The 143177-nt window shown below is 41.8% G+C and overlaps 6 protein-coding genes and 1 pseudogene across 10 annotated transcripts; 3 read left to right on the top strand and 4 right to left on the bottom strand.

The window, feature by feature from the left end:
* Window positions 1-37058: 37058 nt before the first annotated feature.
* Window positions 37059-44295, top strand: LOC113926803 (DLA class II histocompatibility antigen, DR-1 beta chain). The gene is made up of 4 exons (XM_027602130.2): window positions 37059-37570; window positions 42116-42397; window positions 43101-43211; window positions 43959-44295. The coding sequence occupies exons 1-4, from the start codon at window positions 37489-37491 to the stop codon at window positions 43970-43972; spliced, it is 489 nt and encodes a 162-aa protein (XP_027457931.2). The 5' UTR covers window positions 37059-37488; the 3' UTR covers window positions 43973-44295.
* Window positions 44296-73661: 29366 nt separating this feature from the next.
* On the bottom strand, window positions 73662-79346 carry LOC113927163 (HLA class II histocompatibility antigen, DO beta chain). Of its 3 annotated transcripts, none has more exons than XM_027602835.2 (6): window positions 79151-79346; window positions 75752-76021; window positions 74999-75280; window positions 74413-74523; window positions 74117-74148; window positions 73663-73942 (listed from the first exon to the last, which is right to left on the bottom strand). In XM_027602835.2, exons 1-6 carry the CDS (start codon window positions 79239-79241, stop codon window positions 73907-73909), a joined length of 822 nt encoding a protein of 273 aa, XP_027458636.1. In that variant the 5' UTR covers window positions 79242-79346; the 3' UTR covers window positions 73663-73906. The 3 variants fall into 3 exon arrangements, with proteins under 3 accessions (XP_027458637.1, XP_027458636.1, XP_027458635.1); XM_027602834.2 differs by having other exon boundaries at window positions 75740-76021; window positions 79151-79318; XM_027602836.1 differs by lacking the exon at window positions 74413-74523 and having other exon boundaries at window positions 73662-73942; window positions 75740-76021; window positions 79151-79318.
* Window positions 79347-84635: 5289 nt separating this feature from the next.
* On the top strand, window positions 84636-85470 carry LOC118357220 (annotated as a pseudogene). The gene has a single exon (XR_004820231.1). The product of XR_004820231.1 is annotated as a 40S ribosomal protein S6-like (transcript).
* Window positions 85471-93326: 7856 nt separating this feature from the next.
* Window positions 93327-104733, bottom strand: TAP2 (transporter 2, ATP binding cassette subfamily B member). 2 transcript variants are annotated; one of them, XM_027602604.2, is made up of 12 exons: window positions 104508-104733; window positions 103597-104097; window positions 103392-103506; window positions 102050-102180; window positions 101564-101769; window positions 97812-98009; window positions 97575-97703; window positions 96215-96403; window positions 95878-96051; window positions 95530-95689; window positions 95046-95182; window positions 93327-94270 (listed from the first exon to the last, which is right to left on the bottom strand). In XM_027602604.2, the coding sequence occupies exons 2-12, from the start codon at window positions 104087-104089 to the stop codon at window positions 94091-94093; spliced, it is 2112 nt and encodes a 703-aa protein (XP_027458405.2). In that variant the 5' UTR covers window positions 104090-104097; window positions 104508-104733; the 3' UTR covers window positions 93327-94090. The 2 variants fall into 2 exon arrangements, with proteins under 2 accessions (XP_027458405.2, XP_027458406.2); XM_027602605.2 differs by lacking the exon at window positions 104508-104733 and adding an exon at window positions 104211-104253.
* A 1509-nt stretch (window positions 104734-106242) lies between these two features.
* On the bottom strand, window positions 106243-109895 carry PSMB8 (proteasome 20S subunit beta 8). Its single transcript, XM_027603920.2, has 6 exons — window positions 109697-109895; window positions 108775-108922; window positions 108458-108569; window positions 107885-108014; window positions 107312-107516; window positions 106243-106559 (listed from the first exon to the last, which is right to left on the bottom strand). The coding sequence occupies exons 1-6, from the start codon at window positions 109841-109843 to the stop codon at window positions 106471-106473; spliced, it is 831 nt and encodes a 276-aa protein (XP_027459721.2). The 5' UTR covers window positions 109844-109895; the 3' UTR covers window positions 106243-106470.
* A 1176-nt stretch (window positions 109896-111071) lies between these two features.
* Window positions 111072-119156, bottom strand: TAP1 (transporter 1, ATP binding cassette subfamily B member). Its single transcript, XM_027602133.1, has 11 exons — window positions 118340-119156; window positions 117722-117836; window positions 117442-117572; window positions 116464-116669; window positions 115845-116042; window positions 114598-114726; window positions 114257-114445; window positions 113274-113447; window positions 112884-113046; window positions 112460-112596; window positions 111072-111691 (listed from the first exon to the last, which is right to left on the bottom strand). Exons 1-11 carry the CDS (start codon window positions 118935-118937, stop codon window positions 111479-111481), a joined length of 2253 nt encoding a protein of 750 aa, XP_027457934.1. The 5' UTR covers window positions 118938-119156; the 3' UTR covers window positions 111072-111478.
* A 258-nt stretch (window positions 119157-119414) lies between these two features.
* On the top strand, window positions 119415-124656 carry PSMB9 (proteasome 20S subunit beta 9). The gene is made up of 6 exons (XM_027602134.2): window positions 119415-119606; window positions 121587-121654; window positions 122613-122744; window positions 123401-123530; window positions 123772-123913; window positions 124476-124656. Exons 1-6 carry the CDS (start codon window positions 119577-119579, stop codon window positions 124601-124603), a joined length of 630 nt encoding a protein of 209 aa, XP_027457935.1. The 5' UTR covers window positions 119415-119576; the 3' UTR covers window positions 124604-124656.
* The last annotated feature ends 18521 nt before the right edge of the window (window positions 124657-143177 follow it).

Below are 143177 nucleotides of genomic sequence, written 5' to 3'. Positions count from 1 at the left end.
GAACACAGAGATGTCCACCCAGACCTTGCCCATTAGTGATCTGGCAGAAAAGAACTTAGTCAGCAACAACAGTGCAAATTTCTATCTCCTGAGAGAGGGCTGGTCCTGGATAGGGATGAGTGAAGGAAGATCTAGAGAGACTCATATTCATCTACCTCTTTTGACTAATGGAAGTGGGGATCATGAAGACTGGCCCAGGAGCTATGAGAGGCAGTGTTGCATGACGGCTAAGCATGCATGCCCCTCTGGAACCATACTGCCTATGTTTGAACTGTGGTGTTCCTCTTGACTAATGTTGCCACAGCACACCAGTGAACTCCCCTGCACCAGTTTCCTCATCTGTAACTGTGAACAATGATTATCATACCTCCTCAAAAGCCTGTTGTAAGGACTCAGTGAGCCAATAATCAAAAAGTAAATAGAAAGGTCCTAGGCATATAGTAAGCCCTCAATAATAAAAATAGAATAATAGAAACCAAAAAATACAATAATAGCAGTCACTTTGTACTAGAGTTCTACCATTCCCTTAGGTTCCCTGAGAAAATATATTAGCCCCCAAACAACTGGGGAGGCACCTGTGCACACTTCCCCTACCCCCAGTCCTCTTTCCTTCCAATCCACTAGTATACCATGCAATCTTTATTGACCTAGAAACTATAAGAATCAGCTACTCATCAATGAGTCTGGTCTCTAATAAATTTTCATTGATTAGAGCCAGGACCAGGGACACAGCTGGGTTATAAATGATTTCATTAGACTCTGATGTTCACGTGAGCCCTTATGCAAGAATTCTGTCCTGGATTTCCCAACTGGGAAACACACTGAGCTCCGGGTATTTATACTCATTTATTTCTTGCAATACTTCCTAGTGCCAGTCCACCCCTAGTTTGAGATCAGTGACCTGATTTGTGACTTCAAGATCTGAAGTGGTATCTGTCCCCTCATCCTATTGCTGATCCTATCATCTCCCTTTGAGATTAGGACAATGTTGTAGAGGCAAGGGCAGGGAAGATACACGTACACACAAAGGGGCTTCCTACAACTAATTCCTTCCCCCAAACTCTGACACTTAGAGCTAACGCTCAATTCTAAGACTTAAGTAAAGACATTGATGACAAAGAGACTTTACAGGAGTTGTTTTCAAGGATAATGGTCGCCTCTCCAGCCAATGAGAGAAGTAGGTGTGAAGCAGCATCATTTGTCTTTAGCGGACTGAATTACTAAGAAGGTCAACAAGAAGCCAAGAGCTGCAATTATGGGGAAACAGCACATAAAATAAACATACCAAAAAAATGGGTTATCATTAGGAATTACAAACATCTGTGAGGTCCTATAGTAAAAGAGTTACTGAAAAGAGGTCCCATATTCTAAGACTTATAGTAAATCCAAATCCATTGAGCTTGAAAGAGTTGACCACATGGAACTATCAGCAAGCATAGATGGGCAAAAATAACCACTGTACTCATGTTCTCTGTCACCACACTTGTCTCTTCATTTTGTAGTGAACTTTCTAATACACTTTACTCTTTTCTCTGATCATTCCTTTTATCATAGAACATTTTCTTGTTATGTGGAGGCAACTGTTACATAAATGCTACTGAATATACAGTTTGGAAATATAACAGAGCTACTTTCTAGCACCAGGATCAGGGCAATGATGGAACAAGGATCATTCAAATACAATGGAATGCACTAGCCTACAATCTTGACCTCTTTGATACACACAGAACCTCAGCAGCCACAACGGTGATGACAAAAAGCTCTTCTGCAGATGGGAGGTGGCATCACATGCCTCTGGAAGAGTCAATCACAAAGAAGGCAGATAAGAAAAATATATTTGGAGAAATAGGAGAGATATTGTTTAAGGATACAAACTTGCAACTAGTAGATAAATACGTCCTGGAGATCTAATGCACAGTATAGTGAATATAGACAAGAATATTGGCTTATAACCACCAAACATGAAAGAAATTGCAGAAATTTTTCTATTTGTAATAGAAATAAAAAGTAAAATATCAAAAAATGAAATTAAGTATATGGAGAGAATCATGGAAAAATTAAGAAATTTAATAGAGGTCCATAGAAAATACAGATAAATGGAACAATATACCCTGTTCCTAGATAGGTTTCTAGATTTTCTCTCTCTCTCTTTACAGCTGTATTGATATATAACTGACATACAATCAACTGCTCATATTAAAAGTGAATAATTTCAGGGTGCCTGGGTAGCTCAGTCGGTTGAGCATCCCACTCTTGGTTTCAGTTGAGGTCATGATCTCAGGGTCCGGGATGGAGCCCTGCCTCACACCAGGCTCTGTGCTCAGTGGGGAGTCTGTTTGAGGATTCTCTCTCTCACTCTCCCACTGCCCCTCCCCTTGCTCTCCCTCTCTCTCTCAAATCAATAAATAAATCTTTAAAAATATAAACTGAACAGTTTCATGAGTTTTGACATATGTATACACCCTTAAGGCCATCACCACAACCAAGATAGTGAACATACCCATCATCCCTAAAACTTGTGACTCTGTAAACAATCCCCACCCCCAATCCCCATGCAATCACTAACTGCTTTCTTTCTCTGTACATCAGTTTGTATTTTCTAAAATTTTAGATAAATGAAATCATACAAGAACTCTTTTTTCTTTCTTCTTTCATTTAGTATAATAATTTTGAGATTCAACCATCTTGTTGCATATATTAATGATTCCTTCCTTTTTATTGTTGAGGTATATTTCATTAGATATATACCATAATTTCTTTATCCATTCATCTGTTGATGGATATTTGGGTTGTTTCAAGTTTTTGGCTATTACAAATAAATCTTCTATAAATATTCTGTAGAAGTATTTGTATGTATATATATTTCCTCTTGAGCAAATAGTTAAGAATTGAATGCTTTAAAAAATAGGGTATGTTTTGTTTATTTTTTTTAAAAGCTGCCAAACTATTTTCTAAAGTGATTTTTGTGCCAACTTACATCCTACCAGCAGTGGAAGAGAGTTCTAGCTGTTTCACATCCTTGCCAGCACTTGGTACAGTCACACTTTTTAATTTTAGCTATTCCAAAGAGAACATAATGGTATTTTGTTGTGAATTTAATTTGAGTTGTTATAATGGCCTATGATGTTGAACATTTTTCACGTGCTTATTTGCCATCTGTATATCTTCTTTGATGGAAGTATTTTTCAAATCTTTTGGCCATTTTTAATTGGTTGCTTTTCCTCTTATTACTGAATTATAAATGTTCTTTATGTATTAAAGATAAAAGTTCTTTATCAGATGTTTGTAAATATTTTTCCCCACTCTGTGGCTTGCCTTTTTTTTTTTTTAAGATTTTATTTATTTATTTGACAGAGACAGAGATAGCGAGAGCAGGAACACAAGCAGCGGGAGTGGGAGAGGGAGAGCAGACTTCCTGCCAAGGAGGGGGCCCGATGTGGGGCTCGATCCCAGGACCCTGGGATCATGACCTGAGCCGAAGGCAGATGCTTAACGACTGAGCCACCCAGGTGCCCTTGCCTTTTTATTTTTATAATTGTATCTCTGGAAAACAGTTTTTAATTCTGATATAGTCCAACTTATTGATTTTTCTTTTATAATTTGTGCTTTTTATTTGTTAGTTACAAAATCTTTGCCTAACCTGAAGACACTGAGATTTTCTCCCATGTTTTCTTATTGAATTTTTATAGTTTTCACATTATGTTTAAGACTATGATCCATTTTTAGTTCATTTTTGTATAGTAACAAATTTGCATCGTTGTTGCTGATTAAGCTCTTTTCTGCCAGTTCACTAAGGACAAAGTCTAGGTGGATATTTCTGTATTCTAAGTACTTATTATAATGGCTGGTATCTACTAAGCATGAGACAAGGGTCTAGGTTCACTTTTTGTTTGTAGATTATCTAATTGTCCCAGGACGATTTGTTATAAAGATTATCATTTTCCCCATTGAATTGCCTAGGCACCTTTGTCAAAAGTTGATTATATACATAGGGGACTATTTCTGGAATCTCTATTCTGTTCCATCTGTCTATATATCTATCTTTACACTCATATCACACTGTCTTGTTGTAGCTATCTAAAAACATCTTAGGGGCGCCTGGGTGGCTCAGTCAGTTTAGCATCTGCCTTCGGCTCAGGTCATGATCTCAGGGTCCTGGGATTGAACCCCACATCAGGCTCCCTGCTCAGTGGGGAGTCTGCTTCTCCCTCTCTCTCTGCCCCTCTCCCCCTTTTGTGTGCACTCTCTCTCCCTCAAATGAATAAATAAAATCCTTTCTAAAATATCTTATAATTTTTTAACGTATAAGGTATAAAGGTATAAACCCTCCAAATTTATCCTTTTTTAAAATTACTTTTGCTATTCTGTGTCCTTTGTCCTTTGCATTTCCATATAAGTTGATTAATTTCTTCAATAAAGTCTGTATGGATCTGAATTGCAATTGTGTTGAAGTTACACATCAATTAGAAAAGAATTTATATATTAGCAATGTTGATTCTTACAGTTCTTGAACATGGTATATGTCTCCATTTACTTAGGTGTTCTTTAATTTCTCTGTAATGCTTTCTAGTTTTCGGTATATAGGTTGTACTCATCTTCTGTCAAGTTTATTCCTGAGTGTTTTATATTTTTGATGCTATTGTAAATAAAAATTATACATTTCAAATTTTGATTATTTACTGCAAACATAAGAAATAAAATTGATCACCTTTATTGAACACATATCCAGCAACCTTGCCAGACTCACTTTTTCCTTATACTGCATTTCTTTTGTAGAGTCTATAGATGTTTTATTATAGGAATTGAATTTAAATAAGAAGATGAAAATAAATAAATAAATACATACAAATGAGCAAACGTTAAAGAAAAAAATAAAGATAGAAACTGACTCTCAAATATAGAGAACAAACTAACGGTGACCAGAGGAGAGGTGGGTGGGGAGATGGATGAAATAGGGGATGGGGATTAAAGAGTACACTTGTCGTGATGAGCACTGAGCAATGTATAGAATTGTTGAATCACTATGTCGTACGCCTGAAACTCATATTACACTGTATGTTAACTAAAATTTCAATTAAAATGCACAAAAAAGAAAAATCAGAATATAAATAAATAGGGGATGGGGATTAAAGAGTACACTTGTCATGATGAGCACTGAGCAATGTATAGAATTGTTGAATCACTATGTTGTACGCCTGAAACTCATATTACACTGTATGTTAACTAACTAAAATTTCAATTAAAATGCACAAAAAAGAAAAATCAGAATATAAATAAATAGGGGATGGGGATTAAGGAGTGCACTTATGTGGTGAGTACCTGGTGTTGTATGGAAGTGTTGAATCACTATGTTGTACAAATGAAACTAATATTACACTGTATGATAACTGGAATACAAGTAAAATCTTAAAAAAAAAAGAAATTGACAAACTATGGCCAGCAAACAAATGCAGGCAACTACTGTTTTTTGTGCCATCTATGGACTACATTGTATGGGCTAAGGATGACTTCATGATGGATGATTGAGTATCAACATAATATCTTGATTTTATCTTTTAGACTACAAACCCTACAATGTTCACTATCTGGCCCTTTATAGAAAAAGTTAGTCAATTCCTATTTATAGAGTTAATCATGTTACCTGTAATATAGTTTTATTCTGTCCTTTCCAATTGGCACGACCCTTATTCCTTTTCTTGCTTTTGCCCTGGGGAGAACCTTCAATATTATTATATTGACTAGAAGTGGTGAGAGCAGAAATTTTTGCCTTAGTCTCAGTCTTAGGGGGAAAGCATTTATTCTTTCACCAGTAAGTTTCATGCTAGCAGTAGGTTTTTCTTAGATGAGCCTGGTCAGACTGAGAAAATTTCCTCTTATTCCTAGCTTACTAAAAGTGTCTATCATGAATAGGTGTTGGATTTTATCAAATATGTTTTTGTATTAATCAAGTGGATAATTTTTGTTGTTTTTGTCTGATAGTATGGTGAATTATACTGGTTGATTTTTTGAATGTTATTTAGATTAAACCACTTTCTTTTTTTTAAGATTTTATTTTATCTATTTGAGAAAGAGAGAAAACGGGAGAGCACAAGCATGGGGAGGAGCAGAGGGAGAGGGAGAAACAGACTATCCGCCGAGCAGGGAGCCCGACACGGGTCTCAATCCCAGGACCCTGGGATCATGACCTGAGCCAAAGGTAGATGCTTAGCCAACTGAGCCACCCAGGCGCCCCTAGATTAAACCACTTTCTTAAGTGACCTTTTGTAGTTTGTATTTTTCAAGGAGTGTTCCTATGTCATCTAAGTGGTCCAATTTTTAAGGATAAAGCTTTTGATATATTCTTTTTATTATAATTTTAATTTCTGCACAATCTATAATGATGTCCCTCTCTCATTCTTAATATTTGTAAATTATGTTTTATCTCTTTCCTTCCTGATCAGTCTCACTAGAGGTTTATCAAGTTTACTGACCTTCCCAAGGAATTATATTTTTGCACCATTGATTTTCTCTATTATTTTTCTGATTTCGTGCCATTGATTTCTACTCTGATCTTTATGATTTCCTTTCTTCTGCTTAATTTGGGCTTCAGTTTCTATCCAATTTTCCAGTTTTTTAAGGTAGAATTTTAGTCTATTGATTTGAGATCTTTCCTCATTTCTAGTATAAGCATTTAACCCTGTAATCGTCCATAGGATTACAAATGATTTACATGCATTGCATAAATTGTGATATATTATGTTTTATTTCATTCATCTCAAAATACTTTCTTAATCTTCTTCTGATTTCTCCTCTGACCCCATGGTTTATTCAGAAGAAGTGTGTTTTTTGGTTTACAAATATTTGGTAATACATTTTTGCACTGATTTCTTTTTTTCCTCTTTTCCTTTCACATCTTTTTTTAAAATTATTATTATGTTATGTTAATCACCATACATTACATCATTAGTTTTTGATGTAGTGTTCCATGATTCATTGTTTGCATATAACACCCAGTGCTCCATGCAGTACGTGCCCTCTTTAATACCCATCACCAGGCTAACCCATCCCCCCGCCCCCCTCCCCTCTAGAACCCTCAGTTTGTTTCTCAGAGTCCATCATCTCTCATGGTTCGTCTCCCGCTCAGATTTCCCCCCCTTCATTCTTCCCCTCCTGCTATCTTCTTCTTCTTCTTTTTTTTTTTTAACATATTATTTGTTTCAGAGGTACAGGTCTGTGATTCAACAGTCTTACACAATTCACAGCACTCACCATAGCACATACTCTCCCCAGTGTCTATCACCCAACCACCCCATCCCTCCCACCCCCCACCACTCCAGCAACCCTCAGTTTGTTTCCCAAGATTAAGCAATGATTTCTGATTTAATTTCATTTTGGTCAATGAACAAACTTTGTATGATTTTAATCCTTATGAATTCATTGATCCTTAGATTCTCCCCACAAAAAAAGCATTTGGCATAATTCAGAGTCCACTTATTTCAAAACACCCAATAAAATAGGAATGTATGGATACCATCTTGATTATACATATGTGTATATATGTTCCCTTGGAGGGAAAGGGAGGCATGGAAGGATCCTGTTTTATTAAAATACAATGCTATTGTTTAATTTAAAAACTATATACATGTATTCTTCTGATAATTTTGAATATAACTTTAAAATAAAATATCACTCTCTGAAGTATCAGGAATGAATGCATTAGATAATGCAGAAGGTAATGAAAGCTCAATGTGAAAAAGAATAGCAGCTTGCACTGAAGTGGAAACAGCGAAGGTTTCTTTTTTTAAAGCATGCAATTTCATAGTAGCGATCTCTTACCTGTTAGAACATGTAAAAGACAGAGCTACCCAGTATTCAGCCAAAAGCAGGCTTTAAGTTCGGCTCCATTTCATGCTTCTTTGTTTCTCAAACATCTAAAACCACATCTCAGATAGCATCATATTTTGGAATCATGGAAGGAATGATCAGGGAAATAAGAGCTGGCCAGGCAGCCACCCTCTAGGAAGGAATGCTGGCCTTTCCCAGTCCAAATCTGTGCAAGATGAGAGGAGGAAGGGAAAGCCACAGCTTGCCTTGAACTTCTAAAGTGCAGAGTCTCCACCTGCTGGTATTCGCAACCCAATTAATATGCTTATAGTTATCACTCTTATAGGACGGTCAAGAGGGATCTTGAACTTCCAGTAGAATGGATGTGTTTTAGCATAATTTTACATCAGAAGAAAAACAAGATACATACCCCCAAATTTTTGAAATGTAATTTAGGTCTTTGAGGGTGTGTCAATGAGAGTTTTGAATCATGCCACAGAGGGCAAGTTTTAAAAATAACACCTTTGTTAGCAATCCCTTTCCTTCTACCCATTCTTCGTAGTTTCTGCTCAGATTTTCTTCTCCCTCCTTTGTCTCTCTTCTTCCATCTCCCTATCCCAAACCAACTCTCTTACACTGCCTTTCCTGCAACACCCAGCTTCCTGCATTCACCTTTTTTCTTCATTGTTTCTGCCTTCTGATATTTCAGATAAGAAATCTGTTTCTGCCTAGTTCCTGTCCTTTTATGTATAAACTATTTGGTAGTTAGCTTATTTATTTCCTTTCTAAAAGCTGTGAGATCAATTTTAAATATCATTGTTTTTCTTTTGCTTCTGATCTTGTAATCAAACAATTTCATTGCTGCATATGTAACTATTTGTATATTTTCATTATTCCTGCTTGATGCCTTTAAGTTACATGAATCTTACCCATCCAAAGACTAAAGTCCTCCTTTAACTCAGGAAAGGGTCTTCTATTATTTCTTTAATTATATTCTCTTCTACATTTATTGTGCAGCAATTGGAGCTTGCTGTTTAGAACGTCCTCAATATATTTTCTCAATTTTGTGTGACTCAAGGTAGCTGAGACCATTACCTGAGCAGTATAACTGATAACTGCTTAGTGCTTCTACACCTGTTTTAAGAATGCTCCCTCACAGTGAGTACTGGGTATTATATGAGACTGATGAATCACAGACTTGTAACTCTGAAACCAATAATACTTTATATGTTAATTAATTAAAAATTTTAAAATTATTTTAAAAAGAATGCTCTCTCATTGCCTTCAAGAATGAAAGCAAGGTTTGGGATATTGTTTTGTTGGTTTTTTTTTTTTTAAGGTTTTGTCAGAGAAAGACAGCCTGTGCGAACAAGCGGTGGGGGGTGGGGGCGGCAGGCAGAGGGAAAAGCAGGCTCCCCACTGAGCAAGGAGCCTGATGGAAGGCTTTGGCCCGGAGCCCCAGGATCACAACCTGAGCTGGAGGCAGACGCTTAACTGACTGAGCCACCCAGGCATCCCAAAAATGAAAGCAGTTTAAAATGAAACCATTTTAATGTTATCTTAGTCTTTCCTCTCTCCTTTAAGGATTCCCATATACATGTTTCCCCTTTGCCTGTCCTCTGTATCAATTGTTGTATCACTGTGGCAGACGCAGTTTGGAAAGATCAAATGGCTAGAAAATTCAGTCCCACAAAGGGTCCTCTCAATAGCTTCAAGATGTGCCTCACCACTCCACTCAGGTGTCATCTCTCAAACAGCTCAGCCGTGGCCAACACAGAGAAGTGATTGACTTGAAAAGATCAGTAGATGTGGCTTGTGTCTTTGGAGTGAATGCCCATAAAATTCACAAAAGACAAGTTTTGAAAAAATACTGCTGCATGGAGCAAAGGGAGAAAGTACAAAATGAAAGGAGACTATGAGGCTTCCCTAATGCCATTGGCAGGAAACAGTCTGATGAAGCTACTCACCCGCAAACAGTGCCACCTTCCATGAAAAAAGGATGACTCAGAGGACAGAACCAAGAATCCCAGAGAGAAAACAGAGCCACTGAGGACCAGTCAGGGAAATAACAGCTGGTGGACTGCCACTTTCTGGGAAGGGATACGGGCCTTCCCCAGTGCGCATCTGTGAAAATGAGAACATGGATTATTCCCAGTCTTTGAAATGTAATCAAGGAACTCTGGCTGGAGTTTTCCCAAGTGGAATTCAGAAGTGCCATGGATTAGTGACTCCTTTTCACCTTCCACTTTCCCCCTTTTTGAACAAGAAAACTTAGAGCAGTTATCCTGTGCCTGCCCCAGGATTGTAAGTTGGGTATATTGGAGGCAGATAACTTGTCTCTGGTTTCACAGGTCCACCGATGAAAAGAAATTGTCCCCCAGGAGTTGTACCTAATGGATTACAACCAGGGGCCTCATTCTCACCTGGATCTGAGTTAGATGATGAGATGTGGGGCCTTGAGCTGGTGCTGTAATGGAATGAGATTTGTTATTCTGCATGTGGGAGGAACCTGGAGCATTAGGGTCACACTCGAAGGGGACCCCCAATGGGTCACGCCCTTGTATAATCTCCTCCCTGGAAAGTTAAAAGGAATTCTGACTTGCTTCTAACCAGTATAATATGGCAAAGATGACAGATCGCGTGTTTAACAAGGTTATGTTATATGGCAAATGTGATAGGATGCCATTCGCTTGATTTGGATGTAATCGGGCAAAGTTGATGAGAGGTCAATCTGTGATTGTGTTTTGTCGTATTAGGCTTCATTTTAGCATGCCAGAGAAAGAGACCTTTCTTTGCTGGCTTTGAAGTAAACTCCATGTCGCCAGATGGCCTGCAAGAGGGCAACATGGAAATAAACTGCAACTGACCTCTAGGAGTTGAGAGTGGCTAACCAGCAGCCAGCAGTAGATTAATTATTTTTTTAATTTTTTATTGTTATGTTAATCACCATATATTGCATCATTAGTTTTTGATGTAGTGTTCCATGATTCATTGTTTGTGTATAACACCGAGTGCTCCATGCAGAACGTGCCCTCTTTAATACCCATCACCAGGCTAACACATCCTCCTATGCCCCTCCCCTCTAGAACCCTCGGTTTGTTTTTCAGAGTCCATAGTCTCCATGGTTTGTCTCCCCCTCCGATTTCCCCTCTTCATTCTCACTCTCCTGCTATCTTCTTCTTTTTCTTCTTCTTCTTCTTTTTCTTCTTCTTCTTCTTTTTAAATATATTGTATTATTTGTTTCAGAGGTACAGATCTGTGATTCAACAGTCTTGCACAATTCACAGCGCTCACCATAGCACATACCCTCCCCAATGTCTATCACCCGGCCACCCCATCCCTCCTACCACCCACGATGCCAGCAACCCTCAGTTTGTTTCCTGAGATTAAGAATTCCTCATATCAGTGAGGTCATATGATACATGTCTTTCTCTGATTGACTTATTTCACTCCGCATAACGCTCTCCAGTTCCATCCACGTCATTACAAATGGCACGATCTCATTCCTTTTGAAGGCTGCATAATATTCCATCGTATATATATACCACTTCTTCTTTATCCATTCATCTGTCGATGGACATCTTGGCTCTTTCCACAGTTTGGCTATTGTGGACATTGCTGCTATAAACATCGGGGTGCATGTACCCCTTCGATCCCTACATTTGTATCTTTGGGGTAAATACCCAGTAGTGCAATTGCTGGATCATATGGGAGCTCTATTTTCAACTTTTTGAGGAACCTCCATACTGTTTTCCAGAGTGGCTGCACCAGCTTGCATTCCCACCAACAGTGTAGGAGGGTTCCCCTTTCTCCACATCCCTGCCAACATCTGTCATTTCCCGACTTGTTAATTTTAGCCATTCTGACTGGTGTGAGGTGCTATCTCATTGAGGTTTTGATTTGGATTTCCCTGATGCCGAGCGATGTTGAGCACTATTTCATGTGTCTGTTGGCCATTTGGATGTCTTCTTTGGAAAAAATGTCTGTTCATGTCTTCTGCCCATTTCCTGATTGGATCATCTGTTCTTTGGTTGTTGAGTTTAAGAAGTTCTTTATAGATTTTGGATACTACCCCTTTATCTGATAGGTCATTTGCAAATATCTTCTCCCATTCTGTCGGTTGTCTTTTGGTTTTGTTGACTGTTTCTTTTGCTGTGCAAAAGCTTTTTATCTTGATGAAGTCCCAATAGTTCATTTTTGCCCTTGCTTCCCTTGCCTTTGGTGATGTTTCTAGGAAGAAGATGCTGCAGCTGAGGTCAAAGAGGTTGCTGCCTGTGTTCTCCTTCAGGATTTTGATGGACTCCTGTCTCACATTGAGGTCTTTCAACCATTTGGAGTCTATTTTTGTGTGTGGTGTAAGGAAATGGTCCAGTTTCATTCTTCTGCATGTGGCTGTCCAGTTTTCCCAACACCAGAATTGTGACACCACTAGCTTTGCTTTTCTTTTTCAACATTCCTCTGGCTATTCGGGGTCTTTTCTGGTTCCATACAAATTTTAGGATTATTTGTTCCATTTCTTTGAAAAAAGTGGATGGTATTTTGATGGGGATTGCATTGAATGTGTAGATTGCTCTAGGTAGCATTGATATCTTCACAATATTTTTTTTTCCAATTCATGAGCATGGAACGTTTTTCCATTTCTTTGTGTCTTCCTCAATTTCTTTCAGGAGTATTTTATAGTTTTCGGAGTATAGATTCTTTGCCTCTTTGGTTAGATTTATTCCTAGGTATCCTGTGGTTTTGGGTGCAATTGTAAATGGGATCGACTCCTTAATTTCTCTTTCTTCTGTCTTGTTGTTGGTGTAAAGGAATGCCACTGATTTCTGTGTACTGATTTTATAGCCTGCCACCTTACTGAATGCCTGTATGAGTTCTAGCAGTTTGGGGGTGGAGTCTTTTGGGTTTTCCACATAAAGTATCATTATCATCTGCAAAGAGTGAGAGTTTGACTTCTTCTTTGCCAATTTGGATGCCTTTGATTTCTTTTTGTTGTCTAATTGCTGTGGCTAGGACTTCTAATACTATGTTGAATAGCAGTGGTGATAGCGGACATCCCTGCCACGTTCCTGACCTTAGGGGGAAATCTCTCCGTTTTTCCCCGTTGAGAATGATATTCGCTGTGGGTTTTCATAGATGGCTTTTATGATATTGAGGTATGTACCCTCTATCCCTATAGTATGAAGAGTTTTGATCAAGAAAGGATGCTGTACTTTGTCAAATGCTTTTTCTGCATCTACTGAGAGGATCATATGATTCTTGTTCTTTCTTTTGTTAATGTATTGTATCACATTGATTGATTTGCGCATTTTGAACCAACCTGGCAGCCCAGGGATAAATCCCACTTAGTCGTGGTGAATAATCCTTTTAATGTACTATTGGATCCTATTGGCTCGTATTTTGGTGAGAATTTTTGCATCCATGTTCATCAAGGATATTGGTCTGTCATTCTCCTTTTTGATGGGGTCTTTGTCTGGTTTGGGGATCAAGGTAATGGTGGCCTCATAAAACGAGTTTGGAAGTTTTCCTTCCATTTCTATTTTTTGGAACAGATTCAGGAGACTAGGTATTAATTCTTCTTGAAATGTTTCGTAGAATTCCCCGGGGAAGCCATCTGGCCCTGGGCTTTTTTTTTGTTTGTTGGAAGATTTTTGATGACTGTTTCAATTTCCTTAGTGGTTATAAGTCTGTTCAGGTTTTCTATTTCTTCCTGGTTCGGTTTTGGTAGTTGATACATCTTTAGGAATGCACCCATTTCTTCCAGGTGATCTAATTTGCTGGCATAGAGTTGCTCATAATATGTTCTAAGAATTGTTTGTATTTCTTTGGTGTTGGTTGTGATCTCCTCTTTCGTTCATGATTTTGTTGATTTGGGTCATTTCTCTTTTCTTTTTGATAAGTTTGGCCAGGGGTTTATCAATCTTGTTAATTCTTTCAAAGAACCAGCTCCTAGTTTCGTTGATCTGTTCTACTGTTCTTTTGGTTTCTATTTCATTGATTTCTGCTCTGATCTTTATTATTTCTCTTCTCCTGCTGGGTTTAAGCTTTTTTTGCTGTTCTTTCTACAGCTCCTTTAGGTGTAGAGTTACGTTGTGTATTTGAGACCTTTCTTGTTTCTTGAGAAAGGCTTGTATTGCTATATACTTTCCTCTTAGGACTGCCTTTGCTGCATCCCAAAGATTTTGAACAGTTGTGTTTTCATTTTCATTGGTTTCCATGAATTTTTTTAATTCCTCTTTAATTTCTTGGTTGACCCATTCATTCTTTAGTAGGCTACTCTTTAGCCTCCATGTATTTGAGTTCTTTCTGACTTTCCTCTTGTGATTGAGTTCTAGTTTCAAAGCACTGTGGCCTGAAAATATGCAGGGAATGATCCCAATCTTTTCGTACCGGTGGAGACCTGATTTGTGACCTAGGATGTGATCTCTTCTGGAGAATGTTCCATGGGCACTAGAGAAGAATGTGTATTCTGTTGCTTTGGGATGGAATGTTTTGAATACATCTGTGAAGTCCATTTGGTCCAGTGTGTCGTTTAAAGTCTTTATTTCCTTGTTGATCTTTTGCTTAGATGATCTGTCCATTTCAGTGAGGGGGGTGTTAAAGTCCCCCACTATTATTGTATTGTTGTTCCTTTCTGGTCTATATTACTGTTTAGGCTCCCTCTTTGCTTAGAGGACCCCTTTCAATATTTCTTATAGGGCTGGTTTCCTGTTTGCAAATTGCTTTAATTTTTGTTTGTCCTGGAAGATTTTTATCTCTCCTTCTATTTTCAATGACAGCCTAGCTGGATATAATATTCTTGGCTGCATATTTTTCTTGTTTAGTTCTCTGAATATATCATGCCAGTCCTTTCTGGCCTGGCAGGTTTCTGTGGATATGTCCACTGCCAATCTAATGTTTCTACCATTGTAGGTTACAGACCTCTTCTCCCGAGCTGCTTTCAGGATTTTCTCTTTGTCTCTGAGACTCGTAAGTTTTCCTATTAGATGTCAGGGTGTTGGCCTATTTTTATTGATTTTTGAGCAGTGTTCTCTATGCCTCCTGGATTTTGATGCCTGTTTCCTTCCCTTAACCGGGGAAGTTCTTTGCTATAATTTGCTCCAATATACCTTCTGCTCCTCTCTCTCTTTCTTCTTCTTCTGGGATCCCAATTATTCTAATATTGTTTCATCTTATGGTATCACTTGTCTTTCAAATTCTGGCTCGTGATCCAGTAGTTGTTTATCTCTCTTTTTGTCAGCTTCTTTATTTTCCATCATTTGGTCTTCTATATCACTAATTCTCTCTTCTGCCTCATTTATCCTAGCAGTTAGAGCCTCCTTTTTTTATTGCACCTCATCAATAGCCTTTTTGATTTCGACTTGGTTAGATTTTAGTTCTTTTATTTCTCCAGAAAGCGTTTCTCTAATATCTTCCATGCTTTTTTCAAACCCAGCTAAGCATCTTTAAAATCGTCATTCTGAACTCTAGTTTTGACATCTTACTAATGTCCATATTGATTTGGTCCCTGGCAGTTGGTACTGCCGCTTGTTCTTTTTTTTTCTGAGGTGATTTTTCTTCTGTCTTGTTTTTTGTCCAGGGGAGAATAGATGAATGAGAGAACAAAATGCTAAAATGGTAACAACAACCCCAGAATAATATACACTAAATAAATCAGAAGAGACCTGAAGCTGGGGGAAAAGAAAGGGAAAGAAAAAAAAGATAAAAACAAACAAATAAACAAAAGAAACAGACTATGATCAAATATGATCAGGCTGGTGCATACATCAGTGCCACACACTAGATTTGGGGCACATTTTGGTCTGTTAGAAGAAAGTGCCTCCCAAAATTTTAAAGAAAGAAAAATTTATATATGTACAAAAATAAGGGTAAATATGACAAAGGGATGGAATATGACTGTAAAGATGAAAATTACAAAAGATTTTATAAAAGGAATTGATAAGATAATAAGTTGGTTGAAAAAAGAAAGTAGAGGATTTAAAAAAAAAAAGGGAGAGAATGTGATCAGGCAGAAGGCTAGAACAAAACCATACACTAGAGATTTAGGGTATATTTTGGTCTGTTAGAAGACACTGTATCCCAAAATTTTAGAGAGAATAACAATATATATATATTAGCAAAAATAAGGTTAACTACTATGAAGGGATAGAATATGACTCTAAAAATGAAAATTAAAAAAGATTTTTTTAAAAAGGGATTGATAAGATGGTTGAAAAAGGGAAAAAGAAAAATTCAAAAAAAAAGAAAGTTAAAGAAAAAATTAACTTTGAAAGACTAAAGAATCTTGGGAAAAAAGCCATGAATTCTCTATACAGTATTCCCCTAGCGCTGGAGTTCTGCCGTTCTCATTGATTGGTAAACTTTGTCTTGGCTGGCTGTTCTTGATCTTCCCAAATATCTTTGCTGGAGGCGGAATTGCCCCGCCCTTGCTGGTCCAGGCTAAGTAATCAGCTCAGGTTTGCTCTCGGGAGCTTTTGTTCCTTGCAAGCTTTCCATACAGCTTTGGAGGATGAGAGGGAAAATGGTGGCCTCCCAATCTCCGTCCCAGAGGAGCCAAGAACTTGGGGCCCCACTCCTCAGTGAGCCCCCAGAGAAAAGCACTCAGTCACTCCTGTCTCCCCGGTCTCCGGCCGCACTTCGTGCTCACCCGGCCTGTGACCGAGCATTTCTATCTCTGGCACCCGACTGGGTGTGGAGTCTCCAAACCCAGCAGATCCCTGCAGTGCACTCCCGCCCTGCTCCTCCCCGGGGGAGGAAGGGGAGTCTCCCCGGATCCCCCGCTTGTTGGGTCCCTGCTGGAAGAGCAGTGGCCCAACTGTGCCAAAGATCACGGTTTATGGCAACCCCGAGCTGAGAGCCCGCGCTTCAGCTCCGTCTGTGCAGCCGGCTTCCCTTCTCCGATACCTGGGAGCTCTGCCGCACTCAGGCACCCCCGGTCTTTCTGTGACCCCGAGGGTCCTGAGACCACACTGTCCCAGCGAGGGTTCCACCTCCCACTTAGCCACTGGAGTGACGTCCCTCAGCAGAGCCGACTTCTAAAATTTCCGATTTTGTGCTCTGCTGCTCTATCACTTGCCAGAAGTGGTGGACGGAGGCCCCCTCCCCCGCCATCTATCCTCCCGAATATCGCCTCGGATTCACTTCTCCACACGTCCTACCTTCCAGTAAGTGGTCGCTTTTCTGTTCAGAGAGTTGCTGCTATTCTTTTCTTCGATCTCCTGTTGAGTTCGTAGGTGTTCAGAATGGTTTGATCCCTATCTACCTGAATTCCTGGGACCAGAGGAAATTTAGGTCTCCTACTCCTCTGCTATCTTGCTCCTCCCTCCCACATTTTGCCAGTTTAATTACACTATGTCTTAGGGTGAACCTGCTCTTGTTAATTTTGTTGAGGGTTCTCTGTGCCTCCTGATATGGGTATCTGTTTCCTGCCCCAGACAATGGAAGTTTTCAGCCATTATTTCTTCAAAAAAAATTCTGCCCCTTTTCTCTCTCTTCTTCTTCTGGGATTCCTATATCACAAATGTTGTTATGTTTGATGGAGTCACTGAGTTCCCTAAGTCTATTCTCGTTTTGCATAATTCTCTTTTCTCTCTTTTGTTCAGCTTGATCACTTTCCATTACTGTCTTCTAGGTAATTAATTTGTTCTTCTACTTCTTCCAGCCTGCTGTTCATTCTATCAAGTGTGTTTCTCATTTTGTTTATTGAGCCCTTTATCTTTCCTATGTTATTCCTTATCTCTATGTTAGAGTCTCATTGATGTCTCCCACTCTTTTCTCAAGTTCAGTGATTTTCCTTATGATCATTGCTTTAAATACTCCATCAAGCATATTACTTATATCTGTTTCACTTAGATCTCTGGCCATAGTCTTGTCTTGTTCTTTCATTTGGGATCAATTACTCTGTCTTGGCACTTTGGATAAGTTTGTGTCTCTGTGCCTGTTTCTGTGAGTTAAGAAAGCTGTGTCTCCTGTTCTTGAGGGTAATGTCCTTATGAAGAAGAGGATCTCTAGGGCCCTGCCATGTAGTGTTCCCTCTTCCCCAGGGCCTGATGTTTCCAGGAGTGTCTCCAGTGTGTGCTGTGTGCATGCTGCTGTTTTATTCTGGCCACTTTATTCTTTAGGCCAGTTATCTGCAGAGGCTTTCTTTGCCTGCTGTGAGCAGCGTTTAGTTCCGAGGCTGAATGTGGTGTGTTTTAAGTAGGTGTGCTCTGGTCTGCCTGTGAAGTGAGAGCTGTAACACCACCACTGGAACTGAGGCTCCACAAAACTCCCCAGTCAGGAGACATGGTGTGAGGAGGGGCTTAGGCCTATCTTTTGAGGGAGGGAGTCCACTCTGCTGGGACTTAGGCAAGTATAACTGGGAAGGGCAGTTCTATAGGAGCATGGTGGGACAGGGCTTGGTATAAGCAAGTTAGGTAGTGAGTGTCAGCTCTGTGCTATTTCCTGCAGGTGGTCCTGTGCTTATGCTGAGGGGTGGGGGAGGGAAATGGCACCTGTCAGTTCCTTTGTTCCTGGAAGAGTCTTCTCATGAATGCTGCCTCCCTGAGACATGCTCCAGGATGACCAAATAAGTTCCCCACTGTGTACCCTAAGTGCTCTTCAGATCACTATTTCCACATTGTATGTCCATGGGCTATTTGCTCTGCCTTCTTTCTAAGAGCAGTCCTAATACTTTCTGGGCTTTATCCAAGCCAAGCCCACTGACCTTTAAAACTCTAGACTTTAAGCCCCACTAGTTATGAGTTCACAACATTCAGCCCCTCTGTCTTTCCAAGTCAATTGTTATGGAAATTCATTTTCCCTGTGTACTCCCCTATGTGCTAGTCTGTCTCATACCCTTCTCCATGACTGTGACTCCCTCTTCTCCATGGCAGCCACAATCTGTTTCTCCCAAACCACATCTTTGCACTTCCTACATTCTTTGATGTGGCCTCTTCTCTATCTTTAGTTGTGGAGTTGTTCTTCCAGTCTTCAAGTTGATTTCTGGGGATTTAGGATGATTTGATACTTATCTAGTTGTATTTGTGGGACAAGTCAAGCCTAGGGTCCTCCTACTCCACTTCAATCTTCCCTCTCTCCCATAATCGGAGATTTTTAAATGCTTCTCTTTGCAATTGTAAAACAAATAAACTAAAAAAAAAATCAGTTAGATATATTAAATAATTGAATAGCACTAATTATCAAATTAACTAATTGACATCTGTAGGACATTACATTACATGATGAAAAACTACAAATTCCTTTCAAGTGTACTTGGAATATTCATCAAGAAGAACAATATGCTGGAGCATAAATTTAGTCTCAAGAAATTCAATAGTATTAACATTATGAATCCAGTTCAAGATGGTGACAAGGGAAGATCCTGAGCTCACCTCTTCCCAGGGACACCAAATCTACAGCTTCATGTGGAACAATGTCCTCTTCTTTAAAAACTAGCTGAGGAACTCCTACACATAAGGCAAACAAGAAAAAAATACCTCAAAGTGGGTTGGAGAGGCTGGCACACAATTTCACCATAAACCTCACCTCAAAGCTCAGCAACCCACAATCAGGAGGGAACTCAAAACACAGAGCTTCTCCATGAGGAAAGAGGAATTTGAACATCACATTAGGCATCTTAACTTTTAAGACCTTCATCTAAGAGATGAACCCCCAAGACCTTTAACTTTGGAAACGAACTAGGCTTTTGTCCATGAGACCCACAAGGCTATAGTAAACTGAGAAATGGCTCTTAAATTGCCCATGCACTAGGACTTATTCACCCCAGTGCACAGCACAAAGGCAGCCAGTTGAGAGGCATCCAGTCTTTCTATGAACAAGACTTATTAGCTTATCTTTATAGCTGAACCCTGAAGGGTAGGCTAGTAATAATATAAATAAATAAATAAATAAATAAATAATAAATAAAAATAAACAGACACATAAGGGCCAACTGTAATCCTCTGCAGAGATGTTGGAGGATGAAGCTGTCTTTGTACTCTCCCTCTACCCTGATCCAGAGCACCAGTATCTACTGGGAGAGGAGCTTGTTCACATGTCTGGTACCCTGTGCTTTACCTCTGGTGCCCCAGTTTTTGTGGATGTTCCCTGGTTTTCCTGGTGACCAAGGCAACTCATTTTCCTAGGTCTCATAGGACTATAACAGAGATAAGGTTCTTGGCCAGATTCCACCCCCACGGCATCACACACAGACACAGTAGCCTTATGGGTAGGAGTTGTAGGAGTTGCTCAGCTAATTTTTTTAGAAAAGAGAAACACACATCAGTCTTTCTGTGAAAGAGGCCTATTTGCTTGTCCTCAAGCTACAGATTAGCTGGTTTGCCCATATCTAGGGTCCTATTGAGGTACACTCAAGGGACAGAGACCAATAGATGCCATATTTGCACTCTCCCTCTACCTCACTCCAAGTCACTGGTATCTCTCAGAAAGGAGTTGTTTTTTTTTTTTTCACTCATCTGGCACGTCCATTTTTGTGGCTCCCACCCAGGGGACTCCTGTAGATCACCTGGCTCTGGTGGCTAGTGGTCTTTGCACTTGTGCTCTCAAAGACCTGGATATATTAGCAGACTTCAAAAGCTGTTCTGAGAGTCTGGTTTCCAATCAGCCTGAATCTAGGTGCTGAGATCCTCCCTTGTTAGGGGACACAGACAAGTCTTGACACACCCTCAACTATTGGGAGCCATAAAAATAAAAGAGGTTGCTTAGACAATCACAAAGGTTTGAGGGACCACCAAGAGCTAGGCAGTGTTGAATGATAAGGTTCATCTCCTACACAAGGCCAAATCTTCAAGATTAAGAGAGTTAGCTGTTTTATCTTATGCATAAACACCAATGCAGAGAATCAAGGAAAATGAAGAAACAGAAGAATATGTTCCAAATAAAAGAATAATTTAAAACCTGAGAAAAAGACATTAAAGAAACAATTATAAGTGATTTACCTGATATAGAGTTCAAAATAATGGTCAGAAAGATGCTCACTAAACTTGGGAGGAGAATGGATGAACACAGTGAGAACTTTATCAGGGAGAGAAAATATAAGAAAACACAAATAAAAGTCACAGAGTTAAAGAGTACAATAACTAAACTGAAAAATACACTAGAGGTGTTCAACAGCAGATTAGATGAAGCAGAAGAAAGAAAATACACTAGAGGTGTTCAACAGCAGATTAGATGAAGCAGATGAAGAAGAAGACAATGCTCTGTCTTTCAATTACCTGAAAGACAGAGCATTGTAACTCACCCAATCAGAGCAGCAAAAAGAAAAAATGATGAGAAAAAAGTAAAGTTAGCTTAAGGGACTTATGGGACAACATGAAGCGGGCCAACAGTTACATCATAGAGGTCTCAGAATGAGAATAGAGAGAGAGAGAAAGGAGCAGAAAACTTATTCAAGGAAATAGCTGAAAATTTATCTGAAGGAAACATATATCCAGGTCCAGGTGCTACAGTGAGTTCCAAACAAGATGAGCCTAAAAGAGACCCACAGTAAGACATATTATAATTAAAATGTCAAAGATTAGAGACAGGTAGAGAATCTTAGAGCAGTAACAGCGAAATAACATGTTACATACAAGGGAAACCCCGTAAGACTCTTAGCATATTTTTCAGCAGAAACTTTTCAGGCCAGGAGAGAATGGCACAATATATTCAAAGTGCTGAAAGAAAAAAAAAAGTCAACCAAAAATATTCTACAGTGCAAAATTGTTTCAGAATTGAGGCAGGCCAGAAAGGACTGGCATAATATATTCAATGTGCTAAATGAGAAAAATATGCAGGGGCACCTGGGTGGCTCAGTCATTAAGCATCTGCCTTCAGCTCAGGTCATGATCCCAGGGTCCTGGGATTGAGCTGTACATCGGGCTCCCTGCTCGGCAGGAAACCTGTTTCTCCCTTTTTCCCACTCCCCCTGCTTATGTTCCCTCTGTCGCTATGTCTCTGTCTGTCAAATAAATAAATAAATAAATAAATAAATAAATAAATCTTAAAAAAGAAAAAGAAAAAAGAAAAATATGCAGCCAAGAATCTCTATCCAGCAAGGCTGTCATTCAGAATGTAAAGAGAGATAAAGAGTTTCCAAGACAAATGGAAACTAAAAGAATTTGTGAACACTAAACCGGCCCTATAAAAAAATATTAAAGGGGATCCTTTAAGCGAAGAGCCCAAAAATAACAAAGACCAGAAAGGAACAGAGACAACCTACAGAAACAGTGACTTTATAGGCAATGCAATGGCACTAAATTCATATCTTTCAATAATTACTTTGAATGTAAATGGGCTAACTGCCCCAACCAAAAGACACAGAGTATCAGATTGGATTAAAAAACAAGACCCATCAATATGCTGTCTACAAGAGACTCATTTTAGACCCAAAAACACCTCCAGACTGAAAGTACGAGGGTGGAGAACCATTTATCTTGCTAATGGACATCAAAAGAAAGCTGAGGTAGCAATCCTTATAGCAGACAAATTAGATTTTAAACCAAAGACTATTATAAGAGATGAAGAGAAACACTATATCATACTTAAAGGTCTATCCAACAAGATTTAACAATTGTAAATATTTATGCCCCTAACTTGGGAGCAGCCAATTACATAAACCAATTAATAAAAACTTAAAGAAACATATTGATAATAATACAATAATAGTAGGGGACTTTAACACCCAACTCACAACAATGGACAGATCATCTAAGCAGAAGATCAACAAGGAAACAAGGGCTTTGAATGACACACTGGACCACATGGACTTCACAGATATATTCAGAGCATTTCATCCTAAAGCAACAAAATACACATTCTTCTCAAGTCCACATGGAATGTTCTCCAGAATAGATAACATACTGGGTCACAAATCCGGTCTCAACTGGTACCAAAAGATGGAGATTATTCGCTGCATATTCTCAGACCACAATGCTTTAAAACTTGAACTCACTCACCAGAGAAAATTTGGAAGGAACACAAATACATGGAGGTTGAAGAACATCCTACTCAAGAATGAATGGGTCAACCAGGAAATTAAAGAAGCATTTTTAAAAATTCATGGAAGCATATAATAATGAAAACACAACAGTTCAGAACATTTGGGATGCAGCAAAGGTGGTCCTAAGAGGGAAGTATATAGCAATACAGGTCTTTCTCAAGAAACAGGAAAAGTCTCAAATACACAGCCAAACCTTACACCTAAAGAAGCTGGAGAAAGAACAACAAATAAAGCCTAAACCCAGCAGAAGAAGAGAAATAATAAAGATTAGAGCAGAAATCAATGAAATGGAAACCAAAAGAACAGTAGAACAGATCAATGAAACTAGGAGCTGGTTCTCTCAAAGAATTAGTAAGACTGATAAACCCCTAGCCAGACATATCAAAAATAAAAGGGAAGGGACCCAAATACATAAAATCACGAATGAAAGAGGAGAGATCACAACTAACACCAAAGAAATACAAACAATTATAAGAACATATTATGAGCAACTCTATGCCAACAAATTAGGCAATCTGGAAGAAATGAGTGCATTTCTAGAGAGGTATAAACTACCAAAACTAAAACAGGAAGAAATAGAAAACCTGAACAGACCCATAACCAGCAAGGAAATTGAAGCAGTAATCAAAAATCTCCCAACAAACAAAAGTCCAGGACCAGATGTCTTCCCAGGGGAATTCTACCAAGCATTTAAAGAAGCTCTAATACCTATTCTTCTGAAGCTGTTTCAAAAAATAGATAGAAGGAAAACTTCCAAACTCATTCTATGAGGCCAGCATCATCTTGATCCCAAAACCAGAAAAAGACCCCACCAAAAAGGGGAATTACAGACCAATATCCTTGATGAACATGAACATAAAAGTTCTCACCAAAATACTAGCCAATAGGCTCCAACAGTACATTAAAAGGATTATTCACCACAACCAAGTAGGATTTATTCCTGGGCTGCAAGGGGTTCAGCATCCACAAATCAATCAACGTGATACATCACATTAACAAAAGAAAAGACAAGAACCATATGATCCTCCCAAATGATGCAGAAAAAGCATTTGACAAAATACAACATCCTTTCTTGATTAAAATTCTCCACAGTATAGGGATAGGGGGAACATACCCCAATATCATAAAAGCCATATATGAAAAGCCCACAGCAAATATCGATATCTCAAAAACTGAGACCCTTTCCCCTAAGGTCAAGAACACGACAGGGATATCCACCCTCACCACTGTTGTTCAACATAGTACTAGAAGTACTAGCCTCAGCAATCAGAAAACAAAAAGAAATAAAAGGTATCCAAACTGGCAAAGAAGTCAAACTCTCACTCTTCACAGATAACATGATACTTTATGTGGAAAACCCAAAAGACTCCACCCCAAAATTGCTAGGTCTCATACAGGAATTCAGCAAAATGGCAGGATATAAAAACAATGCACAGAAATCAGTTGCGTTTCTATACACTAACAATGAGAAAGAAGAAAGGTAAATTAAGAATCAATACCATTTATAATTGCACCAAAAACCATAAGATACCTAGGAATATATCTAACTAAAGATGTAAAGGATCTGTACTCTGAAAACTATAGAACACTTATGAAAGTAATGGAGGAGGAAGACACAAAGAAATGGAAAAACGTTCCATGCTCATGGATTGGAAGAACAAACATTGTTAAAATGTCTATGCTACCCAGAGCAATCTATACTTTCAATGCAATCCCTACCAAAATACCATCAACATTTTTCACAGAGCTGGAACAAACAATCCTAAAATTCGTTTGGAACCAGAAAAGACCCCGAATAGCCAGAGGAATGTTGAAAAAGAAAAGCAAAGCTGGCAGCATCACAATTCCAGACTTCAAGCTCTATTACAAAGCTGTAATCATCAAGACAGTATGGTACTGGCACAAACCAGACACATAGATCAATGGATCAGAATAGAGAACCCACAAACTGACCCTCAACTCTATGGTCAACTAATCTTTGACAAAGCAGGAAAGAATGTCCAATGGAAAAAAGATAGTCTCTTCAACAAATCGTGTTGGGAAAATTGGACAGCCACATGTAGAAGAATGAAACTGGACCATTTCTTACACCGTACACAAAAATAAACTCAAAATGGATAAAAGACCTCAATGTGAGACAGGAATCCATCAAATCCATCAAAATCCTAGAGGAGAACACAGGCAGCAACCTCTTTGACCCCAGCCAACTTCTTGCTAGACCCATCTCCAAAGGCAAGGGAAACAAAGCAAAAATGAACTATTGGGACTTCATCGAGATAAAAAGCTCCTGTACAGCAAAAGAAACAGTTGACAAAACCAAAAGATAATGGGAGAAGATATTTGCAAATGTCTTATCAGATAAAGGGCTAATATCCAAGATCTATAAAGAACTTGTCAAAAGGCAACACCCAAGGAACAAATAATACAGTCAAGAAGGGGCAGAAGACATCAACAGACATTTCTCCAAAGAAGACCTACAAATGGCCAACAGACTCGAAAAAATGCTCAACATCACTCAGCATCAGGGAAATACAAATCAAAGCCACAGTGAGATAACCACCTCACACCAGTCAGAATGGCTAAAATTAATGAGTCAGGAGACAACAAATGTTGACGAGGATGAGGAGAAAAGGGAACCCTCTTGCACTGTTGGTGGGGATGCAAGCTGGTCCAGCCACTCTGGAAAACATTATGGAGGTTCTTCAACCCAGCAATTGCACTATTAGATATTTACCACAAAGGATACAAATGTAGGGATCCAAAGGGGCACCTGCACCCCAATGTTTATAGCAGCAATGTCCACAATAGCTAAACTATGGAAACAGCCCAGATGTCCATTGACAAATGAATAATAAAGAAGTGGCATATAGATATGCAATGGAATATTACTCAGCGATCAAAAAAGTGAAATCTTACCATTTACAACAATGTTGATGGAACTAGAGGGTTTTATGCTAAGCGAAATAAGTCAATCAGAGAAAGACAATTATCATATGATCTCACTCATATGTGGAATTTAAGAAACAAAACAGATGAACATAGGGGAAGGGAAGGAAAAATAATATAAGATGAAAACAGAGGGGGAGACAAGCCATAAGAGACTCTTTTTTTTTTTTTAAAGATTTTATTTATTTATTTGAGAGAGCATGAGAGGGAAGAGGGTCAGAGGGAGAAGCAGACTCCCCGCTGAGCAGGGAGCCCGATGCGGGACTCGATCCCGGGACTCCAGGATCATGACCTGAGCCGAAGGCAGTCGCTTAACCAACTGAGCCACCCAGGCGCCCGCCATAAGAGACTCTTAACTATAGGAAGCAAATTGAGAGTCACTGGAGGTGGGTGAGGGGATGGGGTAATTGGGTAATGGGCATTAAGGAGGGCATGTGATGTAATGAGCACTGGGTGTTATATGCAACTGATGGATCACTGAATTCTACCCCTGAAACTAATGATACACTATATGTTAATTAATTGAATTTAAATAATTTTTTTAAAGTATTAGTGGTAGTAGCTTTCTGAGAACTGTAGAACTTCAGTACTGAACACCACTTTCTTCCAGAAACCAATTTAACTATTTTTACTCAGGATATGAGCCTTTATTTGACATTTCCCAAACACAGTAGAAGTTGAGCAGGATTGCTTCTCCTCTTGCTTTCAGTGAAGAAGTTTAGCCTCAACATCACCTGTAGGATTGATATTGGGTGACGGTTCCTACACTGTGTTACCTGGACTGTTCTTATATTGAATTAATATTGAAGAAAAGTGTGAAATATGTAATAATTAAAGCAGCACATTTTTATTATTCATAACGTAATTTAGATCAGAGTCATTGGCCCATTTTTTAAAAAACAAATTTGTATGATTTTTAATTTATATATCAAACTTATATGAACGGGTTGTGATAGGGTTCTTTTTATATTTCAGTATGTAGATGATATAGAATTACCTTTCTTTGCCATTCCTTTTATTCTATAATCTAAGGTGAACCTCAGCTTGGCTTTCCCAGATTATCACATGTCACAATTAGTTTCTGAGTAAGTTATGATTAAAGTTTTTCAAATTAAATGTGACATTCTGGTCACAATCACACGACTTCCAGTAGTACTGATTTATCACTGGGGATTTCTTCTCAAATCCAGGGACAGTAATGACTCCTATCCAACCTCTCCACAAAATTTTGAGCTTAATAGAAATATATTTTTCCAAAGTAAGTGAGATACTATTTCTATTCTGAAATGTTCAAACTTGCTGAGAACTCTGAAATAATAATTAAGAATGACAGACTGGATTTAGGAATTTGGAGGCCACTGTTATCTTTCCTAGGAAGGAGACTTGTCTGTGAGCTGTGGGTGTCATTACATAAAATAAATGCAAATTTTGTCATTTCCAGAGCAACAATAATGAGGGAACTTCTCAAGGAACTAGAATTACTACACAGCAGCCACTTCAATTTACATAAAATGCTGTCAGGGCCTTCATTTCAAATGTGAGAAGTTAAGTAATCTTCCCAGACCTACAACACTAAGTTATGGTGCAAAAAGGAGAGGATGAAAGGTCTCCTGACTTGCAATTATCTTCCCACACCTTCAGTTCCTAAACACACTCACACATACATTTGTTGAAATAACTCTTGTATTCAAGTGAGAGAAATAAGTGCTCCTAAAGTTTCAAACTTGTGTGCACATCATTACCCAGCACAAAATTGGCTCACAATATGGGTCCGATAAAATGTTTCACATACAACTGGATCAAATCTTTAAAGTACTTAATTAAAGCAATCTTTTTAATTCAGGAAATTCTAAGTTTCAAAATTGGATCTCAATACTGAATCTCTGACCAGCAACCGATGATGCTTTTCATATCTGAGGCTGATTGGTTTTCAACACAGAGATTACCCAATCCCGAAACAAAAATCAATTCCTTGGTTGGTATTACTTTGCATAGGGGTGAAAGATGGTCCTAGGCCTCACTGAGACTTACCTGCTCCCCAAACCCTGTCCTCTCTGTTCTCCAGCATGGCATGTCTGTGGTCCCCTAGAGGCTTATCAATGGCAGCTTTAATGGTGATACTGATGATGCTGAGCTCTCCCCTGGCTTGGGCTAGAGACACCCCACATAGGTACATATCTTGGCACATAAGATATTGTGGGATAGGGGAAGGAAGGGAGTTAGCTTTGTCACCACATCCAGGCCATGTCCCCTAGAAAATTAAGACATTTTCTTCAGTGGCCACCCATCTTTATTATATGGTTCCCCAGTTCTTTCCACAACAAAAACCCTGCATGCTTGCCCTTTCTACAAGACCTTCGTAACGGGCCTCCATATATATAGGCCATTTCTTCTTAATTCTCTTCTAATAAAATCTCTCCAGCCTTCCATCCCATTCCTTCAGGTTCTTGAGAAGATTTAGAAATAATGATGTCCAAATAGTTTCCCATCTGGTAGTTCCCTTTTTTTTTAAATTTTTTTATTTTTAGAGAAAGAAAGCAAACATGTGCACATTAGCGAGATAGGGGAGGGGCAGAGGGAGAGGGAGAGAGAATCCCAAGCAGGCTCCACACTCAGCATGGAGCCCAACCTGGGGCTTGATCTCATGATCCTGAGATCATGACCTGAGCTAAAATCAAGAGTCTAATCCTTAACCAACTGAACCACTCAGGCACCCTCTGTGGTTCCCTTTTTTAGTTGAGTTACACCAGTAAAAGTGTAAGTTTGCCTGAAAATTTTATGGGCAGTCAAAAGAAATTAGAAAGATCTCTTTTAGAAGATCTTGTGTTATGGCCTCAGCAGGATCTGTGATGTTGGTGCTTCTCTCTAATATGTAAAGATGAATCAAGGGGCCTCCCACATCATTTCCTTTTCTTTACTCCTGAACCCTAATGTTTATAAGGCCTGTATCTCTGTGCCGTAGGCTACATGACAGAAGCTGGGGTCTGTTTTCCCTCTATTTCTCCTGTGGAGAGCATCCTGGAACTGAAGCAGAGAACCTTAAAGCTTGAAATGACCCTATAGATAAGAAGAATCTGTGGGGTGTTCTTTGATGTCTTAAAGAACTTAAGCCTTCTTCTAAAAACCTGGCACAGATTAATGTTCACTATGAATCTATTTTGACCTTTCTATACTATCAGCTTCTCCTACATCTCCCCTTCTCTGACCTGAGCCCACAAGAAGCGATTCAACTAGTATAGAAAAAATTATATGAAATTCTATTTGCATAAGCCAAAAACAGTCAATTATCAGCAATTTCATATGATTCAAACTGTACACCCTGAGCAGGGTACCAATGGTGTGAAGTTTGCTTATATTCCTGGGGCTGAAAGTCAATAAACAAGTCAAGTAAACTCACTGGCCTCCTGAGTCTTAGCCCCAAATTTCATAGGTTCATTCACCATGCCCTCTCCTTAATTAGCCATGTTTTTTTCCTCTACTTCTAGTTCCTCACTATTCTTTCCCCAGCTATGTCATCACCATTACTGAAAATCCCCAATGTTTGCACAGACCCTCAGTACTATCACATTTCCACTGGATGAAATGAAATATAACAAAATGTTCTCCTTCTGAAAATCACCTTTCCTTACCTGCGAATGTTTCTTCTGACTAAAAGGAGAAAGAGGAAGTTTGTCCAAATTTTCATAGGAAGCAGAAGGGATCTAATGTGTCATCAGAATAAAAGAGTTTTAGAGCTTGAGCCCTTTATTACTCTCAGGATCCTACAGTGATCAAGTTCCAGAACACTGGGTTTATTCATTTAGACCACAGATATTCCTCCAAGCAACTATTATCTATTGGGTTCTGTTTTAGGATCAGAGAATTCTATTTGGATAAGAAAGAAAAGGCCCCTACAGTCATGGAACTTCCCTAACAACAGGGGAGAAAGACAATAACTGAATACATATTTAACAAAAAAGAGGACACCTGGGTGGCTCAGTCAGTCAAGCATCTGCCTTCATCTCTGTGTCAGGCCCTGTGTCAGGCGCCCTGCTCAGTGGGGAGCTTGCTTCTCCCTCTCCCTTTGCTGCTCCCCCTGCTTGTGCTCTCTCTCTGTCAAATAAATAAATAAAATATTTTTTAAAAAGTATTTAATAAAAAAGAAAAAAATTCCAGAGAGCAATACGTGCTCTTTAAAAAAAATACATTAGCGTTGTGAAACAGAGAGAATTGAATTTACTCAACTTCAGCACAAGGGCTAGGGAGCTCTCCCTGGAAAGTGACACTGGTTGACACATGAATGATGAGAACAAACCAGTCGTTTGAAGGACCTAAGCGACAAGTGTTCCTGGGAGAGGAAACAGGAAAGGCCAAAGTACGGGAAGATGTTTGCTGAGTTTAAAAGACACAAAGAAGGGGCGCCTGGGTGGCTCAGTCATTAAGTGTCTGCCTTTGGCTCAGGTCATGATCCCAGGGTCCTGGGATGGAGCCCCACATCGGGCTCCCTGCTCACCAGGAAGCCTGCTTCTCCCTCCTCCACTCCCCCTGCTTGTGTTCCCTCTCTTGCTGTGTCTTTCTCTGTCAAATAAATAAAATCTTTTTTAAAAAAATAAAATAAAATAAAAGACACAAAGAAGATGAGAGTAGCTGAAGTGCCCCGAGCAAACTGGGGAGTGGCATAAGATGAAGTTGGAGAGGAAGTAAGGAGCCAAATCATAGTAGATCCTGATGGCCATGATAAGAAATTTGATTTTTATTTAGAGAGATATGTAGACTACTTAAGGGATAAAGGTAAGTCCATTTATATTTTTTAAAAGATAATTCTAACCACCACGTGGAGACTGGATTGTAGGAGTTCACAAATGGAGTCAGGGAGACTGTCTAGGAACATGATATAACTCTCTAGGGAAGACATTTAGTGTGCTAATGGGTGACAAAGATAGTAGTAAAGGCAAAGTGAACAGGTTTGGGATAGATTTTTATATAACATGTTAATAAATTAAACGGGTGGAGTGGGTAGAAAATCAAGCTTGTCCCTAAGAATTTTGTCTTCCATAATGACTAGGTGGATGCTGATGTTGTTTATTGAGATAGGGAAGACTGAGGGAAGAAATTATTTCAAGTGGTGGTTAAAAATAAAGATTTTCTTAAAGTTTGAAATGATTTTTGACATTTATGTGGAACTCTCAGCAGTCAGTAGACTATATGAGACTGGAGTTCGGGAGGAAGCCAGGGTTTGGAGTTATGTATGTTGGTGTCATTGACACATGTGCTGGGTTAAATACCAGGAAAGCAGAGGAGGTCTCATAGGGACAGAGTGTGTACAAGACAAGAAGAGGCAAGAACCAAAGAGTCAGCAAAGGGGACTGAGAATGGTACCAGTGATGTGGGAGGAAAACCAACATACATGGAAGTCAAGAAAGTGGTTTTTTTCAAGGAGGAGAGAGTGGCCAGTTGTATAAGTAGGTAAGAAACAGTAGAAGAAGTAGGTGGAGTGAGAACATGACAGAGAAGTGAACTGGGTTTGGTGGACTTGACATTTGCAGATTTAATCGAGTATCCAAGATAAAAACTAGATTGGAGCATTTGAAAAGACAATGGGAGCTGAAGAAATGAAAGATGGATTAGAGATGACTCTTTTTTGAGTAGCTGATCTCAGGGAAAGCCTGTGCTCTGGGATCAGGAAGTCAGCTGGACCTAAAGTATAAGAATAAAAGAACCTGAAAAGAAGCTGGGAGAACTTGAGAATCAGAGACATTCAGTCATCAGCAAGGAAGCCCTGGAGTGCCCTTGCAAGCAGAGGTGACGTGTTATGCAAAAAGTCTTTAATTCATACAGGAAATAAATATTAGCAACCTACACTTTACCAGCCATTACCCTAGGTGATGAAGATGGAGTGATGAAAAAAAAAAAAATCTGGTTTCTATCAGCATAAAGCATCATAACATTTTGCAGTTACTACGTAGCAGGCCTATAAATATCAGTGTATAATTCCCATTCCTACCCTATCCTATCTGTAGCAGGTAAAAACATATATATCTATGGAATCTAAAATTCCATAGAATTTAAGTGATTTACCCAGTGTTACATAGTGTTAGAACACAGATTATACAGTATAAATCTAAGTATATTGAAAATCCCTCTTTTCTATGTCATCAGAGTTCTTTTGTATTTAGTTCATGTATACCCCATTATTATGCATAAACCAATGTTTCTGCCTTTATATGTTCAAATGGTAATTAGTGATGAAGTTAATAGAAGAAAATTGCCAAATCATAATGAAGATATTATTTGCTTTAGGAGGTTAAGGTAGAAAGATCTTAGGAGGGCGCCTGGGTGGCTCAGATGGTTAAGCGTCTGCCTTCAGCTCAGGTCATGATCCCAGGGTCCTGGGATCGAGTCCCACATCGGGCTCCCTGCTCCTTGGGAGCCTGCTTCTCCCTCTGCTTCTCTCTCTCTCTCTCTCTCTCTCCCTCTGTCTCTCATGAATAAATAAATAAAATCTAAAAAAAAAAAAGAAAGAAAGAAAGATCTTATGAGTTTACATTCATAGGAGTTATAAAAATCAAACTGGTCATATAGATTGAGTAATTATTATGTGATCAGCATAGGAAGAGTCACTATTTAATTTCACACTTAGTAATAACACTGTGAGAATATGATATTATTAAATCTATTTCAGAGATAAAGAAAAAAGGCTCATGGATATTAAAAATTGACCCAAGTGGAAGAGCTCATGTTCAAATTCAAATTTTCTGATTCTAGAGCTTGGGCTTCTAACTACTGTTAGTGAATAGTACTAGATTGGGTAAAACTGATAAAATTTCTGATGTTTATATGTAACAGTGTGTATCTTAGAGTGGGGGAGAGAGGCGAGTGTTGCTAGTTGCCATATACAGAAAAAATTTGCATCCACTTTGTATTTATTACCTAAAAATTTCCATATGAGTTCACACTATGTTCAGGTTGTCATGGGCATGTATTGAAGAATACAAAGAAGTATTAAATACACTCTTTCTGAGATTTTGTTAACAAATTGGGCTAGGGTTTCCAAATAAAAAATAGGATGCCCAGTTAAATCTGAATTTCAGATAAACATTGATAATTTATCTGAAATCCAGATTTAACTGAGCATCTTGTATTTATTTGTATTTGCTAAATCTGCAACCTTAGAACAGGCACATGAACATAGACAGTGATAACCATATAAGCTGCAGTGTGAATAGGACAGCGACTTCACATATTTGTTATTTTTTAACTTTCTCATCTGTCAAGAATGTACTTAGAGAACTTCTGAATAGTAACATAGACCTTACAGGTCTGATCCAGACTGCACTCTTCTCTGCCATCATTTTATGGGGCAAAAGGAGATTTGCAAAGGTCTCTACTCAAAGTTTGGGGACCTGCTCATTTTTGTAAACTATCTATATGAGAATGTCATTATTTTCTTAGTTTCCCTCCTTCTGAGGGGGCTTGACTACAGAAATGAGAGTTCTACATCTGGCCAACGCTAGTAATTTTGATGCCTACCGGTTTTGGGAGCAGGAGACTGAAAGTCAGAAAATAAATTAGTTGGGACATTGAACAGGAATGAAATGGCCGTGGCTGTAGTTTACTACTATAGATAAGCAGGGAACCAACAGCAGGAAAACTAAGAAAGATAAGGTGAAGGATAAATTATGACTTGGTGACTAAGGTATTCTGGTACCAATTCCAGTGTGTAGGGAGGTTTTCCATACCACCAAGCAATTCTCCAACACCAGCTGGGTGTTCCTCAATTCAACTCAAGTCTGATGGTATCTACATGGAGATCCCACAGATTAAGGGCTCAGTCCCACAAGACAGCCCCCCCTCCTACTTTAGATGCCAATCAAAAGTTCAGGTTGTCACCTGTGATTCTGATGGCAGGGACATACTTTGGAGTTTCACATGACTCCCTATTTGGCTTTGACTAATTTGCTAGAGCACTTACAGACCTCAGAGGATGTTTTATTCACCAGTTTGTTATAAAAGGATAAAACTCAAGAACGTCTAGATGAAAGAGATAGGGCACAGAACTTTTTAGACCTCTCCAAGGACACCAGTCTCCCAGAATCTCCACGTGTTCACTAACCCAAAAACTCTCTGAACCATGACTTTTGGATTTTTGTGGAGGCTTCATTACATAAGCATCGTTGATAGATGATTGGCCATTGTGACTGAACTCCATCTTCAGCCTTTCTCCCTTCCCTGAAGGTCAGGGGGGATGGGACTAAAAGTTTCAACCCTCCAATCACATGGTCGATTCTCCTGGCAGCAAACCCCCACCCACAGGGGTATCCAAAGTCAACTCACTAATGTAACAAAAGACACCTTTCCTGCTCTTATCATGTAGGACATTTCCAGAGTTTTAGGAGCTCTGTGCCAGAAACTAAGACCAAATATACATTTCTTATTATAAATCACAATACAACAGTGACTGATTGCCAAGGCAAAGAAATCAGTAAACTTTGGTCCTAAACAAATTTATTTTGCTGGAAACACAGAACTGCACTGGGACCAGATTTTTAGAAAGCATATAAGTTTCATGTAGGATCAAGATTTTCAAGGGGTATGATACTGGAAAACTTTTCCATGTAATTTTCAGAGGCTGCATGATTAATAGTGACTTTTTCACCACAGTTTTCTTAGATGGTTTTCACATGGTTCTCACACAAGGACAGCTCACCACCCCCTCCCCGCAACCGTGTTCCTTCACCGCATGAACATTTGACAATATCTGGAGCCACTTATGGTTTTCTCGCTAGGGCTTTTTTCTGACAACCAGTGGGTAGAGGTCAGAGAGGCTGGTAGATAGTCTACTATGTCCAGAACAGGCCACCTCACTCCCCATCACAAAGATTATGTGGTCCAAAATGTCTACAGTATGTGGTTATATACAATGTGGTTGAAAACTGCTTTACACTGTACTGCTTCTAAAATTTCTAGACTCACACTTTATACACACATTCACCTTCTAATTCAGTATTTCATGGTTTATTTTAGCTTGTTTCATTACTTTAAAAAAACTAGACAGTTGCAAAAATTCACCATGTTTTTGTTGAATCCATTCAAAGTGAGTGCAACACTTCATTTTTATTTTTTGCTTCAAGCCAAATTTTTCAATATTTCATGAGTTTTTGCTCATTACATCTCTATTAACTTTAAACAACTTGCATCTTTAAGTCATAAATGGTGGTGACAGCCACAAATATTTTTCAGTAAAATGCGTCACATTTCTGCAGTAATTCTACTTTCCAGACCATTGGTGATATCAGGAGCTTCCATTTATCCATCTCACTGTTAGCCACAGGGTTATTCTTTAACTCTTTTGGCATTGTCAAATGACAAAACTAAATCAATTTAGTAAAATCTGTGATATCCCTTATTCAAGGGAAACTAATCCCTGGATTAAGGGAGTAAAGTTGACATAGTTTTGGAATATAGGTGAGGTCCTGAGGTGACGGTCAAGAAAGAAATCTTGAGATGTCTGTGGTGCAAAAAGGTGATTTTACTAAAGCATGGGGACAAGACCCGTGGGCAGAAAAAGCTGCATTACAAGGGTGAGGGGTGACTGATTATATACTTGGGAGTTGAGGGTAAAGAAAAAGGAGGTTTTTAAAGGAATTTTTGTGTGCTAAGGAGGGCCTACACGACACCAGAGACCTTGTCATTGTCAAGTTAAGGTTGTTTTTCCCTCTAGTAAAGCATTAACATTAAGACAGTTGGGAGTTTCCTGGAGGAATGTTACTCTGCCTATCGCAAGTCCATGTCAATAGGCTGCAGGTTATAAGAAAATTTTATTTTATTTTATTTACATTTCCTTCTACCTTTGTTTCTCACATCACTGTGGGTGGGTGGGTGATGTTAGGGCTCCAGGAAATTGAGCCTATGGGTCTCTGGAAGTTAGGCTATTGTTAAGAATGCTTTTTTTCTTGTAAATCACTAAGACATTTGTAGACTGAGGGAGACCAATGTCTTGCTGGACTGTGATCTGTATTAGTTAACCATTCGTGTTTTTTTTTTCCTTTCCTTAGTTTTAGGGCAGCCAGGAGTGCCTGAGGAATGTCACATATAACCCACCTGGGGAAGGGGGATTATGCAGGGTGTCAGCTTGTACTTTGTCCTCAGCTTGCCTTCTGCTCCCTCATCAAAGTGACTCACAAACTGTGGAGCACTTTCCCAAAGGATTTGGGAAAGGGTGAATTTATAGAGCTTTAGAAGAGGGAACATGGAAACGGTGCATGACTGGCTAGAAAATCAGGGATTTCCTTATAAGTTTAGCCAGTCTTATTTTCTAGGGTAAAGTGAACTAGCTAAACCTGAGTTTGGAGAACTGTGATTGGTATATGTTAAGTTTCCTTGACAGGTGTTTCTTGTAAGTGCAGGCTGACTTAAGTTTAGATTGGGGTGTGGGTGAGATACTGGGGTGGCCTCCCTCTTATGGGTCCTGATAAAGGAATTGACTACTTTTACAGTTCAATGACATAAAGACAAAAACACCAAAAACATATACATTGATATCATATATACCTATGTTTACACATATTATTCTACCGAAACACAAGTAAGAGCTCTGAGACACATTTGACCCCTTAATTCATCAGGTCAGATTTGCCAAATGAGTTTTGCCACCAAAAAAAACCCTGAATTTCCAAATTCAGAAAAGGGATTATGACCCTATAATAGGATCATGGCTTTACTCTCCTTAAAACTCTTCATGATTTTCCATTACATTTAGTATAAAATCAAAATCCTAATGTCACCCACAGGCTATAAGTGCCCAGCCCCAGGTGACTTCTCCAATACAATCTTTTCCCTTTATTCCTCTCACTGTCTGTGCTTCAGTGAACTTTTCTTCTGGTTTCTTAAGGAAGGTCACCATCAGTTCTTTCAAGATTTTGTACACTGTATTACTTTTACCTGAAACATGCCTCCCTTTCTCCCAAACACACACACACACACACACGCGCGGGCACACACACACCCTCCAGTTACATCTAGTTAATCTTTCATGTCACATCTCATGTCACCCTTGAAACCACCTCTCTGGGACCCTAAGGTGATTGAGATCATCCGATTATTCTCTGTTCTAGACCTGCACACTCCTCTTGTGACATTTCTCACCCCCCGTATAAAGTCTTGCCTGGTTGCGTTTTGTGCATCACTTTCCCTCCATTTTAAGCTGTTTCCTTCTCTGGATTCGCAGGGGCGGCAGGGGCCCGAGCCAGCTCAGCCCAAACCAAGTGTTCAGGGGGGAGGGAAGCGGGTGGGACGTGTTTAAGGTCGGGGGTGGGGGGGAGGGGGAAGGGCTGTGGGAGGCGAGGAGGGAGGCTGGTGTCTGTCAGGGGGAGGCGCTGACGGGCGAACGCCCGCGCTGCTCAGGCTGGAAGGTTCGCCGCCGAGCCCGGAACCCAGCGACCCGGGAAGGCTCCCCTGAGACGGGGTCGCCGCGGGCAGAGGAAAGACGAGCCGTGGGCGCTGGTGGTTTGGGGGCGCGGGGGGGGAGCCACCGAGGGTGCCGCCGTCAGTGTCTTCCAGGAGCCCGCGGGTGACCGGATCCTCTCTGTCCCCACAGCTCATTTCTTGCACCTGTGTAAGGCCGATGTCATTATTCCAACGGGACGGAGCGGGTGCGGCTCCTGGTCAGATGCATCTATAACGGGGAGGAGGACGTGCGCTTCGACAGCGACGTGGGGGAGTTCCGGCCGGTGACGGAGCTGGGGCGGCCGAGCGCTGAGTACTGGAACCGCCAGAAGGACGTCATGGAGCAGAAGCGGGCCGAGGTGGACACGGTGTGCAGACACAACTACGGGGTGGGTGAGAGCTTCACGGTGCAGCGGCGAGGTGAGCGCGGCCCGGGGGGGAGGGAGGGGAGCGGGTAGTGGGGGGCTGCATGTGTGTGTCTGTGTGTCTCTGAAACAGACTCCTCCCGTCCGGAGTGAGCGTACAGGGTCTTGAGCAAGTACAACTTACATGGATCCACGTGAGAGTGCGACGTCAGGGACAGTGTGGTCTGTCTGTGTGACTGTGGGAACGGTGGTGTCCATGCATGACTGCGGAAAGGGTGTGGGAGGGGTGCGCTGTGAAGTGAGGGGGACAGAGAACGAGTGTGAGGTGGGGAGTGGGCCTGGATGTGGGGACAGGGAGGGAGAGTGTGTGGGAGAGGGTGCAGGAGTGGGGTGTCAGGCGTCCTTGCTGGCCTCTGACGGAGAGGTTTGGAGGGCACAGGAACTGGAGGTGAAGGAAACACTGACTGGGGCAGGCCATTGAAGAGGTGGGGAAAGCAGAGGAGAGTGTCTGTGGTTGGGGGTGGAAGTTACAAAAGGCTGATGAGAAAAGAAAAGATTGGGGAGAATGTAAGGAGGCCAGTCATACTCTGTTCCTGACACATGCCCTTCTTTTTTTTTTTAATTAAATTTTTTTTTTAATTCGGTGTAGTTGACATACAATGTTACATTAGTTTCAGGTGTACAACATGGCAACTTGACAAGTTATACATTATTCATTGTCCACCACAAATGTAACTACCGTCTGTGGCCATACAGCGTTATTACAATCTCATCCACTATCCTCCTTAGGCTGTGCCTTTTATTCCCATGACTTATTCATCTTATAACTGGAAGCCTGTATCTCCCACTCCCCTTCACCCATTTTGCCCATCCTCCACCCCCTTTCCCCTCTGATAACCAGCTTTGTTCTCTATATTTATAGGCCCGATTCTGCCTTTTTTTTTTAAAGATTTTATTTATTTATTTGAGAGAGAGAATGAGAGAGAGAGAGAAAGCACATGACGGGGGAAGGGTCAGAGGGAGAAGCAGACTCCCTGCTGAGCAGGGAGCCCGATGCGGGACTCGATCCTGAGACTCCAGGATCATGACCTGAGCCGAAGGCAGTCGCTTAACCAACTGAGCCACCCATGCTTTTTTTGTTTATTCACTTGGGTTTTTTTAGATTCCTCGTATGAGTGAAATCATATAGCATTTCTCAGTCTCATTTATTTCATTTATCATAATACCCTTTAGGTCCATCCATGTTGTCACAAATGGCAAGATCCCATCCCTTTTTATGTCTGCATAATACTTCATTGTATATATGTACCACATCTTCCTTATCCATTCCTCTACTGATGGACACTCAGGCTGTTTCCATATCTTGGCTACTGTAAATAATGCTGCAGTAAACATACAAGTGCATATATCTTTTTAAATTAGGATTTTTGTTTTCTTTGGGTAAATACCTAGGAGTGGAATTATTGGATCATATAGTATTTCTACCTTTTATTTTTCGAGGAAGCTCCATATTGTATTCCACAGTGGCTACAGCAGTTTGCATTCCCAACAGTGTACAAGGGTTCCTTTTTCTCCACATTCTCACCAACACTTGTAATTTCTTATCTTTTTTATCTTTGCCATTCCGACTGGTATAATGTGATATCATTGTGGTTTTGATTTGCATTTCCTTGATGATTAGTGATATTTTGAGCATCTTTTCACACATCTGTCAGCCATGTGTATGTCTTCTTCAGAAAATGTCTATTCAGATCCTCTGCCCATTTTTTAATCAGATTTTTTTAAAGATTTTTTAAGTTAACTCTACACTCAACATGGGGCTCGAACTCACAACCCCAAGATCAAGAGTTGCAGGCCCTACTGACTGAGCCAGCAAGACAAACCTAATCAGATTTTATTTTATTTTTTTTTTTGGTGTTGAGTTGTATAAGTTCTTTATATATTTTGGATGTTAACCCCTTAGAGGATATATAATTTGCAAATATCTTCTTTCATTCAGTAGGTTGCCTTTTTGTTTTGTTGATAATTTTCTCCACTGTACAAAAGGTTTATATTTTGCTGTAGTCCCAATGGTTTATTTTGCTTTTGTTTCCCTTACCTTAGGAGACAGATCAAGAAAAATGTTACTAAGGCCAATCTGAGAAATTACTGCCTGTTCTTTTCTAGGATTTTTATGGTTTTAGCACATGCCCTTCTTAATTCTGAAAACCCTAAAATAAGTGTGCCAGTGTCTGTGTACATAAGCATTTCACTGAGAAAAAAAATTATCAGACTAATTTTTGAGGGCTGCGGGGGGACTTTGAGTCACCCTACTCCCTCTAAGGCTTTTCTTAGGTAAATTTCTTGGGACTTTTTCTTTTCTTGGAGAATATGTTTTCACATAATTGAAATGATTTTAAAACTACCTTTTGAATAATAATTTTGGTTCTTAACAATAAAATACTGATGTTTCTCTTTTTATAACACTAATAGTGTTTAAGTAGCTAATATTATTACTTTGTATAGTTACAATTTACCTCACATTTCCCCTTGTTAGATTTCTTTTCAATATTGGCACTAAGTTGGAAATTTCTGCTTTTTTAATTTCTAAGATTCTTCTATTTTTTCACATATTTATATGTCAATTGTAAATACTGCTCAAAGTATTTTCTATTATCTATTATGTCTGAGATCCTAGCTTTCCTCAGTGATTTTATGGGTTCTCTATGTAGTAAGATTATTTGATTTAGCATTTTCTTCAGCTGATACTTGATTCAGCATTTTCTTCAGTTTCTGGTGTATATATTATTCTGTTTTTTATTTTCCATGTTAAGAATTTATACATTTTTACTTACTGAAATGTACTGCAAAATTGCTGGCAATGATTCACCATCAATCTTAAATCTACTATTTTGTGATATTATATAAATGTCCACCAAGTTTTCCATTTCTTTCAAAGCAATTGTATTAATTGAGGGCCTGGTAGTGCCAGAAATTGTCCAAATATTAAACACAATGTTAACGAATCCCAGATGCTGCCCTGACTTCAAATAACAGTTTAGAAAAAGAGATAATTATAAAGTGATAACAATTCCAGTAATAAATGTGGCTCTCTTTTTTGCCAAGGACAGGATTGATCAGCGGAGTGCAAAGATAAGAACTTTTTTTTAATTTTTTATTAACATATAATGTATTATTTGTTTCAGGGGTACACGTCTGTGATTCATCAGTCTTACACAATTCACAGCGCTCACCAGAGCACATACCCTCCCCAATGTTCATCACCCACCCACCTCCCCCTCCCTCCCACCTCCTCCACTCCAGCAACCCTCAGTTTGTTTCCTGAGATTAAGAGTCTCTTATGGTTTTTTTCTCTCTCTGGTTTCATCTTGTTTCATTTTTCCCTCCCTTCCCCTATGATCTTCTGTCTTATTTCTCAAAATCCTCATATCAGTGAGATCATACAATACTTATCTTTCTCTGATTGACTTATTTCGCTTAGCCTAATACCCTCTAGTTCCATCCACGTCGTTGCAAATGGCAAGATTTCATTTTTTTGATGGCTGTGTAATATTCCATTGTATATATATACCACATCTTCTTTATCCATTCATCTGTTGATGGACATCTAGCCTCTTTCCATAGTTTGGCTATTGTGGACATTGCTGCTATAAACACTGGGGTGCATGTGCCCCTTCGGATCACTACATTTGCATCTTTGGGGTAAATACCCAATATTGCAATTACTGGGTCATAGGGTAGCTCTATTTTCAACTCTTTGAGGAACCTCCATACTGTTTTCCAGAGTGGCTGCACCAGCTTGCATTCCCACCAACAGTGTAGGAGGTGAAAGATAAGAACTTTTTAGTGAGTGACTTTCCTTCCATTTTCCCCTCTCCTTCAAGATCATGCTTTATTTGAGACTCAACTCATAGAGATGCAAAACCATCTCATCTATTCCTGCTTCCCAGGGTGGAACCATTTCAGTGATTTTCTAAGGTGTGAAAGCACTGAGTAACATTCCCACAGACAACTGCTGTTCCCCAATTTATTCACAGTGCTTTGAATCATATTTTCTCTCATAGGAAACAAAAACAATAAATAGCTAACATATCATGAAGGCCGAGTTCCAGCCATTGCTTTACATATTTTAGATCCACTGACCCTCATAAAATCTTAAGAGGATTATTTTCCCCCTTTGTAGGTAAGACAACTAAAGCACGGAAGAATTCAAAAACTCTCCCAGGTTCAACCAGTAAGAGTCAGAGCTTGGATTTAAACCCAGGCAGCCTAGCTCCAGAAGTGACACTCTCAGTTAATATCTCTAACGTCAAGCAAAGATCTGTAAACACTTCAGTTCAACAATGAATAAGCATTTCACACTATGAAAAACATGCACACACACACACAAATTTCCACAACACCTGTCAAATCTAATGACCCATGCTGTCAGGATTAAATTCAAGACTCATGGCATTGACTCTCATTGGGCCCCATGGCCATCTTTGGGGGAGCCTGCTTGAGACTCAGCCTGGGACCAGAGACTGGAGGCAGCGAGGCAGCCAACCAGGAAGACTGACTCTGTCTTCCTCACTGAGTCCCTCTACCACTTCTCTTGTAGTTGAGCCTACAGTGACCGTGTATCCTACGAAGACCCAGTCCCTGCAGCACCACAACCTCCTGGTCTGCTCTGTGAATGGTTTCTATCCAGGCCACATTGAAGTCAGGTGGTTTCGGAATGGCCAGGAAGAGGAGGCTGGGGTCGTGTCCACAGGCCTGATCCGGAATGGAGACTGGACCTTCCAGACCCTAGTGATGCTGGAGACAGTTCCTCAGAGTGGAGAGGTCTACACCTGCCAAGTGGAGCACCCAAGCTTGACGAGCCCTGTCACCGTGGAATGGAGTGAGAAGTTTTCTGACCTCCTAAGTTCCTTACCCACCAAGGAGGGGACTTTGCTTATTCCTGAGTATTAGGGTTCTCCGTCTTTACACCATGTTTTCATTTGCTCCATGTTCTCTTCTCTTCAGCATAGATCACTGGGGGTAGCTTGGTAATTGTTCCCACAAATACCTAACTCCCTGGGAGGCGATTATGCCTGGCAGGCAGAAAGAGGTCATCCCTGTTTTGAGCCCTCCATGATATCACAGGTCACGGTTCCCCCCTGACCCTGGGCACTAGTCCCCTTCCTCTGGCTGGGCTTCTACTTCTGGCACTGTTGCTCTGAACTGTTCATTGTGATGTAAGAAGAGGCACAACATCTACAATGTAGGGACCTTCCTGACATGAGGGAAATCCAATCTCAGCTCTGCTTTCTGTTAGCTCTGTCACCCTGGACAAGCTACTTAAACCTCATGGAGTCCCAGGCTCCTCGTCCATCAGATGTTGAAGTAGTAGGTTTATCAGAGCTATGATATTTAAATGAGCTCATTGCCTGAGTCTTGTGCATATTCGGTGTGATTTTTAAATCTCTTTTATGGTAATGTCCAATTATTCTAGTTCTTTCAGGGCAGACTTCTTCCCCCATTCTCAAAGCTCTGAATCCCAGTGTCTCCATCAGAGAAGTTGAATTTGGTGTAAAAATTGCTAAAACTGCTTCTTCCCTCAGGGGCACAGTCTGACTCTGCACAAAGCAAGATGCTGAGTGGAATTGGAGGCTTTGTTCTGGGTCTGCTCTTCCTTGTGGTGGGGCTGTTCATCTACTTCAGGAATCAGAAGGGTAAGGCACCTGTTGGTGAGACTCCCCCTGGACCTTTCTGGGGGAAGAAATATGGCTTTGTTTAAGTTTTATATCAGTGGCCCTGTATAAAACTATATTAACCTGGTCAACCTCAGATTTCCTGGAAATCCAGAAATCAACATTCCATGGTTACTATGTTGAAGTATAATAGGCTATGGCCTGTGGAAATAAGAAAAAGGTTAACAAGCATGGAGATCTTGGTAGAGACCCTGGAGCAAATGCAGGAAGAGCCACTAGTGAAATCGCCCTGGATTTGTGTGACAGAAACTTCATGGGTCACACCTCTCGCTTCCTGGCATCGTGGGATGTGGGTTGTGGTGTTAGAGAAATCTGAGGAGGGGACTTTGGGGCTGGGGACATTGTATCTGGGGACAGACTTGCCTCCATACTTTTAAGTATATGTGTTCCCCCTCTCTTTTCAGGCCACTCTGGACTTCAGCCAACAGGTCATGCTCTTTAATCCTCTTTTAGAGATAGACTTGGTCTTCTAGAACTGATGGTAGAGACAAGCCAGGAGACAGAAATAATGGGAGGATTGAAATGTGATCAGGCAGTTTACAGTAAAGCTTCTTTTCACCACTAAATAAGTGGTCTGCACTCTCTAAAGTAGCATTGGCTCAGGAAGACCTAAGAATATGTTCTTCTTACAGCAGTGCCCTTACTCGAGGCCCTGGAGGCTGCTTGGAGAGGTGGGTCTGGAAACAACACTCTGCTCTGTCTCTCCAGGACTCCTGAGTTGACATGCGGATGGTGATACTCCAGGAAGAACCTTCCTTCCCAGCTTCTTCGCAGAGTGAAAGGCCTCCAGCTCTCATTCCTCCACACATACAGTGCTTTCTCAGATGGGGTTGGCCCGGCTTCAGTGACCCTGCAGCACCTGTCCTCCCTGTGGTTCCCTCTGCCCCGTCCTTGACCTGGAAGCCCCAGTGTGACTGCAGTACCTCATCTGCATTCTCTCCAGGTCCTCTTCTATGCAGCCCTTCCTGCCTCCCTCGCATGGGAACTCACCTGCTGCTCACGTGTCCTTATAAGCTTTTCTCAAATAAACATGGGGTGAAAATCATCTGCTACATATAGTTTCAAGGAAAAGAAGTATTAAAAAAAGACAAAGGGAGGATTCCATCACATTACAATCATGGTTTTCATTTATATTTCTGAATTTTAGTTACATGTGAATCTGAAGCTTTCCTTGCTTCCTGCCCTGTTTTTTCTTGGGTCTTCCACATTCTATAATTCAGCGTGCTTTCCCGAGGTGAAGGAAGCCCTTAATGACCCATATCGTGGTGATGTTCTATGTCTCTGTGTTCTCAAACACAAACACACAAGTTCCTTCACGCAATGGGATGTGAGAGAGGACAACAAATATAAGAAATGCAGGTTTCAGTTCAAAATGGTGACATACGAAGATCCTAAACTCACCTCTTCCTACAGACACACTGAATCTGTAGCTGCAGGGGGATCATTTTCCTCTGGGGGGGGGGAAACACTAAAACAGGCAGACCCCTTTACACAGGGCAAAAGAGGGAGAAGCCACATGGAAGCAGGTAGGAAAGGCTAAGATACAATCTCACCGTAAGCCCCACAGCCAGCAGGCAGCCACAGTAGGAGAGAACTCAAAATCCAAAGTTTCTCCCTGAGGAGTGAAGGGCGCATACCCCATATCAGGCACCCCAACTTTTAAGACCAGCACCTGAGAGATAAACCCCCAAAGCATCTGGTTTTGAAGACTGATGGGGTGAAGCCCATGGGACCCAAGGGGCTGTGGCAAATTGAGTGTTTGAAGGTAGAAGAGGGATGGCAAAGTATCTTCCAAACTGAGAAGGCACTTTGAGACCAGGAAAATGAGGCACGTGACTCCATACAGTTTATGCGGAGTTTTATTCAGGTAACTTACCGATGGGGGATCAGGCGGGCAACAATCCAGGTGCTGTGCAGCTATTCTCGGCAAAGTCTGGATCTTAGCCTACAGATTTTATAGACCAAGAGGATGTGCAGAGGGCACTGTGGTGAGGTCAAAGTGTCTTAACATTTAACAGCCCTCTGATGGCACCTGTGGGCCAGAAAGGGGTGGGGGGTAGTGACTATGTTATCTCTACAATAAGTTATCGAAGCAACTTTACAGAAGACTAGAACAAGGGTTCCTGCATTCCGGTCAGAGCATACGCTAACCTCCAAGGCCTGGAACACTAATCCCCAAGCGAGGTCATTGCAAGGGGGAAAACAAGATGGAGGGTGAAAGAAGGGGTCAGTATTGTCAGCAGTCCTACAGAAGGAACAGCTCGTAAAGGGCCCATGCAGACTCACCTGCCCCACGGTCCAGCACAGAAGCGGCCCTTCTGAAACATGCCCCGACTTTATGTGAAAGACACTCATTTTTAATTTTAAGTTTTGGTCTGAGGGACGGGTGCCTGCTGGAACACTCTCTGAGTATGGATGCTTGTGAGCACCATCTTCCTACACTCCCTCTGCCTTGCTAAAAAGCCAGCAGTGCAGTCCTTTTTTATTCCCTTTTCCTTTTTTTTTTTAATCATTTCTCTTTCTTTTCTCATGGGAGGTCCCACCCTTGCGCTCCCCTCTGCTTTGCTCTTACCAATGAGCATCATCTTTGCGCTCTCCTTCTGCCATGTTCTACAGCACTAACATCTCCCAGAGGGGAGCTTCTACATATGTCTGGTGCCCTGGTTTTTATGCCTGGTGACCTGGTTTTTGCAGCTGCCACCCAAAGTTATGCCCCTTAATTGCCTGGCTCCAAGGGCAGTGGGACTTGTGTCTCAGGTTTGCATAGGACCAAGAGACAGTTCTTGGCAGGCTAATGCTGCCAGGGCACTGCATAGATAGCAGACTGAAACACACTCCCAGTCTTTCTGACAAAGAGGCCTATTTGCTTGGCCTGTAAATTTGGCATGAGGGGCAGGCTTCTGGTTTGGCACACTTATACAGTACTACAGAGGTGCTTTCAGGAAACAGAGACCATCTGATGCAATTTTGTGGTCTCCCTTCACCTTATTATAGCTCACCAGTATCTTATAGAAAGGAGGTTATGCCCTTCTTTGATACACTGCTTTTTGCTGCTGCCACCAGGGGAAACCTCTACTTCACCTGGCCCTGGTGGCTAACTGGTCTTAAACTTGCAGCTACCACAAAACTGTAACCAACAGAGAAAGAGTTCTCAAATAGCTCCCACCCTTAGGGCACAACAAGAAGCAACAGACCCAGAAGCTTAATTTTTCTGCAAAACAGGCCTATCAGCTTATCACTATAGCTGTAACCTAAGAAGAAGGCATCTAATTAAACACTCATCTAAGGGCTGACTGTAAACCTTTCTTGAGACCTCAAAGGGCAGGCATTATCCTTGTGCTCTCCTTCTCACCCCCAGATAGCCTGAGGGTTCTGGGGCCAGTGGGGTTTACACTTGCATGCATAGGACTGTATACATTTGCATTCTATACAAGCTGCTGTCTGAGAAGCTGGCTTCCAATCAGCCTGAATCTAGGTAGTACTGAGATCCTTCCCCTGGGGAGGTCTTGGTACACCCTTAACTACTGGGAGCTATTAAAACAGTCTGCTTGGACAATCACAAAGATTTGAAAGACAACCAAGAGATAGGGCAGAGTTGAACAATGAGGTTTACTTCTACATAAGGCCAACGCTTCAAGACTGGGGCAGGAGGCTCTTTCATCTAATGCATAGAAGCCAACACAGAGAGTCAAGCAAAATGAAGAAACAAAGGAATATGTTGCAAACAAAACAAAAAGATAATAACTCAGAAAAAAAACTTACTGAAATGGAGATAAGTAATTTACCTGATAAACAATGCAAAGTAATAATTAAAGTGATGCTCACTGAACTCAGGAGAATAATGGCTGAACACAGTGAGAACATCAACAAAGAAATAGAAAATATAAAAGAGTTCCAAACAGAAGTCACAGAACTGAAGAATATAACTGAATGAAAAAAAAAATACACTAAAGGGGTTCAACAGCAGACCAGATGAATCAGAAGAAAGGATCAATGAGCTAAAAGGCAGGACAGAGAAACTCACCCAATGAGAGGAGGAGAAAGAAAGAGAGAAAGAGAATAAGGGAAAGAAGAGAGAAGAAAGAAGAAAGAAGAAAGAGAAGAAAGAAAGAAAGAAAGAAAGAAAGAAAGAAAGAAAGAAAGAAAGAAAGAAAGAAAGAAAGAAAGAAAGAAAGAAAGAAAGAAAGAAAGAAAGAAAGAAAGAAAGAAAAGAAAGAAAAAGAAACTTAAAGGATTTGTGGAACAACAATGAGGACGCTAACTTTCACCTTATAGGGGTCCCAGAAGAAGAGAGAGAAAGGGGCAGAAAACTTATTTGTAGAAATAATGGCTGAAAACTTCTCTAATCTGGAGAAGGAAACAGACATCCAGACCCAGAATTTCCAGACAGTTCCAAATAAGATAAAACCAAACAGCCCCACACCAAGACACATTATAATTAAATGTCAAAAGTTAGACAAAAAGAGAATCTTAAATGCAACAAAAAATAAAATTAAAATTAAAAGCTTGTTACCTTCAAGGAAACCTTCATAAAACTATCAGCAGAGTTTTCAGTGGACACTTTAAGGAGGGAGTGGACCTAAGAACAAAGATTTCCAACCAAGAATACTCAGCAAAATTATCATTCCCAGAATTGAAAGAAAAAAGGAGCACTATTAGTAACAAGAAAATATGAAAGTATAAATTTCACTGGTAAAAGTACATATATAGTAAAAGCAGTGGATTAATACACAGTTTATGAAGCTAGAATAGAGGTTAAAAGACAAAAGTAGTAAAAATACCTGTAACTACAATAATTAGTTAAGGGATGCATAAAATAAAAAGATGTAAAATGTAATACCAGAAACATGAAATAGGGGAGAATTGTAAAATTTAGACCTTTAGTTCAAACTTAAGTTATGAACTTAAAATAGACTGTTTAAGTTGTTATATGTAAGCCCCATAGTAACCATAAAGCAAAAACCTATAATAGATACACAAAGATAATGAAAAAAAAAAAACTAAGCATATAACTAAAGAAGTCTAAAAACACGAAGGAAGAGAGCAAGAGAAGGAGAAAGGAACTAAGGAATTACAAAGCATCCAGGAAACAATTGACAAAATGGCAATAAAAACATACCTATCAATAATTTCTTTAAATGTAAATGGGCTAAATTTTCCAAAAGATGTAGTGACTAAATGGATAAAAATATAAGACCTATTCTACATGCTGCCTACAAGAGATCTGCTCCAGACGTAAGTACACACACATACTGAAAATGGAGGGATGGAAAAAGATATTCCATGAAGACCGAAATCAAAAGAAAGCTGGGCTAGCTATACTTAAATTGACAAAATAGACTTTAAAACAAAGATTGTAACAGGAGACAAAGACAGGCATTACATGATGATAGAGGGATATAACACTTGTAAGTATTTACACATCCCACAGAGGGACACCTTAATATATAAAGCAAATATTAACAGATCTAAAGAAAGAAATAGATAGCAATACAATAATTGTAGGGGATTTAATATCCCACTTTAATCAATGGATAGATCATTCAGACAGAAAATCAATAAAGAAACTCTGACCTTAAATGACCACATTAGGATCTATCAGATATATACAAAACTTTCCATCCAAAGGCAACAGAATACACATTCTTCTCAAGGTCACTTGGAACAATACTCAGGACAGATCATGTGTTAGGACACAAAAACAGGTCTCAATAAACTGAAGAAGATTAAAATCATATCAAGGCATCTTTTCCCACCATAATGGTATGAAACTAGAAATCAATTACAAAATGAAACTGGAAAGAACATGGTCAAGATTAACATTATTGAAATTAGTATCAACAATAGCACTGAAGGAAAAAAATGTTGACAGTCAAAAGAATTTAGTGTTTAACTCCTGTTCTGGAAGGAAAAAAAACCAACTGCCATGTATTTAGCCTAGATAACAGAATCAACTGCCTATAGGACTGATTCTTGTTGTGCTTCTGTTATTTTTCATCACTTAGAATTTGTAAGAGCAATAAGGTCCTTATTTCTGGAGAAGCTTAAAATTTCTAATAGTCCCTATGTTATTTTCTCCTTTGATTATTAGAAAGCATGTTTTCTCTGGTTAATAATGTAACCATGGTTTGGGAGGAGCAAGATGGCAGAGGAGTAGGAGACCTAAATTTCATCTGGTCCCAAGAATTCAGCTAAATAGGTATCAAACCATTCTGAACACCTACAAACTCAACAGGAGATCAAAGAAAAGAATAGCAGCAACTCTATGAACAGAAAAGCGACCACTTTCTGGAAGGTAGGATGTGCAGAGAAGTAAATCCCAGATGATATTTGGGAAGATAGACCCTGGGGGGAAGGAAGACTCTGGCAGCCACTACCGGCAAGTGATAGAGCAGTGGAGCACAAAATTGGAACATTGAGAAGTCTGCTCTGCTGAGGGATGTCGCTCCAGTGGCTAAGCGGGGGGTGGAACCCTCTCTGGGACAGTGTGGTCTCAGGACCCTTGGGGTCACAGAAAGGCCATGGGTGCCTGAGTGTGGAGAGCTCCCAGGTTATAGGAGCAGAGAAGCCAGCTGCAAAAACGGAGCCGAGGAATGGGCTCTCAGCTCAGGGTTGCCATAAACCATGATCCGCAGCACAGTCAGGCCACTGCTCTTCCAGCAGGGACCCAACAAGCGGCAGATTGGGGGACACTCCCCTTCCTCCCCCCGGGAGGAGCGGCGTGGGAGTCCACCGCAGGAATCTGCTGGGTTTGGAGACTCCACACAGGGTCATGTGCCAGAGATAGAAACACTCAGTCACAGGCTGGGTGAGCACGGAGTGCAGCCGGAGACCCGGGAGACAGGAGTGATGGACTGCTTTTCTCTGAGGGTACACTGAAGAGTGGGGCCCCGAGTTCTCAGCTCCTCCGGGGCAGAGGTTGGGAGGCCGCCATTTTCACTCTTGTCCTCCAAAGCTGTACCAAAAGCTTGCAGGGAACAAAAGCTCCCGAGAGCAAACCCGAGCAGATTACTTAGCCTGGACCAGCAAGGGTGGGGCAATTCCGCCTCCGGCAAAGACATCTGGGAACCACAGCAACAGGCCCCTCCCCCAGATCAGCAAGAACAGCCAGCCAAGACCAAGTTTACTGATCAATGAGAACGGCAAAACCCCAGCGCTAGGTAAATACAGCACACAGAATTCATGGCTTATTTCCCCATGATTCTTTAGTCTTTCAAAGTTAATTTTTAAAATTTTCTTTATTTTTTCTTTTTCTATTTTTTTGAATTTTTTCTTTTTCCCTTTTTCAACCAATATCTTATCAATTCCTTCTTTTAAAATCTTTTTAAATTTTCATTTTTAGAGTCATATTCTATCCCTTCATTGTATTTAACCTTATTTTTTGTATATATATGATTTTCTTTCTTTAAAATTTTGGAACGCAGTTTCTTCTAACAGACCAAAATACACCCAAATTCTAGTGTGTGGCTCTGATCTATTCATCAGCCTGATCATATCCTTTTTTTTTTTCTTTCCCTTTCCTGGTTTTGGATCTCTTCTGATTTGTTTAGTGTATATTTTTCTGGGGTCATTTTTACCCTTTTAGCATATTGTTCTCTCATTCATCTATTCTCCTCTGGACAAAGTGACAAGATGTAAAAACTCACCTCAAAAAAAAAAAAGAACAAGAGGCAATACCGACAGCCAGGGACCAAATCAATACGGACATTAGTAAGATGTCAGAACTAGAGTTCAGAATGACGATTTTAAAGATACTAGCTGGGCTTGAAAAAACATGGAAGATACTAGAGAATCCCTTTCTGGAGAAATAAAAGAACTAAAATCTAATCAAGTCAAAATGAAAAAGACTATTAATGAGGTCCAATAAAAAATGGAGGCTCTAACTGCTAGGATAAATGAGGCAGAAGAGAGAATTAGTGATATAGAAGACCAAACAATGGAGAATAAAGAAGCTGAGAAAAAGAGAGATAAACAACTACTGGATCACGAGGGCAGAATTCGAAAGATAAGTGATACCATAAGATGAAACAATATTAGAATAATTGGGATCCCAGAAGAAGAAGAAAGAGAGAGAGGGGCAGAAGGTATATTGGAGCAAATTATAGCGGAGAACTTCTCTAATTTGGGGAAGGAACAGGCATCAAAATCCAGGAAGCACAGAGAATCCCCGTCAAAATCTATACAAATAGATCAACACCCTGACATCTAATAGTAAAACTTACAAGTCTCAGAGACAAAGAGAAAATCCTGAAAGCAGCTTGGGACAAGAGGTCTGTAACCTACAATGGTAAAAACACTAGATTGACAGCAGGCCTATCCATAGAGACCTGGCAGTCCAGAGAGGACTGGCATGATATATTCAGAGCACTAAACGAGAAAAATATACAGCCAAGAATACTATATCCAGGTAGGCTGTCACTGAAAATAGAAGGAGAGATACAAAGCTTCCAGGACAAACAAAAACTAAAAGAATTTGCAAACATGAAACCAGCCCTACAAGAAATATTGAAAGGGGTCCTCTAAGCAAAGAGAGAGCCCAAAATTAACATCGACTAGAAAGGATAGAGACAATACACAGTAACAGACACCTTACAGGCAATACAATGGCACTAAATTCATATCTTTCACAGTTACACTGAATGTAAATGGGCTAAATGCCCCAATCAAAAGACACAGGGTATCAGATTGGATTAAAAAAAAAAAGACCCATCAATATGCTGTCTGCAAGAGACTCATTTTAGACCCAAAGACACCCCCAGATTGAAAGTGAGGGGCTGGAAAACCATTTACTGTGCCAATGGACATCAAAAGAAAGCTGGGGTGGCAATCCTTATATCAGACAAATTAGATTTTTTTTAAAGATTTTATTTATTTGACAGAGAGAGACACAGTGACAGAGGGAACACAAGCAGGGGGAGTGCGAGAGGGAGAAGCAGGCTTCCCGCCGAGCAGAAAGCCCAGTGCTTGGCTTGATCCCAGGACCCTGGGATCATGACCTGAGCCAAAGGCAGACGCTTAATGACTGAGCCACCCAGGCACCCCAACAAATTAGATTTTAAACCAAAGACTATAATAAGAGATGAGGAAGAACACTATATCCTACTTAAGGGGTCTATCCAACAAGAAGATCTAACAATTGTAAGTATCTATGCCCCTAACATGGGAGCAGCCAATTATATAAGCCAATTAATAACAAAATCAAAGACATACATTGACAACCATAAAATAATAGTAGGGGATTTTAACACCCCCCTCACTAAAATGGACAGATCATCTAAGCAAAAGATCAACAAGGAAATAAAGGCTTTAAATGACACACTGGACCAAATGGACTTCACAGATATGTTTAGAACATTCCATCCCAAAGCAACAGAATACACATTCTTCTCTAGTGCCCATGGAACATTCTCCAGAATAGATCACATCCTAGGTCACAAATCAGGTCTCAACTGGTACCAAAAGATTGGGATCATTCCCTGCATATTTTCAGACCACAATATTTGAAACTAGAACTCAATCACAAGAGGAAATTTGGAAAGAACTCAAATACAGGGAGGCTAAAGACCATCCTACTAAAGAATGAATGGGTCAACCAGGAAAGTAAAGAATTTTAAAAATTCATGGAAACATATGAAAATGAAAACACAACTGTTCAAAATCTTTGGGATGCAGCAAAGGCAGTCCTAAGAGGAAAGTATAGAGCAATACAAGCCTTTCTCAAGAAACAAGAAAGGTCTCAAATACACAACCTAACCCTACACCTAAAGGAGCTGGAGAAAGAACAGCAAATGAAGCCTAAACCCAGCAGGAGAAGAAAAAATAATAAAGATCAGAGCAGAAGTCAATGAAATAGAAACCAAAAGAACAGTAGAACAGATCAACAAAAGTAGGAGCTGGTTCTTTGAAAGAATTAACAAGATTGATAAACCCCCGGCCAGACTTATGAAAAAGAAAAGAGAAAGGACCCAAATTAATGAACTCATGAATGAAAGAGGAGAGATTACAACCAACAGCTAAGAAATACAAACAATTATAAGAACATATTATGAGCAACCAAATACCAGCAAATTAGACAATCTGGAAGAAATGGATGCATTCCTAGAGGTGTGTAAACTACCAAAACTGAACCAGGAAGAAATAGAAAACCTGAGTAGCCCCATAACCAGTAAGGAAGTTGAAGCAGTAATCAAAAATCTCCCAACAAACAAGAGCCCAGGGCCAGATGGCTTCCCAGGGGAATTCTACCAAACATTTAAAGAATTAATACCTATTCTCCTGAAACTGTTCCAAAAAATAGGAATGGAAGGAAAACTTCCAAACTCTTTTTATGAGGCCAGCATTACCTTGATCCCAAAATGAGAAAAAGACCCCATCAAAAAGGAGAATTACAGACCAATGTCGCTGATGAACATGGATGCAAACATTCTCACAAAACACTAGCCAATAAGATCCAACAGTACATTAAAAGGATTATTCACCACGACCAAGTAGGATTTATTCCTGGGATGCAAGGTTGGTTCAACATCCACAAATCAATCAATGTGATACAATACATTAATAAAAGAAAGAACAAGAATCATATGATCCTCTCAATAGAGGCAGAAAAAGCATTTGACAAAGTACAGCATCCTTTCTTGATTAAAACTCTTCACAGTGTAGGGATAGAGGGTACATACCTCAATATCATAAACGCCATCTGTGAAAAAGACACAGCAAATATCATTCTCAATGGGGAAAAACTGAGAACTTTCCCCCTAAGGACAGGAACATGTCAGGGATGTCCATTATCATCACTGCTATTCAGCATAGTACTAGAATTCCTAGCGTCAGCAATCAGACAACAAAAAGAAAGAAAAGGCATCCTAATCAGCAAAGAAGAAGTCAAACTCTCACTCTTTGCAGATGATATGATACTTTATGTGGAAAACCCAAGAGACTCCACCCCAAAACTGCTAGAACTCATACAGGAATTCAGTAAAGTGGCAGGATATAAAATCAATCCACAGAAATCAGTGGCATTTCTATACACCAATAACAAGACAGAATAAGAGAAATTAGGGAGTTGATCCCATTTACAATTGCACCCAAAACCATAAGATACCTAGGAATAAATCTGACCAAAGAGGCAAAGAATCTGTACTCAGAAAACTATAGAATACTCATGAAAGAAATTGAGGAAGACACAAAGAAATGGAAAAATTTCCATGCTCATGGATTGGAAGAACAAATATTGTGAAAATGTCTATCCTACCTAGAGCAATCTACATATTTAATGCAATCCTTACCAAGATACCATCAACTTTTTTCAAAGAAATGGAACAAATAATCCTAAAATTTGTATGGAACCAGAAAAGACCCCAAATAGCCAGAGAAATGTTCCAAAAGAAAAGCAAAGCTGGTGGCATCACAATTCCAGACTTCCAGCTCTATTACAAAGCTGTCATCATCAAGACAGTATGGTACTGGCACAGAAACAGACACATAGATCAATGGAACAGAATCGAGAGCCCAGAAATGGACCCTCAACTCTATGGTCAACGAATCTTCGACAAAGCAGGAAAGAATGTCCAATGGAAAAAAGACAGTCTCTTCAACAATTGGTGTTGGGAAAATTGGACAGCCACATGCAGAAAAATGAAACTGGACTATTTCCTTACCATACACAAAAATAGACTCAAAATGGATGAAAGGCCTAAATGTGAGATAGGACTCCATCAAAATCCTAGAGGAGAACACAGGCAACAACCTCTTCGACCTCAGTCACGACAACTTCTTCCTAGAAACATCGCCAAAGGCAAGGGAAGCAAGGGCAAAAATGAACTATTGGGACTTCATAAGGACAAAAAGCTTCTGCACAGCAAAAGAAACAGTCAACAAAACCAAAAGACAACCAACAGAATGGGAGAAGATATTTGCAAATGTCATACCAGATAAAGGGCTTGTATCCAAAATCTATAAAGAACTTATCAAACTCAACACCCAAAGAATGAAAAATCCAATCAAGAAATGAGCAGAAGACATGAACAGACATTTCTCCAAAGAAGACATCCAAATGGCCAACAGTCACATGAAAAAGTGTTCAACATCATTTGGCATCAGGTAAATACAAATCAAAACCTCAATGAGATACCACCTCACACCAGTCAGAATGGCTAAAATTGAGAAGTCAGGAAACAACAGATGTTGGCGAGGTTGTGGAGAAAGGGGAACCCTCCTACACTGTTGGTGGGAATGCAAGCTGGTGCAGCCACTCTGGAAAACAGTATGGAGGTTCCTCAAAAAGTTGAAAATACAGCTACCCTTCAGCCCAGTAATTGCACTATTGGGTTTTTACCCCAAAGATAAAAATGTAGTGATCCGAAGGGTTACATGCACCCTGATGTTTATAGCAGCAATGTCCACAATAGCCAAACTATGGAAAGAGGCTAGATGTCCATCAACAGATGAATGGATAAAGATGTGGTATATATATATACACACATACACACACACACACACACACACACACACACACACACACATATATATATATATATATATACACACACAATGGAATATTATGCAGCCATCAAAAAAAACCCGAAATCTTGCCATTTGCAACAATGTGGATGGAACTAGAGGGTATTACGCTGAGCGAAATAAGTCATTCAGAGAAAGACAAGTATCATATGATCTCACTGATATGAGGAATTTGAGAAACAAGACAGAGGATCATAGGGGATGGGAGGGAAAAATGAAACAAGATGAAACCAGAGAAGGAGACAAACCATAAGAGACTCTTAATCTCAGGAAACAAACTGAGGTTTGCTGGAATGGAAGGGGGTGGGAGAGAGGGGGTGGGTGGGTGATGGACATTGGGGAGGGTATGTGCTATGGTGAGCACTGTGAATTGTGTAAGACTGATGAATCACAGAACTATACATCTGAAACAAATAATACATTATATGTTGAAAAAAAAAAGGAAGAAGAAGAAGACAGTAAAAAGGGAAAAGTGAAGGAGGGTATCAGAAGGGGAGAGGAACCATGAGAAACTATGGAAACAAACTGAGGGTTTTAGAGGCCAGGGGTGGGGGGATGGGTGAGCCCAGTGATGGGTATTAAAGAGGGCACATATTGCATGGAGCACTGGGTGTTATACGGAAACAATGAATCATGGAACACTACATCAAAAACTAATGATGTAATGTATGGTGACTAACATAACATAACAAAATAAAATTTTTTTAAAAAGTAATCTCTACACCCAATGTGGAGCTCAAACCCACAACTCTGAGATCAAGAGTTGCGCGCTCTACCAATTGAGCCAATCAGGCATTCCATAGATATTTTTAATCAATAAAAATATTAGCACCCATCATCTATCAGTCACTTAATAAGTGCTAGGGATGCACATTATTCCCCTCTACTTATTCAGTTTCACTTTCCAGGGTTTCGGTTACCCAAGGAAACCATGGTCTGGAAGCAGATGATCCTCCTTCTGATGATATGTCATAAGGTCAATGGTACCCTAATACTACTTCACAGTGACTATATCACTCACCTCACTTCATCTCATCACATAGGCATTTTTATCATTTCACCTCCTCACAAGATGAAGAAGTATGAGTATAGTATTATAAGATATTTTAAGATAAAGACTACATTCACATAACTTTTTTATAGTATACTGTCTTATTTTATTATTTTTATCTATTTATTTTATTAGTGTTGTTGTTAATCTCTTACTGTGCCTAATTTATAAATTAAACTTTATCATAAGTATGTTTGTATAGGAAAAAATATGGTATATATAGGACTCAGTACCATCTGTGGTTTCAAAGATCTACTGGGGGTCTTGGGACATATCCCTGTCAGATAAGGGGGGATTATTGGAATATAGAAGAAAAATGGGGTTCAGATTCCAGTTGGTGGACAAATAGTTCCTTTTTCTTTTATCATATTAAGACCTGGAGGAAGAACATTCTAGACAAGAGACAGTGCAAAGCCCCTAAGGAGGGTATGAGCCTCACTTGTTTAAAGAACAAGATCAGTGTGGCTGGAACAAGATTAGAGAGTTTGTAGAGAAAAAAATCATGTAAGACGTGGCAAAGGCTTTTGACTTTATCCTAATGTTAATCAGTGCAGAGGTCTCCACCCTAATACTTGATTATCATATTTCATAAAGACAAATAGAAACACGAAATCTGTCAGTGATTTTTTCTGCTTTTTTCTTTTTTCTTTTCTTTTTTTCTGCTTTTTTTCTAAAGATTTCTTTATATTTTCAAAAATAAATCCAGACAATAGAATATTATTCAGCTCTGAAAAAGAACTATCAAGCCATGGAAAGACATCTAGGAAACTTCAATGCATATTACTAAGTGAAAGAGGCCAATCTAAAAAGTTTACATGGTGCATGATTCCAAGTGTATGACACTCTGGAAAAGACAAAACTATGGACACAATGAAATATCAGTGGTTGCCAGGAGTTGGGGGGAGGGAGGGATGAATAAGCAGAACACAGATGATTTTTAGGGCAGTAAAACTATTCTGTATGATACTATAATGATGGATACATGTCATATACATTTGTCAAAACCCACAGAATATACAACACCAAGAGTGAAACTAGTGTAAACTACGGACTTTGGGTGATAATGATACGTCTGTGTAGGTTCATTGATTGTAACAAACATACCACTTCAGTGTGGGATGTTAATAGTGAGGAAAGGGGTACGTGTGTAGGGACAGATGATGTATGGGAACTCTGTATTTTCTGCTCAATTTTGCTATGAACTTAGAACTGCTGTAAAAAACAAAATCGATTTGAGGAAAAAAATATACATACATACATACAAACATGTAAATAGAAATAAAGAGATAGCATCGAAGAGTAGAACTAAGGAGAAGCAAATCAGGAAGAAAGATATCAGGAAGTAAGAAAGAGCTAGTACTTTTCATTGGTAGCAAGAGGAATTAAGCATTCCTACGTTGAAAGAATGGGGAAAGAACTTAAATTTTTGCACTCTTGCAGGGCGGGGGTGGGGGATATAAAGCTGGCCCTGGATGTCCACCAACAGTGAGAAATGATGAGCAGTGGCCCCTCAGAATAGAAATGTGTTCTCTGAAAGCTCGGAGAAGAGACACCTAACCCAGACTGGGAGAGGGTGTTTATGTTGAAAGAGTATTTCAGGAAAGAATTTTCTGTGAGGAAACATTGACTATGAGTCCCGGAGTACATCACACAAGCCCTCACCTAACTGCCCACCCACATGCCCCCCCAGCTCTCATCTCATACCCCGCTGAGAAGACAAAGGCATTCGCATGCTACTTGTCCTTGGTAACCATAGCAACTTCAGATCTGCTATGACTTTGTGTCACCTGGACTTTGTCTGTCCTTAGAATTCCTAATCTCAGAGGTGGCTTTACACAGACTCTTCAAGTTACAACAGAATTAATAGCTCAGAAGTCTTTTATGAATAACTGAAACCTGATCTGACAGAGCCAGCTGATTCCACCTGACCCCAGCCTTCTTTAGATTTCTTCTTGACATCATCTTCATCTGTGTTCTATTATTAAGGCAGTCACTGCCAAGAAATGCCTGAGAAGATAGTGACCCAGGAAAATATCCTGGTTCTGGGTAAAGTCCTTCTAATTATCCTATTTGGCAAGAGTGTAGTACAAACAGATGTGGGAATGGAAGTAGGAGACAGAAAAGGAAACGGAGTGAATATGAGTGGGAGCAGTTGAGAACAGTCAAGAGAGACTGCCCTGGCGAATACTATATGAGTAAATCCAGATGCTCTCAGTTTTGGAAGATCCTTGGGGACATATGCCAGAAAGATACCATCTTCCTTGATCAACATCTCTCAGAATCTATGCTTTATGAGTAGATTTCAATATCAGAACCTTCTTCCACTACCAGAGCACCCAAGGTCTTATTTTGAATCTAATTTGGAAATCAAGAAATATATAACGAAATTATTCTGTAGTTTTATTTGAACCAACCTCAGTAATTTTCAGTATTCTCCAACGCATTTTTTCCTTCACTAGCAATTACTAATTAATCACTTAATTGCCTTGTAAAGTTTTCGCGTCTTATGTTTTAACCTACACCATCTTTGGACAACCATTTGTATTAATTATTTATGTGCCATTTCGAGTATACCTTTTGTCACAAATTTTCCCTTTCAAATCATAAAATGAGAGTATAAGGGGTATTCTCTTTTTCCTTTTGGGGAAACTAATGAACAAACTAAATTAGTAGATGCATAATCGTAAACACTTCAGAGGTCTGTTATGAACAGCAATTGACAGGTTTTGTAATAGAAAGCTGTGCATGTTGCTTTTTATTAGAATGGGTATGCCTTCCGATTCTCATAGGTCCATCAAAATCAGGTATGTTTCTTTTTTCTAATCTAGAGTTTAATCTCCTAATGATCTGTGAGCTCTTTTTTACAGTCCGGCACATGTAACCAGTTCAGGCCGCGACTCTGTGTCCGGCCCAGTCACCCCCGTCTGCCTACACAGTTGCGTCCCCACAGGGGTCTTGACCTAACAAGCCCACAGGCACTTACACACAGTCCTATTCTTGGAACAGATTTCCCAAAAGCAGAGGCCCAAAAAAAAGTCTGTGTCTGAGACCTGAGGCCAGAGAGCTTTGTACTGTCTCATGCTGAGAACAGATTACATGCTCACAGACCATTTTGGCTTTTGCCCTCATATTATTCTTCTTTGATAGTCCCAAGCTTACTTAACTTATTAATGTAATGTACATTGAGATATCTATATTAAATATGTAATGTATACTAAACAATGTGTTGTAGTGTCACAAAATTTTAATTTATTTAGTAAATATTTAACACTATTTAGTGCCAGGCATTGTTCCATGCACTTAAGAAATAATAATCCTCATAAAAATCATATAGGATCAAATACTATTGTCATTCTTATTTTACAGATAGAGCTATTAAGGTATAGAGATGTCAAGTAACATGTCTATGTTCACATGATCATTACATGGCAGGATGGCATTTAAACTCAGAGGGAGAGGAAAAAAGTTATGTATTTTGGCCTCTCTACGTTTCTGTTACCACACCACACAAAAGTAGTGCTAGAGATTTGTTATGCATCAGTAGCCAGAGCTCACTCCGCAGGCCCAATGTAGGTGTGGTGCTCACAGAGGAAGTCAAAGTGAGTGTGGAACAGGTGGTGATTACTGCTGCTGTGAGAGGGTCAGGGATAAATTCTAAAACATCTCACTGCGTGAGTTAAGGATTCACTGAAAAAATGGAAAACTTCAATGCCAAGGATCAACCACATAAGGAAAGGCCACCCTGCCTCCTCCCACAGAGGCATCTACATTCCAGGGCTGGGACCTCACCTCCTTATTGTTCCCCCGTTTATAGGGCAAATGTGAGAAGTTGACCTGTCAGTGGGGATATTCAGATTGGTGCCAAGAAGAGAGGATTTGGGCACAGATATTTACAAGAGTTGTCGGTTGTCGGAGGTGGGGGGAGCTGCCTGGGTGGCTCAGTGGGTTAAGTGTCTGACTTTTGATTTTGGCTCAAATCATGATCTCAGGGTCATGAGATCTAGCCCCAAGTTAGGCTCCATGCTGGCCGGAAAGGCTGCTTAAGAGTCTCTCTCTCTCCAACAGGTGGATGGATAAAGATGTGATAGATGTGTGTGTGTGTGTGTGTGTGTGTTGTGTGTGCATGCACACACAACACACACACACTCACAATGGACTATTCCTCAGCCATCAAAAAGAATGAAATGTTGCCATTTGCAATGACTTGGATGGAACTAGAGGGTATTATGTTAAGCAAAATAAGTCACTCAGAGAAAGACAAATATATGATTTCACTCATATGTGGAATTTAAAAAACAAAACAGATGAACATAGGGGAAGGGAGGGAAAAATAAAATAAGATGAAATCAGAGGAGACAAACCGTAAGAGACTCTTAACTCTAGGAAACAAACTGAGGGTTGCTGGAGGGAGAGGAGGGTGGGGGGATGGGGTAACTGGGTGATGGGCATTAAGGACGGCCCGTGATGTAATAAGAACTGGGTGTTATATACAACTGATGAATCATTAAACACTACCTCTGAAACTAATAATACACCATATGTTAATTAACTGTTTTTTTTTTAAAAAACGGAAAAAAAAGATTCTCTCTCTACCCCACCCCCCCTCCCCCCCCCACCTCATGGGCACCCGTCCTCACGCTCATTCTCTCTCAAAAAAAAAAAAAAAATTTTTTTTTTTTTTATAAAGAGTTGTATGGGAACACTGTGGGGACCTTCAGCCCATGGGAAGTTGTAATTCTTCTGGCAGGAAGTTGAATATTGGCCTCAGTTCAGCCCCAGCAGCTGGCAAAAGAGGCTCCCTGGGCCAGGCAATCCAAGTGAGTACATAGGTGGCCTTCAGCCTCTCTTCTCGCTGCATGGTGGTGAGTCGGGGTGGAGACCTGCGTGGCTGCTCAACGCAGAACACCAGGGTCAGAAACCAAACGAATGGTGGCTTCAAATATGAGCCACTAATTTAAGAAAAATACAAGGTCTGGATTGCAGAATTGCAGAAATTGATTCTCAGTCAAGTTGTAATTCACATGAATTCTTGTAGCATATCCTAGATAAGGGCAGCAATTTTCATGTCTCAAGAAACACCATACAGTGACGTGTGTATGAATATGCAGATGTGTATATATGTATATATATATATATTCATATTCAGATAAGCTCTACATGTTAACAAAACTATTTATCTGAGGAGGAAGATAAAAAGAAAAAAGAGGACTCCAGTGAATGGGGTCAAGATAGAAGAAAAATAATTTATATAATTTAGACGCTTCTGACAAAAAGAAAATCTTTCTAGATTTCTGGCGACTAAACTGCTTTAAAGAGCGGATGAAGCCTTTTGTACAATAATTAGAACTAAAAGACTCAAAATAGAAATACTGTTGGTTTTATACAAATTTGTGAAAGGAGCACCAAACTGAAAGTAAAAAAACAGTTTACTTTAGCACTAATTGACCTAATGACTATGACAGTATTTAGACCAGTATGGCCTGCATTTTTCTACTTAATTCTTTCATTGAACAAATATTTATTGAGTGGCACTGTTCTAGGCACTGGAAATACATGGGGGCGGGGGGAATAGGCAGCATCCCTGCCCTCCTGGAGCTCAGTTCTAGTAGGACGACATTATACTCAGCCAAATGCGGGGATTTCCGAACTAGATCATCTCTATTGTCCCTTCTAGGCCTAGGGACATCTCATGGTGATTGGGAGGCTGGCTTGTGCCCTGAAGTCACTGAATAGCCAATTTGCCAAAAGGTCTTGCTTCTTGTTAACTCCTAAGTTTTAATTAGCCAGATTTTGTTTTATAGCCATAAGACCGTTTTACAGAATATCACGTTCAACTTGTCTTTGACCTAGCTCCCTGTTGCTATAGCTGCAGACTTGCTCTATAAAGGCTGGGCGACAGCCCAAGAAGGGGAGGTTGGGGAAAAGAGAACCAACAGTGAAGGGACAAGCAAGAGGGCTTCTGTGACGGGGCTGGAAGCCTCGAGCCTCTCTTCCGCCTGCCCTGGATTTCTGTGTCCCCCCATAGCTCTGTTCAGACCCTTGCAGACCGACATGATACGAGAAACGAAAGAGACACAAAGGCTACATGGGGAAAGCCCCTTAGAAAATGCTAGATTTCCACGGGGATTCCCTCCACAGAGGAAGTTCAAAAATTTAAATTTTGGTCTCGATGGCCATCTGGTGGTCAAAGGGCCACATCACATCCTTTTGTTTAACAAAATCGGTTTCAAGTTTAAGATTGTTAAATTTCTTGTAAGAAACAAAACAAACGAGGGGCGCCTGGGTGGCTCAGTCGTTAAGCGTCTGCCTTCGGCTCAGGTCATGATCCCGGGGTCCTGGGATCGAGCCCCGCATTGGGCTCCTTGCTCAGCGGGGAGTCTGCTTCTCCCTCTCCCACTCCCCCTGCTTGTGTTCCGTCTCTCGCTGTGTCTTTGTCAAATAAATAAATCTTTAAAAATAAAAAAAAAGAAACAAAACAAACGAGCAAAGGGAGAAAGAGAAATCAAGAAACATACTCATAACTATAGAGAACAAACTAGTGATTCCCAGAGGGGAAGTGGGTAAGGGAGATGGGTGAAATAGGTGGAGGGGATTAAGAGTACAATTATTATAATGAGCACTGAGTCATGTGTAGAACAGTTTATATTGTACACCTGAAACTAATATAACACACTATGTTAACTCTACTGGAGTTAAAATTTAAAAAATAAAATAATAAAAAAGATTGTTAAATTTCTTAACTTTTTTCAACTGGAATTTTATTACAAAATGTGTCCATACCTGCGTCCTGTGTTATGTTAATAAAGCTTGTGCCCTTCCTAGGGTGAAGGCTTTAACGTTACAATGAAGCAGAGGTAACTCAGACAAGGGGAGGCAGGAGAGTCAAAGGAGATGTGATGACAAGCATAAATCTGAGTGAAGTGAATGCCGGAGGGGCGACGAATGAAGAACTTGAGGTGGCCCTGTAGAAGCTGGAAAAAGGATATTCTCCTCTAGAGCCTCCAGAAGGAATGCATACCTGCTGACACCTCGATTATTCCCATATGATCTATTTCAGGCTTATAACCTCCGGGATGGCCAGACAATAAATTTGTATTGTTCTAACTCACTAAATTAGCAGTTATTTGTTACAGCAGAAATAGGAAACTGATAATGAAAAGCAATAGAGCTCAGAGCTCAAGTTCTGGAGTCAAAGAGATTTGAATTCTTATCATAGCTACATTACTTCCTACCCATATGAACTTGGGTGTTCGTGAACCTCTCTAAGCCTCTATTTTTCACCTGTAAAATGGGACTGCCCAATAAAGTCTGTGTGGAAAGAAAAAATGGGGAGGCAGTGAGGTCTGCTGTTGTTCATAACAAGCCTGGTACAAATATTTGACATTTTAAACCATGTCTACTTATAACTTTGTTTAAAAGGTTAAATGATTCCGGGGTGCCTGGGGTGCCAGTCGGTTAAACAACCAATTCTTGATTTCAGCTGCAGTCATGATCTCAAGGTCCTAGAATCAAGCCCTGTGTTGGGCTTTGAGCCATGCTTGGTGTGAAGCCTGCTCGGGATTCTCTCTCTGTTCCTCTCCCTCTGCCCCTCCTCCACTTGTGCACGTGCTCTCTCTCTCTCTCTCAAAAGAAAAAAAAAAAAGGTTAAATGAGTCTAAAGTGTTAAAATACTTAGAGAAATAAAAAGAGGAGAAAAAACTTTCATTTCTGTTTTGTAAGGTAAAAACTCTGATGCATTTCATTTTTAATCCCCTTCAAAAAAAAGTAAATACCATACTTGTGAGATTCATAGAAAGTTGCAAATAATTAATATTAACTATATCAGAATATATGTTCTATATCAGAATTTGTCTACTACACATTTAATTAACTATATTAGGTTAAAAATGTTAACAATATTTTGCTAAATTATCACTGCAACTGTGTAACTTAAGAAAGTTTAGGAGATTGTCAGCAAAGGAAATAAAACCTGTCTTCTTCCTTTCTGCACAACAGCAAAGTAGGTGAAATATACAAGATTCTAAGTGTTCATTATACTGTTAACTCAAAACAATACTAATGTCACTTGATAGAATATACTAAGAAACTGACGAATGTCAATCACTCTACTGGACAGTAAGCTACACAAACTAAGAAAATTGCCAGTTCTGACAGAAAAAAAAAGAAAAAAAAAACCTTGCCAAGGATAGAAATAAACTCTAATGGATGATTTGAGATACAGAGCATTTGGTTAATAAATCAGGATTCTTTTTATGGATCATTCCTAAAGTATAACACCATTATGCCTTTTGAGTGCTTTATTAATGGAGATTATATCCACTTGAATAACCTTAAATGTGGATTTGACCCTCAAATAGCATGGAGGGTTTGTCTTAAAGAAAACAACACAGCAGAACTCTCCAGGAACACATGAGGAGAGGTACCCCTGGTAACAGAGAACATATAAATATTGTGGATCCAAGTACACATACCACATGTTTAAGAAAAAAAGGCCCTAGGAGTATAAAAGGGAATCAAATGTCAGTGTACTCTCTTCACAAAACTAAACTGTATGAACCATAGACCACAAGAAGTGCTTACATAGCTGAAATAGTATCAATTTGTGTTGAAAACCTGAAAGGGGAGTAAATACATGACAGAGTCCATGTTCAACACTGTATGTAGGCATTAAATGGAAAGAATATAGCCCATTATATATAGCCCATATAGTCATTCAACCAGTAGAAAAGGCAGCTGTAAAGAAAAGTATAATCCAAGTTAATGATGTACATTCGGGATAAAATCCTCAGAAAAATAAGAATAGAAAGGAACTTCCTCAACTTGATAAATAGCATCTACAAAAAAAAAACTTACAGCTAACATACTTAGTGGTAAAAGACTGAATGCTTTCCCCCCTAAGACTGGGAACAAGGCAAGGATTTCCACTCCCCACTCTCATTTAACAGCCCTGGGACTTCTGGCCAGTACAATAGCAAGACAAGGAAACAAAAAGCACGTAGAAGGTAAAGGAAGAAAAAAAATTGTATTTTCAGGAATCATGACTGGCTACATAGAAATTCCGATGAATATACATATAAACTACTAGAACTAAAAATTGAGTTCAGCAAGTTATAGGATATATGATAAACATATAAAAATCAGTTGTATCTCCATATACTAGCAAAGAACACACAAATACCAAAATTAAAAATATGACAACATTTTAAATCACTTAAGCCTTTCTGGAGATGGTGGCCTCCCAATAAGAATATGCTTCTTGCAGAAGTTCTCCAGAAGAGAAAAGGAAACACAAAAGAAGCAACTGGCTCAGAGCCCCAATTCCTACTTCATGGATGTGAAATGCCCAGGATGCTATAAAATCACCACAGCCTTTAGCCAGGTGCAAACAGTAGTTTTGTCTGTCAACTGCTCCACAGTCCTCTGCCTATCTACTGGAGAGAAAGTAAGCTTACAGAAGATGATCCTTCAGACAGAAGCAGCACTAAACCACCCTGAATCAAAGTGAGTGGGAAACCAACCCAATAAACACATTATAGGTTTTGAAAATCACTCAAAAATGAACTGTGCAGGTATAATTCTAACAAAACATGCAAAATTTGTATGCTGAAGACTACATAATACTGAGAAATCAAAGAATATCTAAATAAATGGAGAGACACACTGCATTTATGGAATGAAAGACCCAACATAGTAAAGATGCCAATTCTTCCAAATTGATAAACAGGTTCAACTCAATGCCTATAAAAAATAAAACAGCAAGACTTCCTTTAGATATGAACAAGATTATTCTAAAACTTATATGCAAAGACAAGGGAACTAGAGCAGATTAAAAAAAAGAATGATAATGGGAGGAATCTCTCTGCCTGATTTCAAGACTGATTATACAGTTGGAGTAATCAGGACTGTGATATTGGCAGAGGTACACACACATAGATCGATGGAACGGAATAAAGAACCCAGAAACAGACCCATGCAATGTCCTGAACTGATTTTTGAACAAAGGTGCAAAAGCAATTCAACAAAGGAAACCATTCAACAAATGGTGCTAGAGCAACTAGACTACTATAGGCAAAAGAAAGTATCACACATTATATAAAAATAAACTTGAAATGGATCACAGACTAATATGTAGTGTAGAACCATAAAACTTTCAGGAAAATATCTTCAGGATCTAGGACTAAGCATAAAGTTCTCAGACTGAACACCAGAAGCATGATTCATGAAAGGAAACATTATAATTAAAACCTTTTTCTTTTAAAAATTAAAACCTTTTACTTTTTCCTTTGGAAAAGACCCTCTTAAGAGAATGAAAAGACAAGATACAGACTGGGAGAAAATATTTGCAAATCATGTAACTGATGAAGGACTAGTACCTAGATTATATAAAGAACTCTCAAAATTCAACAATAAAGGGGCGCCTGGATGGCTCAGTCACTTAAGTGTCCAACTCTTGATCTCAGCTCAGGTCTTGATCTCAGGGTCATGAGTTCAAGCCCTGCATTGGGCTCCACACGGGGCATGAAGCCTATTAAAAAAAAAAAAAAATTCAACAGTAAAAAAACAAACAATCCAATTAGAAAATGGGCAAAAGACGTAAAATGACGTTTCACCAAAGAGGAGATACAGATGCCAAATGATGACATGAAAAGATGTGCAACGTCATCAGCCATCAGAGAAATGCAAATTAAAACCACAGTGAGGGGCGCCTGGGTGGCTCAGTCGGTTAAGTGTCTGCCTTCGGCTCGGGTCGTGGTCCCAGGGTCCTGGGATCAAGCCCCGCATCGGGCTCCCTGCTCTGTGGGAAGCCTGCCTCTCCCTCTCCCACTCCCCCTGCTTGTGTTCCCTCTCTCACTGTCTCTCTCTCTCTCTGTCAAATAAATTAATAAAATCTTTAAAAAAAACACAGTGATATATCACTACACACCTATCAGAATGGCTAAAATAAAAAATGACAATATCAATAGCAAAAACAAGGTTGCAGGAAAACTGGATCATTGATACATTACTGGTGAAACTGTAATGTGGTAAAGCTGCTCTGGAGAACAGTTTGGTAGTTTCTTTAAAACCTAAACATGCAACCACTATGCAACCCAGCAGTTATCTCAGAGAAATAAAGATCTGTGTTCACACAAAAACCTATACAGGAATGTTTAGAGCAGTTTTATTCATAATAGTCAAAAACTGGAAGCAAACTGTGGTATATACATAGCATGTGATGCTAGCTAGCAATAGAAAAAAACAAAGATACACACAACAACCTGGATGAATCTGCAGGGAATTATGCTGAGTGGGGGATAAAAAGGTCAATCCCAAAGGGTTATACAGTGTATGATTCTATTTATATAACGTTTTTGAAACGACAAAATTATAGAAATGAAAATGGATTAACGGGTCCAGAGGTTAAGGAAGGAGTAGGAGGAGAAGTGGGTGTGGTTATTAAAGTGCAAGATGAGGGACCGCTTGGTGATGGAAATGTTCTGTAATTGGACTAAATCAAGGTCAATATTCAGATTGTGACAATTTACTATAGTTTACAAGATGTCATGGATACATGAGATCTCTGTATTATTTCTTATAAGTACATCTTATAATCTACAATTATATCAAAGTGAAAAGTTTAATTTTAAAAAGCATATTAAATTTTCAACAAAACTAGATGATAAGGTACATCCATGCACCTCAAAAGACAAGTTGGTGGGGGCAATCCACTAACAGTCACAAGATCTCCCTGGAATTAGTGTCTGTGCTGGAGAATGTGGGTGGAAACAACCAGGCGCTTGACATGTCTGAGAATAGGATAAATCCCAAACAGTCAACAGATACTCATTGAAAAACACAGCAGATCAATACAAGAGCAGCAGATGAAACTAGGAAGGACCCGCCCAATCCAATAGTGGTTGAACACAAAGGGCCTGGGTAAGGTTAGAAGCGGATGGAGCAGTCTCACCCCTAGGAATTGTCTAAACTGACCATCCAGGAACTTTTCCAAGGCAGGGCCCTACACTGAGGAAAATACTGGGAGTAGTGGCATCAAAATTGAGCCAAGCAGAAATAAGGAGATGAAGAAAAAGAAGCTTGAAGAGACGGATGGAAACATAGTCAGGAACTCTCCCAAGCAAGCTGCCATATTTTTTAGCATTATGCAAAAATAACAGGAGAGCTCTGTGAAGTGGGAAGTTATCCTGAAGTATGCCACCTTCTAAAATTCAAGGAGATCAATTTCATATAAAAAGAGCAACAGAAAAAGATTGAAGCTATATCTTCTACAAAGTTAGTGTAAATATGAAGAGAATATGGAACAGAATAAGATCCTTACAGTCAAAGCAAACCAGAAAAAGCACACCACCAAAAAGACTAAACCATAACCTATTTAGAACAAGTTAAATGTCATTAAGAAAGTGTTAGAAGATATGAAATAGCAACATAAATCAGAATTACATAGACAATAATACTGTATTATAAGATGTGCTTAATGATATACTAAATATTGCTTCAATGACAATCATACTACAATATATAAGTGTATCAAAATAACACACTTGTACACTTGAAATTTATAAAATGTAGCATGTCAAATTTATCAAATAAGAAAACAGTAATTTTTTTTAAATTTCAGAAATATGGTCACAGTACTCAGGAGATAATTAGAAGTAAAATCCACTTCAAAAATGAAGACTAAACTAGAAAGAACAGAAGAACAAATAGACACAATGAAGAAGGCCCCAAAAGAAAGAAAGAAGGAAAAAAGAAAAAATTTAAAGAAAAAAGAAATGAGAGGTCAAGAGGATTCAAAAGAAAATGACAAATATTGAAGATTTGCAAAAAAAAATCTAATATGTAAATGGTAGGAGTTTCTAAAAAAGGAAAACTAAAGAAAATACTAAAAAATATAATTCAATAAAATATTCCTAAAATAAAAAAGATTTGAACAATATATTGAAAGAGAATATGGCAGGGTGCCTGGGTGGCTCAGCAGGTTAACTCTTGATTTCGACTCTTGACTTCAGCTCACGTCATAATCTTAGGGTCATGGGATCAAGCCCGGGGTCTGATCCACATTGAGCACGGAGTCGGCTTGAGATTCTCTCTCTCCCTCTCCCTTGCCCCTTCCCCATGCTCTCAGTCTAAATAAATAAATAAATAAATAAAATCTTAAAAAAAAAAAAAAGGAAAGAGAATATGGCTTATTTGAGAACCTCAACCCAGATGACCAAAACCAAGATGTATTCTAATACAATTTCTGAACATTAAAGGAAACAAAAGCACTACCTAGGCAGCTCAGCCAAAACAGTAACTGACTTGATAATTAGATTAGCATCATATGTTTTGATAACAATGTTGCATGAAAATGTAGTAACATTATTAAGGTACTCAAGACCAGAAAATAGGAACCAAAGTTTTTATATCCAGCAAAACTGTCTTTCAAACTATTAAATATAAGATCTTCCTAGCAAGCAACTACAGAAAGAGCTTCAGACAACCACAATGACTATATGGGTAGTTCACAGCTTTTTGTGTCAGGATCCCTTTGCAATCTTAAGAATTACTGGGAACTCCAGTAATTACTGGGTGGCTCGGTCGGTTAAGCGTCTGCCTTTGGTTCAGGTCGGGATCCCAGGGTCCTGGGATCAAGTTCTGCATCGGGCTCCCTGTTCAGCGTAGAGTCTGCTTCACCCTCTGCTCCTCCCCCATGCTCATGCTCATGCTCACTTTCTCTCTCTCTCAAATAAATTTTAAAAATCTTAAAAAAAAAAAAAAGAATTACTGGGAACTCCAAAGAGCTTTAGTTTATGTGGGTTATGTCAAGCAATACTTTTCATATTAGAAATTAAAACTGAAAAACTTTTAATATTTATTTGTTCATTTAAATAACAATAATAAACCCATGACATGTTAACATAAATAACATATTTATGAAAAGCAGCTATATTTTATAGCACAGAAAAAAGTGAGAGAAAAAGGAATTTTATTACATTTTTAAAGATCTTTTTAAAGATTTATTTATTTAAGAGAGAGAAAGAGCACACCTGAGTCGAGGGAGGAGCAAAGGGAGACAGAGAGAGAGAATCCCAAACAGCTCCATGTGGGGCTCCATGTGGGGCTCAATCTCACAACCCTGAGATCATGACCTGAGCCAAAATCAAGAGCTGGAGGTTTAATCGACTGAGCCACACAGGTGCCCCTAAAAAATCTTTTTAATGTCTCAGTTATGACTCACTTGGTCGTATATTCTCCTACATTCAGTCCGTAACAATATATTTTTACAGACTGAATATGTTTTGGTTAAAACACATGAAGAAAATGTGGCCTCACTCAGATAGGTAGCTGGAAAGAGGGGAAGAAATTTAATAGCCTTTCCGTTACTGTGTATATTCTTCTTTGATAAGATACTAAAACTCAACAAATGGTAGATTTTTACAAATTAGTTGCAGTGTGGAATCTGAAATCTTATCGATGATCTTTTCATGATCTGTTATGTTAAAATTCATTGGTCTACCTTGTACTTTGGACCTTCTAACCATGATAATTTTGCAGTATCATGCATTGATCATTTGGAAAGAGGTTTAAAGGATTATGCCAATCTCCAAAATGCTGACACGGTTCACTAAACAATATGAAAAGATCATATTTGGTAATATCACCATTAATCTCATCCAAATAATCTTTATTATTGGGAAGCTGTGGCAAACACAAATTTTCCAAGATTTCAATTTTCTCTGGAAAACTGATTTTCACTTTCAATATCATTTTCTTTGAAGTGACAGCCTTCTTTTATTTATTTTTGAGAAAATGTCTACCAAACATACCCAAGGCATAATAACCATGGTGTGTCTGTCAGTCACTCTTTCAAGAAAAATGACAGTCCATTAGAAAAAGAAGAGAAGGCCAGTTTTACCTACAACTCAAGCAATTACACAGTGCTTTTCCACAAGATAAATGTCTTTCCATCACTTTGCAGCAGAAATGCTAATTTGTCACATCGTGTATTAAAAAGATGCCTATTTGAGATTCAAAAGTTAGTAAAGCTAATGATTTTTATTGCTTCATCAAGGCTATCTTTAAGTGAAACTGGTCTTTTTCAGGATTTTTCACTGCAGGTGCATGGCAGCCAAGGATACCATGACTACTTGTACAGCTCGGTGTTACTGCCTGGATTCACGCTAAGGCACCAAAAGTTTTATGCACCATAGATTTTGCATCACCAGTACAAATACAGTGAAAAGAGCAAATAAGATCTTGTTATTATTATTAAAGAAAGTTTTGACCTTGCAGATCCCGCAAAAAGTTCTCAAGGACCTCCTGGAGTCCACAGACCACAACTTGAGAACCACTGCACTCAAGGGACACTGACATAAGGAATAGTAGTCGGCAGTAAACATGTTATTACTCACAGAACTAAGACTAAAAAGGGAGCAAGTATCCTGTGTCATGGTATATGATCCATTAATCTAGATATAGGATGACTATAAGAAGGAAAAATGATGAGAACAAAGCAAAAGGAATATTAACTGTTTTCCGTAGTCATTTTGGTGGCTGTATGTAGTATGAGTATCATTATCCTCAGACAGCTGTGTGCATTCACTTGGTAAAAGCAAGTGAGTATGGGTGGATACTCTAATTGTAAGTATCCCTGGGTCTTTGAAAACCAGAATAGTTTGTGTGGAAGAAAGGAGACACAAGTGTAATATAGAAGGGATTAATTTTTTACTTATAGATACATAAATTTTATGCTTCTATAAATATGAATATTGCACATAAACATTTTGTTTCCACCAGAAAGACCTGATAATAATGACGAACTCCTAACTCCACATTACGGTCTTAATGACATTTCCCACTAAAATAAGCCAGGGCTTTCTAAAACAATAGCTGGTTGCAGGTCTGGGCAGATGTACCGAACATCTTGTCATATAACAGATGACAAAGAAACTATCAAAAGACTTGTGTCAAAAGGACTTGGGAGCCACTTGAGGAAGTTTCCATGCACCTAAGGTGATACGACTGAACTCACGGCTAAAAACTTCCATGAGCTAAAATCCATTGAATACATTCATATCCTTGAGCTTATAATGATACAAAAAACAAAAAGTAAAACCCAACCGCTCATCTTTGGATAATAGTAGGAACCAAATTAGCCGGAAAACTAATAAAGGTAAAGAGTTAAACACTGATCCTTTCTTTCCACTGTACCACTGGGCAACCCACCAGTAAATGAAGGGAAGTGTCTCTTTACGGAAGCAATAAAGCATATAAATGAAGAACGAATGACAGAATGAGGATATCCCCATTCTGCAGCCCCCAGGGAATGAAAGGGCCTAGGCCAAGAGCACCAAGAGTGACGGCACCATAAAAGGAGACACAACTGGACGGTCTGTGCCTCATGGTGAAAAAAACACACTGCCGCCTACAGACTTGCCAAAGAAATTAAACCTAAGTCTATCCAGCCTCTGCATCCAGAGGCCAACTTGCAGAAAATGCAGAGGACAGAAGGACATGCTAAACTGCCTGCAGCTGGTAAAATCCAGACTGTGGGAAACTCTGCAGGTCAAATGCCCTAGGCTTTTCAAAATATTAATCATAAGGGAGGGAAAGGGATGCAGAAGAAACCAGTAAAGTATGAGACACAAAAGACAACTAAGCTATGTTGTCATGAATTCAGACTTGAGTGAACAGGGAATTAAAAAATACAACAAAGTGGTTACTCTGACAGTCAGAACAGGATTACTTTTGAGAGGACAGAGTGGGGATTCGATGGGTCTGAGGTACATGGAGACCCCTGCATGGCTGGTAAAGTTCTATTTCTTGACCTGTGTGGTAATTACAGGGGTTTTGCCTTAAATAATTCATTAAACTCTACATTTTGTGTGGTTATCGGTATCTCAGTTTTATTTTACAGTAAAAAAAAAAAAGGTCATAAAAAACAATGAAAAAGAAACACTGCCGCTGAGCGTTTGTCTTCTGGAGACAGTGGGGAGCACGGCTGGAAAGAGGAAGACGTGAGGGTAACTCACAGGGCTCCTTAGTCCTGGGCTCAAGCCCCTCGGTACTACTTCAGGCTCCAGGGCAAGAAGCTTTGGTTGGGACTTTAGCATGGTTGTGGTGAAGGAACTGTGCTTGAGACCTGCAGGGACAGTGATCAGGGTCTCAGGAGGGAACCCACCCTCCCATCCTAGAGACTCGGCACCCAGGGCCACCCAGCCAGAGCCAGCTTTACATCCTATCCCCAAGACATCTCCCTCTAGCCAAAGCGTTGGGAGAACAATCAGCCATCCAAAGACAAGGAAGAAGACATTACCTCATCACCAGACAACTGAGGCTCCACATATCCTGGAATGAAAGCAAGAAACAGAATGCCTCTCATTAGGACCAAATGTTGTGATTATCCTGAATGGTGGGGGGTGACCTGAAATATCAGAACTCCGTCTCTGCTGACCCACACCCCAAATGTTTCTTGCTTCAGAAAGGACTATCCTGGCAATTCCTGAGAAGTACAATCAGCCCTCCCTGCCTTGCATCTTTGAAATTGGGGCAAGTGGGAAGTGGGAGAAGCCACAGGGCAGGTGGTGGGGGACTCCTGAGAAGCTCATTTACCTTTCTGAGCCCTGAGGCAGATGACAGTCCCCACCAGAAAGAAGATCAGCCCAAGCAGGAAGGCTGCAATTCCACTTAGCATCTTTCTCCAAGAATATGCAGACTGAGCTCCTATGGGAAGCAGGTCTTAAAATTAGTAAAAAGCTCCCAATATTTGGTGTGCCTTCCCAGAATCCCAGAACCTGTACTGGACACCAAATTAAATGCTATCGGGAAAAGAACTACATTTAGAAATGGTTCTTTGAAGCCAAGGTTTGCACCCATGGAGTTTCTGTAACTGATTCTTGCAGCCCACAAGAATGCCCCATAACCTACTAAGACAAAGTATTAGAGGTCACTAGTTCCCACAGTTGGAAATAAGTGATGAGGTGATTAGACCTCCTTATTTCTTGGAAGATACAAGCATAGACATCTGCCATGTCTTTGCCCACCCTAACCCGAGGACCCCGATTTCCATGACTCCCTCAGATCAGGGGAAAGAAGAATGAGTGTTGGGACCAAGATGAATGCGGAGGTCACACAGGCCCTGGGCTGAGGCAGCATCACCCTGTGTCGGACCCAGAGAGTACAAGAAGCTGCTTCTCACTCCACTCCACAGCAACAGGGCTCAGCAGGCTGGGATGATTAACAAGGCAGGTGTAGACATCTCCAAGTTCAGAAGTCATTTCCAGCATCACCATGGTCTGGAAGGTCCAGTCTCCATTCCTGATAAGGCCAGTGGACACGACCCCGACACTCTCTTCCTGCCCATTCCGGAACCACCTGATCTTGATGTCCCCTGGATAGAAACCGGTCACATAGCAGAGCAGCAGGTTGTGGTGCTGCAGGGACGGGGTCCTCTCTGGATACACTGTCACCTCTGGTTGTACTGGGAGGGGGAGAGAACAATGAGACATTGTGAAGGAAAACCACCAAAAGCCAGGACAGGTTCCTTGAGAGACTATCTCTGCCCCTAATCTCCATCTCATACCGCCCAAGTGGAAACTGGAAATGGGAAGAAATCTCTGCCCCCAAGACTCAGAAACTGGGTATGTCAATGCCCCAAGGAGGAGTTAGGCCTTATCAGAGACTCCCACAATTACCCCTTCTACTTGAGAGTCCACCGTGACTTAAAGTCCTTGAGAACTTTGGGGGTCTGGGACCAAGACCACAGTGACCAGACCTGTGAGGATAATGAGTGAATCACAACTGGGGGGGACGGAACATATATACAGACTCTCCTGCTCGTAAGCCATTTATCCTGAAGCAGGAAATTGCCCATCATAAGGAAGTAAAGCCCGTGGTCAGGTTCACATGTGGCAGATTCCTGAGCCCCACCAGGCCTCACCTTCCACCTCACCTTTTCTCCCCACAGTGAAGGGTGCACCTAGCTTGTAGTTATGCCTGCAGAGGGCATCCACAGAAGCTCTACTCCTCTCCAGTATATCCGGCCGACTGTTCCACAGCTCAGCGTCAGGCTTCCCCAGCTCTGTCAATGCCACAAACATTCCCACATGGCTGTCGAAACGTGCATACTCTTCCAAGTTAAAAATAAATCTCACCACAAACTGCACTTTCTCTGTCCCATTGATGAAGTAACAGTCAGCCTTTGCTTGAATCACAAAATCTTCTAGAAAACAACAACAAAAAAGACTGTAAACCAACCCCCACTTTTAGGAAACCATACATGGTAAATTATGCCAGACCACATGGATTTGAGGAGGCTTTTGATCTCAGTAAATAGGTCACGGTAGCCTCTTTTCCCCTGGGCCTCACCCTGGTTCCGTTTAGCAAAGAGACATCCATTGTGGAAAGAAGCCCGAGGCCCATCCTACTGGGCCAGCCAAACAGAAGACATGTAACCTAAAAAAGGCAAGCCAAAGAGAGAGTCCCAAGAGACATAAACATTCATTCCGCAAATATTTTTTGACCGTTTGTGTTTTGCTGGCACGGTTGGTTTCTCTAAGCCAAGTTTTCAGAAGCCCAAGGTTTTAACTCCCCTTGTTATCAAGTCGAAAACATCCATCCCCAAACGAAATAATTCAAGAGTACTCTTGTCCTTAGCAGGTGCATTCTATACATTCCTTCTGGAGTGAAGTGAAGGAGTGATGGGGGGGTGACAGGGACGACAAAGAAATGCAGACCAGGTAACCATTTTGATGTGAAACTAACTTCCCTTCTACTTTTCACTCACTATGGGTTTTCTCCAAGAATTTTCTTTTGGATCTTTCCCCTTGCACTCTTTTTTTTTTTTTTTCATAAGAGTCAGAGAGAGAGAGAGAGGCATAGGCAGAGAGAGAAGCAGGCTCCCCGCCTAGCAGGGAGCCTGATGCAGGACTCGATCCCAGGACCCTGGGATCATGACCTGAGCTGAAGGCAGATGCTTAACCATCTGAGTCACCCACGCGCCCTTCCCCTTGCACTCTTACTTAGAGATCTCACCCCTCTGCTGGCTCTAATAAGGTAATGATTTCATTAACTTTGTTGGTGTGAAGTAAAATAATACGAATCCATGATTCAAAGAGTAATATTACCATCAGTATCATTGGCACTATACCTACCATGCCAGTACTACAAGAACATGGTGACAGGAAATATACAGTTAGCTTAAACCTTCTTTGGGGGGTTTTACATGAAATAGTGCCATTAAAGGTGGAATAAAAAAAATACCTAATTCCATTGTCTGATTATGATTTTCTACTTTCAGAGCACCTTACTAATGTTGATAGTGATTAGTTTATTCTTTCATACAAGGTCTACTCTGTTCATGTTCTTCAAGGTAATTTAACACTCAAAAATTATGTAATCTGTCCTCATTGGTAAGAAAAAGTATAATTCTTATTCACTGAGCGCACAGCGTGCTCTGGTCTGAGTGTTTGTGCCCCTCCCCCAAAATTCATGTGTTGAAATCCTAACCCCCAAAGGTGATGTTATCAGTAGCAGGTGCTTTTGAGAGGTGCTTGGGTCATGAGTGTGGAGCCATCCCTCACGAATGGGATTAGCCCTTATAAAGGAGGCTCCAGAGAGATCCCAAGACCCTTCCACCACATGACACAGGGAGAAGGTGCCACCTAAGAACCAGGAAGAGAGTCTCCACCAGAACACAGCCATGCTGACACCTTGATCTTGGACTTCCCAGCCTCCAGAACTGCGAGCAATAAACTTCTGTTGCTTATAAGCCCACCCAGTCTGGGGTATTTTGGAACAGCAGCCAGAATGGACTAAGACACAATGATATCTGTCATAGATTTGAAGATCTGAAAAATTTTAAGTGACAAATTGGTAAACAGCCCCAGGTTATGTTTCAGTTGATCTGAGTACTAGTTCTATATCCAGTAGTTGTACCTAGAACCACTTACCCTCCCTGACCTGCTTTCCATTGAAAACAACACTGAAGCAGAGCTCGAAAGCATAGTGTTAAGTGACCAAAAAAAAGCAGAATGTGATTCAAAGCACAATGACATTTATTAAAATTTTAAAATACACATGAAAAACAATACTAGATATTTGTAAAGGCCAGCCTCGTAAAGACACACCAGACACATTAGAATGGATCTTTAAGGAAAGGAGGGTGTGGAAACGCAGACCACGAAAGAGGAGAGAGTCCTTGCGGGGACAAATGATTGCCAAGTGCTGTGAATTCACTGGGTAGGATTGATGCAATTCTCTGTATGCCCTCGAGAACAACAAAAATAAAAGGAAATTCAAATGGGTTGATAAGGCAGGTTGGTCAGAAAAGATCTCCCTGCAGAAATGGCATGAGTTAAGGCTTGAAGGATAATCGTTACTGATCCTGAGTTGTAAATTTGCTTTCATTTCTAAACCCAGAGGCCTCCTCCGGGAACTACTGAGCTGAACGTTAAGGACGGCAGCATCCTTCTTGAATCAGCTCTTATCAGCTAAAGTCAGCTCTAACCTCCAGTGCTCTTCCTTCTTACAGTTTAAATCAGAAAAAGAAAATTATTTTTGGGTCAGATTTAAGATCTGAACTGACCTTATTTTTTTCATTTGTGTTGTTTAATGGACATTATAAGCTCAGAGAGGTTTCTATTCTGGGAGAATAACGATCCTCTCCTACCCAGCCCGCCCTCCCAGGTTTGTTCCTCTTTTGTGTTTAAAGAAACTTTGACGTTTAAACAGGCTCTGTTTTTAGCGCATTATATCCTGTTTTCTACTGATAAATATGTCTTCAGGGTGTAATACTGCCTCATGTTCGCACAGCCCATCTCCTTGGCTAGAAAAATAACAGCAATAAATACCCAGGAACCTGAGGACAGGCATGATGCATTCAACTTCTCTTATTTCTAAAAACTGGGGTCAATAAATGCCAAAAGAAAGAAACCCGTGTTTCCAATTTCTTTTGTCCACATGTATCCCAGTTGGACAAATGTAAAAACAGTTGCAATCATCAGAGCAAAATCCTGTCTGGAAAAATGGCAACTATTCTCAGACTGGCCCCAGTTGATACAGTTCTTGAGACTGACATTGGTACAATAAGGACTCTAAGCAAGGCAAAATGTTTCCCTTCTTCCTACCACCCTACTCCTTGAAGCTGCAGCTCTGGTACAGGAAGTCCCTTTTCCCATCAGTCCATTGTGTGTGGTAAAGAGGGGAGGTTTATTTTAATTTCAAAGGGAAGAACACTTTGAAGGCAGAAGCCAGTTCAGTCTGGTCTGCAGCCTGGACCTACAGGGGAAAGCATCCCTCCCCCATGCCCATTCTTGCATACACACCTGAAAAAAATTTGCTCTGGTCTTACCTGGAGAGTTTCTGACTTGAGTCATGGAGGAATCCAGTCTGATTACATTCACTAGCAGAGCCACCATCCATGGAACCCACCCAGAACTCATTCTGTAAGGAAAAATAAAAAATTAGACAGTAAAATCATCAACTTCTTCAGAATGGGGCTTACCCCCACAAAACTCAGTGAAAAAATATTTATGAAGAGTATGAATACCTTTCTGGTTTCCTCGGATTGGAAACTCTTCACACTGATAACCAATCATGATAGAAGAGTTTTACATCATTAGATGCTGGGTAGACTACTTTCATAAAGTCGTGTATACCACTCAAGAATTGTTTACCTGCAGAATCACTGATGGTAGTCTAATGTATGTGGGAAATGGACTGTGAGAAAAAAAATTTTAAAAATAGTGTACATAGTATGTGGTCCTAGAAGAACTATGCAGATTGTTTATTATACATTCTGCTATCTTTTAACCAACAAGTCTCTTCTCCTATGGGGTGGCTGACATTGCCAACAGAGTGTGCAAATAAAGCAGAAAGTAGACAGCATTCTGAAGCTTTTGCCTTAAGAGGAGTTAATGACGGGATTATCAGAAAAGAAATAGAAGAGATTGAGAACCACCTAGACAGTATGATTTCCTATAAACCAAGAGAGGCCCACAAAAAAGAAAATGAAGAGAAGATTCTCAAAAGAATAAAATGCTGCAAAAATGTTCAAGAGGGGGGCTCCTGGGTGGCTCAGTCGGTTAAGCATCTGATTTTGGCTCAGGTCATGATCTCAGGGCTCTGGGATTGAGCCCCTGATGGGCTTACCGCTCAGTGGGATTTTGCTTGTTTTTCTGTCCCTCCCCACACCGCCTCAAATAAATAAATAGAATCTTCTTAAAAAATGTTCAAGAGGATAAAATATAAGAAGGATAATTTTGTTTTATAATTAGAGGAGCACCAACAACCTTCACCGGGACATAGCGTATTAGAAACGAAGGCAGTAGATATAAACAGTCCTTCAAGAATGTTAGAAGTGAAAACAAGGGAAAAGAGGGGACTCTGACTTGAGCAAAAAGCCACACAAAAGATAAGTTACCTTTAAGAAAGACCTTAACAGCTAAATGGGTGATGGGTATTATGGAGGGCACTTGTTGTGATGAACACTGGGTGTTATATGTACATGATGAATCGCTAAATTCTACTCCTGAAACCAATATTACACTATATGTTAACAAACTAGAATTTAAAAACTTGAAACGGAAAAAGAAAAAAAAAGGAAAGACCTCAACAAGTTTCTCAGTCAAGTGGAAGGCATCTGTACATGGGAGAAATTGAACATAACGAGAAGAAAAAAGAAATTACCCCCAGAATTCTTAATGGAATCCAAAAAAGAGATCGTCAGACTTGGTTATAAAAAGGAACACTTGTTCAGAGACTAGAATGGGGACAGGGAGATTGGAGGTGAGAAGGAGGGGAATAAGGAAGTTCTAGTTGTATGGCTTCAATGGACTCCATTTAGGACAAGGCAAAAATCTCTCTCTTTTTTTAAAGATTTTATTCATTTATTTGATAGAGAGAGAGAGCACAAGTAGGCAGAGCTGGAGACAGAGGGAGAAGAGAAGCAGGCTCCCCGCTGAGCAGACAGCCTGACGTGGGGCTCGATCCCAGGACCCTGGGATCATGACCTGAGCCGAAGGCAGACGCTTAACTGACTGAGCCACCCAGGGGCCCCAAGGCAAAAATCTCTTGCTAGAAAGGAATTGGAAGAAAATCTATTTGACAACTACAGAGAGAAGGCTGCTTTTTAACCAAAGTAGTCTATATTATTATTTATTTAGCACAGAGCCATCCATGCCCAATATTATGGACCATGCAGTGATGACACAGACATGTTCCTTATTCTCAAGAAATGTGCAACCTAAACAGAGTGACAAGGGGACAATCTACTGTAATGCCAGGAAGAATGAGATTAATTTGCTAATGTTTGGGTACATGAGAAGAGTAAATTTTAACTTAATCTAGAAAGAGTTCATGATAAAGTTGATAGCTGATACAAGCGATGTAACAAGCAGAGATTTTTAGAATTAGGAACACCCAGTACATGTGGACAACAGAAAGGAGATAAACAGTGAAATAAAAAGTTTATCCAGAATCCCTTTCAAAGTCCTGATTATCTGCAATAAATAAATACATGCCTACTACTTCATTGAAAGGGAAAAGATATAATTTTTTTTTAATTCTTCACTTCCCAAAGAGAACACACATGCTTTGGCGGGTATGTAAGGTAGGATTATGATGGTAGTTGACCAGGACACCCAGGAATACTTGACTTAATAATACGCTTGGGAGGCCCTCAGGAAATCTCTACCCATAAGTAGTAATGCCAAATTGTAAATCAAAGACTGACTCTGTTATTAGCTGGTCAAATCTCTGCTACCCCAGGAGAAAGTTTTATGATAAGTTTCTCTGAAGCATGAAACCCAAGCAAGGTCTCATGTTCCCTCTTAAATCCATCACTTGTACTGCTAGCCAGCTATAAATCCTGAAGGATTAAGAACTCTCAAACGTAAGAGTAATAGCATAGGTCACAAAGGGATTCTGCTCAAGATGGCAGAAATAGGATTCAGAAAAGAGGTGAAATGCAACTACGTAACCTTTAAACACTGTGGCCCTCACACTCTTAGTAAACATGCCCTGCCCTGGGATCTGACCAATCAAAATAATAATTCCTTCTCCTGGGAGATCACGACAGATAAAGAAAAAGATGGGGAAGTGGGGAAGACATCACTAGTGTTCACCAACATCTTCTACTTCCTGGGCACATGGAAAATTGTACTTCCTGGTTTCCCAGGACTGTGTGACTAGTTCTAGCCAATGGTTAGTGAACAAAAAGGTTCTTAGTCAAAGAATTTAACTACCATTGGATGACTCTTCTCTTCTTCCCTTACCAAGTCAACCAAGACAGCCTTACGTTGAAATGGTAGAATCAGAATACAAAAGCAGTTTAATTAGCAGAGTCATTATGAAGAGGAGAAGCCCTAGAGAGTCACCCAAACCCACAACAGGTGCTGTATGAATGAGAGTTTTGCTTGATTAAGGCTCTGAGGGTGGTTACCACAGCCTGGCCTAACTTAACCTAACTAATATAGGACAAGAACGAGAATGTTGACCTGCCCCCTCCACATCCCTCAAGTAGATTTGAATATTCATGAATTAGAAGCCTGAGAACAGGCCAAAACTGGTAGACTCTGTCCACAGAGCATCTGACCCATGACTGTGGGTACTTCTTCTAGAGGCATATGGTTGTGTTGCTACCACTTGGGGGGGCACGTGTGGAGCTGAGTGAAAAGGTGGTAATCAGAAGGAGCTCAAGCCACTGAGTTTTAACTTCCTCCCTTCCTCCAACCCACACCTACCTTAGTCTTTCCCATGTATTTTATCTCATTTGGAAGTGGAGAAGAACATTCTACTTGAAGCTAAGTGAATGAGAACCTGACATTGATATTATCAGAAGCAGCAAAAGCATGAGAGGGTAATAGAGGCTTAAGTCCAAGTCTGGTTAGCTCCTCTGCAGGCAATACTGTAGCTGGGCTTCTCAAGGATGAGAGAGACATCTTGAGGAGAGAAGAAAGAGTGAGGCCTAGAGAATACAGATAAAAGGTGTGCCTGTATTTGGATTTAGAGGAAGAGAAAGAGTTGATAGATGGTAAGAGGTGTTGAGGGGAGACTGGAGGATGTGGATGCTGAACCAGAAAGTTAGGAGGGCTGCTCTTTCCTACTTCTAGTGTAAACGTGTTTAAGGCTCATAAACTCTAAAACCTGACTTGCCTACATCATCATCATAATAGCTAATATTTGTTGATTATACATTATGAGTCAGTTTTCTAAGCACTGTGAATGTCTGTGTGTATGGTGGTGGGGGATGAGGGGAGAGAGAGAGAGAAAAAGAAGAATAGAGAGAGAATCATAATAATAACCCTTTGCAGAGATATTATTATGATCTCCCTTTTATAGCTGAAGTAGTGAAAGAATAAACCAAGGGTCACATAACTAGTAATTCTATCAGCAGTGCTTTTTCCATTGCATGGTATTTCTTACTTGGGGGCCCAGGAAAGCTTTATTTCTACTCCTTCAGTATCCTTGCAATGATAAGATGCACAAAGGAGCAAAATAACTGAAGGATTTTATTAGAACTACTTGGAACCAGAATAGACCCCCATCATATCCTACCTCACAATAGGAAATCAGTGGTCTCATACATCGAAAGCAAAGAGTGGCATAGAACCTATCTATGGGCACTAAGAAGAGAAAGCAGTATCAACCTATGAATCTCCCTTGTCCGTGGCCTCTGACACAAGCATCAATTCATGCAGTTAGAAACTTTGTTGAATCAGTTCTGGGGGAAAGCTAAAAAAGGGAGAGGTGGTGGCCTGGCTCCTTTCTCCCATGTTTTTGTCTTCGTGTTCTACTTGTATGAGCTTGAAAAACAAGGTGGGGCATTCTGATCTCCCTCTTCCTGTCTGATTTTAGCCAAGAGCCCTACCTAATATAGATACAGGCTCTTCTGTGATTTTTCATTCAAATTTGTATCTTGCATCCCTCTTCCTCGTTCCCTCTCTATTCTATTCTCTAGGGAGTGAGAGAAGGTAGGTATGATAGATGTGATTGTTTCCTTTTGTTTAGAGAGAGAGCACACACTAGAGTGGGGGCAGGTGGGGGAGGGGCAGAGAGAGACTTAAGCAGACTCCGCACTGAGCGCAGAGTCCAACATGGGGTCGATCTCACAACGCTGAGATCATGACCTGAGCCGAGATCAAGAGTCAGATGCTTAACTGACTAGGCCACCCCGGCACCGCAATGTGATTGTTTCTTGAGAGAGGTATAAAATCATTATTCTCCCTAGTATCTGACACAAATCCCCTCCAATTACTATTTTGGTGACTTTAAAGTTGACAGAAACTGTTCATTTACATTCATTTTCCTCTTCCTACACCTTCCTATCACAAGAAACATAAACCACCTTGGAGACATTAGAAAAATATTCTGAGTTACTGAACAGAAAATGAAAACATAGGGGCGCCTCACTGGCTCAGTCGGTAGAGCATGAGACTTGATCTTGGGGTCATGAGTTTGAGAAAATGGGGTGCCTGGGTGGCTCAGTTGCTTAAGCATCTGACTTTTGACTTCGGCTCAGGTCATGATCTCAGTGTCATGGGATCAAGCCCCACATGGGGCTCCTGCACGCTCAGTGCAGAGTCTGCTTGTCCCTCTCCCTCTGCTCCGCCCCCTTGCACTGTCTCAAATTAATAAATAAGATCTTATAAAAAAAGAATTAAAACATATTTTTAGGGAACACTGTGTGTTGAGACACAGTTTAACTGAAGGAATTGTACTAAGAATTTTGCCAGCTCAAAATACTTGCTAAATCCTCCTTCAGTGCTGATACAGTGAGGGGAAAGGTAAGAAGGAAAGAATATGAGAAACAACAGAAATCGTTGGGGCCTCTTTTTCGTGGCGCCTCGGAGGCGGTAGGCTGCTTCAGGATGAAGCTGAACATCTCTTTCCCAGCTACTGGCTGCCAGAAACTCATTGAAGTGGACGATGAACGCAAACTTCGTACCTTTTATGAGAAGCGTATGGCCACAGAAGTTGCTGCTGATGCTCTGGGTGAAGAATGGAAGGGTTATGTGGTCCGAATCAGTGGTGGCAATGACAAACAGGGCTTCCCCATGAAGCAGGGTGTCTTGACCCACGGTCGTGTCCGCCTGCTGCTGAGTAAGGGGCATTCCTGCTATGGACCAAGGCGGACTGGAGAGAGAAAGCGCAAATCCGTTCGGGGTTGCATTGTGGATGCCAATCTCAGCGTTCTCAACTTGGTCATTGTATAAAAAGGGGAGAAGGATATTCCTGGACTCACTGATACTACTGTGCCTCGTCGCCTGGGGCCCAAAAGAGCCAGCAGAATCCGCAAACTTTTCAATCTCTCTAAAGAAGATGATGTCCGCCAGTATGTTGTGAGAAAGCCCCTAAACAAAGAAGGGAAGAAACCTAGAACCAAAGCGCCTAAGATTCAGCGTCTTGTTACTCCACGAGTCCTCCAGCACAAACGGCGGCGTATTGCTTTGAAGAAGCAGCGCACTAAGAAAAATAAGGAAGAGGCTGCAGAATATGCTAAACTTTTGGCCAAGAGAATGAAGGAGGCCAAAGAAAAACGCCAGGAACAGATTGCCAAGAGACGGAGGCTGTCCTCTCTGAGAGCCTCTACCTCTAAGTCTGAGTCCAGTCAAAAATGAGATTTTCTATGAGTGACAAATAAATATGATCAGACATCAAAAAAAAAAAAAAAGAAAAAGAAATCGTTGGAATTTGGGGTGTCAGAAGCAAACTTGTGATCTTAGTCTGTGAGAGTCCATTTGGGAATGAGGAACCAAAAGGCTGGGCCCTAATCAGCTATCATTTGTTTAATATGACTGCCGGCTGGGTGGATTCACCCAGCATATTGATTTATGCTTACTATGTGACACCTTTCTCCTAGGATGGTTTTGTCCCTCACATCATCCTGGAAAAGTGAATGTTGGTGGTTTTTTGTTCTGCTAATTTGTTTATTTGAACTCATTATTCTTAGGAAATACCCACTGAAATGATCATATAATGAACTTTAAAAAGGCTCTCTAGAACAAACCCAACCCTATCTTGATGTGTTTTTTTTTTCAATTTGTGCTACATTCTGTTTACAACAGAATGTTGTGAATATTTTTAAGGATTTTTGCATCAATATTAATAAGTAAATCATCTATAGTTTTATTTTCATGCATTGTCATAGTTTAATATTGATATTATACTTACTTCACTAAAAGAACACATTTGCTGCTGCTGAACCATTTAATTAGGATTAGAATTCTCTTTTTTTTTTCTTTAAAGACTTTAATTACACTGCCCTAAATATCTGGACCTGAAGTTTTATTGGGGTAGCTCTTTTACAATTTTTCTTGCTTCTTCATTGGAAATTATTCTATACAAATATTCTACCTCTAAAGGGATTGGTTTTGGTATAGAGAATTATTCATTCAATCCAAGTTTTCAAGTTTATTTTTATAAAATTGAATAAAACAATTTCTTATGGTTTTTCCCCTGTTCATTATTAATTTTGTCCTTGTCATTTCTTATTTTCTCTACTTTTTTAGTAGGGAAATTAGCCAAATTAGGTTTGTCAGTGGTTTATTTATTCTATTGAAATTTTTTAGAGCTTTTGAATTTATTCTATTTTTCTGTTTTCTAGCTCTTCAATTTCTGCTTTTATTTTTATTATCTGCTCCTGTTTTCATGTGACTGATTGTGTTGTTCTTTTCACTTAATTCACTTGGTTTCCTTCTTTCCTTTAATTGATTTAAGCAATTAAGGCCATGAATTCTCTGCTGAGCCCTGCCTGAGCTATATCCCATGAATTTTGATATGTGATTTTTAATTATTTTTCTAGAAATTCTTCATTTTTGTTTTTCTCTCTGATCAAGAAAGAAATGGTTTCTTTGAGTTTCAATGTGGATAAGTATTTATCTGTTCTGATTTTTTTATTATTACCCAGCTTGTTCCATTATGGTCAGAGAATAGTATCTATATCATTTCTACTTTTAGGAACTTACTGAGGTTTTTTTTGTACTGTAATATATAGTCCATTTTCATTAATGTTTTGCTGGAACTTGAAAAGTTGTGTTCTCTATTTTTTTGTTTTGTTTTTTCTTTTTTTTATTGTGTTATGTTAATCACCATACATTACATCATTAGTTTTTGATGTAGCGTTCCATGATTCATTGTTTGCATATAACACCCAGTGCTCCATTCAGTACGTGCCCTCCTTAATACCCATCACCAGGCTAACCCATCCTCCCACCCCGCCTCCCCTCTAGAACCCTCAGTTTGTTTTTCAGAGTCCATCGTCTCTCATGGTTCTTCTCCCCCTCCGATTTCCCCCCCTTCATTCTTCCCCTCCTGCTATCTTCTTCTTCTTCTTTTTTTTCCTTAACATATAATGTATTATTTGTTTCAGAGGTACAGGTCCGCGCTTCAACAGTCTTACACAATTCACAGCGCTCACCATGTGTTCTCTATTTTTAATGAAGAAAGTTTAATATAGATCCATCAGATCTAATTTTATACTGTTGGAATATCTTCTGTGATCATACTTATTTTTGTCCACTGAGAAAAGTAAATTAAAATCACCTTATACTAATTAATTAAAATCACCTAATACATTTCTGAATATTTTCCTTGCATCTGCCTTAATTTCAGCTTTGTGAGAGTTCCTTATGTGCTATCTAGAACTTAAATGCACATCTCTTATATATTCATTATGAATTTTACACTTCACATTATAAAGTGTCTTCTTGTCTCACTCAACTTTTTCCATTTGAATTTTACCTGTTTAATAATGGTGTTGTGATCTCTGCTTCTTTTTTATTTGCATTCTTTTGCTATGCTTTTCCCATCATTTTATTTTTTGAATAAATGAATGGACCTTTCTGAGTCACTCTATTTTAGGTGTTTTTTTGTATATTGCAAACAGCAGTTTTTCTTTCAATCTAACCTAAAACCATTTTAATTTTATATATCAGTTAAGCCCATTTATGATTAACATAGCAAATAGGTGCAGTGTAATTTGTGATTTGTAAGTAATATCATTTTGTTCAATATGCCATTTATATGAGTATTTCTTTTAAAAAATCTTTCATTGTGTCTCATGTTTTCCAAATTGCAGTTTTTCAGATATTTTAAAAGGTGTATATTTTGGGGTTGTCCTGATAATTTTATTCTTATATAATCCAATAAGTTTCCTCTTTAGGTAGTTTCTATCAGTTTGAACATCATAAAAGTGCTAGCATACCTCCTCTCCTCTCCTCTTCCATTTTCATTGTGTTTACCTTTGTACTCTTAAAGTGTTCTAAATATGAATACTTGTTTTGCCCATTTTGTGAGATAGCTTTAGATTCCCAGATATTATAGACAAGGCCATAAATAAGCTTATTCTATATCCTTAATCATTTTTCCACTCAATCTAAAATTATTGAGAAATATATTTCTGTTTGTCAATTTCTTCTAATTCTGACTATATTTTCCTACATATTTTGTGGTATCTTTGTTAGGTGTAGACTGAGTCTGTTTTAGTATAATGTTCTAGTGACATCTTGGTATCATTATCCAATGATCGTCTTTGTTTCTACTAATGCCTTTGCTCTTGGACTATATGTTTAGGCATCAAAGTAATGACAAAACTTGTCTTCTGATAGTGTCTGTTTCATATATCTTATTGCATGTTTTGGTTTTAAACTTTTCATGTCTTTAGGTTTTCTTTGTGATTAATATGAAGAGCGTGCAACTGGATTTTGTGATCCCCTCCCACGGCTTCACGCTTCACTTTCCGCAGTTTCATGACACATGGTCAACTATCACCCACAAGTCAAGGATCCTCCTTCTGACAACAGAAGGTCAGAAGGTCAATGGTAGTCTAATGCTAGGTCACAATGCCTACATAACTTGCCTCACTTAATCTCATCACATAGTCATTTTATCATCTCACATCATCATAAGAAGGGTGAGCACAGTACAATAAGGTATTTTGAGAGAGAGAAAGAATACATAACTTTTATTACAGTATATTGTTACATTTGTTCTATTTTATTATTAGTTACTGTTGTTAATCTCTTACTGTGCCTAAATTACAAATTAAACCTTATTATAGGTATGTACAAAAGCAAAGTATACATGGAGTTCAGTTACTATCTGTGGTTTCAGGCATCCACTGGGGGGTCTTGGAACATATCCCCCACAGAGAAGGTTAGGAGAGCTATATTATTAATCCAATCTGAAAACCCCTTTCTTTTAACTTCAAATTTAAGCTATTTATATTTATTAGGATTACTAAACTATCTAGATTTGTTTCTACTATTGTTGTGTTTTCTATTTTGTTATGTTCTTTCTTTGCTTTTTTTCTCCTTTCATCACTTATATTAAATTGATTACATTTTTAAAGTATTCTCTAATTTCCTCTTACTGGCCTAAGGATTTAAGATTTTATTTATTTATTTGACAGAGAGAGACGCAGCAAGAGAAGGAACACAAGCTGGGGGAGTGGGAGAGGGAGAAGCAGGCTTCTGGCCGAACAGGGAGGCTGATGCAGGGCTCGATCCCAGGACCCTGGGATCATGACCCGAGCCAAAGGCAGACGCTTAATGACTGAGCCACCCAGGCACCCCCTGGCTTAAGGATTTTAAATTCTAATTATATTAGTTAAGAGTTACCCCTACACTTTTTAAAGTTTTTTATTTAAATTCAATTTAATTAACATATACTGCATGATTAGTTTCAGAGATAGAATTTAGTGATTCATCAGTTGCATATAACACCCAACACTCATCACATCAAGTGGCCTCCTTAATGCCCATCACCCAATTACCCCATCCCCCCACCCACTTCCCTTCAGCAACCCTCAGTTTATTTCCTATAGTTAAGAGTCTCTTATGATTTGCCTCCCTCTGTTTTCATCTTATTTTATTTTTCCTTTCCTTCCCCTATGTTCATCTGTTTTGTTTCTTAAATTTCACATATGAGTGAAATCCCATGGTATTTGTCTTTCTCTGACTGACTTATTCTGCTTAGCATAATACCCTCTAGTTCCATCCAGGTCATTGCAAATGGCAAGAATTCATTTTTTTTTGATGGCTGAGTAATATTCCTGTGTGTGTGTGTGTGTGTGTGTGTGTGTGTGTACCACATCTTCTTTATCCATTCATCTGTCGATGGACATCTGGGCTTTCTCCATAGGTTGGCTATTGTGGACATTGCTGCTATAAACACCGGGGTGCGGGTGCCCCTTCAGTTCACTATGTTTGTATCCTTTGGGTAAATACCTCGTAGTGCAATTGCTGGGTTGTTGGGTAGCTCTATTTTTACCCCTACATTTTTAACATAGCTGCCTAAACTGGCAACATCCGAAGTTAAACTCTACCCTCTTTCCAAATAAGACAAAGGCTTAAGAATGTTTTACTTTATCTGCCTCCTTCTCATGTTGTGATTGTTCTATCAGGGTCTTAAATTTAATGGTCATAACTGTTAGTGATTTTTATAGTCATTTTTCATTCCTCATTCTGATTTACCAATATTTTAGACAGATGTTTTGTTGTTATTGTTGTGTGTGTGTGTGTGTGTGTGTGTGTTTCTCATCTTTGCTTCCTGTGTCCCAAATTTTCTTGCTGAATTTAGTATCCTTATGTAAGTGGTAATAAAAGAAAAACAAATGACAACTACCATATGATGTCACTTTTTATCCATAAGATTGACAAAACCTAATTTCACAACATTCCATGTTGATGAGAATGTGGGAAAACAGATAAACTCATATATTGCTGATGGAACTGCACATGAATACAACCTCTATGAAGGCAATTTTGCAACATATATCAATATTAGTAATGTATAGTCACTTGGACTCAGCAACTCCCCCTTTAGAATTTTATCCTATGGATATTCTTGCACATGTGTATTATAATGTCTATACAAGGCATTGCTTATAATAGCTAAAGACTTCCAGTAACCTAACTACCCATCAATAGAAGACAAGCTAAATGAAATACGGTACTTCCATAAAATAGAATGCTATATAGTCATGTATTTCTAAGTATAAAAACTAAAGTTCAGAACAGTGGATCTAAGGACCTGCTATTTGTAAAAATAGGGAACAAGAACATATACACATATTTGCTTAAATATACATGAAATTTCCCTAGAAGGATAAACATAAAGCTTGGAGCATGGATTGTGTATGCAATCTCACATATGCATCGAGAAAAGTAAAATTAAACCTTGTTTCCCATGGCAAACCACGGGAAGGATGGGAGAGAGGGTTTCCTCTGCATAGCTTTTTGTGGCTTTTGAATTTTATATCACATTAATATATTGCCTATTCACATAAATCATATCTTTAAGAAAGAATAGTAGGAGGGTAAGCAGATAGAGGGAGTATAGGCAACTCTTCTGAGGAGTTTTGTAGTAAAGCTGGGCAGAGTCCACCTTTTCCAAGCTTGGTGACCCAGGCAATGTACCTAAACCTCCATTTTCTCATTCTTAGAATTGATATAGTAATATCTGCCACATAGGATTATCTTGAAGAAAAAGTACAAAGATATACATCAGGCACTTAGCATAGCACTTGAATGATTATTGTCATTAAAGTTATTACAATTCATAAGTCCATAAAACTCTAGGTTCAAAACCCAGTATTTCCTAGGATCACTAGATGGGCATCAGACTCAATCAGATGGGTGCTTTTTTGGCTCACTCAGCGCCAAAAACCAGGAAGATCTTTTGTTTTGCTTACTCCCTACTCCTTTCTCCAAAATTCTGACAACTGCACTCTTCCTCCTCTTGAACCACACTGCCATGTGGACTGCAGGAGGCTACCTACTCCGCTGGGGAATAAAGGACTTGAAATTCAACACCATTTCCACACTGGGCAAAGCAGATGGGGTGGGAGGTGGTCCAGGGGCTCCAAAGAAATCTATGAGAGTTTCTTAGGTTTACCCTCTCCATTCATACCATCCTTTGGCAAGAGTAAAATACAACCGAATGGGAAAGATGCCGAAAGTAAGTGAAAAGAAGGGGAAGTTAAGGGGCAGGCAGATCAAATGGTATTCAAGGGGAGGTGAGGTGAATGAAAAGAACTAGAACTCGGGAACAGACTAGAATTACCCATATCTGTGGTTACCAGACAGACCACACTTGTAGGCATTTGCCGAAGTTCCACACTTTGACCTCCAGGGAACATTTCTAGAATGTGTCCCTGACATAAGGCCTACTTGGGAGTTTCCCTAAGATAACCAACTTTCGAGACATCCTAAGATCCTGAGGTCTGCTGCATCTTTCTGAACTGCCCATCTGGATGCCTGTTTTCTTCCCAGTTCAATCACTGAGTAGCCCTGTGATTTCAGGCCAGTTCTCCTTTCTGTAAAGTAAGATTTGACTGCTATGTTACTTTTAAGATGCCTTTCAGGCTTAAACTATTAGGAGTCTTTGGGTGTCATACTAGGGATAGCAAAGAATTTTAACAGATCATCTTCTTCCATGAGGGCAACAGTCTCCCTAAGGTTGGGAGATATAGGAATGATTATTCCCATTGTATAAGTAAAGGAAGGATGTTTGGTTGAAAGGGGAAGGAATTAGGCTAGACTTCTCTCTCCTGTGGGTATTTCTCGAGACACAAACAGCAGAATGAAGCAAAGGCTTATCTGCATGAAAAAGCTCCCTACTCTCACCCTGCCTCTTTCCCAACAGTTACCAGGCAGAGAAAAAAAAAAAAGCAAAACATAAGTTCTTGCTAGTTCATTGCTAGAGCTGGAAAGTACCTGGTGTTTCTGGGAATGTGAAAGTTTCTCTTTCCTAGAATAGGAACCTTCAAAGGTAACTCCCTCCCAAAAGGCAGTAATGTACACAGCTCTGAATTCTCAGTGGTTGGTGTATAGAAAGGACAGAGAAGATTTACTCATTTGTGCAACAGACATTGGCTTATTGTCTGCTATGAATCGACAACCTGTACGAGGTTGTCAATATAAAGCTTAGTAGGACATATGGCCTTCCCCCCAGGAGCTCATGGTCTAGTGGGAGAACAGAGAGGTGGGAGGATAAGGAGTTTATTACAGGCTGTGAAATAGGTAAACGCTCGGGGGATAGAAGCACATGGAAAGGACACTTTCTCCTGACTGAGATCAGGAAAGGCTTCCTGGAAGACCTGACCCCTGAGTTAAACCTTGAAGGACTTGGGGTAAATCAGGAAGGGTGGTTCAGGAAACAGCAAGAACACACCATATGCAAAGGCACAAAGGCATGTAAGTTTGCTGCAGGAGTTCAATGCAACAGGAAAGGGTGCTGCAAATAAGCTGCACAACCTTGCATGCTGTGAGGAAGATCTGAGCAGAAAGGAATGAAGAGCGCTTGAAGAACTTTACGGAAGTGACGTCATCTTATGTGTCTGCTAGAAAGAAAAATTACTTCACAAAGAATGGCTGGAAAAGGTGAACCAATGGTGGGGAAACCTCTTTGGAAATGAGATCGTCTAAGACTAAATGAAAGTTTATAATAACAATGGGACTAGAGAGAAGGCAGTGGATTCAGAGCTATTTACTGGATCTGAGTATGAATTCGAGATTATGAACACATGATGTCATATAATTTATTGGTTGAGATTGTGGACCCGGGTCAGGCCTGGATTCAACTCCAACTCCACCACTGTATAACCTTGGAAAAGTTATTTAATCTCTTTGAGACTCAGTTTCCTCATCTGTAAGATGGGAATAATAATAACCAACCTCACAGGGTTGAGGAAAAGGACTAAATATGATAATGCCTGAAAAATATTTAGCATAGTTCCTATTCATATTAAAACTCTACAAATAGTAGATATTACCAATGTTTTATTAACACTGTTAATTAGGAAACTGTGTTCTACCCCTCCATAAACTAACTTCCCCCAAAATATCAGACATCAGTGCAAATAGAGAAAGATACAGAAAGGCAACCTCATGAATATTTATGTCATATTCGCTAACATTTATCTCAAAGTAGAGACAAGACACAGATAGGTAGCTGGCAAAATAGTAGCTATGGTGACCTCTGGGAAGTGAAACAAAGGTTAATTTTACTTTTCTCGATGCATATGTGCTATTTACATAATAAGGAAAATATTTTTAAATAGATGTATTATGCCACAATACACTACTCAGCACCAGGGAAATGATCTTGGAAACAGACGGCACCCCCCTCCCCCTCACTCCCAGCCCCAATAGGAGCACACACGGTCCAAACTTCCACCCAGCCTCCAGCTTCATGAACAACTACCCGGGGGCACAAGCCCAGGGAAACCCCGAGCACAAGCTACTCTGGGTCACAGAGATGGCCATGAGAAGGGCCCGGGGACGGGGCCTCAGTCCTCCAGTAGCTGCTGCACCAGGCGGGAATAGAGGTCCTGGCCCTCCATGAGCTGTGCATGCTCCAGCAGCTCTCCCTGCCTGAGCACCAGGATCTGGTCAGCACTCTGCACCGTCTGCAGCCTGTGAGCGATCACCAGCACCGTTCGGTCTCCATGGGATTTCCAGTCCTGCAGCTGAAGGGAGAAGATCATAATGCCTCAGAAAGGTAAGAACCGGGGCACTTGGGTGGCTCAGTTGGTTAAGTATCTGCCTTAGGCTCAGGTTATGATCCCAGGGTCCTGGGATCACGGCCCAAGTTGGGCTCCCTGCTCATCAGGGAGTCTGCTTCTCCCTCTCCCTCTGCTGTTCACCCTGCTTGAGCTCTCTCGCTCTCTCTCTCTCTCTCAAATAAATAAAATCTCTAAAAACAAAAAAAAATAGGGGCGCCTAGATGGCTCAGTTGTTAAGCGTCTGCCTTTGGCTCAGGTCATGATCCCAGGGTCCTGGGATCGAGTCCCGCATCGGGCTCCCTGCTCGGCAGGGAGTCTGCTTCTCCTTCTGCTCCTCCCCCCACTTGTCCTCTCTCTCTCTCTGTGTCTCTTTCTCAAATCCTTTGAAAATAATAATAATAAAGGTAAGAACAGGATGGGCACCATATCCCCACTGGGCACCATGTCTTGTGGCATGGGGTAAAGAAGGGGTGAAAGATGAGAAAGTCGGAAAGAGTGAACGATAGAGTCTGCACTGCCCTTCACTCTCAGCTGTCCTACTGCAGGAGGCACATAGAAAAGGGAGCTGTGGACAAAGAGGGGGTGTTCCCACACCCCATACTCTCCACTCCACTCCCCACCCCCTGCGAAAGCACAGACACTCTTCCATTCGTCTTGCCTCTGCCCAATTCTGCATAGGCTGCTCCTTCAACCGTGACGCTCAGGCCGCACTGCGCCGCCCTCCCACACTGGTACTCACGGCCTGCTCACACTGGACGTCCAGGGCACTGGTGGCTTCATCCAGGATGAGGACTCGTGGGTCCCGCACTAGGGCCCGGGCAATGGCCAGACACTGTTTCTGTCCCGCAGCCAACTGGTTCCCTTTTTCCCCTACATCTGAGGAAACGGAGAAATACCTTTCCTCAGACACAAGTGGCCACTACAACATCCTCCCCACGAGCAGGGGCAAGTGCACAGCTGGTCTTTCCACCAGCACCCATTAGGAGGCATGAGAGCCGGTGTCAGGAGGGCAGGGGTGGACACCTGCTGGGGTGGCCCTCGGAGAGGGAGCACAACTACCCCGTGGCCATTGGGAACAAAGACTCCCTAACAGGACAGGCAACTAGAGAGCTCCTGGTGCCGGGGAAGGCGGGGAAGTGGGAGCCAAGCAAAGGGCAAGGAAAGAGCAAACACAACCCGCACCCCCAAGAAGCAGCTCCAGTTCCTCTTCTGACTGAAGGTACCTGTATACAGGCCCCGCTCCATCTCCTGTATGAAGCCGGCCGCGCTGGCGGCCTGGGCAGCTGCCATCACCTTCTCATCACTGCAGCTCTTCAGCCCGTACGCAATGTTGTCCCTCACAGAACCAGAGAAGAGCACAGGCTCCTGCCCCACCGAAGTCACCTGTGCAGAGAGAGGGGATGGGAGCAGCGGACGGTGCCTTAACCCCCATGGCAGGGATTTTCTTTTCCTCCTGGTCTAGCTCCCTCAGAATGGGCTCCTTGTGTTTCTTCCCACGGCTCTCCCACACTCTCTGGACCCGCTTCTTCCCTCCTATCTCCTGTCCCTCTTCTTCCTCTGCCACCACCCACCTGTCGGTGCAGGTAGCAGTGTTCATACTGGGAGATGGGCTTCCCATCCAGCAGCAGCCTGCCCCCCGTGGGCTGGTACAGATTCTGCAGCAACGCGGCCACTGTGCTCTTCCCCGACCCATTGGGCCCCACCAGAGCCGTCATCTGGCCAGGACGGAGGGTGAACGTCAGCCCCTAGAAAAGCCAGGAAACAGTCAGAGGCTTGCCTCTGGGCCCTCCCCGTCCCGTTCTGCCTGAGGGAAGATCCACTTCTCAGAGGCAAAGGATCTACAGGCCGCGCTGCCAGGGAGCGCGTGGGGCCCGGGTTTCCTCCCCGCGGCCCCTTTCAGGCAGGCACCTTGAGCACAGGCTGGTCGGGGCGGTTGGGATACGCGAAGGAGACGTCTTGGAATTCCACCAGCCCCCGCAGAGTGGGAGGGGCCAGCGTCCCGGGCGGGGGCAGCTTGGGCTTTCGGTCCAGGTACTGAAACACCTTCTCCGCAGCCCCGACGTTGCTGAGCATATCGCCACACATGTAAACCAGGGACTGGAAAACAGGAACGGAGGGGTCAGCTAATCAAATGCAGCTTCATCAGAAACCAGCTCCCCAGCTCCTCCCTGCCACACACCGCCGGGCCAAGCTTCTCCTCCCCTCATCCAAAAAGGATTCCCTACCCCTAAATGTGCAATTTAGATGGAATTTAAAGGCAACCCAATACCCCAGCAATGTAAAGGATGGAGAGGTCCGTACTTAATTTGCAATGTAAAGGGTGGAGAGGTCCATACTCCTCCCGTTCAGCGCTACTTCTATCCCCAGACCTTCCAATGCCCATTCTGTATTACTCGCGCACAGCTCTGTTTTGCCTAGCTGGACAGGGGGCTCCTTAAAAGCAGGCACGGTGCCCACCTCATCTTTGCAGCCACCAGAGTGCCTAGCCCAGCTCTCCATACATAAAAGATGGTTCACAAATATCTAGGAAAATTATAAAATAACGACCAAGATGAAGTAATGATTTATTTTGAAAACTGGTAAATATAGGGAAAGAACTAAATGCTATTCTGCCTTTCCTACTCAAACTGTACCAGTGGGTTACCAAAGAGTAGACGAGGGTAAGTCTCCCTGGATAGATGTATTCAAGCTAATAAGTGGAGGAATGGTAGAGTGTCACCGTCTTGCAGCCCCTCATGATTTTAATGGATCTAGGCATTGGGAGTTAATGGCTGATCCTACCAGACATACATGAGAGAGAGAAATGTAATATATACACATACGTTACATGGATGAGACAAGTGGAAATATAACCCCTGTATTTGATGAATTTTAGGAATTACTGTTATACTTTTTTGGTGTGAGAAGGCCTTCGTGGTTATATTTTTTTAATGTTTATGTTTTAGAGATACGCCCTGATGCATTTACAGATAAAACTATATCTTGAATTTGCTTCAGAATCATATGGGTGGGGATACAGTTGAAACAGAATGGCCATGAGTTGATAATTTTAAAGCAGGTGATGGGTACATGCAGGTTCATTACAGTTTATCTTTTTTTTTTTTTTTGCGTATGTTTGAAATTCTCCATAATACAATGAGTTGGGATTTGGTTTGGTTTTGTATTTTTAAGGGATGCAAATAAAGGCCAAGGCCCAGAGGCCAGAGAGAAAAACAGGGGGGGCCGTGGTGGGGGCGGGGGGAAGAGTATGCCCAGGCTCCTGACTCACCTGTACATAATGGCCCGTGTCTTCCTGGTAGAGCAGGAAGGAGAGCAGCCCACCTTGGGTGAGGTCCCCAGCCAGGATCTGCTGCAGCCCACAGTTCAGCATCAGCACCTGCATCCCCAAGTGCAGCATCTGCAGGGCAAGAAGAAAGCACTAAGAGTCCACTCCTACCACAGCGGGGAACCCATTGCCTTCCCTGCCCCTCCCTGGCTCCTAGCCCCAGCCACGCAGCCTCCTCACCCTCTGAAAGAGTAAGTAGAGGGCACATTCCAGGTCTCGTTGCCACCACAGCTGCCGGCACCGCTCCAGGGCCTCCTCATAGAGACAGCACTCGTGCTCCTCAGCCCCAAAACTGCGCACCGTCTGCAGCCCTCCAACTGCCTCCCGCACCACCTGTCCTGCTTTCGCCACAGCATTCTGGATCTCACGAAGCACAACCTGCAAAAGTGAGCCAGGGGATGTAAGGGGCTGTTGGGGCAGAAGACAGGAGACCCCCCCCCATGTCTCATCCTGCCCCGGGGATGCTCCCCCGAGCTACCTAAAACTATCTAACCATTCTCTTTCCCTCTTCCTTACATTTCTTTCCAGAAGGACTAATGAGAGTAGAGAGGGAGGGAACAAAATGTTACAGAGCTCTTAGTGCTGGGTAGTGTAGGGGATACAGGTGATTTTTGCTCCTTCATTTAAGGGAGGTCACACCACCCTTGTTGTCTGAACGAAGGCAGAAGGGATCATTTTCCTAAGTGGCCACAGCTAGTTAACAAAAGGTGGGACTGTAACTCAAAATGGATCAAAAACCTAAACCAGAGCTAAAACCATAAAACTCTTAGAAGAAAACATCAGGGCAAAGCTTCATGACACTAGATTTGGTGATGATTTCTTGGATATAAACCTAAAGTTACAGGCAACAAAAGAAAAAAACAGATAAATTGGTCTTCATCAAAATTAGAAACTTTTGTGTATCAAAGGACTCTATCCACAGAAAAGGAACCCCACCGAATGGGAGAAAACATTTCCCAAATCATGTATCTGATAAGGGGCTAATATCCAGAATAGTGAAAGAAGTCCTACAATTCAACAAGTAAAACACAACGCAATTTAAAAAATGAGCAAAGAACTTAGACATTTTTCCAAAAAAAGATATAAAAATGGCCAACAAGCACGTGAAAAGATGTTCAACACCACTAGTCACTAGGGAAATGCAAATCAAAACCATGGTGAGCCATCACCTCACAAAAATTAGGATGGCTGTTATTTTTTTAAAAGTGGGGCATATTATGTATACAGAGGAATTTTACTCAGCCATAAAAAAAAGAAGGAAATCCTGCCATTTGCAACAACATGGATGGACCCTGAGGGCATTATGCTAAGTGAAATAAGCCAGGCAGAAGACAAATACTGTATGATCTCATTTATATGTGCCATGTAAAGAAAAAAAAATTCACAGAAAAGGAGATCAGATTTGTAGTTACCAGAGACCAGAGGCAGGGGTGGGGATTGATTGGAGGAAGGTGGTCAAAAGGTACAAACTTCCAGTTATAAGATAAATAAGTAATGGGGAATGTAATAAAGAAGAAACAAACAGAAGATAACAAGCGTTGGAGAAGGATGTGGAGAAATCGAAACCCTTGTGTATTGCCAAGGGGAATGTAAAATGGTGCAGGCTCTGTGAAAACAGTATGGCGGCAGCTCTTCCAAATATTAAAAATAGAATCACCATAGGATCCAGCAGTTCTACCTCTGGGTATATACCCAAAAGGACTGAAAGCAGAGACTCGAACAGATATTTGTACACCCATGTTCACAGCAGCATTATTCACAATAGCCAAAAGGTGGAAGCAACCCAAGCATCCAGCAACAGACGAATGGATAAACAAAATGTGGTCTGTGCATCATTGGAGTATTAGCCTTAAAAAGGATGAAAATTCTGACACGTGCTACAACAGGGATGAACCTGGAGGACATTACGCTAAATGAAATAAGCCAATCACAAAAAGATAAATACTGGATGATCCCACTTACATGAGATACTGAGAGTAATCAAATTCATAGAGACAGACAATAAACTGGTCATTGTCAGGGGCTGGGAGTAGGGGAAGTGGGCAGTTATTATTTAATAGGTACCGAGTTTCAGCTTGGGAAAATGAAGAAAGTTCTGGAGATGGATGGTGGTGATCCTTGCACAACAGTGTGTACGTACTTAATGCCACTGACATGGCACAATTAAAAATAGTAAAAATGGTAAATTTTATGTTATGTATACTTTTTTTCCCATAGCTATCTTTGGATCTCTATTTTCCCACATAAATTGTTTTTATTAATATATAATGTATTATTTGTTTCAGGGGTACAGGTCTGTGATTCATCAGTCTTACACAATTCACAGCGCTCACCATAGCACATACCCTCCCCAATGTCCATCACCCAGCCACCCCTCCCTCCCACCTCCTCCACTCCAGCAACCCTCAGTTTGTTTCCTGAGATTAAGAGTCTCTTATGGTTTGTCTCCCTCTCTGGTTTCATCTTGTTTCATTTTTCCCTCCCTTCCCCATGCTCCTCTGTCTTGTTTCTCGAATTCCTCATATCAGTGAGATCATATGATACTTGTCTTTCTCTGACTGACTCACTTCACTTAGCATAATCCCCTCCAGTTCCATCCGCGTCATTGCAAATGTTATGTATACTTTACCACCATTTTTCTAAAAAGAGAGAAAGCGGAGCTGATATTCAGACTCAGGACTTCCTGACTGCACTTTCCACTTTCTCTACACTCCATCCAAATTCCTTTCTAATCAGGGGAAAACTCTACCTAAAAATCCTCTAAGACAGCATTTTTAATCTTTTGTGGGGAAGGTATGGACAGACCCCTTTGAGAATTTGGTAAGAAGCTATCCTGTTCCCACCTCCCACACTCTTGGTGGGAATGCAAGCTGGGGCAGCCCCTCTGGAAAACAGTGTGGGGGTTCCTCAAACAGTTGAAAATAGAGCTACCCTATGCCCCAGCAATTGCACTACTGGGTATTTACCCCAAAGATACATCGGGGTACGTGCACCCGATGTTTATAGCAGCAATGGCCACAATAGCCAAACTGTGGAAAGAGCCAAGATGTCCATCGACAGATGAATGGATAAAGAAGATGTGGTATATATACACAATGGAATATTATGCAGCCATCAAAAGGAATGAGATCTTGCCATTTGCAACGACGTGGATGGAACTGGAGGGTGTTACGCTGAGTGAAATAAGTCAATCAGAGAAAGACATGTATCCTATGACTTCACTGATATGAGGAATTCTTAATCTCAGTAAACAAACTGAGGGTTGCTGGAGTGGTGGGGGGTGGGAGGGATGGGGTGGCTGGCTGATAGACATTGGGGAGGGTATGTGCTCTGGTGAGCACTGTGAATTGTGCAAGACTGTTGAATCACAGACCTGTACCTCTGAAACAAATAATACATTATGTGTTAAAAACAAAAAAGAAGAAGAAGATAGCAGGAGGGGAAGAATGAAGGGGGGGAAATCGGAGGAGGAGACGGACCATGAGAGACGATGGACTCTGAAAAACGAACTGAGGGTTCTAGAGGGGAGGGGGATGGGGGGATGGGTTAGCCCGGTGATGGGTATTAAGGAGGGCACGTACTGCATGGAGCACTGGGTGTTGTACGCAAACAATGAATCATGGGACGCTATATCAAAAACTATTGATGTAATATATGGTGATTAACATAACATAATAATAAAAAATAAAATAAAATGAGGCTTATAATTGTGGGGGAAAAAAAGAAGTTATCCTGTTCCCAGAAAAATGCTCTCTCTTCTTCTCTCTCATACACACACACACACACACACACACACACACACACACTTACATAAAATCCCAGGGGTCAGCACCCTTCTCAAGCCTGTCAGAACTGCTGCTCTTGAGGCTGAGAAGAGAAGACCTCTGGAGAGTTTTCTTCTGCCCCGGGGATTCCCTAACGTCCCCACATACCTGACAGCGGACATCGTACACTTTTTGAGCCGTTACTGCCAGAGGCACCTTGAGCAGAGAGAGGAGGGCGAGTCGCGGGGACAGGCTGAGCATGAAGCTATACAGCCCCACCACTTTGACCAGGCTTCGCAAGAACACGTTGGCATTAAGAGCAAGCCAGTTGCTCATCAATTTGGTATCGGAGTTCAGCCTCGAATTCAGCTCCCCTGGGGACGACAGAGCTGGTGAGGAAACTCTGCGTAATGCAGAACCCCCCGAGACTGATGCCAACCCTCCCCATTGACACAAGCCCGTCTTCTAAACACCCCCCCCTCACTTGCAGAGTCTGGGGGAGGCGACCTCACTGTCCCATCCCAAAAGAGAACTCAGCAGCTCTTCAGCAGCTCCTGGCACAGCGAGCGGAAGAGAGGCTGTTTACGGGGTACCCGGAAGGTAGAGAGGCAAGAAATGTCCAGGGGAATCCCAGACCTGGACTCCAGGCCCCACCTGTCTTAGTATCCTGGAAGAAACTGAGGTCCTGGCGCAGAAGGGAGGAGAAAAGCAGCTGCCGGACCCGCATATTGATTCTGGACATGGTGAAGGTGAAGCAGCTTCCCCGGCAGCCTGCACACAGGGAGCTGTGGAGGAAGGAGGGAACCGGGCTGAAGCGGACATGGGTGCACGGGAGGGAACGAGCGCGGGAAGCAGAGGAGAAAGCACAGAATGAAAAGAAATACAAGGCCGGGGAAAGTGTACCAGGAGAGGCAGAAGAGAGGCAGAGAGAGAGGGAGACAAGGGGAGGGGCAGGAATGAACAGAGGGAAGAAAAACAGAACACGGAGAGCTAGACGTGGGAACAGAATCATAACACATACAAATTCACGAGTATCTCTGGAGCTCAGTCCGTGCTAGACACAGGGAAGACTATGACAGAAATGAAGAGATGTTGTCCAGAGAAATAGCCTATGGCCTCCTTCAGTGCTGTCCCTCTACTGTCCCCCTCTGTCTTGGTCTCTTTCCTCCCCACCCCAAAGTCTTTCTTCCTACTTTACTGGGGGAACTGCAGCAATGAATTCCCTTGGCCTCCCCTTCTCTGGAGCCCCGGAGACATGCTGTTCCCTCATCTCTATTGTCCCTGGAGTTGAGCATTCCTCTTAGGCCAACCATTTATACAACTAAACTTAAAGGAAAAATGTGAAAACAGAGAAGCAAGTATTTCACAAAATATGGTTTCTATGTTTAGAAGGTTGTTGGGCTAGTCAGACATAAAATGAGGAGAGTTTGAACTCCAGCGATCACAGTGAGAATGGCCAGAAAAGCGCCACAGGAGAAATACTTTGAAAGCAGAAAATGATGGGGCTAGTGTCTGAACATCAGAAAGGCATCAACAATACTGATGCTTGGAGCCCAGGAAACTGATTGTTTCGTACATGGGAATAAAAGAGGGAGGCACTTTCAACAAGACCAGGAGGGAGTGTAATACATTTGAAGCTCTGGGCGTGTGGAGTGTAAGATGACAGTGGGCTGTCCAACGGAAATGTCAAGAAGACAACTGGACTACAAGACTAGAGCTGGGTGTAGAAATATGGGTCTGGGAGTCACTTCTGAGGAACTGGTTTCAGCAAAGAGTAGCAAGTATGGATTAGAAGCCTAATGTCAGGTAAGTATGGTGAAGGAAAGAATGAACAGATGAGTGTGTGAAATAGAATGGCGAATAAACAAATTCACACCTATTTTGGCTGAAGTATTTTATGCTTCGTGTACTAAAGGATCTGAAAACAGAGTTAGGAAATGCTAGGTCCCTGTAAAGGTGAAGGGCTAGCAAATGAACCCCATCAAGCATCACCTACCTCCCAATGGAGAAGAGACACATGAAAAAGATGGTGCTGGCAAAGGCATCAGGGTCAAAATCACCTCTCAGGATGTCAATGACATGACCCGAATAGTAAGGGATGACTGTCTCACCTGAAAGAGGCATGAAGGAGAACGGATGAACATGCTGGCACCAAGGGTCTTTGCCCACCTCCAATTCCCAATGCCCTCCTCCTGACTCACCCAGCACGGCAGCAATGAGGAAGCAGAAGGCTGCAACAAGGTAAGGCAAGTCCGGCCAGGAGAGCTTCAGCAGCCTCCACATCAAGTCTGTGTTGTTCTCCTGGCCCTGCTTCCTCTCCTGGGCTTCTGGGGAGCTCAGCAGAGCCCACATGGCCCAGCTTAGCCACGCAGCCGCATACCCCACCAGCAGCCAGCTCCAGGGGGCTGAAGCCACTCTGACTGGGGGAGCACTCAAGGCCCTTGGGACCAGGGCCCTCAGGGAGAGAAACAGCGGGGTCCCCAGGCAGAGCGGGGGCAGCAGTGTTCCCACAAATCCCAGCAGTCCTCCCACCTTTAGCAGCCACCAGAGCCCTCCAAGTCGCAGGGTCCCCTCCAGCCACAGGCCTGGAAGCCCCGGGGGAAGGAGAGCCCCCAGAGTCCCCTGAAGCAGCCAGAGTAGAGCCAAGTCGGCGAGCAGCAGGAAGGCGCAGGGTCTCAGGTCAGGGAACCGCATGGTGTTATCTAGGGGTAGAAGATGAGGAATTACAGAGCTGGGGTCCCCATCCTCGCCTCTATGCTCACCACCCTGACTCCGCTCAACCCGTCCATCGGCTTCTCATTTTACCCACCCCTACCCTGAATGATCCCCTGGGTCCCCGGTGCCCATCAGTACGGCCCGCTTCCGACAGAAGGCATTCTGCCTGTCAGAGGGATACTCATCCTTTAAAAAAAAAAAAAAGTGACACCCCCCCCCCCACGCCCCACCCCCACCGGCCCGCCGCAGCCGAGTTCCGAGGAGCCGCCCTGCGGTCCCCACCCGCCTCCCTTGCACTACCCGGGAGGCCAGAGGGACGGGAGGCGGGGGGCGCGGAGTGGGCGGCGGGTTGGGATGCGTCGGTTAGCGCTCCAGGCTTCCGGCCGTACGAACTCACCGGCGGCGGCTTCGGGACTGCAGCTCCGGGGAGGGTCTTTCGGCTACGTGCCTCGCACCGATCTTTGAGATCCGCTCGCGCTGGCTCACCTTCGTTCTCCCCTTCTGTGGTGCCCGAGGCACTCTGCAAGCGGGGGCGTCCCGGCGCCCGCCGCTTTCGCTTTCGCTTCCCCAGACCGAGCCCCGGTTCCGGGCAGGGCGGCCACCGGCGGGGGACGCGCGACACCTGCCGTCCGCGGAAGCCCGGGACCGAGGCGGGCGCGCACGCGCCCCGTCGCGCAGTGAGTCTTTCGCGGTTAGCAACCCTTACTCTGGAACAGAAAACTCCTGCAAGTGTTTTAAATTGTCATTAACTAAAACAAAGCTATTTCAAGGATTGAGATGTTTTGTAATTGGAGAACCACTGGATTTTCTTGCCTCGAGCTCTGATCCTGTTTTGAGAACTGCCTCTTCCTCCATCCAAAGCTCCTGTTTTAGGGTCTGGGATCAAAACAGAGCCAGATTCTGAGCGAGAAACACTCAGGACCTCTCCTAAATAGGAGGTCCCAGACACTTTCACCAGGGCCTAAGTGGGTTTCCACTTACACAGATTTTGAGCTGAAAGGCCCTGATTCTTTATATTCATCCTCAACACAGCTCCTTGAGCAGAGCTCATGTTCGGGTGCTTCTAGGTGTGTGTTTCGGATTATGTCTTGGGAGCATCTCTGGTATATGAGGAGGATGGACTTTGTTTCCTGGTCTATTTTAACATTGATTAAGCAGTAGACAGGATTCTACAGGTCCTGCCTGACCCAGAGCCCATCTATGGAACATGCTGGTTTGTTTATTCCAGAAATAACTCTTCAGATTGAAACTATCCCCCCAACTCAAAATACCCCCAAAGGAAGGATCACTTGGATTCCAAACCACCCCTTTGAAATATTACTGGCATGTTTACCAATGAGGCACTTCTGGTTTAAAGGGTGGGTGGTGTATTTGAAGTAGAGGATTATTAAAATTTCTCCAACCGTGCGATTCTGAGATTTTAAGAATCTCTCCCTAATGGAAAAAAAAAAAAAAGCTCCCTGTTCAGCTGCTAACTACTTTCAAGTTTTTTCTTTGACTAACTCTCCCTAAGAGGGGACATCATCCATGCTTCTTGCATGATTCAGAAAATCTCATTATGTCTGTCTCATTTTCCTAACCTGCTTACTTTTTCCTCATATTTCCCTCTTCAAGGAGGGAGTCCTCTTCCTCTTCAATCATGGTCCTGTCATCTTGCAACTGAGCATGACACATCATGAAATTGAACCCCTAATGTCCATCTTTGCATTCAATATCCAGTATCTCCAAAGTGTTATTTGAGGTAAATGTACCATGTTTCCAATCACCATATACACATGAGGTGGAAGCTTTTTCATCTGACTCCACAATGTCAAAAACAGTTGTTCTAGTACCCTACTCCCAGACACCCAAACCATTAACAATGAACCACACAGGAGTCTTCAGGTTGTGTCCCTATAAAAAGGACCCTAATCTAAATTACATGGCAAATATGTGTCCACAGACCTTGACCGGCCTTCCTGAGGGTATGGAGAGATGAGTGTGGAAGGAAAACCCAACAGAAATATTTGGTGAGGCCCCATTTTTTACGTTGGGGTTCGGGTCTGTTCTCAGGGAAAGCGTCTCTATTTCCTGCCCCCTCCCAACAACAACCCCAGCCCCAAGCCCACTCATCCACAACACAGAGGCATTTATAACCATTTTCCTTTATTGTGCTTAGTGGGGCTCCCAGAGGTTGGGGTAGGGGGAATGCTCCTTGAAACAGAGAACACGCAAAAGGGTAAACTCCACCCTACCCCACTGGCCACTGGTTCTCCCCCTCAGGGCTCAGGTTAAGGCTCCCCTTTCCTGTGGGGTGTAAGCTAGCCCAGGTTCCTGAGTTGGTCAGGCTCTACCAGAAAAGGCGTGCCTAGCCACGGCAGTTACTGACTGGTCTCCCGGTACTGGAGCAGCAGGTCACTGACGTCTGTACTTTCCACTTTCACCCAACCATCTTCCTTCATGTGGTACACTGTGGGCAAATGAGAATGAACAGGGAGTCACCTTTCACTCCAGCAAGTTCCTGTTAATGGTGTTATGTGGAAAGGTGACAATAACATACTCCCAAACATACGCTCAACACATACTTGTTTACTACCACTTCAGTGCCCCCCTTTGGATGCTGAAAATCTCTTCCCCACGCCTGGGCAGCTCAGTCAGTTAAGCCTCTGACTCTTGGTTTTGGCTCACTTCAAGATCTCAGGGTCATGAGATCGAGCCCGCATCAGGCTCCACACCCAGCATGGAGTCTGCTTGAAGTTTCTCTCCCTCTGCCTCTCCCCACACTCGCATGCCTTCTCTCTCTCTCTCTCTCTCTCTCTCAAATAAATAAATAAATCTGAAAGAAAGAAAGAGAGAAAGAAGAAAGAAAGGAAAGAAAGAAAGAAAGAAGAAAGAAAAGAAGGAAAGAAAGAAAGAAAGAAAAGAAAGAAAGAAAGAAAGAAAGAAAGAAAAAGAAAGACAAAGAAAGAAAGAAAGAAAAAGGAAGGAAGGAAGGAAGGAAGGAAGGAAGGAAGGAAGGAAGGAAGAAAGAAAGAAAGAAAAAGAAAGAAAGAAAGAAAGAAAGAAAGAAAGAAAGAAAGAAAGAAAGAAAGAAAGAAAGAAAGAAAGAAAGAAAAAGAAAGAAAGAAAGAAAACCTCCTCCCTACCACTTTGTCTCCTGTAACTCTCCCAATCTCGGATGCCCCTTCCCCACCCAGGGGTGCGGTAGCATTGGTCTCTTACTGTTGACAACACCTCCAGAATAGCTGTCTCGGTGGGTGGCATAAACAATAGCCCTGCGGCCCAGTTCATAGGCCTCTTCAGGGCTAAGATCAGGCCGATAGCCGCTATCCATGACCCCATAGGCATAGGTATTCCCACTGCCAGTGGAGAACATATTTCCTGAGAGCCGAGTCCCATTTTCATTCACATAGTAGAGTCCAGGACCCTATAGGAAGCAAGAAGTTTCCCAGAGGGAGTTTTCAGTAACATACAGGTTCAAGTGTGAGCCATAAAAAGTGGGTAGAAGAATAAGAATTACGCGGGAACATTTGAACCAAGACAACATTTTAGTAACAATCATAGACCTTTAGGGGGAAAAAGTGGGAATCAGCTATTTTATCCAAAGGAACAAGCTTACGAAATAATGGTCCACATCTAGACCCAGAAATAATAGTCCATGGATAATGCTGGAACGGCTCTATAACCCAGTGTTCTATGTGCCACGCATCTTACAGGGGAGGGCGTGGGAGTGTACGATGAGGAACCCGGTCTCCTATCCGTCGTGGGGGAATAGGGAGAATGGAGAGCACCCACCTTCTTATCCCAGCCACAGATCATACTGCCCATGGACAGGTTCATGCCTCGATACTGGAACACCATGTTGGAGAGCAGTTTGGAGGCTGCTGACACTGAGATTCGCTCCCCGTTCCTCAGATAGTACAGCCTGGGTACAACAGGGTGGTGGGGCAGCGGACTCAGAGGTGGCAGGAGAAGGCTAGCTCTCGGAGCAGCCCACTCGATGTGCAGGAAATAATTAAAGAGATAAGCATTTGAGAAGAATGCTTTTGTAGGATCTAAGGATCAGGGAAAGATTTGGAATTTAAAGTATCCAAATCATATAAGAAATCCTAGCAAATGACACCATCCCACCAGCGTTGATGACGTCAGTGCTAAATAACTGACAACTTACCTGGCTTATTGGCAAGAGCACAGGCTGAGATTTGGGAGAAGGTTTTCTAATCACCAAAAGGCTGTTTTGTGAAATACTGCATTAGCACCAAGATGCTACATTGGCCCAGGGGGAAAGGAGGAGGAACAGTGATCTGGAGGTTCCAGGATCCACGACTGACCACAGGGCTTAGGAGGGAGATAGGAGGCCTGGCCTACCTGCACTCCTTGGCCAGGAGACGCTCCCAGTACTGACAGTCTGCAGCACAGCCAGACATGGTGCCGAGCAGGTAAGGGTTAATCTCAATCACCTTGTTAATCCTTGAGGTGCCTGGAAGAAGACGGAGCTTTGAGAGAGTTGGATTGACCCCACAGCTCTCCCAGTGTGTCTGAAATCAATATCTGCTTCTGCTTTGATGCAGATGTGGGGCTCCTGCTGAGAGAGGGGCCCAGCTTCCCAGATTCTGCCTGCTGGCGCGCGCACGCGCGCGCGCGCACACACACACACACACACACACACACACACACACACTCACTAATATAATTTCCAGCGGTAGCCCGAGAATCCACTGCCACAATCACTCCTTGCTGGAATTTGAAGGCCAAAGTGGTAGTGCCATGGTTCATCTCAATCCGAAGCTTCCTTTCTCCATTCCCACCAAGGGACTGGAAGAATTCACTGGGCTAATGAGAGAGAAAAGGCAGAGAAAGGGACACTGAAACCTTCTGAAACACAAGGCTCCAGGAAAGGTTTCACGAGAGACTGGGAGTGAGGAGACGGGCAGAAATTCTCCAGCCATTAAAAACTGGAACAGTTAATAACCAATCTCTACCAGGATATGACTTGGGAGAGGGAAAAGAAGAAGCACATGATGCCAACCTTTTCCATCTTCCAGCAGGATAGATATGAGAGGAAATAAATGCTAACCATAAGTAAACATTTTAAGGGCGACTTTAATGGGTGTTTTTTTTTTCCATTCATGGGTCATTTAACACTCTCCACACGTTTTATTAATAATATCCCCAAGCGATGCCCCAGACCTAGACGAAGTGATTGAGCCAAGACACACAACAGAGTGGCTGAGAGGAGGCTAACAAAGTTCCCCAGTTTTCCAAGGCACGTGAGAGCCCCAGGAGAAAGGCTTCATGATTCGTGATTCGTGATTCGTGATTCCTGTGTGAGGGAGAACTGGCAGGAAAGTTCTCTTGTCTCCCTCCACCACACCTCTTAACTCTTTGCCCTAATCTGTACTTTCTAACCCTCAGGCGGTCAGCCCCCGATTCCCACGTGGCCTCTTCCCTGGCACCGGGCCCTGGACGAGGCTCTCCTTCGCTGAAGGATGGCCCCCTCTGGGTTTCCCGGCCTCCCGACCCAGAGGACCCAGAGGGCGACCCTCCCTTCCTCTGCGCCCTCCTCCCCGCCTCCCCTCCAGGCCGGATTCTCTTTACAGCCCCGACCTGCATTCCCCGGGGGAAGGCGAGCTCCGGAGATCGCAGAGAGAAGCTGTAGTGTCCAGGGTCCGAGCGAAGCTGGCTTCCCAGGGCCGGGAACGCGCAATCCTTCCGCTGCCCTCGGGGGGCTCCGCACACCTCCAGCAGCGCCATTGTCGCCTAGGACCCAGAAATCGTCGGAGGAGGAAGCGAAAGCGAAAGCCTGCAGCCTTAAGGGGAGGGAACCAGAATTTTTTCTACATCCCCCTGCCCTTTCCGAGAAGAGGCCAGTGGGCGACTGGAGACCAGGAATATCATTTTGGGAACAAGTTTCTCTCCTCCGCCCTTACGTTAGTTGGGGAAACAATGGGTGACGACAGACTGTCAGAAGAAAAGGAGAAAGAGAGGGAGCGGCTTCGAAAGCCCCCTTCGTGCAGAAATTCCAGTGAGAGACACCAACACGCCGTCGGGTATCTTCTGGAACAGTTACGAAGTGGGTTTGGGGTTGTATCGTCTAAAGGCTTAGACTCAACCGGAAAGCTGCAAGCCAGCAAGAGGCTGGGAGTAGTTTCACCTCCGGGGCTTGGGGTGTTCATAGGAGCATCCTTTTATAAAAGTGGGAGGAAGAGGAGTACGTGGGGGCAGTGAGGCTTGAGGACAGGTTCTGGGGCAACCGGCGACAGAATATACCCACAGTGTGTGGGGGAAGGAGGCACCAAGGAGAGAGCGCAGTCTCTGAATCTTTCGACTTAGTCCCTCAGGGCCTCTCCTGGTTCAACGGTCTCCCTAACCTATAGCCACCCAGAAGAAGCGCCCTTTCTACCCGCACCTCCTTGCAAGACTGTTGCTCCACTAAGCACAGCGGAGAACGCCTCTAAACTCCGCCTCTCCTTGCAACCTCTGTTGGCCCAAACTGCCCGGCAACCGTTGACGTCACACACCAAGGCCCTCCCAGAATGGAAGAGATTTACTAGACAACCCCGCCCACTACCCTGAAGTTACCCCGGCAGGTGTCATCTCTGAGCCAGGCGAGCTCTTCGGGAAGGGACCAGGGCGGGGAAGGCGGTAAAGTCAGTTTCACGGTCGGCGCGCTTGCACTCCCTCTTCCGCTAGCTACGCTCGACCTCCATTTTCCCCCTCAGAAAGGCCAGGGCTCCGAACTGCAGCTGCTAGTGCTTGGAGGGTGCTGTATCCCACTCTGGCTCATCCTCGGGGGCCGACGTAGGGGCGTGGGAGAGTGGAGGAGGCAACCATAGGAAACAGACAACTTAAGGGAGGATATGGCCCACTTAGGACTGTTGAAGCATTGAGGCTGCTGAAGGAGGGAGACAGCAGACGCCTGAAAAATTCACTGCAAAAGTTGGTGAGCCATTCGGTGCGCTGAAAACACGAGAAACCACAGTACAAAACACCAATTTTATTATAAATATCAAGAATCCAGAGGGTGCTTATGGGCCGGCATATGACTTTAGTCATATTGGAAAGCAGCTGATCTCCCCTTTTCTGTATATTCTAAAGTTCTCATTTCCAGGGTTCCACACCAAAATCCTGGCTCTGAACCCAGTTACACGAAAAAGTTCTAAACCCTGTTTTCTTCCAAGAAATCTGCATTATCAAGAGGAGTTTGGAGAGGGGGCAACACTCATGGCGGAATTTCAGGCATCAGCTAGTGAGTTATGTTCTAGGATGTCGCTCCTCCTAAAAGCAGCTGCCTACTGTGCAGCTCTGGTAAGCCATTTGTTCCCAAACTCTCCACTAGAGAGGAGAAAAGAAGGGAGGGAGACGGCATATGCAGGTCTCAGAAGTCTTTCATTCTGGAGCTTCTGACCCGCCAGGAGCCTGCATCATGGCCCAGAAGTGCCCCCTCCTCTCCATGAGCTGCTGGTGGGTTCCTGCTTCACAGATGGTGCCTCCTTCCAGAAAGAGGATTTGGTCAGCCTGCTCCAACGAGCTGAGACAATGGGTGATGAGAAGCACAGACCGAGAGCACCGCTCAGGGCTTTTGTACAGGAGCTGCTCCACCTGAGAAAAGACGCAGACTCTGTCAAGAGCCCAGGGAGACATCTGTGTTTCCAGAGCCCGGAAAGCTTTCACCAGATCACTGCCACCTCTGCCAACAAGCCCAAGGAGTCGCAGATTCTCGTTCTGAGTGCTTGTCTGTCCAGCCTTTGATTTGTTAAGGACTATTTACATGAGGTGGCAACAGTGGAAAAAAGTAAGGGCCCTAAGGTGAAACCCATAAGAAAAGAGTGAAGGGTATCGAATAGACTCTCCTTTCTACCTATAAACTGGGATTTTTATATTCTGTTTTGAAGAAATACAACTTAGTGGTAAAAAGCATGAACATTCAAGTCAGGTGGGCTTGACTTTGGGTCTATGTTCTGCTACTCAACAGCTCAGTGACATTGAGCAGGTGGTTCAGCCTCTCTTGGCCCCCTTTTTATCATCTGGAGGATGAGGATAACAATGCCCAGCTCACAGGCATTCACGATGAATAAAGGAGTGAAATAATACATGGAGAGGGCCTAGTCGCAGGTCTGGCACATAGTAAAGGAGTAAAAGCTCAATAGATATTAATATTATTAGGATGGCCTTCTTATGTTTGGCTTCAGAGATTCGGAGTCTATAGAGAGTGTCTCTGAATTGGTTCTAAGCATGTTGGGGAGCAGCTATTGGGAACTGAGATTTGCAAGGACAGGTTTGGATAATTATGTTAGTATAAATAACATAGGATGAGGGAAGGAAGGAAGACTGGAGGGGATATAGTCACTAAAAGAATGTCCCTCTCACCCGTAACTGGCTGTCTGCATCAAGGGCACTGGTAGCATCATCCAGGATGAGTACACGTGGTTTCCGGATCAATGCTCGAGCCAAGGCCACTGCCTGTCGCTGACCCCCCGATAGCTGGCTCCCCGCCTCGCCTACCTCTGCGGAGACAAGAGCCAAGGTGAGGGCTGGATAACCACATGTGCCTCCACGTGCTTGCCTGTGTGTGCACATGGGCGCACACTCACACATATACACACCAAGGACTGATGGATGCAGCTGGATAGGGAAGGTTCTGGAAAGGTGACCGAGTTCTGAGGATGTGAGCATGAAAAAGCCATAGGAACAAGACCCTACAAGTTCAAACTGATGTCAGCGGGTTGGAAAGAACTACAGAATAAAGGTTTCGGTAAAGATGTCCAGGTGAGGGTATGAGCTGAAAGAGCACCTGTGTCATAGCCCTCAGGGAGTTCAGAGATGAAACTATGGGCTCCAGACACCACTGCAGCAGCTATGATTTCCTCCACAGTTGGCTTCGGGACAAGGCCGTAGGCAATATTTTCTTGAAAACTCCTTCCAAATAGCTGCGGCTCTTGTCTCACTGCAGCCACCTAGGACAAAATATGATGAAGAGTCAGAGAACAAGGAGCACAGGAGTGTGGTTATCTAGAGACGGATGACTCCAAATCTCTGCTAAAAGCATATCACAAAATTACACACTCTCTCTCCTGACTATACCCCATCTCCACCCAAGGTCTATCATTCCCTGGTCCTCCTTTCAGAGTGCTCGGTTAGAACGTTCAGTGATGTCCCCCGCCCCCCCCATCTTCTTGCTCACCTGTGTGTGCAGGTAGCGGTGTTCATAGTGGGGAAGGGGCTTCCCATCCAGCAGCAGCCTGCCCCCCGTGGGCTGGTACAGATTCTGCAGCAAGGCAGCCACTGTGCTCTTCCCAGACCCATTGGGCCCCACCAGAGCCGTCACCTCACCGGGACGTAGGGTGAACGTCAGCCCCTGGAGGCCAGAGAATCAAAAAAAATAAGAGACAGGGGCACCTGGGTGGCTCAGTCATTAAGCATCTGCCTTCGCCTCAGGTCGTGACCCCAGGGTCCTGGGATCGAGCCCCGCATCGGGCTCCCTGCTCAGCGGGAAGCCTGCTTCTCCCTCTCCCACTCCCCCTGCTTGTGTTCCCTCTCTCGCTGTGTCTCTCTCTGTCAAAATAAATAAATAAAATCTTAAAAAAAGAGAGAGAGAGAGAGAGAGAGAGAGCCTAAGGCCTCTAACCTTGAGGCTGTCATTGTCTTATTACATAGTAGGATGTCTTACCCCAGGGAAGAAAGGGGGGAAAACGGGAAAATACAGCAACTCCTATCCTCCCACAGGCATAGATTTCTGTTCCTCAAGGATGATAGATAGCTCTCCAAGGAGCAGAGATGGAAGGCGAGGCAAAGGTCAGGACAAAGACCAAGCACCACTATGTCACACACTTGATATCAAATATCATGAGAAAACAGGAAAAAAAATCATATTCTAAATGACAAATGGAAAGAAAAGGAAAAGATAGTAGAGACAGATTTTGCTTCAGCAGTTCCTTAGGATGTGAGACCCTTTTCCCTGACAGCCTCTTCTTCCATTCCCCTTACAAATCCAAACAGGTTCTTGAGTTTGGGGCAGTTGTGTGGCGTAGATGGTGCTCATCTTTGCCTTTGAGGGGTTAGGAAGGATCTATCTGTACCTCGTGTACAGGCTGACGGCAGGAAGGAAGTTTAGGATGGTAGAGATGAGAGTCAGGCTGGTGAAAACCAAAGATTGGTAGGTTGTACCTGCAGCACCGGGACATCTGGACGGTTTGGGTAGGCGAAGGAGACATCTTGAAACTGGACAAGGCCCTCCAAGTTTAAGGAAGTCAACACACCACTGGCAGGACAGCGAGGAATCCGGTCCAGGTATTCAAATATTTTCTCTGAGGAGCCCACAGCCTTCTGTACACTGGGGTAGGTGGAGAGCAGTGCCTGGAGGGGAGGTATGAGTATTGAGAAGGGAGAGAACAAATCTGCTTGCCAGGGCGATGTGATATGAGAAGGGTAAAGAATGGAAGGTGACACAGACGGTGACGGGACCTAAGAAGGAAAAGCACTGGGGAGTGGAAATGGAAGGCTCTCACCTCTACAGCTGAGGTGAACTGCATCTGGTAGAGAATAAATGTGACAAGGCTCCCGCTGCTTACAGCCCCACTTGTCACCAGATGCCCACCAATGTATAAGATTCCCACCTTCAGCAGCATCCCTGAGATCTGTGGAGAGACCACGGAGAAAAGGGATTGTGGTTGAAAAATCTAGAGGGGGGTGCAAAGAACTAAATTCATTAGCATTATGAAGATAGAAAGTCCCTTTCCGCCAGGTAACAGCAGGAGGCTCCACAGGGGGAAGGGGATCATGCACCATGGAGGCTCCATGGAGTCTTGCTCAGCTATGCCATAGAAGTCATCACTGTCCTCCCCATCACCATTATCGCTTTGTGTGCAGAGCACTTATTTGCAGAGCACTCTTCACAAAAGGCTTTAAATGAATATGTCATCTAATATTCATAGCAGGAACCCTATAAACAAGGTTATACCATCCCCACTTTTTTAACCAACTGAGCCACCCAGGCGCCCCATCCCCACTTTTTTAAATGAGGAAACAGGGGCGCCTGGGTGGCTCAGTCAGTTGAGCATCCAACTCTTGGTTTCCATGCAGGTCATGATCTCAGAGTCCTGAGATTGAACCCCAAGTTGTTGGGCTCCCCACTCAGCGGGGAGTCTGCTTCCCCTCTCTTTATCCCTCTGCCCCGCCCCCTGCTCATGCTCTCTCTCTCTCTCTCAAATAAATAAATCTTTTTAAAAAACTAAAAAATAAAAATAAAATGAGGAAACAGTCTCGAGAAAGTAAGTTATTAGCCCATGATCACAGAGCTAGTAAATGGCAGCACTGAGCCGGGAATTCCTGAATGCTGCTCTGGTTCTCTTTCAGTGACGGAACAGATGCCCCTCATCCTTGGCTTCTTCTGTTCCCACGGCTCTCACTAGCACATCCACATAGTCCCACATGACGCAGGCCGGGTGCAGGACTTTATGCCTCAGGGCGGCCTGAGAGGCAAAGGAAGGGCCTGCAACTGAAAGACATGGCACCTCCCTAAAAGGGGGGCTGGATGGATTCTGTGCACCATGGTGACAGGAAGCCATCTGGCAGGTCTAAAAAGAGGGAGGCGGTTAGGAAAGCTGAGTAGGGTAATTGAGCCCCAGGTTGCTAGGATGAGAACACCGAACCAACACACTGTTCACTGTGCATATGGAGTAGGGCCATGGAAAAGGGAATGGAGTCGAGGCATCTCGGGGACAAGGGACTAGGCATTCATGTCCAGGTTGCTCACACTGATGGTCCAGAGGTTGACTGCATAGGCCAGAGCCTCCTTCTGATGGAGGGTACTCATATCCTGCAGCTTTTGGCTAAACTTCTGGGCCTCAGCCTCCTCATTGGCAAAGCTCCGGACTGTGGGCATAGCTGACAGCACCTCGATGGCCACCTGGCTGGACTCTGCCAGAGACTTCTGCACCTGGGCTGCCAGCACCTTTGGAGACATGGACAAGAGACGTCACACAGGGTTGGCAAACCATCAGGGACACTAGTACCTGAGTCACCTAGTTGGAGATTAAAGATGAGAGGAGGCAGAATAATGAAGGAAAGAGAAAGGGGCACAGTTGTTCTTTCTGGATACTAAAGGGGTACAGAGCAGAGGAAATTATTCAGAAGGGTCACAGGGGATCATAATCTTAAGACTGGTGATCATGTTCATACATACAGATTGTGGGCAGAAGTTGGAAGAGAAGACGCAGAGAGTATGGAGCTCAACACTGAACAATCTGGGAACATGGGCTAGAGGGAAGGTGGGGTATCAGTGAGGGTGCCAAGAAAGAAACCTGAGAGGAATTAATTCCACCCAATCTGGGAAATGAAGGTCTGTGTGGGGTGAGGCAACTCCCTGGACATACCTGGTACCATTTTCCCAGCTTCTTAGGCAGAAGGAAAAGCAGAGGCAGGGCGACCAGGGTGACCATGGTGAGTGACAGTGACCCCCAGAGCATGAGCCCCAAGAGACACAGCCCCCGCACCAGGTACCACAACAGTAGGCTCAGCTTCTCACTCAGAGACTCACTCAGGGTGGATGTGTCCTCTGTCACCCGAGAAGTGATGGCTCCTGCCAGGGTTTGGGGAGAAGAGAGTGGATGAATGAGAGGCTCAGAGTGGCGGGAGGGACTAGCGATGAGCCAGGGGGAGGAGCCAGGGGAAGGGGTCAGCAACATGGTGTTCTGAGAAGGCTGAGGAAAACAAGGTAAGGGGGTAGGGGAGTTTAGGGATCTCGGTGCAGGCAGAATGAGTGTTAGAGAGTAAAAACCTGGCGAAAGACTTTCATTTCAACCATAAAGAAATTGATGCCCATGTGAATTTCCATTTCTCTGACACATTTCTGTCCCGTAAAGAGCATGTATACCCCATGCTGCACAACAGAGGCAAGAAGAGCTTAAGCTGGTCATATAACAGAGCTGGAGAAAAACAGAGAGTGCTGCTAGAAAGCAGTCCAGAAAACTCTACCGAGTACTGGGCTGGGGATCAACCCCAAGCTCACCCCTATCCATATGTGACCATGCCAGTTTCAGCATTTTAGGGTCCAGGCCTCAGCTTCCTTCTCTGCAAACTAGGCAGTTGGACTCTGTGATCTCAAAATGTCCAGGTTTGAAATTCTACAGTTTCTATCTAAATATACACATAGGGATAAATTTATGGAAATTTAGATGGAAAAACTAGGTTTTTCTGAAGGTAAAGAATACAATACTCGAGGTATATCAAGAATAAGAAATGACAATGTCTATGTGAGAAAGAGAGAGAAAGATCAAGGTTATAAGTAAAAGAGGATATATGGGGAAAATAAAGAGTATACAGATGTGTAATGAAAGAGTTTCATGACACACCCGTTTGGTTCTGTTGGAAAAACTCCGTTTCCTGGCGCAGGACAGCCCGAAATACTTCTCCCTGAAAGTGGCTGCGCACACGGCCCATGGTGCTGTTATAGATCCCATCAGCCACGAACTCCAGCACGGCACTAGAGAGAGATGGGGGAGAAGGATCGGGGTGTGTTCGGGGGACGGAGAGAAGGTCCCAAACAAGTGCACTTTGGACAGCAGCCCCAACTTCCAGATCCCTCTTTTTCAGGGTCCCCCATTCTCAGCCTTCCATCTTCAGCCCCCAGACCTGGCTGTGGTGAGAATGGACATGAGCGTTATGTTCCGTGTGAAGGCAGAGGCTGTCCTGTCTTGTAGAATCCAGTCAGTGAGGTGGCCGGTGAAGAAGGGAATGGCCATTTCCCCTGGAGACCAAGAGGAGGGAGGGGTCAGTCACAAATATCAAGTCCAAGCAGAGCAGTTCCAAGCAGACTGCCCCCTTCCGCCATCCCACTCTTTCTCGAACCGGTCAGGGGTATCCTGGAGGGCCCCGGCAGAAAGAGGACACTGAGGACCCAGCCCTGCACCTGAACCCCGGAACTCACAACCCTGCGCCCCACCAGACCTTCAGAGATTTACACAGGAAGACCAGGGGTCATAGGCTGTGCTGCCCAGAAGAAAAGACTTGCCCAAGGTGGGTAGTGAAGCAACGCCTGAAGCAGCATTGGAGTCCAGGACTCCTGACTTCCCACCCAGTCCAGGGCTCTTTCCTTGACACCGGACTAAGTCTTCTCACGACCAGAGCTCGGTCGCCTTCTCCTGATCCACATTTCCCAGACCCCACACTAACCGATCTCACTGACCATTATTACTATGATCCTTGCCCGGGCCCCTAGTGTCCGTCCCTCTGCCCCTGCGTCCCTCTTACCAAGACTGGAGAGAACCAACAGGACCAGCAGGAGCCGGAGGCGTCGTATCTCGGAACCCAGACAGCCTAGAAGACGGCGCACCGCGTCTCCTGAACCCCTGTGACTTTCCGGCCCCCAAAGTCCGCTGAGCTTATGCCACATGGCGGCTGCGGGCAGTGCTGCCAAGTAACTGAGGGCGAAAGCGTCCAGGCGACTTCCCCAGTGCAGGAGCCTGGAGCTGTCAGAATCCCTGGGAACTCCCCACGAGCGCAGCTCTCGGAACAAGGCCAGTCCCGGCAGGGCCAAGCCCAGCGCCGCCGCCAATGGCTGCAGAGCGGCCAGCCATCCCCGGACTCCTGCGCTTTCCCTGCCGGAGCCCACCGTTGTCCGGAGAACACCACGGGCCCCCAGCCACAGCACAGCCCAGCGGCTCAGGCCCACCACACAGACCCGGAGCAGGGGCTGCTCGGTGGGGACCAGCACGGAGCATATTCTGGGGAGCGCCTCCCGGAGCAGCACCCAGTCGGCGAGAAGCAGCAGCGATACCCCCAGCCACGCCAGGGAAGCTCGGGACGAGCAGAGGCAGCCGCAGGGGCTGGGGGACCCTGAGCTGCCCATGGGCGCGTGGGTGCTGCCGGAGGTCGCGCCCCGGCCTGGGACTCCCCGCTGTCGGCGCCGGGCCGCAGGCTCCGGGTGCTGTCCGAGACTGTACCGGACAGGGCGCTATGACTCGCGGCCGGGAGAGGGGGGCAGGGCGGGCGGAGGCGGGGATCCCGGAAAGTCCCGGGACCGGCTGGTTCTGGCCGCGCTACTAGAAGCGGGCGGTTTCGCGGAAAGAGAAAACGAAAGCGGCAGCCGGCTCTGTAGATCCGCCCCGCTGCAGAATGTGGCCCGCCCAGGCTATTTTGGGAGAAGGCGCGGAAATCAGATGTGAGGTTCTTGGGGAGCAGCCTTGCGGCTGCACCTTCTCCATCACAAACACTCGTCGTCCTTCCTTTCTTTGCTTCGTCTCGCGAATTCCACTTGTCGGGACGTTTTTACCCCAGCCTCCGAACTGTCTTACCCCAGCCTCTTTCGTCACCTGTCTCCCGGCAGATCTATGCCAATTAGGTTAGCGCCGGGTGCGAAGCCTCACAGAGGGGACCCAGGCGCCCCCTAGCGGGCGTGGTGAAGGCGCGGGGCGGGAGGCACGCGCGGCCCGAGGTCCCAGGTCGGACGGAAACCAGAGACCCAGGCGGCAAGCGGCGCGGCGCCGAGATGCTGCGGATCGGAGAAGTCCACACTGGGGTAAGGAGTGCGGGCTAGAGGTTTAGCAGAGAGCTGGAGAAGGTGGAGAGACAGGGGGACGTGGCAACTCCGAGGAGTGAATGCGGGGACTGAAAGAGTGAGGAGGCAGCTTTGTAGCAGCCAGTGCTTGCAGAGATTCCCTGCGATGAAGAACGGGCATCTCTATTCTGAAGGGGGTCACGTAGGAGTCCGCCAAGGGACTGGGCCCGCGAGGCGGGTGGAGAAGGGGGTGCCGTGGCTCTTAGCTGGAAGCGTCAAGGGGAAGCGCCTCTAAAGCGCTTTCGCTTTCAACTCTGGACTGGGGAGAGGGGCTGGTTAAATCAAGGGAGGGCGTCGGAGAAGGTGCAGATTGGTGATGAAATGGTGCCCTCGGTGAAGTAGGACAGCACTCGGGCGAGGAGAATATGGGCACTGATTGAGAAGGGACAGCTCATCACACAGACTGCGGGGTAACTCATAGCCCTAGCCCTGATAACAGGGGTTCCTTGTGAGACGGTGGTGTCCTTCCCCAGCCTGATCCAAGAAGGCTCCCACCTGGCCCAGGGGCTGCCACGTTCCTTTCCCTGTGTCCTTCCCGCCCACTCCCACCCGCTTGCCCAACTGGGCAACTGAGGCTGTCCGCAGGCCAAGGCTGGCTGGCTTCTGCTCCCAAGCTACTGCCACCACTCTTGGCTTGGGGGCAGCTTTGTTTTAGAGGAATAACCTCTAGGATGGGGCTGCCCTTTCTCAATGGGCCTCAATTCATGGTAGATCAGTATGTCAGAAAACACACTCAGGGCAATGGCCCTGGGGTCTGGACTTACCTACGGAGTGATGACGATGCACTAAAACCATTTGCAAGGTAGAACATTCCCCCCTCACTGCCAGATGAGCAGTGGGAAATAGGAAGCAGAAGTCACAGCAAGAGATGGGAGTTAGGCCTGGGTTTTAGTCCCAGTCTGGGACCAGTCTGTTAATTCTGGGTGACCTTGACAAGTCAATCACCTCCTCCATGACTCAGTTTTCCTCATTTGAACCAAGGATCTTTAAGGCCCTTTCCAACTCAACAGGAGTAGAAAACATGTAGCTTTATCCCTTTCACCTTCTTTAGTTCTTTTCCTTGATTTCTTCTCTTAACCTGAAAAAGTGAGCTCAAACTCCCCAGGCAAATCCTCTCTTGGTACAGATCTCTTCCCCTGGCTACTGAGATACCTATTGACCTCTTGATCAAAATTCTTTAAATGAGGGGCACCTGGGTGGCTCAGTCGGTTAAGTGACTGACCCTTGATCTCAGCTCAGGTCTTGATCTCAGGGTCCTGTGTTCAAGTCCCACATTGAGCTCCACGCTGACCATGGAGCCCACTTTAAAAAAAGAAAAAAAAAAAGAAATCCTTAAATGAAACCTTTATTTTAAACCATCTCGTGTGTTCCTGGCTGCTTCCCTCCTTACTTAATGTGTGACCCGCCTAACCACCGCACTCCTTGATGTTTCTGCTGTTTAATAAACTGGTTATGGGGTGTGAGGTGGAGAATTAGGGGCCAAAAAAAGACTTGAGCTTGTTTCCCAAGGTCACACTAACCTGCTTTGTGTTGGGTCTGAACCACATCTGCACGCACCACGAGCACATGTGGTGAAGGTCATTCGCTTGTGGGGCTGCCTCGCCCGCCAGTGCTTGGAAGCACCCCCATGAACCAAATGTCTGCCGCTGCGAACCTCATCCCCCTCTCTCTCTTTATAGTGGGAAGGATTCGACTTAGGAAGGTTGGGGCCCAGGGATAGGATTCTTTCCGTGTTGTGCCAGGACCAGGCTGTGACATTCCCCTGCAGCTGGGAGAGGAGATGGAGAACGTGGAGGGATGGAGGGGACATCCGCTCTGGCCTAAATTGCTCTATGATCTTGAGCCAGTCACCTCCCCTCTCCAGGAATGTTTCCTCATCTGTAACATGAGAGAATCAAAGTTCATCCTGCTCTGACATTTCCATCCTCTGTGTCTCCGCAGACAACCATCATGGCAGTGGAGTTTGACGGAGGTGTTGTGGTGGGTTCTGATTCCCGGGTGTCTGCAGGGTAAGTACCGGACAAGGTGAATACTTCTGGAAGGAAGCCAACGGCCCCAAATACAGATTTTTCTTACCCATTCATGAAGATACTGGTAAAGTGGAGTTTTGCAGAAATTGAGTTAACCTTCCAGAAAGGCCCCTCTGATGAGATACTGGGCAAGTGCTTGGGTCCCTGAATTAGTGGAGGAGAATCTGGGGCCTGAATGCTTATGTGGCCTGTCCCTACAGGGACGGGTATAAAAGAATAGGGTATGAGAAGGAGGTAGGACCCAAAGATTTCAGGGGCCCTCCTTCCAACTATATTTAGAGATAGAAAAGATGGTTCAGGGGTGCCTGGGTGGCTCAGTGGGTTAAGCCTTTGGTTCAGGTCATGATCCCAGGGTACTGGGATCGAGCCCCATGTTGGGCTCCCTGCTCAGCGGGGAGCCTGCTTCTCTTTCTGCCTGCCGCTCCCCCTGCTTGTGCTCTCTCTCTCACTCTCTCTCTTTAATAAACAAATAAAATCTTAAAAAGAAAAGAAAAGAACAAAAAGATGGTCCTGCCAAGCAGATATTCTGGTTTCTCATCCAACACACGTTGAACTAATTTTGTCTCCTCCATCCTGGCCAGTTTCCCCATATGCAAAATGAGTATATGGGGTTAGGTCAATATTACTGACTTTATGTCCCATAGAGCACATCCTCAAGATGGGTGTAGCAAAGAAAAATTGCTTAAGGACATGATTCTTCATTTACTATTTTTTGTCTTATTATAAAGTCTAAGCCTGAAAATGTCTAATTTTGATAATTACTTGCAGTGTTTCATTTATTTGAGGTGATTTTTTTTCTTCCTGTTTTAATCCAAGTATTAAATTTCATGGACTCCGGGGCTATTCTCTTGTCAAATAAATTTGAGAAACACTGGATGATTAACCTCAAAAATTCTGGCATTGCTAATGTTGATGACTGCTGACTCCTTCCCGGCAGAGAGGCGGTGGTAAACCGGGTGTTTGACAAGCTATCCCCACTACACCAGCACATCTACTGTGCTCTCTCTGGTTCAGCTGCTGATGCCCAAGCCATGGTTGACATGGCCGCCTACCAACTGGAGCTCCACGGGTATGAAGCTTTGGGGTCCTCAAGTCCACATTCACCAGAGTTGTCCCCACCAGCCAACCCCGAGACAGTGTCCCATTCCAGGAATGCTGCAGTGAAAAATGAAAACTTCTTGTTTGTGCTCCTGTTTTTATTAGCTTTGAACTGGCACTTGAATCTCCAATGTGGCTTCCGCCTCTGTAAAGTGGAGATAATTAATAGTACCTACCCTATCTCACCCGACGGTTATTTTGAGAATCAAATGATATATGTGAAAATGGCCTGAACATTGTAAATCACGGTCCCGCTCTAAATAGCGAGAAAGACGATGATGTGGCTCACCATATATCAGGAAGTTACCGGGTGAGAAACCAAGGTTATTGGTGCAGGAGTAAAGCTTATCTGCTTTTACCCACATGGGCACGGCCCTTGCAGCTAAGCGTTGTATAATTGGGGGATGGGTGGGTGGGACAGAGTAAAGGAAGGGAACGTTGAATCTTCTTACTGGTGGGTAGTGTGAGATTAGTCCCCCTGTCCATGTGGGAGAGGAGCTGGAGTTTGAACTCTTGCAACCACAGGTTTCAGGTGTCACGTGTCACTTGGCAGGGATGTTGGTAACGGCACAGGTGAGTGGAACTTCAGGAAATTATACTGACCCCTATTACTAACACTTCCTTTAGGTTGGAACTGGAAGAACCTCCGCTTGTTCTGGCTGCTGCGAACGTGGTGAGGAATATCAGTTATAAGTATCGGGAGGACCTGTCCGCGCATCTCATAGTAGCCGGCTGGGACCGACGTGCCGGGGGCCAGGTGCATGTCTTCCTATGTACCCCGTCCCTTGGTGTTCCCCACCACCCTATAGGGGGAGATAAAGGTTATATCCTTCTAGCAATGGGCTCCCAGGACACCGCCTCTGAAAGCAGAGTATAATCGCAACCGATGGGAGTAGGAGATGGGGGGCTTCACTGCAGGACACGGAGACACCCTGCCTGTCTCAGTGGCGAGGAAAGGACTGATGCTTCCATAGTCTCACCTGAGGAGCCCCCTCTAGGTGTATGGAACCCTGGAAGGAATGCTGACTCGGCAGCCCTTCGCCATCGGTGGCTCTGGCAGCACCTATATCTACGGCTATGTGGATGCAGCATATAAGTCGGGCATGTCCCCTGAGGAGTGCAGGAGCTTCACCACAGATGGTAACTAACCAAGTGGTAGGGTACCCGGGGAGGGTTTTTAAACCTGGGAAGGAAGGAGAGTGTGAGGAACACAGTGAGGAGTACATGGGTAACCGTTTAATTTAATGTCCAAACTGGAACACTTTTGAGAGGGAAAGGGAGCAGGACAATGCTAAACTAGATGGGATTCCAGAACCCAGGGCAGAAACCAGGACTGTTTTGAGTACCCCAAAATCAAAATATACAGTTACTATAAGAATCAGGGGTGTGCTGGAGCTGGCTTGGGCCAGCTCATGAGAGCCAATTGTTAAATATCCAAGAACTCAGGAGCTGCTTATCTAGCTATTTACAACTTGAAATCAATCCTGGTGGGAGTTTTGAGACCATGGGTACCAGGAGATGTTACATATAAAGGCTTATTTTTTTTTAAGTTGATTTACCTGCACACCCCTTGATATGTGTCCCTAGGAGACGGGTTTTGAGGTCTGAGAGGGGTGGTAAGCACGTGAACGGGAGAGGAATGTGAAGATTCCTGAAGCTAAGTCATTCTCTCTCCCCCTCTCCACCCTGAAACTCTCTACAGCTATCGCTCTGGCCATGAACCGGGATGGCTCTAGCGGCGGCGTCATCTACCTGGTCACTATTACAGCTGCTGGTGTGGACCATCAAGTAATCTTGGGTAATGAGCTGCCGAAATTCTATGACGAGTGAATCTTCCTCAGACCTCCCTTCGTCATTTTGTAATAAACTCTCTCACACCAGAACCTGGAATGGTCAATGGAAAATGGGAGCTCAGGGAAATGAAGCTTAGGTGAGGGGGCCTCTTCCCTCCCAGGTGTTAGATACCCTTTCCATAAGGTGTTCATTGACATTGGAGATCAATACGTGATAAGTGTATAAAATTGAGGGATTTGTGAGTTTCAAAGAATAATAACAACAACCAAAACATTGAGCAAGTCATTAGCTAAATGCTTATAAGCTTTATCTCTTATAACCCAAACAAAAAGCCTTTATAAGATTAAACTACTAGGTCTATTTACTGACAGATGAAGGCTTAGAAAAAATAAGTCCCTTAACCAAAGTCATAGTGAATTCAAAAGCTGAAAACTGGGATTTGTTGTTTGTTTGTTTGTTTTACTATACGCCCTTCTCCCTCATAAAACATAAAATTTTCCATTCCCTCAAGCTTTGTATATCATGTCCCCCTTGAAATCTGCGATAATAGCCCAGCACAGCAGTTGACACTTAGGAAGTTATTAGCAGATGCCTGAGTAACTGTTGTTAAACAGGCTAAGTTCTGGCCCAGTTTTTGCCATGCACTTCCCGAGTGACAGAACAAATTATTCCCCTTCTGTGAGCCCTTATTTCCTCTTCTGTCAAACGAAGGCGTTGACTTCTAAGGTGGTTTACAGTATGAACAGTCAATGCCATTTTGCTCGTAAGTAAGCAGTTAAGAGGTATATTTAACAGAAATCATAATGAGCTCCCCAGGAAGCTTTGGTCTGCTTTTCTTTCTGGAGCTCAGATTTAACATAAAAATTCAAAGTACCCTAAAACAGTGCTATGCCCTTGGGAGCGGGTGTATTTTTTGTGGGGTGGGGGTAGGAGCAGAGTCTAAAATCATAGAGACTTGAGTTTTTTCTAGCCATGATATTTAATTTATTTTGAAGTTTAAAATAATAGTTTAAGGGGGCTTCTGGGTGGCTCGGTCTGTTAAGCGCCTGCCTTCGGCTCAGGTCATGATCTCAGCGTCCTGAGATCAAGTCCCGCATTGGGGTCTCTGCCCAGCGGGGAGCCCACTTCTCCCTCTCCCTCTGTCTACCGTTCTGCCTACTTGTGCTCTCTCTCTCTGTCAAATAAATAAATAAAATCTTTTTTTAAAAAATAAAATAATAGTTTAAGAGCCAATCTCTCCCGCTGATCACAACTAGAAAAACTCTGGAAAGCATACAAAAAGCAAGTGCTGAAGGACTCTGGAAAATAGACAAAAGCATGTGGGCCATGAGAAGAGCCAGAGCTTGGAGAGGAAATGCTCCCTCTGGGTGATTTTCAATTTTTTCTCTCTCTTTCATCTCCCAGGTTTGCCCTGAGAAGTCAGGCTTAAGGTGCAAAGCTGTAGTGCCCTAAATTGCCAAGAGAAACACCATAGTCAGTTCTGGCCAAAGGAATGGAGGAACCAGAGAAAAGGGGCCCCTGCGGGCAGGAAAGTGGAGGGGGTTTCCCACATGAGGGAACTGGAGAAGGGGATTCCTTAATTCTAGGTTGGAACTCTCACGAGTACCCGGTGACCCCTGAGCTACACATACATGAGGCACACCCAAAACAGTCCAGCACAGACTTTGAGAGCCGAACTAAGACTTAAGCCTTTAAAATTAGAAAACTATTTTTTCTTTTTTTTTTTAAGATTTTGTTTATTTATTTGACAGAGAGAGACACAGCGAGAGAGGGAACACAAGCAGGGGGAGTGGGAGAGGGAGAAGCAGGCTTCCCGCTGAGCAGGGAGCCCGATGGATGCGGGGCTCGATCCCAGGACCCTGGGGTCATGACCTGAGCCGAAGGCAGACGCTTAACGACTGAGCCACCCAGGCGCCCAAAAACTATCTTTTTCTTTATTGACCAAAGAATTGTGTCCTTGTGTCCCTCATTCCAAAAAGCGCTAATAGCTGCTCACAGAGGCAGACATGATTTAAAGGCAAACTCCTTTAACAAAAGGAGAAGGAGAAACTGGGACAAAGAGAAAATAAAGCTAAGAAATAAGTAAAGCCCAGGGGTCAAACTAAAATACAAATGAATATCTTTAAAAAAAAAAAAAAAAGGAGTACGGGAGCTGTCTTATACTGGCCAAAAGGAGCAAATTGTAAAATATTCAGGAATTTTGAAAGACAGTTGTTGACCATGGGTAGCTTCACATTGGTCTTGATGGAAGTATTTATTCTACAGAAACCAGGAATGTTACATGTCAGAATGTTTTTGGGTTTTTTTTTTCCCCCAGAGAGCCAGTTTAATGGGACATATTTTTATCACCCAGCTACAGATGGGTAAAAAAGAACTGGCTCTGAGCTACAAGGAAGTGAAAACGAAGAAGGAAAGGAAATTAGGTATGAGGTTCAAAAGATTCATTTAGGGGCTCCTGGGTGGCTCAGTCAGTTAAGCGTCTGCCTTCGGCTCAAGTCATGATCCCAGGGCCCTGGGATGGAGTCCCGCATTGGGGTCCCGCAGTGGACTCCATGCTCAGCGGGGAGCCTGCTTCTGTGCGCTCTCTCTCTCTCTCTCTCTGGCAAATAAATAAATAAAATCTTTTAAAAATAAATCAAAAGATTCATTTAAAAAGGTACAGCATAGGGAATATAGTCAATGGCATTGTAATAGTGTTGTACGGTGACAGATGGGAGCTACACTTGCAGTGAGCATAGCATAACATATAAACTTGAGGGATCACTATGTTGTACACCTGCAACTAATTGTGTGTCCACTATACTTCAATTGAAAAAAGAAAAAGATTCATTGAAAAGAAAAGCCAGGGGCTGCTGGGTGGCTCAGTCAGTTAAGCATCCAACTCTTGATTTGGGCTCAGGTCAGGATCTCAAGGTTGTTAGACTGAGCCCCGCATGGGACTCCATACTCAGCAGGGAGTCTGCTGAGGATTCTCTCTCTACCTCTGCCTCGGCCTCTCCTCACCAAGTAAATAAATAAATCTTTAAAAAAAAAAAAAACCATCCAACAAAACTCCTCTCTATGTATGTATCAATTTTCAAGTCACACAGAGGATTTGCTAAAACACAATATGCATTAGGCCATAAAGAAAACTACAATAGATTTCAAAGTATCAGTATCTTTGAAAAAAGCTACATTTTGTAGCAATATTATAATAAAATTAGAACTTGATAACAAAAGGATACCTAAAATTCAGACAGTTTGCAAACTAAGAAAATATTGATAAATAACCTGGATTTACAAGGCAGTCATAAAGGAAATAACACATTTAGAGCTAAGTGGTAAAAATGTTGCATATCAAATTTTCTGAGATACAGTTAAAGCAATACTCAGAAAGAACTTTATAAAGGGACACCTGGGTGGCTCAGTTGGTTAAGCGTCTGCCTTCGGCTCAGGTCATGATCTTGGGGTTCAGGGACTGAGTCCCGTATCGGGCTCCCTGCTCAGCGGGGAGTCTGATTCTCCCTCTGCCCCTCCCCCCTCATGCTCTCTTTCTCTCTCTCTCTCTCTCTCTCTCTGTCTCATTCTTTCTCTCTCAAATAAATAAATAAAATCTTTAAAAAAGATAATTTTATACCTTCAAATACATTTATTAGAACAAGAAAAGTTAAACATAAATGACCTAAAAATTCTCCAAAATTTTGAAAAAGCAAGTGAGCAAGCTTAAAGTAATAAGAAGGAAGGAAATAATAAAGAACAGAAAGCAATTTAATAGAGAACAAAAGCTATGTAGTAAAAACTCACAAAACCAAAAGCTAGCTGCTTCTTAAAAAAATATTTGTAAGATATTCAGATTTAGAACAAGACTGATCATGAATAAAGGGGAGGAAAAAATGAAGAAACAAAATATGGAATGAAAAGGGGGGAATAGGTACAGATATAACAGAGACATAAAACATAATAAAGGGGGGGGCGGCGCCTGGGTGGCTCAGTTGGTTAAGCGACTGCCTTCGGCTCAGGTCATGATCCTGGAGTCCCGGGATCGAGTCCCGCATCGGGCTCCCTGCTCAGCAGGGAGTCTGCTTCTCCCTCTGACCCTCCCCCTTCTCATGCTCTCTGTCTCTATTTCATTCTCTCTCTCAAATAAATAAATAAAATCTTTAAAAAAACATAATAAAGGGTGTAATGGACACATATATGCTAATAAATTTGAAAAATTTTGATGAGATAGGTAAACTCCTAGAAAAACTTAATCTAATGCAATTCGCAGAAGAAATAAATTTTGAGTATACTGGTAAACATTGAAGAAATGAAAACAGTTGCTAATGGCATCTGATAAAAATAAATTTTTAAAGGCCCACATGGTTTCACAGGTGAGTTACACCAAATATTCACGGAACATACAACTCCTATTTTATGTGTTTTTTTCCCAGAAAATAGAAAAAACATTAAAACTGTTCAGCTAACTTTGTCAGGCTAGCATGATCTTGATTTCAAATTGAGGTATGGAAAATTCAAGGAAAGAAAACAATAGGCCCATCTCATTTTGAACATATATGGAAAAAATAAATAATTATCTATGAACTGAATTCAACAGTATTAAAAATAATAATACACACTATAGAGAACAAACTGATGATTACCAGAGGGGAGGTGGGCGGGGGAGATGGGTGAAATAGGGAATGGGGATTAAGGAGTGCACTTGTGATGAGCACCAGGTGTTGTGTGGAAGTGTTAAATCACTATATTGTACACCTGAAACTAATATTACACTGTATGTTAACTAACTGGAATTAAAATAAAAACTAGAAGGCACCTTGGTTGTTCAGTTGGTTAGGCGACTGCCTTCAGCTCAGGTCATGATACTGGAGTCCCGGGATCAAGTCCCGCATCGGGCTCCCTGCTCGGTGGGGAGTCTGCTTCTCCATTTGACCCTCCTGCCTCTCATGCTCTCTCTCAAATAAATAAAATCTTTAAAAATAAAAACTAGGGAAAAAATAATAATACATCGAGATGAAATGAGAAATCCTTAAATGCAAGGATGCTTCCAATATAATAAAATATATTACTATAATTCACCATAATTATAGACTAAAGAGGAAAACTCATCTGCTTTTCTCAATTAATAAATAATTTATAAAGTTTAATTTATAAAATTAAATATCCATTTATGATTTTTAAAAAACCCGTTAAGGAACCCAGAATCATATAAAACTTTCTTATCTTGGTAAAGGTCATATTCCAAAAAAATCTATAAGAAGCAGCATACATAATGGAAAAAATTTAGGTGCCCAAGACTATTATTGCTAGTAAAACATAGCACTAGAGTTCAGACCAGTGCATAAGGAGAGAAAGGGATGTGAGCAAAACAGATAAATTTGCAGATCATATGATCATCTCAGAAATAAAAAAAAAAGCAACAGAAGCAGCAAACTATTAAGATAACAAAAGAATGTATCAAGGCTTTTAGCCTTTACAAAAATTACTAACACTTCCCTACACCAGAATAACCAATAAGAGATACAATAAAGGGGTGCTCAGTCAGTAAGCATCTGCCTTTGGCTCAGGTCATGATCCTGGAATCCTGGAATGGAGTCCTACATCAGGGTCCCTGCTCAGCAGGGAGGCTGCTTCTCCCTCTGCTCCTCCCCCCTGCTCATGTTCTCTCTCTCTCTCTCTCTCTCTCAAGTAAATAAATAAATAAATAAATAAATAAATCTTAAAAAATAGAATATGCGTTGAGGATTAGACTCTTTAAAAAAAAAAGAGATACAATAAAAGTTAGAAATCACACTAGCCAAAAAGACATGAAGTATCTACTGACTAGCTTAATTAAGAATTCATAGAGGGGCAGGGCACCTGGGTGGCTCAGTCGGTTAAGCACCCCACTCTTGATTTTGGCTCAGGTCACAGTCTCAGGGTCATGAGATCAAGCCCTGTGTAGGGCTCCACCCTAGGCGTAGAGCCTGCTTGGGATTCTCTCTCTCCCTTTCCCTCTGCCCCTCTCCCTGGCACACACCCACACTCTCTGTAAAAAAAAAGGATTTATAAAAAATGTAAAGCTCTAAAAGAAGTCATTGAATATGATTTGAAATAATGGAGAGTCATTTTGCCTTCTTGGATGGAACCACAACCTTATAAAGATATCAATTGCCCCCAACCTTAACTTTAAATTGAGTATAATCTCAATCAAAACTCTGCTTAATAAATAAATAAATAAATAAATAAATAAATAAATAAAACTCCATTTAACCTTTTTGAGGAAATTTATAAGTTTACTCTAAAATATATATGACATAATAATGGTCCTCAAATAGCTAAGCAAACCTTTAAGTAAACATACTTGTCTTAAACATTAAGGGGGATACTTGTCTTAAACATGAAGACATTCAATGGAACTCTAATTATAAAAAAAAGACATACTGTAAGTCTAATTTTTTTTAAATATATAAATTGGGGCACCTGAGTGGCTCAGATGATTAAGCCTCTGTCTTCAGCTCAGGTCATGGTCTCCAGGTCCTGGGATCGAGCCCCATGTTGGGCTCCTAGCTCAGCAGGGTGTCTGCCTCTCCCTCTCCCTCTGCCTCTCCCCCTGTTTGTGCTCTCCTTGTCTCTCTCAGATGAATAAATAAAGTCTTAAAAAAATATTTCAAATAAATAACTAAAATAAGTAAAAAATATATAAATTGACAGGGGAACAAAATTCCAAAATGAGGTATAGAGAGAGAGAGCTGAGAGACAAACATATTTATGCAGGAACCTAATATACAATAAAGTTGGCGCCATAAATTAATGGGGGAAATTGTGGGTTATTTAATAGGTGTATGTAGAAAGAGAAAAAACGGGTCACTATACAAAGAAAAATAAAGCTGGATCCTGACCTAACGCCACATACCCACATACAATAGCAGGACAGTTGAAGCCACAAAAGAGAAATGTGTAGCTTTAAACATAACAGAATAAAATATAAAAATGATTTTTGGGACTAGATAGGGAAGGATTTCTTTATATAAAATCTGTGAAACCATAATGGCAAATATTTTGTTATTTCATTACATCAAAATGAAAGATTTTTTTTTTAGCAGACACCATAGACAATTCTTATAAACAAATTGCAGGATAGGAGAGGATATTTGCATTGTCTGAAACCAATTAGGGATAATATCTAGAAAATACAGTGAACTGCAACTGTAACAAAAAGGCATCAACCCTAGAGAAAAATGCACAAAAGACATAAACATGGACTTTACAGAAGAGGAAACAAAGAAGCTGATGAGCATTTGAAGAGATAATCAAACTCAACAAAAATCACAATAAAACAGATTTATCCACTACTTTATACCTATTAGACTGGAAAACATGAGACTTTGATAATGCCAAATGTTGGTGAGGAAATAGGCATGAGGGAAGTCTCCCGCCCTGCCAGTGGAAATGTAAACTGGTGTAGCCATTCAGGAGAAAATTCTGCACTACGTAATCAAGTGAAAAACATTCTAGGATCCAACAATTCTGCTCCTGAAAATACACCCCCCTCAGAACTGTCTCCCTGAGGAGACCTGTAGGATGTTGTTCTTGGTGGCAGAGAGATAGGGGCAAACTTCATGCCTACCAGAGAGACCGTAGGAAAAATGCTGTGAGTGCACAGCAGTAACATGGAATGGAAACGGCGGACTGGGGCAGAAAAAAACAAAGGAATGAGCTATAAGCACAAAGTAACTCACTTTGAATAAAAATAAATACGCACAAAACAATACACATTTTTCAAGAATACATATAACAAAAACATATATACAAAATACATGAGAAGGGTTGCCTTCAGTGAAAGGAAAGAAACTGGAATTTGGGGAATGTGCATAAAAAGGAATAAATAATAAACATGGAGAAGATCTTGTATTGACCAATGATGACCATGTGCCATCAAGTGAGGAATATAATTCTACCATTTGCATATAAGATTTTTTTAGAGTTAACGACTCAAAGAAAATCATAGCTCTGAGAGCAATTTATTCTATATTTCCATGACAGATATTAGATAATTCCCTATATTTTCCATCCAACTAAATAAATATGGTTCAAGTGTTCGGTTGAAGATCATGATTTAGAAAGGGAGGGTAGAAATTAGAAAAACTTAGATTTCTCCCTACATTTACAGCATCCCTCTTCAATAATATGTATTATTTTTTTGTTCCAAATCTTTTAAAATCTAATCAACATGTTCTTTTACATAGAATGAGCCAGAATATATGGATTATCTTTGGTCCTCTTTACCAAATTCTTAAAACTGCCGGTTATGGGCATACATTGTAAGAAAAAGTGTCTTAATTCCACTGAGCTTATTCAGAAGTATTGGAAATTGGAAATTGGTTCAGCAGTGTTTATGACAGAGTTGTATGTGTAGTATAAGCGTGTGTGATACAGACTAAATGCTCTCAAAAACTCAGAGATGAAGTATGGATATTCAATTTTCATCTAAACTCTGTTGGCATGGAGGAGAGTGGATTTCCCTGGGCAGTGCCTTCCCTAGGAAATGTAATAGTCAGGGTTCTCCAGAGAAATAGAACCAATAGGATGTATAGAGAGAGAGACTTATTTTAAGGAATTGGCTTATGTGATCGAGAGGACTGGTAAGTTCAAAATCTGCAGGGCAGGTTGGAGATGCAAGGAAGAGCTGATGCTGCAAGCCCAAGTCCAACAGCAATCTAGAGACAGAATACCCTCTTCCTCAGTGAACCTCAGTCTTTTCCTCTGAAGTCCTCCAACAGATTGGAAGGTCACCACATTATGGAGGGTATGGAGGGTAATCAGCTTTACTCAAAATCTACTGATTTAAATGTTAAATCTCATCTTTAAAAATGCCTTCACAACAGTATCTACACTGCTACCCAAATATCTGGGTACCTTAGCCTAACCCAGGTGACACAAAATCAGCCATCACATGGCTCAAGGTGAAACTTCAAGGAAATGTAGTGGGCGTGCTGAGGAAGGAAATGGACTCAGTGTTAACCCATTAGGGCAGCTGAAACATCACTGAGGTGTGGCACTGACCTCACATCCCAGGTAACATGCTATCTAAAACTGGGTTTTAGATTAGGATAGGTACCAGACAAATGCTGAGTGATTTCCCTGAAGATTTTTTGTCCCTACCTGTATAGGCTGACTACCTCAGACTGCTCTAGAGAGCATACAAAGAGAAAAGAATAAATTAAAAGCTTTTCAACAAATCTCAAGACATGAATGAGAGATTTTTTTAAAAAACAATGTAGCAATTTGAAAGGACACTTTTTCTTCGAAAACCTGTAGATGAGGGTCATAGAGCTATTAATTGCATAACCCCATAGGGTCTCCCATGCTAAGAAAAGGCCACTGGTTGGGATGGATTTGGACCCTGAGATATGAAATGGGGACATATGAACAGACACAGGGAAGTCAGACAACTGTGAATTACCAAATTCCCTGAACATCTTTGCTGTCATGCCCACTGTATCAGTTATCTATTGTTGTGTAACAAATGGCACCAAAATTTAGCAGCTTAAAATAACAAACATTTATTATGGAGCATTATTGGGACAAGAGGAGAAATTTGAATATGGACTGTGTGTATTTGATAATTGTGTATCAATTTTACGTGTCTTGGGGTGATGGTGGTATTATGGTTATGTAGGAGAAATATCCTTGTTCTTAAAACACACTGCCAAACCACTTAGGGGTGCATTGTCATAATGTCCACAGATTATTCTCAAATGCTTTAACAAAATGGTTCCTCAACAATAAACGGATAAAAAAATGTTGTATATTCACACAATGGAATACTGTATAGTTGATGATTATGAATAAACTGATAATTCAATAACGGATAAATCTAATAGAAACAATATCGAGTGAAGAAGACAGGCACACACAAAAAATACGCAATGTATGTTTCAGTTATCTTTTGCAGTGTGGAAACCACCCCTAAACTTAGCGGCTTAAAACAAAAACAATCATTTTATTATCTCTTGGGAGTGTGTCGGTTAACTGGGCTTTAAGAATTACTAATGAAGCCCATGAACCAAAGCACTTATTCACAGCACACCCTCCGCACAGCATCTCTCATTCCATGCTTATGGTTTCTGGCTGCCTATGGGATTTGGAAATCTTTAGAATACTCTAAAATGTTCCCTACCTTATGCATCCTCCCTCCCCATAGTAAAAATCAGAAAAGTCAATGCCCTAGCCCTCTTTGAAGCTAGGGCACCAGTCAAAGTCATCCACCTGAGACTTCAATTCTAAACAACAGGAGGAAATAGAGATCCACTCTATAATCATGTTCCTGACAAAGGTGACAGGAAACGCAACTGACTTTGGGGGAAGCAGTGGTAAGAAAAGGAGAAGTTCCTGGAACAGAAGTGGCTGAGGAGGTGTCTTCAAACCCGGTTGTGGTAAAGCCCCGTTCCTAACAACAGAACAGCGGTGGGACAACAGAAGTGATGTGGTTTATCAGACGTATTCTGTGTGTGTGGCAGGGAGGAGTGGGGTGGTCTTGTTCTGTTTACAATGAGCTGCCACCGGTTGTCTCAGTATTTCCACTCTAAAAGCCTAATTCTGAGAGAAATATATTTTTTTAGACTTTTTGAAGGAGCCAGGAAGAATAAAAGAGAAATGATTCAAAGACAAAAACAAAAAAACAACAAAAAAAAGCAGAGCCAAGATGTATGTAGTCAGGAAAACTTGCTGTTAAAGATTAAAAATGGTTAATGTACAACAGGGCAATAAAATCATAACCTTGGCATTACCTTCTTTACCAGAGAAAAAGCAAAGCCATCCTACCTTATCAGCTTTCTCCAGATTAATCTCTAATAGTACAGGGCTGGCTGGGTTCTTTTTATTCAAGTTACAATCCCTAAGACACCCAGATTTTGATCAGGCAGGATTATGAGATAGTATCCAAGTATGATATTAAGTAACAAAGCAAGCAAAATTTTGCCTTATTTCTAATTTTTAGAACAGTTTTTCTTACACAATTCCTGCTCCTAAGGTACAGAATTGACCAAATAAGATTTTTCAGAAATGTTTTAATTCAGTATCATTAATTGGATGCTCTCTTTTATTTAGCCAGTTTAGGATTGAGACATAAAGACCTCCTTGTTGCATGTTTAACAAAGCCAAGGTCTTATTATTTATTTTTATTGACATGCAATATTATATTAGTTCCAGATGTACAACATAGTAATTTGACATTTATACACATTACAAAATGATCATCACAATAAGTCCTACTTACCATCCGTCACCATACATAGTTATTACAATATTATTGCCTATATTCTGTACTGCGCTTTACATCCCTGTGATTTATTTATTTTATAACTGGAAATTTGTACTTTTTAATCTTTTTCACCTATTTCATCCATCCCCCCATTCTCTTCTCCTCTGGCAAGCACCAGTTTGTTCTCTGTGTTTATGAATTATTTCTGTTTTGTTTTGTTTGTTCATTTCTTTTGTTTTTTAGATTCTACATTTAGTGAGATCATATGGTATTTGTCTCTCTCTGACTAATTTCACTCAGCATAACACCCTCTACATTTTTCCATGTTGTCACAAATGGCAAGATTTCATTCTTTTTATGGTTGAGTAATATTCCTCTGTGTGTGTGTGTGTGTGTGTGTGTGTGTGCGCACGCGCGCGTGTAGCCACATCTTCTTGATCCATTCATCTTTGATGGACACTTGGGTTGCTTTCATATCATATCTTGGCTTATTGTCAATAATGCTGTAATAACTATAGGGGTGCATATATTTTTTCAAATTAATGTTTTTGTTTTTTTAGATGAGTACCCAGAAGTGGAAGTTCTTCTATGGTATTTCTATTTTTAATGTTTTAAGGAATCTCTACTGTTCTCCATAGTGGCTGCACCAATTTACATTCCCAGCAACAGCTCAGGAGCATTCCCTTTTCTCCATATCCTACCCAACACTTGTTATTTCTTGCGGTTTTTTATACTAACCATCCTGACAGATGTGAAGTCATATTTCATTGTGGTTTTTGATTTGTATTTCCTGGTAATTAGTGATGTTGAGCATAGTTTCATATGTCTATTGGCCATTTGTATACATTCTTTGGAAAATGTCTATTTGGGTCCTCTGCCCATATTTTAATTGGACTCTTTGCTTTTTGTGTGTGTTGGCTTGTACTAGTTCTTAATATATTTTGGATATTAACCCCTTAGCAAATATATTAATTGCAAATTTCTTCTCCTATTCAGTAGACTGCCTTTTCATTTTGTTGATGGTTTTCTTTGCTGTGCAAAAAGTTTTTAGTTTGGGGGCACCTGGGTGACTCAGTCAGTTACACTCCTGACTCTTGATTTTAGCTCAGGTCATGATCTCAGGGTCATGGGATTGAGCCCAGGGTCAGGCTCCCTCTCAGCACAGAGTTTGCTTGTCCCTCTCCCTACTCACTCTTACTTTCTCTCTCTCTAAAATAAATATGCAAAATCTTAAAAACAAAAACCTTCTTAGTTTGTTGTAGTCCCAACTACAGAAAATATAGTTCATTTTTGCTTTGTTGCTCTTGCCTGAGGAGATAGATCCAAAAATATATGTATATTGTGAAGACTAATTTCCAAGAGTTAACTGCCTGTTTTCTTTTAGGATTTTTATGGTTTCAGGTCTTATATTTAGGTCTTTAATACATTTTGAGTTTATTTTTGTATGTGGTGTAAGAAAGTGGTTCAGTTTCCTTCTTTTGCATGTAGCAGTCCAGTTTTCCCAACACCATTTAGGGTTTTTTTGGTTTTGTTTTGTTTTTTAATTTAAATTCAAGTTAGTTAACATATAGTGTAGTATTGATTTTAGGAGTAGAATTTAGTGATTCATCACTTACATATAACACCCTGTGCTCATCCCAACAAGTGCCCTCCTTAATGCCCATCACCCATTTACGCCATCCCCCCACCCACCTCCCCTCCAGCAACCACCAGTTTGTTCTCTATATTTAAGAGTCTCATGTGGTTTGTCTTCCTCTCTGTTTTTATCTTATTTTATTTTCCTTCCCTTCCCTTATATTCCTCTGTTTCGTTTCTTCAATTCCACATATGAGTGAAATCATATAATATTTGTCTATCTCTGACTTATTTCACTTAGCATAATATACTGTAGTTCCATCCACATTGTTGCAAATGGCAAGATTTCATTCTTTCTGATTGCCAAGTAATATTCCATTCCAACACCATTTGCTAAAGAAACTGTCTTTTCCCCATTGTATGTTCTCTCTTTTGTTGTCATAGATTAATCGATCATATAAGCCTAGGTTCAGTTCTGGGCTCTTTATTCTGCTCCACTGATCTATGAGAGTCTCTTTTGTGCCAGTACCATACTACTCTGATTATTACAGTTTTGTAGTATAGTTTGAAATCAGGAATTGTGATACCTCCTGCTTTGTTCTTCTTTCTTAAGATTCTTTGGCTTTGGGGGTCTTTTGTAGTTTCATACAAATTGTAGGATTCTTTGTTCTAGTTCTGTGAAAAATGCCTTTGGTATTTTGGTAGAGATTGCATTGAATCTGTATATCATTTTGGATAGTAGACATTTTAACAATATTAATTCTTCCAATCCACAAGCACAGTATATCCTTCCATTTATTCGTATCACCTTTAATTTCTTTCATCAATGTCTTATAATTTTCCAAGTACAGGTCTTTTACCTTCTTGGTTAAATTTATACTTATGTATTTGTATTCTTTTTTATGCAATTGTAAATGGGATTATTTTCTTAACTTCTTTCTGATAGTTTATTATTATTATTGTATAGAGATACAACAATTCCTGTATATTAATTTTGTATCCTGCAACTTTACAGAATTCATTTATTCCTCTAAAATTTTCTGGTGGAGGGGCGCCTGGGTGGCTCAGTTGGTTGAGTATCCAACTCTTGATTTCCACTCAGGTCATGATCTCAGGGTTCTGAGATCGAGCCCTGTGCTGGGCTTTGCACACTCAATGCAGTCTGCTTGAGATTCTCTCTCCCCCTCTCTCTCTGCCCCTCTCCCTGATCTCTCTCTAAATTAATTAATTAATTGAGTGTGTGAGGGGTTTAAAAAAATCTTTATTTAAAAACTATGTTAGTATTTTTTTTTACGTGAACAGAACTAATCAAGGAAGGTTGAACTCCTGTTCTTTACTTGTCAGCTTTTTCCACATCATCGGTTTGAGAGACAGGGTAGCTCTTTTGATAATATAAAATTAATTTAAAATATATAGAGCCTGCCAAATGCACCTAATTACTTCTTCCTGTTTTATAAGGTAAAAGATTAAGCCTTTGGTGCTACCTAGTGGTGAAGTTGGTAATGACTACTTTTTTTTTTTTAAGAGTTAAAAGATATCGACAGTTTTAACTCCTGAATCCAGGATCTGGGTTTCAGGAAGGCAACAAAAACAAAAAATTTCTGACAGAAACTGATTACTTAATTAAGTGCACAAGTACCTGAGAATGAGCAATTGTTTTAGCTTTTGTTAGCCCAATAACCAGAGTGACAATAAAACATCTAAAAATAAATATAAATACTGCATGGAGCACTGGGTGTTATAGGAAAACAATGGATCGTGGATCACCACATCAAAAACTAATGATGTATTGTATGGTGACTAACATAACATAATAAAAATTTTAAAAATAAATAAATAAATAAATATAAAGATGATAACATGAAAATTATGTTTTAGGTCTCTCAGAAGCAAAGGGATTTTACTTGTTTCAAAAATAATTTGACAAAGTGACACAGCACAAAGCACTGAAAGTTATCGGGATACTGAATGAGAGTATTCTAAAATAAATCTCTGCTAGCTAGGCAGATTATACTAAAGGAAAAAAGAAACTTTTCTACATCTTTTTAAGAGTATAATGAGTATTCCAAGACCAAGTTTGAATTGCAAGTTTTCTCCGTTTTTGGTTGTTAATTTAATCCATCATTATGTATGTGTTTTAATCATACAGAAATATGTATATAATTGGATGACAATATTATTTAACTTCAGCTTTAAGATGTAACTATATCAATACAATACACTAATGTGTATGTTACATTGAATTTACCACCTTAATCTGAGTTGTGCAAAACAAAATACAGATAAGAGTATATATATAAAAGTTGCTTGATGATCCAGTATTTTTTTCTTTGTCTCTATGAATCATTTCTTTTTTTTTTTTAGATTTTATTTAAATTCAAGTTAGTTAACATAGAGTGTATTATTAGTTTCAGGGGTAGAATTTAGTGATTCATCAGTTGCATATAACACTCAGTGCTCATTACATCATGTGCCCTCCTTAATGCCCATCACCCAGTTACCACATCCCCCATCCACCACCCCTCCAGCAACCCTCAGTTTGTTTCCTAGAGTTAAGAGTCTCTCATGGTTTGCCTCCTTCTTCTATGAATTATTTCTTTTCAGAATTTTGCAGGTAATCAAAAGTCACTGGGACGCCTGGGTGGCTCAGTCGGTTAAGCGTCTGCCTTCGGCTCAGGTCATGATCCCAGGGTCCTGGGATCGAGTCCCGCATCAGGCTCCTTGCTCAGCAGGGAGCCTGCTTCTCCCTCTGCTGCTCTTCCTGCTTGTGCTCTCTCCCACTATGTCAAATAAATAAATAAAATCTTAAAAAATTTTAAAAACAAAAGTCACTTATTCATTCACTCAAATTAATCCAAAGTCATAAAATCATTTAAGTTGAGACTACAGGGCAACATAATCACTCTTGATCTTACAAATTTTTCAAAGAAGCAAAATTTTTAAATTTTACAAAGTAAGTAAAGTAAGTCAAATAATTTGCAGCATTGTCTAAAGTTCACAAGAACCAATCATTTCAAAAAATAGAAGCGTGTCTTGTGATAATGTAGTTAGATTAGCTACATATGTTTACATTTAGGTTTGCTTCCCAGAAACTGAGACAACAAATGAGTCAAAGAACAAGGAACAAATCCCTTTTTTCCCCAAAACCAATTTACAGTGATTAAAATCAAATTAATAGCTGTGTACGGTAGGGAGTACAAAGGGGTAGGAGGAATGACTACAAAAGGGCAAGAGGGAACTTGTGGGGCAAAAAAATATTCTGTATATTGTATTCTGTAGCAGTTCTATGGTATATACATCTGCCAGAACTCATGAAACTGAATGATTCAAATGTTTCCATTTGTTTTATGTGAATTACACCTCAATAAAGTTGACTAAAAACCATAAAATGAGATCAAAAGTTTCAGTTGTCAAGTTTGTGGACTTTAGCTACAGAGAACCAAAAAGGTCATTATGTCAAGCATAGCACAAACATGCCTTTTCCCTTCTCAATTTTTAAAATTTAGTTTATTTTAAACTAAAAATCAAAACCATTCACCCATTTCTACCACCCCGTATCCCCACAAATTATTTTTATAAGTCAGGTAGTTTATAATTCGCTTCCAACAAAATAGAAAGAGGACATAATCAAGTTGTAAGCTGTTACATTATTTAAAATAATTTTTGATGATACCTCACTACGGTATTTAGAAAATAAAATTCTGCAGAAATTCAAGCAGTTAAGCAAAATTGCTACAACAAAATTCCATCCATTACCACCTACTTATCTATGTGCACAAAGTTTCCAAGTGCTTATGTATATAAAAGGAAAATTCAAAATAAAACTAATGCTACATTTTGTCTCATTCTAGAAATAAGTATTATTTACCCACAGATATATTAAATTAATTGGGAAAAGCGCCATCTATCTCATAAAGAGATTCATTGTCAAGATAATTTTACTTTTTTATGGTTGATAATTACTTATAAAAGTGTCTAATAAATTTACTCTTTTGATCTATTGTGTACTATACCAAATTGCAATAAGTCAAACAAAAGAAGCATTTTTTTCCATTAACGGCATTTTATTTGCACATATGTATTACATCCCTAGAAAAAGAATCCCAGGATTTTCTCTCCTGTGTGTTTTTGTCTTGTTTCTTCATGGTCCGTGATGCCAGGTGAGGTTGTCAGGACAATGAAACCAAACTGGTAGGACGGGAGCAGTTTACTCTGTCATTTTTCTAGATCTTTCAGTAGTACATCAAATCTGGGACTGATCACTCCACACTTGTTTCACTTGCCCGTGAGGTTCCCAGTTCTGTGGTCATCAATGATTTCAAATTCGCCAATGTAACCGAGCTTCATCATCACAATGAGAAACTGGACGATGACTTTGGAGCATGGCCTAATAAGAACCTGGCGTTTGCCTCTCTTTTCACATTGTTCATGCTCTTCCAGGACATTCATGCACACCACTGCGGCAGAATGGAAAGATGGTGGAAAGAGCACAAAAGAAACATTTTAACTCTTAGAAATTTATGGCAATAGAAACTTATTTTGATAGATTTTGTTCGGGTTTTTTTCTAAAATTTTATTTCTAAGTAATCTCTACATCCAACGTGGGACTCAAACTTACAATCCTGAGATCATGAGTCACATGTTCTACTGACTGAGCTAGTCATGCATCCCTATAGATTTTGGTTTTGCAGAGAAGTAAAATATGGTGACCAACCAAAATATTTTGCATGTTTAAATTTAGGATAAAATTTAAGCAAGTTGAGAATAAAATTGGAGAAAAGAAAAACAATGCAAAATGTCTGAATGTTTATATTTATGAAACAGTTGCCAGACATAAAATCTTGGATACATTTTTAAATGACGTAACAGTTTTATTTTTTAAATACCAATAATGACCATAAACTTACATATGTTTAAACAATGAAAATTTCCTTGTCGACTTCAAAATGTATGGGGAGAAGAACTCGCTTCCAAGAAATAGAGTAGATGTACTTTTTCCTCTTCCTCCTGCTAACTACAACTAAAGACCATGGACATTATTGTAAAACAAGTATAAGAAGACTCTGAAAGGTGGAGAGAAAGCAGACTGGCTAGCTACTTCAGGACTCAAGCAATCACACGATGGTGAGGTCCCCAGATTCCCCTTTGCCTTAAGTATCTCAGACTTAGAGCTCAAAAAGCCAGCAACCCAGAAACACAGGAAAAACAGCCAACAGGAATAGCTGGGGGAAAAAAGAGGTGGGGGCAGCCTAGCAAGGCAGAAAATTTTAGACAATTCCTCTACTCCAGCTAAATCCCACCAAAAAATCTGACTCCACCTCCACCAGCAAAGGCCAATTGAGAAGCTTAGACTTCCAACCCTCCCACATAACACACACTCTATGTCAGTGGAAGTGAGTAGGGAACCTGAATGTTCATCCCTTCCTGGTGGCAATGGGCCCCCAGCCCCCAACCTCCACAGTGTTGATGGAGACATAGGCTTCTACCCTGCATCAATAATGAATCACTTCGGGCACCTGGGTGGCTCAGTTGGTTAAGCGACTGCCTTCGGCTCAGGTCATGATCCTGGAGTCCCGGGATCGGGTCCCGGGATCGGGTCCCGCGTCGGGCTCCCTGCTCGGCGGGTAGTCTGCTTCTCCCTCTGACCCTCTCCCCTCTCATGCTCTCTCTCTATCTCATTCTCTCTCTCAAATAAATAAATAAAATCTTTTTTAAAAAATAAATAAATAAATAAAAATAATGAATCACCTCTTCCCGGCCCCAGGGGTGGGGGGAAGGTGTCACACAATGCCTGGTGCAGAGTCAGGATTC

This window comes from Zalophus californianus, chromosome 7 (genome assembly GCF_009762305.2).
Source record: "Zalophus californianus isolate mZalCal1 chromosome 7, mZalCal1.pri.v2, whole genome shotgun sequence".
NCBI classification, from domain to species: Eukaryota; Metazoa; Chordata; class Mammalia; order Carnivora; family Otariidae; genus Zalophus; species Zalophus californianus.
This window is presented reverse-complemented; position numbering and strand designations above follow the sequence as displayed.

What these genes read in the sequence shown, in the direction of transcription:
- LOC113926803 (XM_027602130.2), top strand. Translation starts at nt 37,489, where the DNA reads ATGGAGCAGAAGCGGGCCGAGGTGGACACGGTGTGCAGACACAACTAC. An exon ending in CTTCACGGTGCAGCGGCGAG is followed by an intron (nt 37,571 to 42,115) that starts GTGAGCGCGGCC and finishes CTTCTCTTGTAG; the next exon opens with TTGAGCCTACAGTGACCGTG. An exon ending in CCCTGTCACCGTGGAATGGA is followed by an intron (nt 42,398 to 43,100) that starts GTGAGAAGTTTT and finishes TTCTTCCCTCAG; the next exon opens with GGGCACAGTCTGACTCTGCA.
- LOC113927163 (XM_027602834.2), bottom strand. Translation starts at nt 79,241, where the DNA reads ATGAGTTCTGGGTGGGTTCCATGGATGGTGGCTCTGCTAGTGAATGTA. An exon ending in GAGAAAAGGTGAGGTGGAAG is followed by an intron (nt 75,281 to 75,739) that starts GTGAGGCCTGGT and finishes TCCCCCTCCCAG; the next exon opens with TACAACCAGAGGTGACAGTG. An exon ending in CCCTGTTGCTGTGGAGTGGA is followed by an intron (nt 74,524 to 74,998) that starts GTGAGAAGCAGC and finishes TGCTTCCCATAG; the next exon opens with GAGCTCAGTCTGCATATTCT.
- TAP2 (XM_027602604.2), bottom strand. Translation starts at nt 104,089, where the DNA reads ATGCGGTTCCCTGACCTGAGACCCTGCGCCTTCCTGCTGCTCGCCGAC. An exon ending in CCTCATTGCTGCCGTGCTGG is followed by an intron (nt 103,507 to 103,596) that starts GTGAGTCAGGAG and finishes TGCCTCTTTCAG; the next exon opens with GTGAGACAGTCATCCCTTAC. An exon ending in ACTGCTACCTGCACCGACAG is followed by an intron (nt 95,690 to 95,877) that starts GTGGGTGGTGGC and finishes CTCTCTGCACAG; the next exon opens with GTGACTTCGGTGGGGCAGGA.
- PSMB8 (XM_027603920.2), bottom strand. Translation starts at nt 109,843, where the DNA reads ATGGCGCTGCTGGAGGTGTGCGGAGCCCCCCGAGGGCAGCGGAAGGAT. An exon ending in CTCCTGGCCAAGGAGTGCAG is followed by an intron (nt 108,015 to 108,457) that starts GTAGGCCAGGCC and finishes TGTTGTACCCAG; the next exon opens with GCTGTACTATCTGAGGAACG. An exon ending in TCTGTGGCTGGGATAAGAAG is followed by an intron (nt 107,517 to 107,884) that starts GTGGGTGCTCTC and finishes TGCTTCCTATAG; the next exon opens with GGTCCTGGACTCTACTATGT.
- TAP1 (XM_027602133.1), bottom strand. Translation starts at nt 118,937, where the DNA reads ATGGGCAGCTCAGGGTCCCCCAGCCCCTGCGGCTGCCTCTGCTCGTCC. An exon ending in CCCTGAGGGCTATGACACAG is followed by an intron (nt 112,597 to 112,883) that starts GTGCTCTTTCAG and finishes TTGTCTCCGCAG; the next exon opens with AGGTAGGCGAGGCGGGGAGC. An exon ending in ATGCAGACAGCCAGTTACGG is followed by an intron (nt 111,692 to 112,459) that starts GTGAGAGGGACA and finishes GTCTTTTCTCAG; the next exon opens with GTGGAGCAGCTCCTGTACAA.
- PSMB9 (XM_027602134.2), top strand. Translation starts at nt 119,577, where the DNA reads ATGCTGCGGATCGGAGAAGTCCACACTGGG. An exon ending in TCGGAGAAGTCCACACTGGG is followed by an intron (nt 119,607 to 121,586) that starts GTAAGGAGTGCG and finishes GTGTCTCCGCAG; the next exon opens with ACAACCATCATGGCAGTGGA. An exon ending in ACCGACGTGCCGGGGGCCAG is followed by an intron (nt 123,531 to 123,771) that starts GTGCATGTCTTC and finishes AGCCCCCTCTAG; the next exon opens with GTGTATGGAACCCTGGAAGG.